General features: G+C 49.1%; 2 protein-coding genes across 6 annotated transcripts; both read right to left on the bottom strand.

Annotated features, from left to right (window-relative positions):
- Positions 1–7,761: 7,761 nt before the first annotated feature.
- Epha8 (EPH receptor A8) lies at positions 7,762–36,100 on the bottom strand. 3 transcript variants are annotated; one of them, XM_040756331.1, is made up of 17 exons: positions 35,985–36,100; positions 31,542–31,606; positions 24,837–25,500; positions 19,151–19,306; positions 16,943–17,278; positions 14,753–14,877; positions 14,483–14,645; positions 13,604–13,697; positions 13,045–13,112; positions 12,149–12,313; positions 11,802–11,987; positions 11,477–11,538; positions 10,637–10,846; positions 10,202–10,351; positions 9,926–10,116; positions 9,591–9,764; positions 7,762–9,459 (listed from the first exon to the last, which is right to left on the bottom strand). In XM_040756331.1, the coding sequence occupies exons 1-17, from the start codon at positions 36,073–36,075 to the stop codon at positions 9,345–9,347; spliced, it is 3,015 nt and encodes a 1,004-aa protein (XP_040612265.1). In that variant the 5' UTR covers positions 36,076–36,100; the 3' UTR covers positions 7,762–9,344. The 3 variants fall into 3 exon arrangements, with proteins under 3 accessions (XP_040612265.1, XP_040612266.1, XP_040612267.1); XM_040756332.1 differs by having other exon boundaries at positions 9,630–9,764; XM_040756333.1 differs by having other exon boundaries at positions 12,149–12,244.
- Positions 36,101–59,298: 23,198 nt separating this feature from the next.
- On the bottom strand, positions 59,299–129,216 carry Zbtb40 (zinc finger and BTB domain containing 40). 3 transcript variants are annotated; one of them, XM_013121267.3, is made up of 20 exons: positions 128,610–129,216; positions 98,451–99,056; positions 98,318–98,354; positions 97,576–97,709; positions 88,234–88,396; positions 87,534–87,676; positions 83,181–83,373; positions 82,878–82,958; positions 81,529–81,665; positions 80,480–80,681; positions 79,817–79,950; positions 77,383–77,551; positions 76,608–77,069; positions 75,729–75,935; positions 73,133–73,297; positions 69,808–70,022; positions 66,249–66,411; positions 65,509–65,595; positions 64,425–64,651; positions 59,299–62,858 (listed from the first exon to the last, which is right to left on the bottom strand). In XM_013121267.3, the coding sequence occupies exons 2-20, from the start codon at positions 99,003–99,005 to the stop codon at positions 62,664–62,666; spliced, it is 3,669 nt and encodes a 1,222-aa protein (XP_012976721.1). In that variant the 5' UTR covers positions 99,006–99,056; positions 128,610–129,216; the 3' UTR covers positions 59,299–62,663. The 3 variants fall into 3 exon arrangements, with proteins under 3 accessions (XP_012976721.1, XP_012976720.1, XP_040612264.1); XM_013121266.3 differs by having other exon boundaries at positions 98,318–99,056; positions 128,610–129,215; XM_040756330.1 differs by lacking the exon at positions 82,878–82,958 and having other exon boundaries at positions 98,318–99,056; positions 128,610–129,211.
- Positions 129,217–143,161: the final 13,945 nt, after the last annotated feature.

The following is a 143,161-nucleotide window of genomic DNA, read 5'->3' as shown; positions in this document are numbered from 1 at the left end:
ACAGACCCAAGTGCAACATCTGTCACAGAACAGGTGCTCCGTAAGCATTCATTCAACGAACATGGCTTGCTACCTGCTGGGGCCAGAGCACTGAGCAAATCACTCAAGGGACCTGAAAGCAAACAAGCTGATAACCACACGAGTGAGATAAGGCCCCCGGTGGGGGTGCAGCACGCACGGTGGCACCGGCGGGTGTGACAGCCTCAGCAGCGATCTCCTCCGGTGGTCATCTGTGACTGAGCCTTTGGGAGACGGGGAAGAAGGAAGAGGGAATGCAAAGGATGGGTCCAAAGGATGAAAAGAAGGGTACTGGGGGAGGATGGTGTGGCCGTGGGAGAGGCAGGAGGATCGGCCTGTGCAGTGCTGAGAGGCAGGAAACCATCTCAGATGTGACGGAACACTAACCTGTTTGGAGAGTGGTAATCAGGGATCTGGTTTATGGTCTTTTAAAATCTTAAAGTTTCATTTATTTTAAAAAGAATTATTATTATTTTAGACAGTGTCTATGTAGTCCTGGATGGTCTGCAATTCACTAGGTAGACCAAGTTGGCCTTGAACTCACAGAGGTCTGACTGTCTTCTGCCTTCTGAGTGCTAGGATCCAAGTTATGGCTACCTCACTTGGCCAGAATTATTTTCAATTTTTAAGTGTGTTTGTTTGGGTTTTTTTGTGTGTGTGTACACATACTCTTACACATGAATGCCTGCATGCCTGCAGAGGCCAAAGGCATTGGATCTTCCTGAGTGGAAATTGTGAGCCAGCAAACATGGGTGTTGAGAACCAAACTTGTGGTGCTAGAGAGATGGCTTGGTGGTTAAGAGCACTGGCTGCTCTTCCAGAGGACCTGTGTTCAATTCCCAGTACCCACATGTCAGCTCACAGCTGTCTGTAACTCCAATTCCAAGGTTTCTGTTATCCTCACACAGACATACATACAGGCAAAACACCATAAAATAAACTAAAACAAAATAGCTAAAAAACTACAGGATTAAAAAAAAGTGATGGAGAACCAAGCTTGCATGTATATGTATGCCCAAGCATGACACATCTGTGAGGATAAGAGGGCAACTCACACCTGATTTTAGCCAAAAGGCTGAGAAGTAATCAAAGGACAGCTTACAGGAGTAGGTTCTCTCTTTCCACTATGCAGAAGTGAGGATTAAACTCAGGTCATTAAGCTTGCATGGCAAGCTCCTCTACATCCTGAGTCATCTCTCTGGCCCCAAATTGGTGTTTTCAAAAGTTCTATTTTTCATGCCGGGCATTGGTGGTGCACGCCTTTAATTCCAGCACTCGGGAGGCAGAGTCAGGTGGATCTTTGTGAGTTCGAGGCCAGCCTGGTCTACAGAGCCGATTCCAGGACAGTCTCCAAAACAATACAGAGAAACCATGTCTCGAAAAACCAAAAAAAAAAAAGTTCCATTTTTCTGGGATTGAGGAGGAGTGATGGAGACCATGGAGAGCCATAAGGAAGCTCCCTAAAGGACATGGAGACTTGGCCTTCCCTCTGGGGCTCAGACCTGCAGCTATGTTGCAATGCAGACTGAGCCTACCACTGGATTCCAGAACCCTGGACAGCCCCCTGTCTCTCTCCAGGACCTTGGACAGCGCAGTCCTAGACATATCACGGGGCCAGTTCTTTGAGCCTTTTTCAGACACATGGGGCCTTCCCAAGGCACCTGAGAACCCTCCCTGTGGATTAAAACAACAGCAAAAAAAAAAAAGCTATTCTTTTTGCATTTTATTTTATTTGTGTGTGTGTGTGTGTGTGTGTGTGTGTGTGTGTGTGTGTGTGTGTGTGTGTGTGGCAAACACAGTCTTCATGTGGGATCAGTTCTCTCCTTCCACCAAGTGAGTCCCAGGGTTTGAACTCAGGCTGTGAGGTTTGGTGGCAGACACCTTTACCCACCGAACCTTCTTGGTAGCCCACTCACAAAGTCTATTTCTTAGAGAAGCACCAGGTTCACATGCAAGTTGAATGGGGAAAAGGATCTGTAGGTATGGGTCTTGTGTGGTTTTGTTCAAGATTCATTTTATGTGTTTTGCCTGCATGAGCACCACATGCCTGGCCCCTCAGAGATCAGAAGTCTTCAGATCCCCTGGAACTGGAGTTACAGATGTTTGTGAGTCACCAAGGTGGCTCTGGGACCAAACCAGGTTCCCCAGCAAGAGCAGGAAGTGTTCTAAACTGCTAAGTCATATATTCAGGCCTATGCTGCTTTATGAAGCAAAGTTGCCTTAGCTAGGGTTTCTATTGCTGTGAAGAGACACCATGACCATGGCAACCCTTATAAAGGAAAACATTTAATGGTGTGTCTTACATTTTCAGAGGTTTAGTCCATACCATCATGATGGAACATGGTGGCATGCAGGCAGACATGGTGCTGGAGAAGGAGCTCAGAGTCCTACATCTTGACTCCCCAGTAACAGGAAGTGGCCTGAGACACTGGGAAGTATCTTCAGCATATATAAGACCTCAAAATTTGCCTCCACAGTGACACACTTCCTCCAACAAGACCACACCCACTCCAATAAAGCCACACCTCCCTAGTAGTGTCACTCCCTTTGAGGGGCATTTTCTTTCAAGCCACAACATTGGTCTTGAGATGTATCCAAGACAGGCTGTCTGCTCTACTTTGTCTTTTTAGTGCCGGAGTTATAGGCGGGTTCCACCACATTCAATTCCTTCTGGCTTTAGACATTTTTATTTTTAAGATTTATTTTATTGTTATTTTCTTTTGGTTTTTCGAGACAGGGTTTCTCTGTAGCTTTGGAGGCTGTCCTGGAACTCACTTTGTAGACCAGGCTGGCCTCGAACTCACAGAGATCCACCTGCCTCTGCCTCCCGAGTGCTGGGATTAAAGGCGTGCGCCACCAACGCCCGGTGATTTATTTTATTATTTAATGCATGTGAATTTCATATATTTGTAGGTGCCTGCAGAGGCTACAAGAGGTCATCTGATTCTCTGGAGTTACAGGTGTTTGTGAGCTGCCCAATGTGGTTTGCTGGGAACCGAATTCTTGTCCTCTGTAAAAGCAGCCAGTGCTCTTAACCACCGAGCCCCCTCTCCAGCCTCCAACATTTTTTTATTTGTAATCATAGACTATTTTGACACACAGCAAAGGGAAAACCTGGAAAACAATTAACAGGCACATATGCATCCGTCATTAAGATTAAGCACTTTTGGGGCCATATTTATTTCAGTTCTATCTCTTAGAAAAGAAAATCAATGAAACACAACAAGTAGACTGGAGTTGAAGCCAGGATTCATCTGCCCCACATGTTCTGGGTGAATAATATCCAGTTATTCACCCAAAACCTCGGCATCTTGTTGCAGCATGTACTTCTGAGGTTTTCATAAATGAGATGACACCATGTGTGCCCTGCTGTCATTCACTTCTCTCTCCGGATGATATTTGGAAGACTCATCTGTGCTGACTCGTGTGGATCTGGTTACTGGTGTTAACTGAGGTAGATTATTCCACTGTCCTTGTTAAGCCGTTTGTTTTCCTGATCCCCTGCTGAGAGGCTGTCTGCTTGTCTCTGCTTACCTATTACATGTTATGCTGGGATGGACACATGTGCTTTTTGCATGTGAGTGGAAACACTGCTGCTGGGGCTGGGAGTGTAATTTAGCTGTAGACAACTTGCCTAGTATTCTTCGGGGAGCAGATTATTTCACAACACTGTCCCCCCAAAGCTGCAAAGTCACAGTTGATACCTCACTGGGTGTCTTTTAGTCTGTAGGTGGCTTTGTCCTTCAGCTGCTGTGAGAGTTGAGTGATAAGGGCTCACAGCTGCCCCTTGTAGGCAGACTCTGAATTTGTGGGTGGCCCACAGCTTGTGTCTATCATGAAGGTACAGAAAGACAAGCTAAAGGGTCATTAGTGTTCCAGTACCCCATTTGATCATATTAATGCTAATGTCGCAAGAACACTGCACTGCCCTGCTGTCCCCTCATGAATCACCTGAGCAGGACTCTCAATCCCAGGTCCTGCTGAGGGGCCAGAAGCTATGCTAGGACACATTCATAATGATATTGGCCACATCATAGGCCTGGGTTTACTAAATGTTTCTGAGTTGGTTGTGGTGGTCCACATCCGTTTCCCAGCACTTTGGAGGTGGAGGCAGGAGGATCAAAAGTCCAAGGTCATTCACTACTACATAGTGAGTTCAAGGCTAGCCTGGGCTTAAGACAAACAATAATTTCCTAGGCATTTTCAAACGACTCTCCAGAGTGGCATGCCAATTTGCATCTCCCCATAGCATCCCAATCTGTATTCCCTTAGCAGTCTGTAAACAGAGCTGCTTCCCCCACTCCATCGCTAGCTGTTATTAAGCAGATACTACACTCAGATTGATGTAGTCTGTGGCCTCATTATTGTTCTACTTTGCATTTCTGTGTTTATTGGTTCAGAATCTCTGTAGTATCTTTATTGGCTATTCATATTTCTTCCTGTTATATGTCCGTCTCTGGCCCATATTCCTATTTCTAGGGGGTGGGGCAGGATTGGTGAAATGATTCCAGGGTTTTGTTACTGTTTATTTTTCATTTTCATGGTACTAGAGATGAAGTCCATGGCCTCATGCCTCCTAGCCAAGCACTACCTTGATGCCACATCACAAGTTCTTTGGACTTTAAAAGGGTTCCCATACACACATTTACTCATGTGTGTATGTGACATGTGAGCACACATGCCACAGTGCACATGCAGAAGTCAAAGAACAACTTTTCGGGGTCACATTGACCCTGGGGATCAAACTCAGGTTATCGGGCTTGGTGGTAAGTTTCATAACCCACTGACGAGTCTCACCAAGCTCTGGATTGTTAAAAAAACCCACACGTTAATTAGTTTGGAAACAAATTCTGTTTTGGCTACACAGGTAACAGGTATTTCCATAGTCTGAAGCTTAAAAAAAAACCAAAACTGTTCTTATTGGGCTGGGATTATATCTCAATTATAGAGAGCTTACCTAGCATCATGCCCAAGGCTCTGGGTTCAATTCCTGGTAACACAAACCCCGTTATTCTTATTAGGATATTGATACAAACTCTTGCTGGACAGCTCAAACTGACCTTCACTCACGATGCAGCCCAAGCTGACCTTGGGCTTGAGAGCCTCCTGCTTCTGGCTCCTACGTGCTAGGATAACAGATATGCCGCTCCCCCACAGTCTGTTTTTTAATTTCCCAGTAGAAGTTCTTGTATTTCGTGATTAAGCTTCATCATGTTTTCCTTCATCATTTATTCTTTTTATGCCTTGTTGATATTTTTCCTGTTTTCTTTTGAAAAATTATTTAAAAGATTTATTTATTATGTATACAGTATCTTGCCTGAGTGTATGCCTGCAGGCCAGAAGAGGGCACCAGATCTCATTAGAGAAGGCTGTGAGCCACCATGTGGTTGCTGGGAATTGAACTCAGGATCTTGGGAAGAGCAGCCAGTGCTCTTAACCTCTGTGCCATCTCTCCAGTCCCTTTGTTTGAAAATTTTACTAGCTTTTTTTTATACATTTAAGACTACAGTCACCCTGGAACTTATTTTGTGATTAGTGTGAGTTGGGACCCCATTTTGCCTTTTCTGCAGTGCTCAGTTGACTTGACATGATCCTTAAATGGGACCTGGCTCTACCCTTGCCATGGTCAAACTCTTGTGTATCAGGCTCAGTTCAGAGGTAGATTCGTGTGGTGATATATTATTTATGATTTAATAAACTTGCCTGAAGGATAAGAATGCAAAGCTATCCACAGCTACAGAAGCTGGGTGGTGGTGGCACACACCTTTAATCCCAGGACTCAGGAGACAAAGGCAGATGGATCTCTATGAGTTCAAGACCACCTAAGGCTACATGAAAGTGAATCAATCTAACAAAGCTCACACCTTTAATCCTAGAATGAGAGAGGTATATAGGGAGGCATGTAAAGTCAGTCTTAGGCAATTAGTCTCCAGTCAGGCTGAAGAGAGGATTGCAGTCTGAGGTTTGGTGGAGGCATTGCATGAAGATGACCCATTTTTGGTCTGAGGTAGAGGTAAGAGCTAGTGATTGGCTGCTTTGCTTCTGTGATCTTCAGCTTTAACCCCAATATCTGTCTCTGGATTCCTCAGATTCGTGTTACAAATTCTCTATTATTTTCATATGTTGATCTCTGGCTGGGACTAAATCAAAGTCTCCCATTAGCACTCCAAGATGGTGACCGACACTGCTGGGGTGAGTTTCCTTGTCTTTGGGACTAAAACAAAGTCTCCCATTAGCACTCCAAGATGGTGACCGACACTGCTGGGGTGAGTTTCCTTGTCTTTCGTACCAGTTCCTGATTTCAAAACCATGTTGGCTCTTCGGGGCTTTCTTACTCCATACATATCTTGGGCTAGCCTTGTCACATTGCAGGGATGATACTGGTAAATCTTTTATTCAAAGTGCAAGAGGCAGCATAGAATGGAGGGGGAGACAACCAATCCAGCCTCTGCAACTTCCCCACCCCACCCCACCTTGCTTCTTTTCCTCTCTGCATTCCACAATTTCTACCAAGAGTTGTCCAGAAAATCAACACCCAGCCTAATGGCAAATGAGATGCGTCCTTCTGTAGAAAGCCCTTGGTGAGAGGCCAGGCACGCTTCTCTCTGGCCTCCTTTAAGCCCCTTGTACCCATTTCCGGGATGTTCAGCAAGCTGGGGTACTCTGCAAAACCCCACTCAGCTTCACGGCCCACATGCGGCTCAGCAGAGCCTGATGATTGGTGTATAAGGATGAAGTCTGGGCCTTTTCCTTCCAGAGAACAGCAGGAGCCACAGGGAGGGCCCTGAATAGTTTTTTGTTTTGTTTTTGTTTTTTCAAGACAGGATTCCTCTGTGACTTTGGAGGCTGTCCTGGAACTAGCTCTTGTAGATGAGACTGGCCTCGAACTCACAGAGATCTGCCTGCCTCTGCCTCCCGAGTGCTGGGATTAAAGTCGTGGGCCACCAGCGCCCAGCTTCCTGACTAGGTTTGGGGTTTCCATCAGATATGGTTTCACAGGAGGCTCTTGCTGCATGGGACACAGGCCCCTCGGAGTATGTTTGCTCACTGCTGAAATTCTCTGTTCTCACTTACTCAGTCAGAGGGAGGTAATGAGTGAGGACAGCCCCACCTCAGTTGGAGAGCCTTTGTTTGGTCATCTCTATGAACATGGAAGCACCTTCCCTAAACGCCCACTCATCGGCTCAGATGGACAGCCTTGCGTCTCACCGTTCCCGCGTCCTGTCCAGGCATGGATGTCCACTCATCGGCTCAGATGGACAGCCTTGCGTCTCACCGTTCCCGCGTCCTGTCCAGGCATGGATGTCCACTCACCTGCGTTGCCTCCTGCTGTCACATCCTCAGTTTCCTAGGTGATGTCTCCAGCTCCCTGCCCCGCCTTACAGTCCCAGCAAACTGTTCCTACACACCTTTTCTGCCTCTCATCTTTCTCCAATGGGGGCGTGTTTCTTACCTACAAGGGGTCCAGCAAGGATACTGAATAGCTGTGAGGACTGGGCTGGGGTTTGAACCCCAGCTGCAGCCTTGAAGTCAGAACCTGGCCTCGGGGAGGAGTGCATCTCCCAGTGTGGGGGCTTCAGTTCATCGGCACCCCAGACTAGACTGAGCAGGCCATTCTCTCCAAGACTGGTTTCTCCTGGAACAGAAGGCTGGGAGGGATCCTGGTGTGAAATACACATTGCTCACGCCCTAGTGGAAGCAGGAATGGGGGAGGGGGACAGAAAAAAACCAGAATGCACAGGCAAAGATGAGACAGAATTTATTCTCATCAGGTAATTTCCAGACAGGATGGGAGCCACAGAGAGGCCCCAAGAGTCCCAAGGGGACCCACCTCAGAGGCCTTGCCTGAGGATCCCAAGCCCAGACACTGGGTGAATGGGGTGGGTGGAAGACTGGGTGTCCCCCCCACCTTGTGTCCTGACCGTGTTTCCCACTTCCATAGGAAGGAAGGGCAGCTCGGCTACATAGTACTATAATATATAGAAGCGCAGGAGCTGGCCGCGGCACCTGGGTGGGGCTGAGGCCCCTGATTATTGCAGGAGGGAAGGGGCTCAGTGCTGGTGTCTCGCGGGGTGCTGTGCTGGCTGTGGGCAGGGCTGGGCAGGGAAGGGGGTTGCCCTTTCCTCTGGGATGGGGCTCCTTGGGCCCCGCTTCCCCCAGGGTGGGGCTTTCTCCCCCCGGGGTGCTTTTTATGTGCTTTGAAGACCATTTTTGCATTGTCAGGAGTGAGGAAAAAAATATTCTGACATGGTAGAAAAAAAGATATTTACATACCCTGGTGGGCCGTTGACAGGAGGTGTTAGCCTGTGGGTGATGGGCTTCCCAGAGCCCTCCCATCCTAACAGACCATGGCTGGGAGGAAAGGGGCCCAACTAGAATTTGGTTGTCATGTGACCTCAGACAAGGAATCCCTTCCCTGGGCATCCCTCTCTGGTATAGGAAGTTGTGGGATTGGAGCTTAGAGTCTGCCCCATGCTGCTGTTCCCAGCATGGACAGGGGTGGCAGGGATGGGCAGTGAGAAGTTGGGAAGAGGCACCACGGCCATGAGAGCAGATGGCCAGGCAGCCAAGCCCCTCTGAGGGCATCTCACTCTGCTGTGACCCTCTATGGGAGGTGGCCAGAGGGACTGGCCAGGAACCCTGTTTTCCTATTGAGCAGCAGGAGGAGCCAGGCAGAAGCTGAAGGTGGCTCCCCAAATAGGAAGGAGGCCCGGACCTGAGATACAGCCCTGGTGGGCTCACCCAGGCTGGACGGTGGGCCTGGTGCTGGTGCGGTTCAGAAGCAGCCCGGGCTCCAGCCTCCAGGCACTGGGGGAGTAGATGTGAGCCTCTGTCTGGTCCCCACAGGTATTGGGGACCGGACAGTGTCAGCTCAGATTCCTCACTAACACTATCACGCCTCCTCATTCATGATGTGTTATTTGTGGTCACACATATGTGGCTCCTGCCCTAGTGGATAAGCACATACATGGTAACCTGCACACATCTGTGCTGGGCCTGACTGGGAACAGAGACATGATCAGACATTGTTTCTACCAGCTTCCAGGACCTTGTGGGAGCACACCTTGACCATTGCCTACATGCATGTGCACACAGGTAGGTAAGTGACATCACTGTTGGATTCTGGTGTTGGAGACCCCAGGCTCTAGACGACATAAGGTCCTGTGCCTCCAGAGGGCAGGTGTCCCATCCACCTGGAGCACCAAGGACCTTGTCCCAGGTGCCTGACTCCTGTAACTGTAGGTCCTGTGGAAGGCAGAGCTCAGGAGCTGGTGGCCCTGCGGAGCCCCTGACAGCTGGTATGACCAGGGCCAGGTGGCCATGAGTCAGAGGTGCCGGCGGGGCCCTTGAGTGCTGCTCAGCTGGGCCCTCATGGTCTGGATGCTTCCCAGGATCTTCTTCTGGTGGCCCATGAGGGTGATGCCAAGGGCACGCACATCCCTGAGGAGGGAGCGAGATCCACTAGTTTGGCCTTAGGAGTCTGAGAGCTGGGAAGAGAGCCCACTGCTCACCCCTGAACTGCTGTGGAATTGCCTCTGGCCCTGCACCCTCTTACCCGCCCTGTCACTCACTGGGCATTCATGCGAAGCACCATGCCAAGGGAGGAGTACCCGCCGGCTGCAAAGTGGTCCCGGTACCGGCCCATTCGAATGGAGTCCAACCAATCCCCCACAGTGAGGTCCCCATTGCCGCTTCCACCCCCTCGGAGATCAAAGCAGCTCCTGGCAAAGGCAGGGGGTGGGCACCTGGGAGCAGAGAGTTCAGTGAGCATTCTGTCAAGGCTCTGGCCTTCACCAGGGTCAAGGGCACCAGGCCCTCTCTCCCTCCATCCCGGCCCTACGTAAGGTAGAAGATTTGCAAAGCACTCTGGGAAGGGGGCGGCAGGGCTGGTGCAGGGCCCAGGTACCTGCTGACCGTGGCTGTGGCCCTAAGGTTCTCGGGGCTGTGGATCAGGGCATCGAGAACGCTCACGACATGAGAGAAGCGAGGTCGCTGGGCACGGTCCTTGTGCCAGCAGTCCAGCATAAGCTGGTGCAGGGCACGCGGGCAGCCCATGGGTGCTGGCAGCCTATAGCCCTCCTCCACTGAGCTGATGACCTGGGTTGGGGTACAGTGTTGGGCTCAGGATGGGTTCCCTGTTGAGGCCTGACCGCTGTGCCCCTACCCTGGGCCCCAGACTCACATCCTGGTTGGTCATGTTCCAGTAGGGCCGTTCACCATAGGCCAGCACCTCCCACATGACCACTCCGAAACTCCACACATCGCTGGCTGAGGAGAAAGTGCGGAAGGCAATGGCCTCGGGCGCTGTCCATCGAATGGGGATCTTCCCTCCCTGGGATGGATACAAAAATATTGAGGGGCTGACTGCTGGGCTTGTCCTCTAACCCAAGACAGAGTCCTGCTTCCAAGCCCACCAACCAAGAACGCCTGTTTTAACAGAGCCCACTACCCTGAGTCACTTGAAACATAAGCAAGACAAGACTAAAGGACCCTGAAGCACATGGTGTGTTCCATGGAACACACTAGAACATGACTGGCTGCCCACCAGGCTTTGGAGATGAGACAACTGTAAAGCCTTGCCTATAACCTCTGCTCACAAGAGGAGTTGGAAACGCACCGCAGTGGTGTAGGCGGCTTCGGGGTCATCCTCCAGAGCCCTCGAGAGTCCAAAGTCTGACACCTTGCACACCAGATGGCCATCGACCAGGACATTGCGAGCGGCCAGGTCTCGGTGGATATAGCCCAGGTCTGAGAGGTAGCGCATGCCAGCGCCCACCCCTCTAAGCATGCCCACCAGCTGCACGATGGTGAACTGCCCATCATGGGTCTGCAAGGGGATACAGAGTGGTGTGGGCTTTTGGGGGGGCCTCCTGGTTCAGGACTGGGGAATATCCCATGATTCCCTAGAGACTGGAGAGGACTCTGCAGTGGGCAAAGTGAGGTGTCTGGCTGCTTACACTGGCTCCTGGAGGTGTCTCCTCTGGGGAAATAGAGGTAAGGGTTACAGTCCAGGTCTGAGAGCCCACAATGAGTACCTAGCAGTGGGGGCTGCAAATGTAGTCACTCCCTTCCAGCGGGTGATGCAGGTGTAATGGAACATGTCATATACCTTAGCTTGGGGCAGGGCAGTAGGGGCCCCTGCAACAGTGGGACCCTCATGGGAGGGGGCCAGTTAGCAGTTTGATCACCTGGCCCTTAAGAGTCCCCTCATACCTGCTGCCTCCTCCCCACGTGTGTGAGACACAAGCTTGGGTGGGTGAGGGTGCTGCTTACAGACAGACAGCAAGGGAGCGCACCCCACTTGTGAGGGGCAGTGATGGGTGTGCACCCCCCACCTGTGAGGGGCAGTGATGGGTGTGCACCCCCCACCTGTGAGGGGCAGTGATGGGTGTGCACCCCCCACCTGTGAGGGGCAGTGATGGGTGTGCACCCTTCCCCCCAGTGGGGACAGACATACCCTGAGGAAGGCATCCAGAGAGCCGTTCTCCATGTACTCGGTCACGATCATCGCCAGGCGGCCTGGACAGGAGAGGGGAGATGGAGGCCTGGTGTGGGGGGGCAGGGCCAGGGCTGCTGATCAAGGACCCCAAGAACACAAGCCCACCGGGGAGGTGGTCAGGACAGTTTTTAGGGTCCGACTAGGGTCCTGGGCTCTGAGCACTCCAGGGTCATCTAGGGACCTGAGACACTGGGACAGGGTCAGGGTGGCCCAACAGATAGGCCTGATCTCTCTCTGAGCAGGAATGTCCCACAAGGCAAAGCTGCCCTTGTCTGGCACCTACCACGTGTGACAACACCCTCAAGGCGGATGATGTTAGGGTGGTCAAACTGGCCCATGATGGCTGCCTCGCTCAGAAAGTCTTGTCGCTGTCTCTCCGTGTAGCCAGCTTTCAGGGCCTTGATAGCCACAGGCACGTCCCGCTGGCCTGGCACCTGCAGCCGCCCGTAGCACACTTCTCCAGACTCCCCTGTGGGGCCCAGAAGGAGTGGGCCGTCGTGGAACCCAGCTCCCACTCAGGCCCACTCTCTCCAGGCCTCCAGTATTAGGTGCTGCAGGGTTCCCATTCCCTACCCTCTGGCCATGGGTCCCCGCCCATGCTACCCCTCCCTCCCAGCCTCTGGAGCTCACCAGAGCCTATGATCTTCTCAATGTGGACCCTGGATGCCTCGATCTCTCGGGTGAAGCTGCGGCCTGCTCGACCTGGTTCCTCATAGGTGTGGGGCTCTGCACAGAATTGAGTTTCTGGGAGCTTCCCCGGGGGGTGATTCAAGGGCAAGAAGACAGGTGGGGGTGCTGAGGAGTCAAGGAGAAGGCCCTCAATAGGGACAGGAGGAAGCTCCCTCTCCAATATAGCCTAGGGGGAGAGGGTGTCTCTGGGAATCCCTATCCATACTGCCAGACAGCAGGGCCCCACAGTGCTTACCACAGGCGTAAGCGGGAAGTCTATGGCATGGCTCTGTGTTCTTTAGTCTCTGGTTAATTCTGACATGTCTGATGGTCCCTGTGCACCCCCCGCCCCCATGAGCCCTGAGTCTCTGTAATCTTAAAATTGCTCTTAGGGTGGTATTGCCACTAAGAAAAGGAGTTCACAAGTGCCAGCTTTGCCTGAAGGTGGGTCACTAGAAGATGGCTATGATGGATCCCGAGGCAGACTTGAGCCCGGTGGGAATGAGCACTCTGACTGACATTAATGGGAATAGTGGTGGGATGTGGAGGGGGTTTCCCCTACATCTCCCCTGCTTCCTGGAATCTCCACAGGACCCTGACAATTTCAGGGCTCTCGTCCAAGACCGCACAACTCCCCACCAGAGAAATCACACATGAACTATAAATGAGTGAATGTGGCTGGGCCTTGCTCTGGCCAAAAAGCCTTCAGCATCCTCCAGGAGGCAGTCCTCCGGCAAAGTGGGGGTGCTCTCCGTAACAGCTAGCCTTAGCCTACAGGCCCTGCCTGGCCTTTTCTACAGAAACCTGGACCTGCCAGCCCTGCACTGGGTCCTGCTGAGGCTAGGCTGTGCACTCACCCTGCCCATTCTGGTAATGCATCTTCTCCTCATCTGAGTCTTGGAAAGCCTTGCTGTAGCCGCAGTGCCTGCATGGGGGTGGGGTTAGGGGACAGTCATCACCCTGCTGGGGCCAGGACAGCCTAGACCCAGTCAGAAGATGAATTAGGGTGCCCCTCTCCCAGCACAAAGTCTGCAGGGGAGGGTCCTTGCTTTTGGGCTCACAGCTCAGCCCACGGCGACAGCCCCAACAGCCACAGAACAGTTATAATCTACAAAATGCTCCCAGAGTGATTGACCCTCATATAGGCCATGCTTGCAAATGCACGACTTCCAGGCTCTTCGGGACCACTCTAGAAGGTCCCTTTTTTCCCTGCCTGGGTGTGGCTGAGATTGGCTGGGTGGGGCTGAGGTGGGACTGGATATGGTTGGGTTGTGGCTGGGCCTGATTGGATTGAGGCTGAGGAGGGGCTGAGGTTGGCTGAGGTTGACTGAGCATGGCTGGATTGTGGCAGGGGGAGCTGGGTTCTGGATGGGCATGACTGGGTTGTGTCTTGGGGCAGGGCAGAAGGGCACCTACCTCTTCTTGCAGATGAGAAGTAGGAGGAGCACCACCAGGCCAGTGATGAGTGTCAGGCAGATCCAGACGATGGTCCTAGTGTCATAGCGGGGCCCTGCAGGAAGGCATGACCCTTTGCAACCAGCAGCCAGCTCTGTCCCCACCCCGCACTAGGCTTCCCTTAGACCCTGTAGCTGGACTGCCTGGCTTCCCACTGTGCAAGCTGTGCATGCTGGGGACAGTTACTTGCCCTCTTTGACCCCCCCAAAAAAGAAGAGTTGAGAACCACCCGTGCTGCCTGTCAATCTCCCAGCACCAGGAGTGCGTTGAGAGATGTGAGTGCTGGTCTCAAGGGACCCTCTTTCAGCCCTGTAAAGTAGGGCCTGGCACTGTCTGCAACCTACCCAAGGCTCTGAGAACTCTAACTGGAGGCCACACAATAAATGGGATGGAAAGGGCATGACTGCCACCTTTGGTATCAAAGGGACCTGTAAACACTGGGGCTTGTGCAAACCTTTAGCCGCTGGGCCCCCTTCTCAGGGTCTCTGATTCAGGGCAACAGGCTTGGGAACTAGTACTTTCAACAAGACCCGAGAGATGTGGACGCTGTACACACAGGGAAGCCTCCACAGGCTGTGGAGAGCATGAGCTTCTGAGAGATGTCCCTGGGACACCCATAAGGTTGTCTGGAAAAGGCTTCAATCAGGCTCAGGAGAGGCCTGCAGGTGAAGGGGCCAGCCTTCACTTTCTGCCTGTAAAGATGCAGCCCCACTGGGTTGGATACTGAGAACAGGGGTCCTGTGGGCACAGTCTGGTATGGCCACAGGCTTTCCCCTGCTCACACTCCCCCTCCTAGCCTCACCAGTGGGGCTCCCTGTCCCTCCCCTTCCTTGCACTCACGGGGTTTCCCGGTCTCCACCTCCATGGCCTGGCTGAAGCGGCCACAGCCTGCTGAGGTGCGGGCTCGGACCTGGAACACGTAGCGAGTGCCTGGCTTGAGGCCAGATACGGTAGCACGGGTGGTGACAGCCTTGAGGGTAGAGTAGCTTTGCATCTCTTTATCCTGCCCCAAAGAGACAAGGGCAGTGAACCGTGGGGCTCTGGGGCCCTCCTCGATGCCCGAGGCTCCATCGGCTCCTCACCCACCCACCTTCGGGAACCTTCTCAAACCTTCTCGTAGTACTTGATCTCATACTCCAGGATGATGCCGTTGGGCTGCTCTGGCTCCTGCCACAGCAGTGACACGCTGGTCTGCCCCGCCCGCTCCTGTCGGATCACCACCACCTGGGATGGGGCTGGGATGGCAGCTACCCATCAGGCCCAGCACAGGCCATGCCAAGGCCTCTGCCCAGCCTTGCTCAGGCCCCTCTGGGACCCCAGGCTCAGCTTGTTGACCCTCCTGCTTCTACACTAGGATAATCAGCAGTCCCATGCCCTGGAGAGACACTGGCTGCCTCCTGGGTCAATCCTCGGAGTCAGTTCAGCAGCACAGCCTGGCTCTCGGGCCAGAATGCAAAGCTGGCTACATCTAGACAGGCCTGGCTGCCCTCGGGGCCTCCACCCTGAGCAGAGGTCTGGGTGAAGCAGGACATGCCTCAGGTATGCCCGAGGAAGGACCCTGGGCTGGAGTCCTGGCTGGGGTAGCACTGGACAATGAGGGGCAGGAGCTAAGCAGGCCTGTCTGAGTTCAGGGGTTCTTTGGTCATAGGAGGTGCCCTGCCTCCTACCCCTGGCTTCACCTTCAGGTACTCTGTGCTCTCCTGAGTCTGCTCAAAGGTCACACATAGCTACAGAAAAGGCCAAACAATGTAATAAGCTGGGCAAGGTGGCTCCCACCTTTAATCCCGATACTCAGGGTAGAGGCAAGCGAATCAACATGAATTCAAGGCCAGCCTGGGCTGCAGAGTGAGACCCTGACTGGCCAGTTCTTCCTGTGTCTAGGTGTCCTGTTGCTCCAGCATGCCCGGGAGCTCTTTGAAGGCAGGGACTGCATACAGTTGGTGCCCAATAGATGCTGCTGATGCTAGAGACTCTGACGTGAAAAGTCAAGAAGCCCCCAGGGAAGGACCTGAAATGGGGGAGTCAGATGTGGAGCTCACAGCTCTGTGGTGGCTTTCTCAGTAGCCAGGACCAGCTAAGCCACTTATGGCTGTCCCTGCAGGCTGCTCTGAAGGAGACCAAGGCTGGCAGGCAGATGGGCAGGGGTATAGAGCAAGGAGAGGCACCTGTTGCATGCAGCCGTGGTGCCAAGTTGGGGGAAAGACTAGCAGGTGCAGTTGAGGTCACTCTGCAAAGGGACCCTTGTGGGAGAGAAGGCCTTGACAGGAACAGCACAGGAGACCCGCGGTGGGTGGAGTGGGACAGCGTGGATCTCTTTCTAATGTAGGTGGGTGCTGTCCAAACGCTGCTGGGTTCTTCACTCTTCAGTCCCCCCCCCCCTCCAGTCAGCCACCTGCCTTCCTCATCCTGCAGACAGGTGGCAGAGCGGGACTGTGAATCCAGGCATGGGTCTGTTCCTGAATACTGCTGGATGAGAGGGTGGGAAGATGGGGAAAAGGAGGTGTGCCCTGGATAGATGTCACTGGACCACCGGAGAGATGTTGGAGCTGAACTCCCCAGGAGGCTGCTCATTTGGGTCCTGCTGTCTATGTGGTGACAGGTGGTCTCTGCATGCCTACGTATGCCAATGGTGGGGAGGAGCTGCAGGTTCCAGGGTGACTATTCATAGAAAGTTGCCCCTGGCTGCTCTGAGGACCGGGCTACGCCCGATAGGCAGGACCCCCGAGTTTGGAAAGAACAAACCTCCAGGGGCTGAACTTAGTCCAACTAACCAGAGATTAAGTGAATGGCCATGGTCCCAATATGGCCAAACCAACCTGGTTCTGGAAATAGGCACCAAAGTGACGACATCCAGGGCTGGGGATGTGGTTCAGTTGGTGGCGTGCTTGCCTGGCATGCATGAAGCACCGTGTTTGGTCCTCGGCCACGCATAAACTGGGAGTGGTGGGACATACCTGTCATCTCAGCACTTAGGAGGCTAAGGCAGAGGGACTGGTGTGGGTTCAAGACCAGCTTGGGCCAGAGTGAGACTCCGCCCCCAGTTGCTGGACTGAACACTCTCCCTTCTCTCTACGCCTCCACAGTATGGGAAGCAGTACTGCTATTTCCACTGCACAAGAGAGGAAGCAGAGATACAGGCAGGGAACATTCCGGAACCTGGGCTTATGGCCCCCAATGGAAGACTGCCTCTGCACTTTCTAGGATACATCCATTCACAGGCAAAAAGGTCCTGGTGGGAAGGAAGAGCCAAAGAGACATGGTTCAGGAGGGCATGGGGGTCCCCAGGGCTGCTCCGCCTACCTGCCTGGTTAGTGGTGATGTTGACCACAGCAGCGTTTCGGGGCTCGGGGCTCAGGTTGGACACACCGTTGACAGCCTCAATCCAGAAGGAGTAGTTCATGTGGGCCAGCAGGTTGGCCACCAGCAGGCTGGCCTGTGCCAGCCTTGTCTGCTGTGGGACAAAGCGGGTTCCACTCCCACAAGCCTCACAGTGGCTCAGGGCCCAGGGGCAGCGGCGGCACACTGCATTGTAGGTGATGTCACTGCGGCCGCCTGGGTCCAGGGGAGGGGCCCACTCCAGGGTCACAGATGTTCCATTCACACTGGAGATCAGGTTCACTGGTGCTGAGGGCGGCCCTGAGGGCAGAGAGTAACAAGTTGGGGTGGCGCTGACCCAGGACCTCCATTGTATCTGGGGCCTCTTAACTAAGAAGTCACATCTATTCCAGCCTCTGGAAGCTCCCAGGACCAAGACTGTATCAGCATCTGAGATAGGAGCCTGAGTTTCCACGCCACAGGGTCACAGCGCCCGTGTTCCTACAATTCCCACCTGTAGCTGGGGGGACCCTGCACAGTCCTGGGATGCCCACAGCAGCCACTCTATATGTAAACTGGTCATGTCCACCAGCCTCTATCTCTGCATTCTTGCACTAATAAAAATGCCACCAGGCACTCTGAGTGGTACAGGAAGCCTGCTGTTTATCTACCAGGTTGTGGGGTACCACACATGCCTGCCTCACCCCTGGAATGCAGGCCCAGGCTGGGTAGCACAAAGTCTGGAGAGAGGGGCTGGTGGCCCCTTACTTGGGCTAATTGTGGGAATGGGTAGAAATGTCATGGGGGTTGAGTTGGGAGGGCACAGGTTGGGTAGAGGACCCCAGGGCTCAGGATTCCAGGGTAAGAATCTTGGCCTTGAGAGGCTGAAGTGCACATTCTCAGAACCCTTCTTGAAGAGTTCTCAGGGCTCTTGAAGAATGCGGAGAAGAGTTTCCAAGCCAAAGGTACAAAAAGGTACAAAATACCAAAAGCCCCAACTCATGGACTTAGACCAGCTGGCAGCTTTGGGCTCTGTATCACAGGCTTGGGAAGAAGCCAGAGTCTAGCCAGATGTGGGCACCTGCGTGGGACCAAGAACTGAGCTCCTCTCAGCTGAGGAGGAATTCTTTCTGCCCCATCTGGTCCCACATCAAGGCAGTGCTCAAGCCTGGGCGAAAACCACTAAGGAGGGGTGGCTGGCACCAGTACGTGTGGCATCCATGACTGTGAGCACATTCAAGCCCCGACCTGCCTGTGCGGGGAGCCTGGGGCTGGGTGGTGATGAGAGGGGCGAGGGAGGAGGGATCTAGGCGGCAGCTCCAAGGAAAATCATTCAGGCCTCTCTGCAACAGGCAGTGGGCAAGGTTTGATGAATGCTGAGCCCGAGACCAAGAGAGGGTAAGGCCAGGGCTGAGAAGCAACAGCGGTGTCAAGATGTCCCTTGGAGTCCCCTCAGGTGCACAGGGCACGTGCACAAGAACCACACCCTCTCAAGGCACAAAACACATCTGTTCGGGAATCCTTCCAACTGCCTTGTGGCTCACACCACCCACCTGAGACCCTGTAATGCACATGAGTACAAATGCATGCTGCACACTCACACTCACACTCAGGCGTGCAGACATCATTGGTGGATCTGCCCACAGCGCGTGTGTGCGCGCGCGCGCGCACACACACACACACACAGAGAAAGAGAGAGAGAGCACTCCCAGCATTCAGAGAGAGAGAGAGCACTCCCAGCATTCAGAGAGAGAGAGAGAGAGAGAGAGAGAGAGAGAGAGAGAGAGAGAGAGAGAGAGAGAGAGAGATCCTAGCATTCAGTTCCTGCTGGCTTGTCTAGGATGGTGGGGGCAGTGCTATCCGGCTCCCCTCACCTTACACCCTCACACTGAGCACAAGGCTTGCCTACCCAGCCCTGGGACACTGACATCATTGCCAAGTCTGATGACCAAAGCCACCTTGTTCCAGGAAAGCAGGAGCCCTGGCTGGATGTTCCTTAGGGAGAGAAAGACTGAGGGAAGGATAGAAAGATATTCTTGGATGTCCCTGAAGAGATGGCAGGGGACCAAACCAAGACTTCAGGAAGTCAAGCTTGATGCTGCAGTGAGAGTCAGGCCCCTCCCCTACACACTAGCCCACCCTTATATGGCAGACACCTAGCTACTGAACCCTGGTGTCCTCGGCAGTACTCACGGGTGCAGGCTGCTGATGGTGGGTCCAAGGCTGCGCGGTAGTAGCTGAGGTCACAACGGCAGGTCTGGGCCGCAGGGGTCGCAGAATGGCTGTGGGGTGGGCATCGGGCACACAGCTGGTCCCCGGGGGCTGATTTGTAGAAGCCCAGCTCACAGGCTGTGGAGGATCAGACAGCTACATGCAAGCTTGGGGACCACCAAAGGGCTTCAGGGTGAACTCCCCCTGAGCTTCCCAGTGTGCATGGTGTGGGGTCCTGGAGGGCCGAGCTTCTAGTCTGCAGCACAATACTGCTATCCTCACCAACAAATGGGAGGACAGAGTGTAGAGAGGGCATTTGACTTCTATAAGGTTGCACGGAGCTGAGCTAGGACCTTAATATGCGTTCCAATACCAAAGCAGACACCCCAAAGCCCCACCCAAAGCTTCTCACCCACCCTCTTTGGCCTCGGAGTTTGACAGTGCCCAAGCAGCTGAGAATCAAAGGTAGGGTGGTTAAAGCCACGGCTTGTGTGACTTGACAAGTGTATAAAAGAGGGAGGGGCGATGTGGGAGAATAAGACCCACACATGACCTGTCCCAACCCTGGACACACAGACCAGACCCTCTCCTTCCTGGCTCTAACACAAACCTAAAAAAAGTCTATGGCAGGGGTCTCATACTCCAAGACCTGCCACCCTGTCACCTCCGCTGCCAGCGGCTTGTTTCCTGTCTGACCTTGTCTCCCGCCAAACCTGCCACCTGTTCTACCTCGTCTGAGTGACAGTGGCAGTCTACAACGGGCCTCCAGTCCCACCTGCCATCTCACAGTCAGCTGCTGGACAGACAGCTGAGGAGCAGGACCTGGGACGGGGCCTTCTTCAGATCCAGGGGACTCTGAAAAGAACTGAGCTACCCAGGCCACTTTCCAGGGCCACCACGCTGGGGAAGGAGACATAAGGCATGATCAAATCATCTTCAGGAGGGCGAGGGAATCATGGAGGGCAGTGGCAGAAGCCCCTCCCCAAGGAGGAATGTCTGAAGGGTAAGAACAAATCAGACAGGTTCAGGAATCCCCCCTCATCCCAGCCTGACCCAGCCTGCTCAGCCCCTCGGAGTTCCAAATAAAAACAACCTTGTCTGCCAGGCCAGTGTGGGCTGCCCATCAGGCCAGCCTGAACGGGCCAGTCCTCACACGCTGCTGGCCTCAGGGCCTTTGCACATGCCGGGCTTTCTTCCCAGGATGCCTTTTCTCTCCTATCCATGTGCTGAACTCCTCTTTCCAGATCCATTCCAATTGGTCCTCGGTGACAGCATTGCTGGCCCTCTCCACGGAACACACAGAAACGACTGTGCCTGTCCCTGTAGCTCCCTTCCCCAGCCAGTCTCTCCTACTGGACTGGGAGGTCCTCACGGGGGTGGGGGCAGATCCTTAGGAGGTAAGGATTAATTTGTTCCAGAACAGGTGCTTGCATGAGCCCTTCTGGAGGGTCAGGCAGACCCAGGGCCACCCAGCCAATTCCAGCTCTAACTCAGAACAAGTCCTCCACCACAGGGACAGTGGCAGGCTTGCTGGATTCTCTGCACGCTAAATCCCATTCTGGAAGAGCCATTCCCCCAGAGAAGTTTTATTTAAGAGAGTCATTTCAGAGCACAGTGCCCGTGGATGCCGATCAGATCTCTTTATTACACCTGCGAAAGCCAAGCAAATTCTAGAATTCTGCAGACTTGAGAGAAAGCCAGCAGCAGGGGAAAGGACAACGCTTGAGTGGCTTCCGGGCCACAAGACTGCAGCCCTGGAAGGGGACCCATGCTTTGAGGTATCTGTCCCATTCTAAGGGACCCCAAGAAGGCTTGAGTTCATTTGGGCTCAAGGTACAGGGACCCGTTTTGGGTTGCAGCCCGGACACAGGCCCCTTCCAAGGTAGGGGGCTATCAGGGCAGCACTGTTAGCAGGGGACTTGGCATCGCCATGCTGGACCTGGCTTTGTCCTGAGCAACAGTGCCCTCACCGTGATGGGCAGACCACTGGCTGTGTGCTGTTCCTCCTTCACCCATCCCCCCACTGCACTGCCCCTCCACTACAAACTAGATCAGAGGAGCTGCCTCTGCCCAGGGAGCCTTTGGAGCAATGAACAGGGAGGTCGTTCTTAGGGACATCTTGCTGTGGCACGCATGAAGGGAGTACAATGGGCAACCATCTCTGAAAATCTTTGACTGTCAACAGTTCAGCGTAGGTAAGGGCGGGCACCAGGGATTGACTGAGTCTCTTTCTGGCATAAATAACCCCACAGTTGGGTTAAGTGACACAGGGCACTTCATTAGACTTTAGTTTTCTTATCTGTAAAATGGGAGCAGCAATAGTACTAGCTCGGGGCTGCAGTGAAGGTCACATGAGCATCAGGATCTGTGGCACTGTTGCTATAGCTAGATGCAACTGGCAATTGCTGTACAACTGTTTTGCCTGTGTGTGCGTGTGCGTGTGTGTGTGCGCGTGTCTGCGTGTATGTGTGTGTGTGTGTGTGTGTGCCTTCGTGCATGCTGGGGATAGATCCCAGCACTCGGCAAGCTCTCTCACTGCATTGTAACCCAGCTCACAGGAGCCTCTGGCAGAAAAAGGAACAGCTCAGAGAGTTGCAGTCTTCAGTGCCAGGCTCTCAGCCCAGGGGTGATGCAAAGCCAGTCAGAGACCTTCCAGCTGGGCCCTTACCTGGCTCTTCTCACATCCCTGAGCTTAGAAGTGGCTGTGCTTTCTTAACCACTGAGCCGTCTCTCCAGGCTGGCTGTGTCTTCCTATAGCTCACCAGTCGGCAGGTCCCTCCTGCTCCGCTAATACCCAATATGGCTATCACGTGTCAAGGCCAGATTAATCCACGCCTTGAAAATAAAATCATCTTTAATAAGAATACTAATCACCAGGCCTCAGGGAGCCCTGGATCCTGGAGGCTGGGCTAGGAATTAGTGGCTGGGACAGATGGAGGCGCTCCGGGCTGGGGCCTGGTCCTGCCCCGTGACCCAGGGGGCTTCCGGAGTGGTCGAGGGCTGGCGCTGCAGGCTGTGGGCCAGGAGAGGCCGCTGCCCCACCGAGGGCACCTTGCCCAGGCTGCCTGTCAGGTTGGCAGCTACCCACAGCCTCAGCCACCTCTCTGCTCCCCCTGCACGAAGCCTGAGATTTGACAAATAAGGTGCCCGCCCGTGGTCGACCAAAGGAAATTAATTCTAAATCAGATTTTAAACACAGGCAGGAAGGCAAAAGAGCTCGTTGTCCCTGCTCCCCTCCGAATGAGCCTCTGATATTTATAGAAAGATGATTAGGGCCCCCAAGGGTGATTTACATTCGCATCCAGGTGACAGGAAGGACAGCAACCAGGCTTCAGACTCTCCCTGCCACTCAGGGGGTGGGGTGGTGCTCCAAGGCCCTTCTGCATGCTGGAGGAGCATGCTGGAGGAGTTGCGGGAGGGGAGGAGTGCAGGTAGGTGACTAAGGAGGTCACTGAGTCACTAACTGGCAGCTTCCTGCTCAGGGGATCCAAGAGATAGGAGATCCACCTACCAATCCTTGCTGTGTGTCCCTGGGCCAGTAACTTTCCCTTTCTGGACTTCTGTCTCTCAGTGGTAAACTGGATCAGTTTCATACGGCTCTGACATTTCCCCCACGAGTTTCTGATGCCCGAAAGAAATCTTACTTAGGCACCTGAGGAGCCAGGTGACACGGCAAAGATTACAGTCTCCAGACAGAGACCCAGGCAAGGCTGCTGGCCTGGCTCCCTCTGTGAAGGTCTCAGTTGGGAACCCATGTGGCTCCTTCCAGATGTGGTGACACAGACAGTCACAGATGCCACCAGCAGGGCTGGGGAATGTCCCTCCATGCGGGACTCAAAACCCTCAGCCCATCCCTATCGCTGCCTGCAGTGCACTGTGAATTGATATTTTTTATAAAACCTGTAATTATCTTGCAACTAGCATAATTATGTTGCATTATGATTTAAATGTAAAACTCAAAACACACTGCAGTTCCCTAACCCTGCCCTGTGTGTCTTTGTTATTTTTTATTAATGGGCTGGCAGCAGCAGGCAGTAAGCTTGGCCTTGGCCTCCCAGTCTCTGAGGAATTCTCACCAAGAGCCCTACCCTGCCCCATTTCCCACCTCTGCCAAACAAGGGGACTTCCTAGTCTTTCCCGCAGGCCAGCGCGTGTCTTGGTGCATGTGGGACTGACGGGCTTACTTGTAGAACTGGCATATAGAATTGGGAGCTGAGGCAGCCTTGAGCGGGTGTCACCAGGTAGTCTGCTTAGTCATTATGCCACGACTGTGCCCATCACCAGCAGCCTGGATGTGACTAGAGGGCTCTGTGGGTGGAGGGGGAGTCCCTGGTTTGAGGGCCAGGTGGCCTGGGTTCAGATCCACTCTGCTACTCACATCAGAGGGTCTCAGTTTGTCCCATCTGAAAACTGGGAGCATGGTGCCTCACTTAGAAGGTTGTTGTAAGGATAGGGACTTCCTAAAGGCGGAGGGGGGGGGGAGCTGGCTCTGGCCCAGACTTCCATGCCCTGAGCACAGAGATGCTCAATGGAAGAATAGATGACCCAATGTGTTAAGGGAATATATTAAAGTCTCCAAACATGGCAAACATTGGAAAAGGTGCCATAGAGACAGTGTGTTCTTCCAGTCTGCAGGAGGTGTCTCCATGATTGCATTAGAGGAAGGTCCCTCCCTGGACCCTCTGCAGTCAGAATCAAAGTTCTCCACAGTCAGGTCTGTCTGTGCTCTGATGGCAGAAGGACCATGTGTCCAGCCCCTAGGGGATCCAAGAAGGACAGAGGGAAACCAGGCTGAGCCCCACACCAGCTGGGGCACCAGTTGGTGACCATAGAATTCCCCTAGGCAACTTGTTCCCAGCATGCCAGGCTGCAGGGTCCCACATGGATCCACAGACCACATGTATGCACTGCGTGCATGTATGTATACACACACACACACACACACACACACACACACACACACACACACACACACTGATGCAGCACAGTGCCTGGGTGTCCCCTGTCAATTGTGCCTGGGCTTGGTACACCCATGAGCTCAGCTGTCCACAACAGGACTTTGCAAGCTCCCCCAAACACAGGCAGCCGGAGTCTGGGACCATCTGACAAGTCCAGCCCAGCCTGTCCTCCTTGGGTGGTCCTGTCAGCATGTCTCTGCAGTGCCCCTCCTCTACCTCTTTACTCAGAGTGCTGGTTCTACCTCTGTCCACTCCACACTTTGGAAGGCTGGCGATTTTCAGCTTCGAGTCTGGAGCCAGCATCCAAATCCTAGCTTTGCTGCTACTGCCTAGGCTAGCTGTGTGACCTGGGGCAAGCAGCTTCCCCTCTCTGTGCATCTTCAAAGCCAGAATGATAACAGCCCCTGCTTCATACGGTGATGACGGGGAATGAGTTGATACTCGTGAAGCTCCTACAACAATGGCTACATGGGTTAGCACACAGTGCCGTTTCCTACCCTAGGGACACGCCTGATAGCATACCCGATCACACAGGTCCCTTTGACAACGTCCACAGGACAGGCCACCTGTCTGTTCCCCAGCCCCCAGATGCCCTGTGCATCTGCTGACAGGGAGCCGGATGGCTGGGAGATGATGTGTTGTAAACCAGCAGCCCTGCCCACACGGGGCCACCGGCCGCCACTGGGACACCAGCCTCGAGTCTCACTCACCCATGCAGGCGTCTCGCCGCTCCTCATAGCCAGCACTGCACACGCACTTGCCGATGGGTACCAGCCACTCGCCCTCAGCACTGCAGTACATCTTGGGTGTGTCACGTTCCTCCGAGTGCCGCACACACTGGCCCCGCACCTCTACCAGCGAGGACGAGTCGGCCCCGGTCACTGCCTCCGAGAAGGCCGCCAGGTTGCGTACCATGGCGGGGCACTTCTTGTAGTAGATTCGGAGTGAGAGGATGGCGAGGCAGGCGCCTATGTCCTGGAAGGCCAAGTAGAAGCCGCGCTTGCTGAGTGGGCCCACACCACGGACCTCCGTGTTCAGCTTGAGTCTGCGCACACCCAGGTCAGCACCCGTGAAACTCTCATCGGCTGCGATGGTGTCAATCTTGAGGAACTGGCTCTCTTGTGTGCTGGCGCCTAGGTCCCGGTCAGACTCCAGGTAGTGAAGGTTGAAGGTCTCCTTGCAGGTGCCCAGCACGCCAGGGATGCTGTTGCAGTCACGCAGTGTGAACTTGATCTCAGCATAGACGCGCCGGGCACCGTCACGGGGCACCCAGTTTGTACGCAGCCAGTTGTTCTGATTGGGGGTCATGACGTTGCACACTTGGTACGTGTGGATGGGCCGGAAGGACTCATCCACCTCATTGATGGAGTCCCACTGTGGCAAAGAGAACACAGTCTGCTAAGGCGGAGGCCTTGCCTGGCCCTGTCCTGCCAGCTCCTGCATAGGTGCCAGGCAAACCACAGGCAAGAACGTCCCTCTGGGTAGGCAGTCACCACTGCCCAAGTCCAGGCACCTGTGAATGAGCCCTCAAGTTACAACCATGGAAGTGCTATTGACTTACAGACATGAGGAGGAGCCAGATGTGTGCTGCCAAGGGGTAAGGCTGCTCAGAGCCAGGCCCCACCTTTGCCTGTCTGCCATCCAGGATCCGACTGCTGCTTCTATATGGTTCTTCCCGTCATTCCCAGGGTGAGCGGCCCTGCTTGGATAAGTGGGTGAGTCCAATGTCCCACCGAGCTACTAAAGGGACTCCTCCAGCAAAAGAAGCCGTGGTCCTGGGTTGTACCTTACCTCAAATCCCTCTCCAGCTCCCCCTCCTTTGCGGCTGCTTGCTGAATTCAGTCTGATGATTCACTCTACCCTGCTGCATTTTGGTTTGTGGTTTGTCTGAGATGGGGTCTCTCCTAGCTCAGGCTGGCTTCAAACTCACTTTGTAGTCAGAACCACAAGTCTGAACAACTCCATTTCTCTAGGATGTACCCTCTGAGTGCCGGGATGTTTTAATTAGTTAATTAATTAATTAATCTATTTTGCTGGGGGGATAAGACATGTTTTCTCTGTGATTGGCTGTCCTGGAACTCGCTCTGTAGACCAGGCTGGTCTTGAACTCACAGGGATCCACCTGCCTCTGCCTCTGAGTGCTGGGATTAAAGGCGTGCACCTGAGCGCTGGGATTACAGACCTGCCTAGTCGGTGGACTGCTGGGAATGGAACTCGAGGCTACGTGTGTGCTCGGCAGGTACATGGCAGGAGGCTCTGCTCCACTGTTCTTGGCTTGGGATCCTAGGGCTGGCCTGGACCCTACTCAAGCCAGAACAAGGCTGGGGGAAAGCTAAGCTTCTGTCTGGTACTAGTTAGGTGAGGGAAACAGAGATAAGACAAATACCCCCACAGAGCTCAAAGAAAGGCAGCCGGGAAGTGGAGGAAATCTGCCAACCATATATCAGACGAGACGTTAACATCCGTAACAAATAAAGAAATACGCTCACGAACGGAAAACTAACAGTCCAATTAAAAAAGGAGCAAAGGACTTGAAAAGCCTTTTTTTTTCTAAAGAAGATACACAGATGGCTAAACAGCACAAGAAGAGACACTCAACATCAGTAACCACTGGGGAAATACAGATCAAACCCACAGCGAGAGCCCTCTACACACCCGCTAGACAGCCAAACAGAAAGGAAGCGCCAGCGAGGGCATGAAGAACGTGGGAGCCTGGTGTATCGCCAAACTACGCAGCCACTGTGGCAAACAGTGTAGCGAGGGCCTCAAAAACCGGAAGCATGAGGCAGCCGTTCTAAGTGTATGTCATCTTGATGAGATACCTGGATGCCCACGCTCGTGATGCAGATGGGCAGCTGAGTGTGGGCGCTCCCCTACCAGTGAGCACCCCTGGGGTCATCAGAAAACACATAAAAACCTCAAGTAGCTGGAAAGATGTAAACAACCTACCTGCACACCAACAGACAGATGGACAGACTGAGAAAATAGCACACGCAGACAGTGGGTTATTGCTCAGCCTTAAAAAGGAATGGGAGTCTGATAAACATGCTAGGACATAGGTAAGCGTGTGTGTGTTTGCGCATGTGTGTGTGTGGGGGGGTGTGTGGGGGTGGGTGGGTGTGCTCATCCATGCACACGGAGAGAGATCAGAATATGCTGAGTGAGCCGGGCCTGGTGGTATACCTCTTTCATCCCAGCACTAGCTCCCTAGAAGCAGGTGGATCTCTGTGAGTTCTAGGACATTCAGGGCTACCCAGAGAAACCGTCTCAAAAAAAAAAAAAAGCTGAGTGTCATCCACTTTCACTCTCCTTAAGATAGGGTCTTTCACGGAAACTGGACCTCGTTGCTTTTCAGCCTGTGGTCAACACGTCCAGTAACTCTTCCATCCTTCCCCTCCATCAGCACCACCATAGCGCTGGAGTTTCAGGGGCACACCTAACCATGCCTGGCTTTCTCTGTGGGTGCTGAGGAATTCTACCTCAGGTCGTAAGCATACACGATACGAACACTGAGCCACCCTCCCTGTCCCACGGATGAGTCTTAAAGGCATACTTAATTTAAAAAGCCACAAATAAAGGGACCGGTGCTGCCTCATCCCATCCCAGCCGCATCAGGTCTTTAGGTCAGTCTGGCATAGAGATGGAAAACAGTGATGATTTCTAGAGGGCGTGGGAGGGGAGGGCAGGGTGTTACTGTCCATGGTACAGCATCCTGGCTGGCAGAGACAAGCTGTTCTGGAGACGGGTGGTCTGTACGGTGGTGATATGATGGTCACACAGCAACTCGAATGTGCTTCATGCCACTGAACGGTATGGCAAAAGTGGCTATGGTGGTAAATTTTATGTATGTCCTACCGCAATCAGAAAGAAGGGTATATAGCTCAATGGTAGAGCATTTGCCCTGTAAGTTTGAGTCTGGGTTCAACCCCTATCTCTAGTACCGTGGCAACCACAACCATGAGGAAGTAAATACTTCCTGCTCACAGCAAAGCCATGGAGAGTGATAGCTCAGGGATCCATAGGGGAGAGGGAGATAAACACCTGAGCCCTCCTGATGTGGCACTTGCCAGCAACACCCTGGGTGAAGCAGGGGCTTTATGTAGGCACACAGAGGGAAGAGCCCGGGCTTCCTCATCCACACCTCTACCTTGCTCCAGCCAGGGGCAGGCAGTGGGCTGAGTCCTGAGGACCTCAGGGAATTGTTGGGACTGAGGACAGGTGGCCATGTCCACGTCTGTGACTCTCCCTCTGCCCTGTACGAACTAAGGATCTTGTAACTTCAGTACAGGGATGCAGGGGGCTTGAAGACCCTTCCTCCTGACACCCTACTAATCTATGGGTGGAGCTTGCTCTCTGTGTGACACACCAGGGGTCCTGAGTGTCCCAAACCCTTTCCCGCCTGTCACAAGTCCCTCCACCTAGCCTCATTTCTGCCTGCTGCATGGTCTCCACCCCAGAACACCAGACAGGCCCATCTCTACTAGGCTGGGAGGATGCCAGGAGGAAATGCCTACAGAGTGCTGAGCTCAGCCTGGCACAGGAAGGCACTCAGAGAGCAAGGCACGGATGCACCGCTGCCCTTGCCAGCAAATCCCTGGTCTGCCTGCAGGACCATCAGAGTGAGGTTCTGGGGCAGCAGCCTTACTTGTAAGAGCTCATGCTTGCCGCCCTATGCTCCACACTGTAGCCCCAGCTCCAGGCAGCAGGGCCACATCTGGGGCTAAAGTCATTGTCACAATTAATCGAACACCAAAGAGCCTGCCAGATGCTCCCTGTCTGTTTCCTGCCAGGGGCCCAGATAAATTCACCAGCTTGAACAGAGTCCGCTCCAGCTGTCCCCACCAGTGCCAATGGCCTGGCCCAGCCCTGCCAGCCCCAGAGTGAGGGCAGACGCCTGGAGTGACGGGGTTCCTGGAAATAAATGCAAGGACAAAACCAGCCCAGTCCCCACTCAGGGCCACTCCCACGCAAGTTGACTCTGCAGCTGACCCCTCATGCTGTCCCCCACCCCGTGCTCTTCCTGGAACAGAACTGGCCGAAGCAGCTGTGCAGCCCTGGGCATGTTACCTTCCCTCTCTGAGTCTGCTCCTTCTAGCTACTCCAGGGCATGGTGAGTCAAGAGAGATGCAGATAGTAATACGCCTCCCTTCCTTAGGGCAGTGTGCACTCTATCTGCTCATTGTTGGGCAAGATACAGGATACCCCAGTGGAAGGAGAGATGCAGCTTGGTTAAGAACATGGGGCCTGGGCCTAAGCAGAGCAGATGAATCTCTCAAAAGCTGGCTTCTCATTGGCCAATGCCCTTTCTATACATCACCCTATGCGAATGCAGAGAGTGTACTCCATGATCACCTCGCTACAAATAAGGAAGTGAATGGCTGGTGTGATCCCACTGGTCAGAGAAGACAGAGCTCCCCCGTCTTGAGTTCTGGCACCCATGCCTTCAGCTATGTTCTGCCCAAGCCAGATACCCCCTCTCATGCTAAGCAAGCTGCAGAATGAGAGAGCTGGACAGAGCTTCACGAGCCAGCTCCAAAGGCTCGCCTGCTTGCTGGGCAGGAGAATCGACAGCAGGTGCCGCATGGGAGCATGAGCCCACTCCCCAGATCAAGCCGCTTTCAGGACTGGGGTTGGAGCCAGGTAGCACATTCCTTTCTGGGCAACTCCAGGCTCCAGGTGGAGCAAGCACATCCTTGGCTCAGGGGACAATATGGATCCTCCTTCACCCCGCACAGGGAGGTCACAAAGCCCTCAGCACCTGAGGTGTGTAGGGTTCCATGCAGGCTCAAGGCCCAGAGAGATCCGTGTTTGAGTCCTGCCCGCCACTCTAGCAGTGTTTTTTGTTTTGTTTCTTTGTTTGTTTCACTGCACTGGTGTTGGCTTCATTTGTGGAATAGCCTACCATCCTCCAAAGGCTTGCTCCCCCCGGGGCGATGTGAGCATGAGGTTTTATCGTTGTTTTCTAAAGGGAAAAGCTGTTGCACATGCCTGGCATGCCATGAGCAGCAGAGCCTTCTGTCACCAGGTGTGAGCCCCCAGAAACAAAATCCAGGTTCTCATTAACCTAACGGTCAAGTCCTTGGTCCCAGGGCAACAGAGACAGCCAGAGCAGAGGCCACCTGAGGCCAAGGCTGCCTCTTCCTAGCAGTTAAGAAGCAGAGGAGATGCATTTTAACATCAGGCACTCAGCGTGGACCAGGCCTAAGACTGGACTTTCCTTTGAGCAGGCTATCACAGGCCCTTCCTGGAGACAACCACCCTGGGCAGCATGTCTCAGGAACAGAATGCCTCTGTCCTCAGAAGTGATGTCTGTGCAGGTTACAGCTCTGGGCCTGGAGGATTACAGCACTCAGGCTTGGCCCTGCTAGCTCTCCGAGTGCCCAGGGACCGATGGCTGTTGGCTTAGCCTGTCGCTGCTAGCCATGAGACCCCAGAGACGGACAGCATAGATCCATCCTAACCTCTAAGAAGAAAACCTCACCCAAGATTTTTTTTTAAAAATGAGTCCCTTTCCAGGCCTGAACTTCTGGTGCCACTGTCATCATTAGGACAAACTGGGCCTTGTCACCAGGGCCATGAAAGCCAAACGTATTCATAAAAGCAATCAGTATGCATGTCTGTGCTGGGGACAGGGGTGTATGTCATGTGTGTGTTCATTATGTTATATAATCACAGCACACACTAGTAACATTGCTCATTGACTCCAAGAGCCACCGATGCTGAGGTCCCACTGTGTACCAAGGTCATGTCACAGCCTTAGGAGGTCACCACACACTCCTGCCTTTCTACAGACGGGAAAACAGAGGCCTGGAGAGGTGAGGCGGCAACCCAGGTCCCACCAATCACTGTCTCACGTTTACTATGATGCCCATGGAATTTGGGAGAGATACCGAAGGACACAGTCGTGTGCAGCATGGTTACTGGAGTCCACGGTCACCTGGAGACCTGATGGGGCCTGGGAATGTGCCATCGTGGACTGCTGTGCTCAAGGTGGCTCTGACAGACACTCAAGGCTCCTGGGTCCAAGCAGCCCCTGGTGAGGCCTGGCAGTTGGAGGGAGGGGACCCAGCCCAAATGAAGGAAGGTCTGCTGGACTTGGCTGTCTGTTTCTCTGTTGCCATGGTTCCAGCTACCCTGGGCCTGGGCTGGGCAGATTGTGAATATGCGAGCCCAAGGCACAGATATGAAGATCCTCAAACTGAGGGTCAGATAGCAATCAGGGGCCTGTGTCAGAGCTGGCTCTGTGACTCCGGGGCTCCCAATGAGCTAAACTGGTAAGAACGATCCATTCAGTTCCACCCGTGTCCTTGAATGAATGAGTTTACTTCTGGGAGGCTTTGCTTCCTTTTGACCTGTGTTATGCTAAGACTCTGAACTGCAACCTCTCAGAAAGACAACACTACTTCATCACTCACCCCGTGAGCCGGATACGTGAGCCAGCCCCAGTCTCCATGGATGGTTGATGTGTCCAACAGGTTCACTGCAAAACAGAACACAAGAGGGCATTAGGCCCCCGCGGCCCTTTTCCCAGCCAGAGCCAGCCACACTGGTCACTCCTAGCTGCCCCTTCCAGGAGCTCACAGTTCCTACCCAGGATGCTTGTTCTGGCCAGTGTCCTTCAACCATCAGCTACTATGGCACATACCGCCCAGGCCCTGGGCTTCCTGGAAAGCTGGGTGTCCAGAGCTGGGTCTAGTGGGGGGGGGTGGGGCATCCTGCAGGCCCAGGCTGGCATCCTGGTTCTGTCTCTTCACTGAAGCCCCAGATTCCTCCTTTGCGGAATGGGGGTGATGGCGTTTACCTCCAGTGTTCTCTGAGGAGGTGACAGCATTCACATTTACACTATCAAGTCCCACCATCTGCCCGAGGACAGACACAATTTTAATGTCCTCAGTGTCGCCAGGATGGAGCCTGGCAGCTGCTGGACCACTAAGGACAGTGATGGGAGACTGTGGGTGGGCAAGAGCTTCCTCCTGATGCTACCTACTGTGTGCTGAACTCTGCCAGAGGAGCCTTAAGTGCCGCGTTGCCTATGATGGTGTCTCATGACAGAGAAGCAGTCAGTACTACTTTCACGCATGTCTCTGAGAGCTTCGGGAACCTGCCCAGGAGCCCAGGTGTGGTCTTTTTCCTACATCCCTAGGCCTACTCACTCACTCACTCACTCACTCACTCACTCACTCACTCACTCACTCACTCCTCACTCACTCACTCCTCACTCAAGCAACTACAGGCACACTATCCTGCTCAGAGAATAGGACTCCAGTCTCAACTATCTGCATCTGCTGTGTGTCCTAGGAAAGTTCCTTCCTGTCTCTGGGCCCTTCTTTTTTATCTCAGTGGTCATGGTTGTCATCAGAGGCCTTTGGCACACAGCCCCATAGCCTTCCATGTTTTGTTTCTTCCAAGGGTCTCCTTTCCTAGCCAACCACCATGAGCTTCCATCTATCAGAGTGGAATGTGACCTGGCCAGGTCACAGATGGTTAAATCTGGGCCTTTTGGGACTTCCCCACCGAGAGGAGGGGTATCCTTCTGCTTGAGATTTGCATAGCTCCAACTTGGCCCTCTCTGGCCCTCAAAGATGGAGACGAGTGTCATCAGTGAGTGAGGGTGCTCTGACAGACGCATTTCCTTCTTCCTTCCACCCTCCCACTCCTACGTCATGAGCCTGGTGGAACCGGGGAAGGTTCCTCCGCACTCCGTTCCAGGTCCCCAGGGACTGGGTGGGACCAGAACCAGAACAAATGTCCACAGAGGGATGTCCCCTCTCCAGAGCCAGCCCCATGCCAGAGGCACAGGCAAAGAGAAGGTTTTCCGTCTCCCTCCCTCCTTTGCTCTCAGGCAATAGATAGGAAAGTGGGTCAGGCAAGCTCTTTCCTCCTGCTGGCTGGGGGAGGAGAGGGGGCCGTACTGCAGTTCCCCCCAAAGACCAGTGGGGCCCCATTAGGAGAGAGGGTGGGGAGAAAGCACCCAGGGGTGTCCCCACTCTAGCCAGTATCCCACATGTGGGTCTCAGGCCTGAGGCCCCTCTTCCGGGCATGGAACAGTCTAGTTCAGACCTGCCTCTACGTCGGAAAACCCTGAACAAACATCCATTGTCACGGAGGTTCCCCCTGGACACCCTGACCTCAGGGCCACCTTCTGTCCCCAGGAAGTCCCAGCACACCAGTCAGTTCTCAGACAACCCACGGATAAGTCAAAAGTCAATTCTATTGGATTCACAATAGGCTACAGGAGTCCAGGGCTGTTTGTTCCGATTCCTTCTAGCCCCTTCTCTGTCCTTTTCCTCTGGGCCATTGCCAGTGTCTGCACCTCACATCTCTAGCCATGGGGTATGGAGGAGAGTGGGGTGAGTCTCCAAGGACAACCCACGCCAACAGGAGGTTGATGGGGACTGGGTGGAGTTCCAGTACTAGGCCTGCAGGCCGGTCTGAAGCCCCTTGGACCAGGCACCCCCCCCCAGTTATGCAGCTGCTTGGTTTCCTATCCTGCCAGATCGTGGGATCGATTCCCCACTCTGGATGAATCCATTTGGAAAACGGGAGGCTGGACTCCAAGGCTTCTCACTGAACCCCTCAGGCCTCAGTTTCCTCATCTGGAACATGCCCACAGGCAGTCCTCTGAAAACTCCCTATGCAGGTTGTTCTGGGGCCGGTAGGTGCTGAGCAGCACAGATAAGTCCTCGGCGGCTCTCGCCTGACCGTGGAAGGTATTATGCGATTCCTTTTCTCTCCAGTACTGTCACCTTCCCCCACTCCATTTCGCTGAGACTAATACTTAAATTGATTCACATTCCCCGAGGACACAGCGCGTGATGGGGAGGCCAGAGAATCGGGGTGGCCCAGGGACATCAGGCAGGACATGCAGACTGCCTTAGAGACCACCCTGAAGTGGAGGATGATCCACTCTAGGGAGAGATAAGGGGTCTGGCACCTGATGTGGCTCGAGGAATCTCTGCAGGTGCATGGCTGCCCAGCAGCCACTGTGAGCAGTGGGCAACTATCCAGGCTGGGCACTGTCGCCTCTGCTGGGCCCCAGCTGGGAAGAGTGCCTTCTCCCTGAATCCCCAATGGTCTCCCTAGCAGGTTCTGGCTCTGTACCAGTGCAAGGGCCAGGTCATAAAGGATTCCTGGGGATTCCACATGGACATCAGGCCCAGGTCTCCAGCATGTGGCCGTCTGAGTTGTATGGACCACTGCTTCTTGGCTAGGTACTCTGCAAGTTATTACAAGGCTATATACTTGCCCTTAGTCTCACTGTGGGCAGCTTTCTCCCCTCTTTCCAGGCCTGCCTTTTCTCCAGCTGTGGCTTCTAGGTTGCACGTTTTCCTTGCTCATATCTGTCTGTCTGTAGCCTGGGAGCCTGGGAAAAGTCACTGTACCATGGGGGCTCTAGGACCCACTGCCTGTGACGCTGGAAGATGGCCGGCTCCTCCACAGAACAGTTGAGGCAAGGACTTGGGGTGTACTGCTGACACCTGGAGCCTTGCTGAAGACCTCCTTAAAAATTACTGGACTAGAAATACCACCTCCATCCCCAGCCTTAGCATGACACACCACTTGGCCCAGCTCTGGGAAAACTGTTTTCTCAGGCTGCCGTTCTTCTGAGCCTCGACTCTGCCCTCTTCCCCACACACTCAAAATATCTCACCCAAACATGTCTCATAACTAGGTAGCCAGCCAGCTCTACCTGCCCACCTGCCCCTTAGTTCCCCTGCTAATACCCCCATGCCTCCTAGGCTCTGCTTTCCTTGGGGATAGTATTTTACTTGTCTCGGAGTGCACGTGTTTTACTGAACATGAATGCAAGCCTGAGGGTCTCTTCCTGTGTGTTCTGCGGCACCTACATGCGTACGTGGGTGTCACACATACGCATTTCCATGTGCATATATCTGTGCATGTGCGTGTGCAATGGCTGCACTGCTCTGTGCATGATGGCGTGTGTGCTGCCCATGCATCTGAGGTTCTACTAGCCTGGGTCTGTGTGGATGAGCCTGTGCTTGTGGGCTGGGTGGGCCCCCTGAGCTTCCAGGGGCATTCTGGGCAGGAAGAACAGTTCAGCTTGCTAGGGAGGCTTTAGCCCTGGAAGGTGGACGGTAGCCTCCTTGGCACAGCATCCTAAGGAGAATCCACACCAGGAGCTAGGGTGTATGAGCCCGGACCCCTTGGTCTGATCGAAGTGTCTGGTGGGACTGAGGAGGGTGCGGGTCGGCAGCCCTCTCAGCTCTGGGGTCTCTTCCACCACCAGAAGTCACTTGCCAGACCCTTTTGGTCCTGATGACTCAGTGCCCCTCCCGCCTTCCTGGGGCCTGAGTGAAAGGGCCCCCTGGCTTTGACCCAGACAAGACCCTGTTCTGGGATGCTGAGAGCCTCTGTCTCTCCCAGTTCTTTTCCTCACTGCACCTCTTGCCACTGGTGCCTCTCCATTGAGCCCCTTTCCCGTGGCCAGCCTCCGCCCCCACCCCACTCTCAGTACACCCCTCAAACCTGTGTCCCCTAACCCCTGTTCTCTGGTCCCAGTCAGCTCTTGGCCTTGTTTCTCAATGCCATCTTCAGTCCCCTTTCCTTCAGTCCTCTGTATCTTGTCCCCGATTCTTGCGTGTCTCCCTGTCTGCCCAGTGCCTGCCAGTTCGTTCTGTCCTAGGTCCCCACCCCTTGCCTTCTCTCTGTGCCCTCTCTCCTCCATACCTCTTCTGTCCAGTCCTGTCCCCTTGCCTCTGGCGTCCGATTCTCAGTCCCCTATGCATCCTCCCTCTGCCCTGCCCGCGCCATCCCGAGCCCAGGCAGGCTGGGGTCGAGGCTGGGAAGTTGCGCCCCGGGCAGCGCCGTCCCCGCCCCCGCCCCGCCGCGCCGCTCACCTTCGCCGCGCCCCGCAGACACGCAGGTGGCCGCCGCCGCGGCCGTGACGACCCAGAGAGCGGGAGACAGGCGGGCCCGGGCGGGGGCCATGGCCGGGCGGCGCCGCGCTCCTCGGGCTCGGCCCGGCGGCCGCGCGTGGCGCGCTCCTGCCTCTCCCGCACCCCGGCCAGCGCACACGCGGCTCAGCTGCACGCGGGCACCCGCGCCCGCCGCCGCCCCGGGCGGGGCCGCCCCCGCGCGCAGCCAATCAGCGCCCGGGCGGGTGGGACGCCGAGCCCGCACCGCGGCCACCGGCCGGCAGCACGTGCACACGCCCGACCCTGGCGGCTCGCGCCTGGAGGCGTTGGCCCCACGCCACTAGTAGACCGCACCGCACGCAGGAGGCCTCACGACCTAGGCGGACCTGAGGATGTCCCGGAGGACGCACGCGGGACGCACCGCCGGCTCTCTCACTCATGCCCATGCAGTACCTCGCAGGGGACCGCGCGTGCATGCTTCTAGTTCATGGGCCCAAAGACAACTCAGAGCCACTTGCAGTTTACACACCTCTCTGCCTCCCTCACCTCCAGGACTAGGCAGCCACCGAGGTCCGGAGAAGTCATACAGATCGATACTCCAGAGTGCTGGGCATCCTGGCTGTGTGGCCTTAGGCAAGTTTCTTACCCTCACTGAGCAAAGCAGGAACCACTGTGCCTATGCCCCAGGGCTATGGTGAGAGTTAAGTGAAAGGGCCCAGGTAAGCTCCCGACATCCTTAAGAGCACACAGTTAAACTAGCAGTGGCTGAAATTCACTTCCTACTTCTCCCTTACCTGATTCCCCTAATGCCCACCCATCCTGGGAGGGCTGCAGGCTGGGGATGGCAGGTGGTGCAATGTCCTTTGGGAAAGACCCTCCACGCCACCATTGAGCACTCTGAGCAGCCTTTGGAGACCAGCCCTAAGTGTGAGTGCCAGTGAGGATGGGACCCATAGTTCTTGATTGGCACAACCCTCCACTGAGGTCGCACAGAATAACGACACTTGAGGAACACATACATGCCTTATGCCGTTAGCCCTTATTTACGGGCATTATAAATGCACCTGCTCTAGTTGAAACCACACGGCAGAGAGGAGCTGGGAAGGAAACTAACACCCAGAAAGACCATCATGAGCCTTAGGTTCCCCACCTACATGCTAGAGAGGGCTCCAGAGCGTTTGGCTCCAGAGCCCGTCTTTTTACTCTGCATCTTTATCACAGAAGTTCCATTTCAGAACTCCTTCTAGCAGATTGAACTGTCTCAAAAATATAGTGATGGAGCCTCCTGTTACCAGAGACATCCAAGCAGGCATTAAGTTAGAGATTGTCAAGGTGGGTGGGGGTAGAAGAGTCAAATTTGGCTGCACCTTGGGAGATGAACTTGAATCCATGTGAGATCAGCAGGCATCCTTTTGGTCCTTGTAGGAGTGGCTCCAGCTCAGTGCCAATGGCCACATGTGCTGGCGATCGCGCCTTTTCAAAAGCAGGTGTATATTGGGATTGGTTTCCTGACTTTGAAAGCTAGAAGCTAAGGTGCTACTGTAAAACCCAAGGGTGAGCACTCCTAGGAGCAGGGGCAGCCTTAGCCCGCAGGACTTAGGACTACTCCTCTGGTGGAAAAGCCCCACCTAGGAAGTTGTCCCTGGGGTGTCAGGACTATGCAGGTCTCATTCACAGCCCTTAGGGTCACCCCCCTACCCTAGTACCAGCCTCAGGCAACCCTTGCTGGTGGAGTGACATTGTTAGTGGACTTGCATCCCCAGGTGGCTTTGCTCACTATGCAAATGAGGAACTGGGGACAGCTGGGAACACTTGAGGAACTAGGAGGGTGCCTGGGCCATTCTTAGAATCTGCTTCATACCCAAAATCCTCCTTAGCCCTCCCTGGGATATGAGAGCCCCCAAAAAGTGCTCAAATGTGCCCTCTCCTAAGAGTCTCCCTCCCCTGGCCTCTGTTGTCCTGGGAGGAAGAAGCCATTAGTGTGCTCTAGCAGGACCCTGGTGGGCGAATGACACCTAGGTGATGGAGCAGACATAGGGCACTGGGAGGTCCGTAAATGGGCTGGGGGGAGGGGTCTTTCAGTCACTGAGCACACTCAGACTGCAACCCACCCTCTTCTCACTAAACCCCTGCAGCCAGGCTCTTACCCTGATATAGACAGGGGTGGGGGGGGGTAGGGGGTGGGTGGAAGGACCAGTGACTGAAGAGGAATCATAGAGCTCTGAGAAAGACTGTGAGAGGGTGTGGGGAGGGAGCTATCTGGCATGAGTGTGATCTGACAGCTGAGGTCTTGTCTCCTCTCCCTGATGTTTGCTGATATACAGGAGGGCCGGGTCTGCATAGGCTCTTCTGAAAGCACAGGGGTTGTTATTGAGTGACTAGGTGTGGCTTGCAGAACCCTTGGAGGGGAGAAAAGAGCACTCGCTCCTCTCTTACCAGTACAGTGAAGCCTTGATCTACAGAGCAGGCAGGTCAAGGTGGGGAGGCTAGATGCCTGGCTGAACTGGGCAACCTCTGGGCCAGTCCTCCTGGATCCACCTCCGGCCTGGCTCACAGGCACAGGGGTGGAGAGGGTGGGCACTCCATAATTTGGACACCAATCTCTTCCATGCCTGGGAGGAGACTGAAATCTAGACAGAGCTTGTATTGTCTGTGTGAAACCATGCAACTTCCCTAGGCCTCAGTTTCCATTTTGCAATGTGCCACTTGGGTTGTTTTTATTAGCATTGCAAAGAACATGGAGGAACCTGACCCTGGCCCTGCTCTGGGAGGGTGCCTACCTCTCTGTATAAAATGTAGCCTTGCCCTTGAAGAATAAGAGGCCAGCATAGAGTTAGCCCCATAGTCTACTGCTGTCTACTGTACAGGAGACTTGGGCTGCATCCTACCTGAGTCCAGGCAAGAACGCTTAAGGCAGTGTATGCCACATAAGTGATTCAAACTTTTCTCCAATATCACATTAAGAAGTAAAATGAAATAGTGATATAAAAATATATGTATAGACTGGATGTTGCCTGGGATGGAATTTTAACTAGTGGATCTGTTCACTAATTCAGCCAGACAGGCAGGCAGGCACATGCCTGTAATCCCAGCCGTTGGGAAGTGAAGGCAAGAGGATCAGGAGTTCAAGGTCATCTTAAGCTACATAATGAATGTGAGGCCAGCCTGGGCTACATGAGACCATGCTTCAAAGCAAAACAACAAACCAATTCAGAGCGTGGATCAGCAGTTGTGTTTGGGTCCTTCTCTGAGGTGATGCCAGAGCTGGCCACACAGGCAGGCCCAGCTTCTGCTCTTGCTGAGATGTTGTATAAGCCTGAAACAGATAAACAGGCCAGCACCAAGCTCCCTCCCACATAAGGGGGCACCGCAAGAGCTATCAGCACCAAAACTTAACATCAAATTTACAATTTAAAAGCACGTATTTTTAAAGTCCCTTTAAAGTATAAGTGTTGCATGTAATTTAGTCCTTTTTTGGTGGCTTAGAGTCACCCTATGAACAAAGAGTCCTTGGCTTTATATCGAAAACGATCCAGAGATAAGCTAGTCTGAGCCACTGCATGATGGTGTGGTGGTGGTGATGGCAGTGGGAGGGGGTGGGGGGGAGTCTAAGACAGGTGCCCTTGGGGACACTGAGGTGGGTAGACTGACTTGTCCTCCAGCTGGGTGACCCTGTTCTGTCCTCCTCACAGGCTGACAGTTGCCTGTTCCCTCTGCTGCAGAATCTCCTCCTGAACTGTGGCTTCTGATTCACTGCAGGCTTTAGTGACCATCATGCTATTAGAATTACATGTAAATCAGGAGTCTGTGGGTTCCAAGCAAGGGACTTCTGGAGAGTGGAGTTGGGAGAGTCACGGCTGTTTGCAGGCCTCCCTTTCTTATCCCAGGCTTTTCCAAAGATGTTTGTTCTTAGGCTATTGGTCTTCAGGTTGGAGGGTAAGAGAGGTGTTGTTATAAATACATAAGAGGTTTATTAATGGCTGGGCATGCACAGACTAATTGCTTCTTCCTGTTTATGCACAATCAATCACTTCTATGGTGGGAACCACTGGCAAGTGCAGAGTGGATCAGAAAGATGTCCAGACGGGGAAGAGCCCCAGCTGCTCCATCCTTCAAGACATTCATGTCAAAACAAAACAACAGCAAGGACAGCCAACCAAAACATTCTTGTCCCTGCCCAACTGCCTTCTCCCTCTCCTCCCTTCCAGCAGACGTGGAGGGAGGTCTGTTCTCACCGTGGCCAGCTTTCATCCCAGCTCCTCCTCCTCCTCTGCTCAACTCTCCTCTCCCTGTGATCCATTACAGCCCCCTCCATCCTCAGTGCCACATGCCACGACCGATACCCCCAATCCTCTCCAAGCCACAAGCCAGGAACCTGAACTTGGTCTCTCGTCATTCTAGGACCACTCACACCTTGTGATGAGAGCACCATGTGAGTTCGGGACACAGCTGTATCCCCATTTCCTCTCTACTGCTTCCAGCACCCATTACCATGTTGTTTCTATGTTGTATCACTAGATCTGGGCATACTCGCTGGGTCCCTCTGGCTACTACTCACTTCCCAAGATCATAATCACTCAGACCCATACCCTCATTAGAGCCCTGTGCTGATAGAGGTCCACACCTTATAGCACCTACAGGCCGGTCCAGGAGCTCTCCGCCAACAACTCATCTCAGCCATTTCCACCGGTACTGAGCTCCTTTGGGCATTTTGACTGTATGAAGTAACTCCTCCCGGGTTGGCATAACCCCTCCCTTCTGTTTTTGCTGGACCTCAAGACAGAGGGGTCTCTTATCACAAATGCCTAGTGCTGTTTGGCCATGGCTCCATTTGACACTTGAGACAGGCCTGCAACTGAAGCTCTGCCACCATGTGACCCTGTGACTCTAGGCAAATCTCTGAACTTCCTATCTGGGGCTCTGTGCAGCCAGGGAGTGGGGAGAGCTCCTGAGGACTTTCCACATCTGGAATCATGTGACAGCTCATGCACTGTTCTTATTAATCTTAATAGCAGCCCTTTGAAGCGAGTTCTATTCTTATCTGCATTATCTCTATAGAAATGAGAACCGGGTGGGGAGGGGGGGGGGGTGACATAACTTGTCCAAGATGTCACAGATGTTAAGTGGCAGGCTCAGATCTGCCTGGCTCCACATTGGGAGCACTTAACCATGAGGTCTCCAGGAAGTGGGGGAGGGGGAGCTGGAGTACTGGGAGAGTGGAGAAGTCCTGGATAAGGGTCATGGAAGCCCTGGAGAGATCTGACTCCATGCACATCCAGGCTATTGATTTATGAACTAGTGGGCTTGCGGTGCCCTCACCCCTTGCCAGAGGGAAAGTTGTACAGCTCATCGCCTGAGGAGAGACCCATGCCAGGAAACCACAGGGAAGGGGCAGGGTGCTGTTGCTGAGTCCAGAGACCACAGCTGGAACTGACCTCCCTGCAGGCATAGAGTAGAGCAGGCTGCCTGGAGCAGAGCCAGGGCATGGACTCCTGGGCAGCAGCTGGAGAGGTCAAGATTTGTTGGGCGGCTGAAAAGAGCATACGCTCTGGCCTACTCCAGGCACAGCCCTTGCTGTGTGGCTTTGGGAGGACACTTCACCTCTCTGAGCTTTTGCCCTGGTTTGTAGAATGAGGACGCCACCGCCTGGCCTTTAAGCTTATGGAGATTAGAAGGTACCACAGTCGGCCCACATATCTCGCCTGTACCTGCCCATCCCTTCCTCAGGGATCAGGAGGGAGCAGGCCAGGGCTCATCATCAGAAAGAAATATCTTCATAGCCCTGATATTAAAAGATAACCTTCCCGTCACCCTGCCTTGTTGGGAGGGGAGCCCACATGGCATTCTGACAGCTGGGAGCAGCTCACTGTGTGTTGTGATGGCTCCCACAGACAGACAGACAGACAGACAGACAGACAGACAGACAGACAATGAAGAGATGGCTCCCACAGACAGACAGACAGATAGACAGACGATGAAGAGGGGCAAAACCAGCAGGCCAGTACCTGGTGACAGAACCTTGTTAGAGGCAGAGAGAGGAACAGGTGGGGTGGTGATGTATCTCTCCAGACCTAGGACTAGCTGAGGAGGGGGCTGAGGAGGGAGGCCCTATACTTGGATGCTAAGCAGCTTGATGACCTGAGCCTGCTTTTCTTTCTTTCTTTTTTTAACTATTGTTTTCAAAGATTTATTTACTATGTATACAGTGTTCTAACTGCATGCATGCTTGTACGCCAGAAGGCATCAGATCTCCTTGTAGATGGTTGTGAGCCACCATGTGGTTGCTGAGAATTGAACTCAGGTCCTCTGGAAAAATAGGCAGTGCTCTTAACCTCTCAGCCATCTCTCCAGCCCCCTGAGCCTGCTTTTCATTATGAGGGTCAGACAGAGGGGTGGTGGCATGTCACTTCTGGAAAGGTCTAATGCCAGGATCATAGCCAGGTCCATGTGGTACAAGCCTCTACCCCGCCAGCTACTCCCATCCAAGCCCTTACTTCTGCCCTCACTTGCCCCGAGGTCCTGGTGGCCAGCACTAGTCATCAGTCAACGCTGTGGCAGCCCAGGGCTCCCTGTGGGCAGCTTTTCCTCCCCCACCTATTTGTCACATGGGCAAGGACCCCAACTTATATTGCATTTCATTCCTTCTCCTGTGTCCCATGGGGCCTGACAGCCTAGGGCTACTGGGGGGCATATGGATTCCCCTTGGGAGACTGCTAGTATGATGGTGGGACGACTGGACAGGCCAAGCCAACTCATGACAGTGAGACAGGAACACAAATAGCCACCGAGTGGTCCAAAGGAAAGACAGTGCAGGGACAGTGTGCACATGGGAGGTGAGGGAGTGGCCTCAGGACCAGCTGAGGCCCTGGGCTCTTCAGAGGGGCAGGGCTAGCCCTGATTCTCCATTATCCTCAGGGGCCCAGTTAGAGGTTCCTGAGTCCAGAGTGGCTGACCACCTACTAAGCTAATCTGCAGTTCAAGGTCATCTTGGAGGGAAGAAAGGCAGCTCCTGCCCGCCCTTGCTGCCCACTGAGCTCTGGCTCCGGCAGGGCTGACAGACACCTCCTGTGAAAGGGCTGGCTGGGAAGAGGTGGTGACAGGTCCGCAGTGACACAGTGTCTCCATGGGGAGTTTCCTAGGACTTCTATGATAGCTTCCTCTCTGGCTGTGGAGGAGCATGGGGTGGGACACAGATCAGCCCTCCTCATGCTTTTTTTGTGGCTTCCTGGACAAGGTTTCAACACAGGGTTTCCTCCCCAGGAGCCCTGGGACTCATCGGTTCCCAGAGACCAGTGACTCCATCCAACCCTGTTTACCTCTGTTGCCTCTTGTCTCCTGGCCACAGCTTCTAGGGGTTTTTCTGCCTCCACCCCTGGCCAGCATGCCTTCCAAAAGCAGGGCATCCCCTTGTTTCTCAGGGGCAGTAATGCCTCTGACCCAGGAAAAGTCTTTCCACATATGTGGTGTGGCTTCTCCCTGTAGTTCATCCCACATCTCACTGGCTCTGGGCCCAACGTGTGTGGCTCTTTCTGCCTCCCATGGACCTATGCAGGTGTCAGCTTGGACATCACCTCACCTCTTCCTTGAAGCCTTTCCTGAACCAAAGAACCAATGTTGGGTAGAGTGAACCCACCCCCATCGCATACCCCTTGTACCATCTGTCATTACGGCGGGGCGCTCTCAAAGCCAGCTAACTGTGCTGTTTGCCGGGATGCCGAATTCCACCCTAGCACTGACCGAGGCGATACTTGTTCATTCTTTTACCCACCCAAACTAGAGGCCACAGAACTGCTCTTGACAAGAGAACAGGGGTGATGTGCCCATGTAAAGGGCGGGGGATCCAAGGACTCTGACTTACCCAGCCCTCGTGCCACACAGCACCCTCAGGTCTGAGCTGTCAGCTCTCCCTCCACACCTTAGATCTTCATATCCTCATTTCGTATCCTGCCTCTTGGCACCCCCCCATGCCTGCTCCTGGCGAGCTCTGTGCCACAATGGGCAGTCTGAGAAGTGCCCTAGTCTTAGAGCCCACCAATACCCCATACTGGGCTCGGGCATGCTCTGTTCCTGTCCCCAGAACAGCTTGCAAATCCCGTAGGAGCTTAGCTCAGACCCTGCCTCTTCCCCACTAGGGGAAGGGGTTGGGGGCTGGGCATGATGAAGTCGTCAGAGAAGGACGATGCTAAAGATGTAAACGAACCCATGAAATCCCGGGTGACAGCCGTGACCGCTGTAGCTCCAGCCATTAAGCACGGAGCTTTAGCGGCCCTGAAATACACCTGGGGCGCTTGTAGCTGCGCCTGCTCGACACAGGCACACATAGCTGTGCGTGAGCACACACTTCTGCAGCTCAGGGGGCTGAACAGAAGGGTAAGAGGAGGGTGAGCAGCCCCTTGAAGGGGGAGAGCGAGGCCCCAGACCGCCTTCCAGTCCGCACCCTCTTCCACGCCATAGTTGATGCATGAATGCAGCATTCACTCTTCTTCTATGTCCTTCTACAAAGGCTGTGGGTCACATGCTACTTAATTAACATCGCACCTCCGTGTCCCCCAGCCCACCCTCCAAATGTGCAGCCCAAAGTCAAGCACTGGAAGAGATGAGGTAGGTGACCTGGCCAAGGGACAATCCTACTGACAATGCTGCAGAGTCTGGATGGGGACTCTGGGATCTGTGTTCCAACCTTGGCTCTGACTCCTACTGGCTAAGGAAACAGGTTCTCTCCTGTCCTGCCTCAGGGCATTCTGTGGGTTTGTCTGAAACTGAGTACTGGGTGGTGGTGGGCAGTAGTTGCGGAAGCCTGGTAGTGGGCTCAGCACCTACCTGCCCGACACCCGTTGGGTCATCTCATGCCATCATTTCTGTTCACCCAGCACTAGACATGAGGCCCATGGAGGTACCAGGGGAATGCTGCAGGGGTGGCGGGGGCTCACAGGAAGGGGTCAGGTACCCCTTCAGCTGTTCTGCTCCCCAGCAGGTCTGCTATGGCCTCTGCTCTTCTCTGCCTGTGTCTCACCACTCCTGTGCCTGTGAGGGCCACCCCGAACTCCCCTTTCCCTGTCTGCTGTGGCCTTTCTCTAAGCGGCTGTGTTTGCTCTCTCTCCCTTCCCCCTGCTTCCCTCCATTCATTGAATTCTGCTTCAAACCACTTAAGCTTCAAGTCTCCAAAAGACTCCCTAAGGAGGGCATGGCGCCACACTCCTGTAATCCCATCACTTAGGAGGTGGAGGCAGGCGGGTAAGTTTAGGTCTAGCCTGTGTTACATAGTGTAGCCCTATCCCCCAATCTAAAGCCTCCTGTATCTCCCCACCCAGGCCAGGTATGTCTTCAGGGTTTCCCTAACCTTTGGAAACCATCTTCTCAGACTGGTCATGGTGGCACAGCCATGCCAGGCCATATTGCCTTTCTCTTGAAGTGACATGGGGACATCTCTAGTGCTGGCTGAGGCCCTCCATTCCCTCCTGGACATCTTTTCTAAACAGTGTCTTTTTCTTTCTCCTAAAGGCCTTGGAAGCTCATCTTTCTACTTCAGGCAAATGACTTCTGTCCTTTCCAGGGTTCATGTGTCACAGATGACAGGAAGACAGTGCCAAGGACTTTTATTCTGAAGTCCACAAGCAGAAAAACAGCCCCTCCATCTGGGCCTGATGGTAGTTGGTAATAAGACCAAAACCCAGAGGGCTTTTCACAGCAGAAAGATCCGTCTGGCAGAGGCCAGGAAAGGCAGTCTGGTCTGGCAGAGAAAGATTCTAGATACTTCCAAGTAGGAAGCCACCCTGTCGGGAGGGACTGACAGCAGGGTCTGTGACCTTAAAGAGGCAGGTAGACATCTCCAGGGGACACTGAAGTGCAGACGGTAACTGAAGACCAGAGCTGGGCTTGGGGGTGATGGTGGAGTCTCTGAAACTGTGGGCAGGACAGGCATCTGCTGGATAAGAGCTAGAAGTCACATGTTCTTGGCCCACTTGTAAAACAACAATCATGCCATAGCATCCATGAATACAGTTATGTCCTAAAACAATGCCTGGTGCTTGTGACGGGCTGATGAATCCTGATGACTGTGTTGCGCACCTTGCTACTGTTGCCGTTCTGCTAACGATCCTCTATGGAACAGCTGGCTGCCATGGGCTGGGTGCTAGTCAGGTCATACTGAATTTATCCTCATCATACCTTGGGTGTCTTACTCTATGCAGAACAGGTCTAGAGGGGTGAGGTCCGTGGTCCTGGATCACAGAGCAGTGGAGGTACAAAGATGACCCAGAAGCTATGTCTGACCCCATAGTACCCACTCAGACCTTACCCTTGGGCAGAGGCTGTAAGGGCAGGACCAGGGCGCTTCCTCTCTTCTTGCTGCTTCCGGTCTCCCATCTTCGGGAGAGGTGCAAGGCCCCAGCAGTGGGGCTGTGCCTGGGTGAGGCTGGTGGCGGACTCACTGAGCCTGCTCTGTGGATGTGGCCAGCGGCTATGGTCAGGAGGAGGGACCTCCCTTTCCTGGTGACCCTTCCTGCTGCCCAGAGTCTCAGCCCACAGCTTGTTTCCCACCGGGACTCATTTAAGAGTACTGGCCAGCTTGCTAGGGGACTTCAAAGATAGTATTTGATGAGTTTTAGCAGCTTCAGCAAAACTCTAATTTGAATTGCAGGCGGTGGTGTGTGATTTCCTTGGTGACAGCTCCGAGGGATGCGCAGGCTCGGCTGTCATCCATGGGGCTTCTCCATTGCTGCCATGCCCACCTTCCCAAGGAGGAAAGGCAATCTGTGGGGAGCCCAGCTCCATTGAAGCTAGGGGAGGAGAGGGATAAACAAGTGACTAGGAGGAGATGTAATAGCCGAGAGGGAGGGAGAAGGGGGGGAGGTGGAGTTGGTAGTGACAACTGGAAAAGATAATAGGGGTGAGACTGGGGGACCTGGGGTTAGTAACAGAGACCAAGAGACACTGAAGTATGTGGGGGAGGGGTGATTAGCTCCAGAGGGAAAACTAAAGAGAAAGAGGGGGAAGGGGAGACAGAGACCGGCAGGCCAAAAGCTAGTCTGAAGAAGAGCAGAGACCCAGAGAGATGCGGAGACTTGAAAGCCAACGGGAGCCCCAGAGAACAAGAAAGGGCGGGGAATGGCAGAGGAGACACAGAGATGCCCACACAGACAGCATGCATTTGCTGAACTCTGTGCCCAGCGGACCCAAGACAGGTCCCATCCAGAGGGCATGGGGATGCCTGTGTGCTGCTGCCTAGCCTCTCCTACTTAGTCTATGGCTGTTCCCAAGATCAGAGGTGATGTGTCTGTCTCACTGTCCTTCTGAAAACCGTCCTGACCTTCATCTGATGCCCTGACCCCCTCGACTGGGCAGTTTACAGACAGGAGCTGTTTAACACACACACACACACACACACACACACAGAGCGGGGGGGGGGGGGGGCTGGCACTTTCCCCAGGTTCAGGAGTCAGAAAGGAATGTTTAGAACACTGACCTGAGCAAGGGTCTTGGGGACAGAGCTAGGACAAGACCAGTAGTTGGTCTCCACCCTCTCCCATCCTCTCCCCTCCCCTCCCCACCTCTGGCAAATGTTGGTTGAGTTTTCATTAGGACAAGATTTGAAGACATAATTTCCCAGAGTTCAAACACCTGCCAGGTGGATTAGGAGCTTGAAAAGGCTCCTGCCAAGGCTGTCAGAAGATCCTGACCTCAGCCGGAGGCCTCATCAAAGATGAGGCCAGAGAATTCATGACACCACAGCCCAGAAGGAATGCGCTCATTTCAAAAGCTGCGGGGGGCTGGGGGGACCGGTCAAGCTGAACTGCAGCCGATTATGGTGTCTGCAGAGCCCTCCCATGGTTGAATAAAAGACAAGAATGAAGCCCTGAAGATGTCACTGGCTCCGTGCTCGGGCTCTGAGGACTCAGCTGAAGGCCCTGCAAGGAATAAAGTGTGTCTATAGCCAGAGCTGGCTGAGTGACTTTGGCAAGGCCTTGCTAGTGGGTTCAGGACCCTCCTTTGTGGCAGGATGTCTGAATGTGAGCCTGGAGACCAGGTCAGCCTGGCCACTGGACTCTGCCACTTACTAGCCCTGGGCCAGCCTCTGTGGGTTCCTGCTTCTTCACCTGAAGCCATATGCTGCCCGCTCAGAGGACAGCTGAGAGATCAAGCGGTGACAGATGTGGCTAACCTCGGGGGAAGGGAATTCACTCAGCAAGCATCTCCTGAGCACCTGCACCAATCCAGCTGTGAGGACCCAAGCAGCCATCACAGCTGGTCAAGTCCCCATGGTGGCACAGACCTAACACCAAGGCTCAGTTCAGAAAGAGACAATAGGCATGTCGAAGGAAGGAAAACACGAGCTGCCCTGCAGGGCTGGAAGGCACTCTGTCCTTGAAGGTGACAGCAGCAGAGTAGTAGTGTCAGGGTCCTAGGCTGTAGCTTAGGGGTCCACCACAGCTGTGCTAGCAGAACTGAGCCTCTGATGCTTGGTTTCTGAGGCTTTACCCAGAGCCCCCTCGAGTACACCTCTAGACAAGCATTTCCCAGCTTGGTTGGGGATGGCGGACATACTGTGGGGGTGGTGACAGTCACTCAACCCCTAGAGGCAACTTCTGACTAGCAGCTGGAAAGATGGGCACAGACAAATGCAGTAGAGCCCAGATTCCAGCGCCGGATGCTGCACAAGAGGCCCCCCCCAAAAAGGAGAGGGGTCACGTTTCCACATGGGAGCCCCGAGGAGAGTCCCAGAGCAGAGAAGAGTCTCCTTGCCAGAACTGGGGCAGCAGAAGTGGGGGTGAGGTAGCCTCAGTGAAGGATGAGTTGAGTACAGAGTGATGGGCTGGAAGAGGTCAGGTCTCGGGGGAGCCAGACTGGCCAGCTAAGCTGCCAGGACCTCATCTCGGACGCCACAGGGGTCCCTATCAGGCCTCGGTGTGGTCAGCTCTGTGTCCAGTGCAGGATCTGACAGCTGAAAGACCTGTGAAGACGGCTCCGGCCCCCTGGGCTCTCCCTTCCCTGCTGCTGGTCTCCAGAGCCTCCTGCTGCCCCAGCCCGACTCCTTAGTGCCTGCCATGCTCCTAACAGCTCCAGGAGAGCAAGGTGGTGGCTCTTGTGCAGACAGCCAAGGCCGTCCAAAGGACAAAGTCAAGCACAGGGAATCTGTGGGTGCCTGCCCTCCCCCGTCACATATCACCCCACCACCACACACCTGTGTCCTTACTGGCTCTGTGCCTGCTTTCAGTCACTGGGCTAAAATCCTGGCTCAATCCTACCTGGGTGATTTTTGACAAGTAATTACCCTCTCTGTGCCTACCTCCTCACCTATAGAATAAGGCACAATCTCCTCCACCCCCCACCATATGAGCGAGCTGATTTATTCCCAGGCTATGATCTTTGGTTTCCATGAGCTCCTCTAGGCAACAGTCGGGTGAAGTAGGTGGCTGGGTGTGGGGAGGCTGTGCTTCCCTCTCAATTCAGAAGAAACTGACCTGTCTGGAGCACTAGGCACTCCCCCATACCACTATTGGAATTTTTACATTAAATTAAGCAGCTACAAGAATATGATCTGCTGTTGAGAAACAAAGCTCTGATTGAGGACTGCAGGCAAGGAATTACCGTGAACTGAGCCTCCTGGCTTCCTCATCCTACCTGTCCGAGGGATCAGCCTACATAAGCGTCTGTGTGCTGGCCTGCAGTGCCAGCCCAGTCCATGGAACCTTGAAGCCGAGTCTCTCCTCTCCTGCCTCCTGGCTTGGCGGCTATGGCCACAGGTGTCATGTCACCTATCTTGCATGCCCCTCACTAGATTGTGGGCTCAAGGGCAGTGTCCCCGAGCTTGGTCGTCTTTATTCTCCAGCACCGGGATTGGCCACTGTATTCCCAGCCTTGACCCAGAACTCCTTCCCACGGTCTGGGCTTCCCCATCTTATTTTTGCTGTTATTCCCCAGTTGTCCTTTTAAGAACTTTTCCTAATGCAAGTTTCATACTATTGATGGACTGTATGTCTGTGTATGTAGCTTGTATGCCTTGTACACATCTGTACTTTGTAACAGGGAGCAAGATTTTCCAGCCCAGTAGCTCATCATCGCCCCCTTGAGGATGCACACCCAACTGACTCCACCCTGGTCCTGAGCACACATGCTGGGCTGGTGTGATTGCCTCGCCAAGGCTAATCACTTCTCCAAGGGACTTGCAGACAGCAAAATTGATGTCAGGGCACATTTTACTGGTCAACTGTGCACTCTAGGAGGGCACAAGATACTGATGCAGAGCCCCTCTCCCCCCAGCTTGGAAGATTAGGGCAGTCATAGTGATCCTATGAAGCCAAGGGAGGGCTGGGTTCCTGGGGCAGTAGGAGACAGACTGATCCACTTTTTACTGATGGGAGAACCTGGCAGTTGGAGACCTGGGGGTGGGAGCAAGAGATGGAAGGGAAGATTGGGGAGTCTGTAACTGGAATGAGACCCCCTGGAGGGGGGGGTCAGGCAAGTGCTTACTCCCTGCTGAATCCACTGGCTGGGTCTGACTTAGGATAGATGGGTCATATTAGGAGAACAGATGGATGATGGGTAGTTGGATAGATGGATGGACGGATAGATGGGAGGGCAAACTGATCTGTCTCTTCCCCACACTGAGTTGCAGCTAGGGTCTCCAAGGGGGTTTCTGTGATGCAAAATGCCAGACAGGAGACAGCAAAGGACCACCAGTCAGCATGTTCTGTAATAGTAAACAGGTTTCCCAGACTGCAAACACCCAACATATTCCTTCTCTCCCCAAACATGCCTTTCCCCAGGTTCTCCCATAGCCCCCAAACCCTGTGGAGCTAACCTGGACTCTGCTCCTTCTTCTGAAATCCCATGTCCAAATCTGCTTGCTTCCCTCTGCCACCCATCATTTTCCTTGCTTGCCTAAGTCTCAGAATTTTGTTGCTACAGTCTCATTCCATTTGTATAAAGCACTGCTGTGATGAGACTGAAGAGCCCCTTAACTAATCCCCCAGCACCCACCCTTTTCCTTATGTTTATTCTCTACACTGCAGCCCAGCGCTTCTGCTCAAAACCCTCCTCTGGCCAAACCAGTAAAATGACCCACAAGTTCCTGTGTAACCGGAGCCCTCGTTACTTATCTAGCTTTACCTCCAATTGGCCTCCCATTTGCCTACTCTGCCCTAGCCACAGTGATCACTTCAGTATTCCACAGGAATGTTCCTGCCTCAGGGCCCTTGTACCAGCGGCTGCCTCTGCCAGAAACATTCTAAGATATGTGTGGCCACTCCTCGGAAGCTTCACTCATATCCTCGGGTCGGCAAGGCTCGACTTACACTTACTGCCATGGCTAGGACAGTTTGAATGTTGTCACCCAAAAGACCACATGTAGGGAGCTTGGGCCCCAGTGGGATGGTTTGGAGGGAGGAATTAGGTGGTGGGATGCTGCCCTTGAAAAGCATTAACTCTGGTCTCACAGAATGAGTCAGTTCTAAGCGAGCAGTGGTTAGGAGCCAAGATCACGCCACATGCTTGGTTCTTTTTGCATCTGGCTGCCTCACTTTCCTTTTGTCTGCCACGTAAATGACGTAGCCTTAGGGGCCTCACTCACCAGAGGATACATAGATAATCACCAACTTTCTGCTTCCAGAGGTGTATATTAAGTAAATGTCAGTTCAGTGTGTTTTGCCTATGCCTTTAGTCCCAGCACGCAGGAAGTGGAGGCAGGTCGCTCTCTGTACGTTTGAGGCCAGCCTTGCCTACAGAGTGAGTTCCAGGACAGCCACAGCTATGTAGAGCCCTTGTCTCAAAATAAGAAAATTCTCACATCCTGGTTTTTATTTTTATATTAATGAGACAGTGTCTTACTGTGAAGCATGGCTAACCTGGGACTTGCTGTGTAATCCAGGTGAGCCTTGAATTTATGATCCTCCTGCCTTTGCCTCTTTAGTGCTGGGATTACACCATGCCAGGGTTATCAATCGCATTTCTTTATAAACTACTCAGGCTCAGGAATGCTGTTATAGTAACAGAAAACAGACTATGATACCATTTAAAATGGTAGACACTGCCTGACACCTTCCTACATGTCCTTCCCCATTTTAGTTCTCCCTGGTGCTTAGTCACCACCAAGCCACCAAGCACATCATCACTCCTTATCTGTCCTGTTAAAATGTGAGCCCCACAGAATGGGCTGCAGCCTGATCTTTTTATTGTGGTTATCCCGGAGTCCACTACCACCATCAGGCCACAGTAAATACTCAGTAAATCCTTGTGGGATGACTGGATTCTGGGGCCTGGAGCTGTGTGATGGGTGGTGATGGGGTGCAGTGCCTGGCTCAGGCAGCCAAAGGCACGACATTCTCTTTCTTCTGCTGCTCTAATGCTGTTTTAGTGCTGGGGACCTCACAGATGCAGAGCTACTGTCTCAAGACGGCAGCCAGGACCTCACCCATGCTGAGCCATCCTCATGTAGTCCCAATCACAGGCCCTACCGAGCATCGAGACAACAGAAACACTACACAAATATGAGAGCTTGGTGAGTGAGTCATAGGTAGTGAAATGGTGTTGACGGGGCGCTGGGGGAGGGCTGACTGCTGATGGATAGGAAGCTTCTTCTGGGGTGATGACAGTGTTTCATGGATACAGGGCTGTAATAGAACAGGCTGGAAATAGCCTAGTAGTAAGGGTCATGGTGGGAATGTGCCTGAAACGGCTCAACTTTGCACTTAAAATGAGTTGGTGGACTTTTATGCTACAGATATTTTAACCACCAAAAAACAAACAAACAAACAAACAAACAAAAAAACCCCAAACTCCAAACATGAACATATATGACCATGAGGTCAATATTGTGTTTGCATGTTGTCGATGGAGTCCAGGGAGCAGCTTGTGAGTGGAGCTATCTAGAGTGGAGACGTTTGTATGGGTTGTGCAGGGAAGGGAGAAGCTGGGTGGGAAGGCTGGCAGTGGGTGTGGGGGGGCACAGCTGGATGAGTGGCTCTGGGAGTGTGCACGTGTCTGGGGCACACCCTAGTGTCTGAAGTGCAGTGACTTCACTCACCCCTAGGTTTAAGCCCCAAGAATGGCTGTGGGAATGTTGAGGGGGGCAGTTCCCTTCTCAGGCCTCCTGAGTGACAGGATGAGGAAGCACTCTGGGGTCACCAGGCAGTGTGGCCTAGAAGCCACATCTGGATGCACTAGATACTTCTCTGTGCTCAGGCCCTGCCTCTCACAGCTGGCCCCGAGGCCACAGCTGTAGGTCAACAGGAATCTCCCAGCAGGAGTCTTTCGTCACTCGTGGGCATCAGAGCCCAGACAAGGAAACGCAGCAGGCAGGCACCACTGTCTTCATACCCTGCCATACTGGGCAGGACTCTTCCGATTCTGGAAAACTTCTTTCTTCCAGGCCAGCTAAGAGAGGTCACAAGGTCCCATCTGCTGAGGGGAGGCCCCTTGGTTGCCATGGTCTAAAAAGGACACAATCCCTCCACATCTACCTGAGGACAGAGTTCTTCCGTGGCCCCGATAGTGGAGCCATGAAGCTGCCAGGGAACTGGTCACACAGCACCCAACCTAGGAAGGCCTTCACTGCACGCCGGCCACTGGCACAAAACCTCACTCCTTCCTCACATTGCAAAGTGGCATCACTAGACAAAGAAGTGATGGAGAAACGACTCAGAGGCTAAAAGCATTGACCGTTCTTCCAAAGGTCCCGAGTTCAGTTCCCAGCAACTACAACCATCTATATGATGAGACCTGTTGCCCTCTTCTGTCCTGCAAACAAACACATAGGCAGAACACTGTATGCATAATAAATAAATACAATCCTAAAGAAAGAGAAGTGTTGGCGGCATAGACAGGACGTATCATCTGTGTGGTGGTGCATAGCTTGAGGCAGATCCTCTTAAGGCCGTGAGAGGAACAACCTCCTGGCTGCCTCCTTGGGCCCCTTCTCATTTCTCTTCAGCCCTGGTCTACCACTGGGGATAGACAGGATGGAGAATATGGGTTTCTCCATTGATACCAGTCTGACCATGAAAGCTGAGTGGCCTTAAGCAAGCTCCCTTTCCTGTGTTCTGAGTGTCCATTTGGTCTCTCTGGATGAGGAATATGGTGACGGCACTCATGGGATGTGTTTCCTCAAGGCAGGGGACGGCCTTAGTGCTAACAGTGTCTTCTGAAGCTCACAGCCAAGCTGATGTCACCATTTAGTCAGTGCCTTCCCTTCCCGACCTGGTCACTAGTGGGGATGTCACAGGCTTTGGGACTGGATGACAGAGCTGAGAGCTGGGCTGAGAGGTGGGTTCAGTCATTTGTGGTCCTTGTCCCTCAGCCTCCATCTAGTTCTCTGCTGTTCAGTGACAGTCACCAGCTGCATCTGATGCTGAGATGGAATTAAAATCAGGTCCCTCAGCTGCACCACATTTCAGATACTATCAGCCATGTGGGCCTAGTGATTTCCATATTGAATGACACGGTAGACTGTTCCCATTGTCATGGAGTTCCATGGGACTCTTGCTGATCCAGGGACCTGAACACAGCTGTGGTGCCTGCACTGGGGATGCTCACAGTGGAAGTGGACCAATGATGCCTCCATCGCTGTACCCTGTTGTGATGCATGCCACTTTTCCTTGGGAAGCAGACCTAGTGCCAGGCCCAGCTGTCCTGACGGCTGGTTTGCTACTGTCTTACCATGTGACACAGTGATCTGCTTTCCTCATCTTCCTCATTGGCAAAACAATGCTATGTCCTTCCAGAATCAATGAGTAAACGACCACAAGTGCCCTGAAATGTGGGGGACCAGGACAGACAGAGGGACAGCATGATGGGGGAGAACAGCCTGAGTCCGGAGTCAGGGAAGCCGGACTCCAGCTAGGTGAGGAAGCTTGGGAATGAGGCTGAGGCCTTACTCTGCATCTCTTCACTGCAGAGGGGAGGTGGAGGGATTCTGAACATCCATATTGTAAGGATCAAAACACGTGAACCGATGTGACACAGCAGAGTGCTACTGGGAAGAGAAGCACGGCGAAACACCAGTCCCGCTCACCCACAACTGAGGATGCCCTCTTGGGTGCGGTCTCTGCCATCCTCTCTTCCCGAGCTCTACCTACTACAGAGCCTTGAGTCTTCCGGTTGGGACGCAAACAGGGACAATATATGGGTGAGATAACCTGTTTAGCCCATGTAAGAGGTGGGGGCTGAAGGCGCACTGGCCCAAGGCGCCTGCCCAGTGGCCTCTGCTATCCCTGTATACACACTTAGGAAGTTTCCAGAGTGCCAGTCATGCACCTGGCACCAAGGAGAAAGGAGAGACAGACAGCTGGGACCAGGCCTTGCCCTCTGACACTGTTTTTCACCATCTCCTCCACAGTCCCACCTTACCTGAACGTCAGCAGCACCCTGTGGTGTCTTTGTACCGATTCATTATGTGACCCTTTACTATGGTCTCTGAGCACTGGCAGCACACCAGTGACTACACCAGAGCATTTTATATGTGACTGTCTGTCTTGTCACTCTAAGAGTGTTCATTACCCCATCTTACAGATAAGACAACCAGAACAGGACAGCACATCCAAAGTGACACCCAACAAAGGACAGGTCGGGGATTGGAGCCCGTATCTGAGTAACTCCAAAGCTGGGCTCTGCCCTGACGCTTTCTAATGTCATCTTCAGACCGGACACTCTGCTAGGATGGATGTTGCCATGGGAAACCTTTAACTTTAGGAGCCCAGGGTGAGATGAGATGTCAGAGAAACGACCCCCTAAGGTGCTGGATCAAGGAAGCTTCCTAGTGTGCAACACACTGTGCTGAGCTCAGACACCCACATGGAGTCCCAGGATTCGTGATGGTGCTGCGTTTCAGGGGAGCCTTGACTGAGCTGCAGGTGTCAACTGAATAGTGGTGAAACTACAAGGGGCTCGGGGATCAAAACCAGGAACAGGTCACTGGCCAATGGGCCCACAGCAAGACGCCACTCCTGTCAGCTAAATACAGTGCTGTAAGACACGTAGGGAAAGGAGAGCCAGCTTGCAGGGCATGCTGACAGCACACGGGCTGTGATGGGGAATGAAGTCAGGAACTGCCACTTACTGGACTGGGCAGTAAGCAGGAAACAGCAAAGTCACGAACCACCTCCAGGTCAGACAGTCGGATTCAAGTCCCAGCTGCACTCTCTGCTACTGTGAATTTTCTGGGGGCATTAGCATCTAACTACAGTATGTACTGGGATTTTATGGAGTAAGAATCTTAAAAGGCCCAATGTCTACTGTGTGGCAATCACTTAACACCAATTACTCATGATGATGATATTTTTGTGTGTGGGTACACATGTATGTCTGTTCATGTGAAGGCCAGAGGTCAAGGTTGGTGTCTTCCATAATCACATCTCCGCCTTTTATTTTTAAGGCAGGTCACTCACTGAACCTGGCACCTAGGCAGAGAAGTCATGCATCTTTTCAGCATCACCCCAAATGTCCAGTGCATGTGCGTGGGATCAGTCACCTCCAGGATCCCTGGTCTAATAGATCCATGCAGCAGACACCTGGTGAGCCAAACTATCTAGATGCTTGCATGGGTGCACTTGAGCAAGGGCAGTGCCAACTTCACCACTGAAGGGAGTCACAACTGTTGAGGGAGGCCTGGAGTCAGCCTGTGACAATCTAATCATCTCACGGACCCAAGCTCACCTGCATGCCGCTTTTACAGCTTTGTCCCTGCATGCCGCAGGAACATGTACAGTCACCTTGTTCCTCAGCTGCAGCCCCTGGGCTCTGAGGCTGCTCCAGTGCTGGCCTGGAGAGTTGGCTTCTGTCCTGACCGTGCCTGCATCAGACACTTCCATCTTGCACAGGGTGAAAAGCTGCTGGGCCCCATGCCAGTCCCCAGGGCCCCTCTCCATGCCGCTCATTTTTATCAGGCCCTCCTGATGGCAGGACTGACCTTGTCTGGATGTGTTTGATCAGCTGTCCCTGGCCTGCACTCGGGGAACCCCGTGCAAGGAGAACGGCAGGCATGCTGTTTGATCAGAGCAGCTGGGGAGCTCAGGCTAGCTTGCTCAGCCTTCTGGTAATCCCATCTCAGAGGACAAAGAAAGGAGCTTTCCCACAGACTCTCCCTCGGGTGTCTGGGGGAGCATCCTTGCCAGAGACGTGAAGCAGTGTAGGGAAAAGACAGCGAGCAGAGTACTGGGTCCCCTCTGTTCCTAAGCTGGCACTCCCCACTTTTCCAGAGAAACACTTTTTCCAGGTGTGGTCCCTTCCTCAAAGCTCAGAATCCAGAGGGATGGAGCTGCAGAACTGCGGCAAAAGCTAACTTCTGCTGCCAGGGGTTTCCATTGTGCAGCAGCTGGAGAAGAAACCTGGACAAGCCCCACCTCCGTGGGACTCCAGCAGCACTCGCCCCAGGCCAGTGCCGCTCTCTGCCCTGCCAAGCTGCAGATGGGCTGTGAGCAGGAAGGAATGGATGGGATTATAGTGCATGCCACCCGTGGGAAACAGCTCCCGCAGGACATGGGACACAAGCCCTACTCCTGCTCAACACAGTGTGCTGAGTCTCCTCTCCAGCAGCAAGCAACACCTAAGCACACAGTGAATACACTGTCCATGACCAGCTCTGCAGAGACAGGCACTGACGTGGGGCCTATGCTATGATAGCACTCAGTGAGGGAGCAAAAAGATGCAGAAAAAAGGGAGGCATCAGATGCCTCTTCTCGGAGAAACCTTGCGTTCTAGGCTCACCCAAGCCATAGTGGTGATGGTGATGATATCCCCCGGTGCTTCATCCCTCCCATTTTTCTCTCATTACGCAGCTGGCTGGCCTCAAACTCAGAGTGCTGGAGTTAAACACTCACCCAGATTTTTTTTTAAGGGAAGGTCTTGCCAAGTTAGCTGACCTCTAACTTGCTCTGTGGTCCAGATAGACTTCAAATTTACAATCTACTTGTTCTTCTTTAGGAAGGCTGGGATTATAAGGCTTGTGTCGTGGCTTTTCTTTTTTTCACCCAATGGCATCCATGATCACAGGCTCACAGACAGTGAGACAATCAACAGTAGACTGAAGATGCGCGCAGGAGAGCAGCTTAGCCTCGCTCACCACACTTGGTCTGGTGCTTTTACTCTGCTGTCCCTTCGGCTGTGCTGCAGAGGACTCCAGGAGCCCATTTGTCCTCGGGAGGCTCTGGGCTTCCTGCAGTGCAGCCTAGAGGCCCTGTTCTCGGCCTCCCTTGGATCACACACAGGGCTCTGCTCCTCGCCAGTCCTTGGCCCTCGCTCATTCCCCTTGAGCCTATCACAAACGGCAGCAACCGTTTAGGAGCCTCAGCACTCAGGTACTTTAAAATGTTAATAACTGTTCACAGTCACTCTCTTAGGAAAGGCTTGCCCAAGGTCATCTTCTTGGGGGGCGGGCTCCTACTTCCATCCCTTCCCTCTATGCTGTGCTGCCCCTCATCCAGGCAGAAGACTGTTGGTTCACCAGGGATCCCTCAGTTCATTTCCTACATCCCAGGCCAGCCCAGTCTATATTCCCCTTCCTCCAGGGCCCAAGGACATGCTTCAATTAAATCTCACAGCAGTGCAGACACTCATGACTACTGGCCCAGATGAGACATGGATAGCTCTAGTATCTCTGCGAAAACCTCACGTGGACAGAAGGGTGTCTGCAGGTTCTGCACACCTCCACCTTTGTACCCCAAGACTGTTCCAAAAGTGAGTACGGAGCCTCCCTGAGTCCTGCCTTCCCAGCCTTGGGGCCAAGCTTAGTCTGAAGACACAGCAGGCCGCCCAGCAACTCTGGTCCTTCTAGCAACACTCTTGTCCCTTGTCAGCTGACAGCAATGTGGCATCTTCAGCTCTGCTTATTTTAGTTACCTGTTGCATACTTGGTGCTTTAGGGGCTACAGAGATTTAATACATAAATGAAAAGTGGTAGATGCTGTAAGGGGTCTCAAGGGATTCAGGGAGGAGGAGACAAAGAGGGAAAACAAAGATTCACCCTGTATCAAGAACATAGGCTGGCCTGTGTGTAAGCCTTCCACACTAAACTCAGTAAATCCAGACTTTAACTTGTCCCCTAACCAAAGTAGCCACCATCCCCGTTCTCACTGCTGGAAGCCCAGGAAGGAGCTGAGCAGCTGTCCCCCTGACCCCAGGCTCTGAAATATGGCCCATGCCATATTTGGAAAGAGGACGTAGAATGAAACTGCATGATCAGAGTTACCCAGGCCACAAACATGGCCTGAAGGTGCACAGTGGTCCTAGGACACCGAGTCCTTTGCCCAGAACCAAAAAGAAAAAGCGTTCACAACACCAGTCTCCTGAATACATGTACCACAATTGCTTCACGCTACATACTTTATTTCTAGCAACAGTGCAGGTTGAGCGGAGTTCTAGTTTGCAATCCAGTTTATACAACATCTTATGGGGCTGGCTGTCCTGCTCATGGGTAGAAACAAGCATTACTGGCCTTGCTCAGGGCAACCATGACCATTTTTATAATTTGGAGGCCATATAAATTAGTCCAAGGAATAATTTCCTCAACAGCATGGTCCCCAGAGAATACACCACTCTCCTCTTCTTTATAGGCCCAGTTAGACTGGAATAAGTTTGAGTTTCTTTCTGAGTTTTTAGTATACGTTCTCAGTGCCCCAAAGTTTCCATAGCAACAAAACTATTAACCTGCCTCTCACTCCCTTGGCCCCACATCTTTCACTTTCCTTCCAGACTCCCAAGTATCTTCTGTGACATTCAGGGCCCTGCAGAACAAGGCGAGGCTGGGAGAGCTGACTGGAGCGAACCATTGCCACCACTGGCCAACTTTCTAGTTCCAAAGGAAACTCCTGTCCCCTAGAAGCACTTGCTTGCTCTAAGCGAGACTGTCAGTGTCTCCAGCTTTTGTCAGTACAGGTTCTCAGGCACATGAAATTTAAAGGCACACTCTCCCATCCCTAAGAGAGCAGAGATCTTTTTTCCTTATTTGGCATGTCTGTCCCTCAGCTTTGACCACTGGAGCTCGGGCCCTAGGGAAGAGGCTGAGGAATCCCCGCTGCGATCAGCGTGGGACAGAGGCTTCCATGGAATGACACAGCACGCAGGCCTAGAGCTTAAGCCACATACTTGGGTATTGACTGAACTCAAAGCTTTTCCAACATGGAGTTTCAGAGACACAAGACCCATGCCTTATAAAACATTCGAGAAAGATCTTCATCTGTTACACTGGCCCAGATGCTCACAGTGGTCTCTGCTCTTCAGCTTCCTGCTTGCTGTCCATACATGGATGATGGGCTGGATCAGGAGCCCTGAGGAGGACTGGGGCCCCATTGTGTAAATACACAAATTCCCAGAACCTGGAGACTCCTGACTGCTGCCCAAGGGCCAGGAGTCAGTATTCATGGGGATGAAGTAAATGGAACCACACTTCCATTGTAAAAGCAACGTGGACTGAAGAGGCCCCTTAACAATGCCCTCTGCGGTAGTTCAGGCCTCTGGGGCAGCAGCGACAGACTTGCCCCAGGTTTCTTTGGAGTCTCTGTAAAGTCAGGTAGCTGATGCAGAGGCCACCAGTCACCAGCACAGAACTCACTCTCCATGCTCCTGTGAGATCTGGCACTGCAGGGCTCCCAGCAGTGTGCGTGCCAGAGCTGTGCATTCAAGGGTGGGTGGCAAGCCTACCAACCCTACCCTACGGCTCTCTGCAGCAGACTACATCTGGTGACTGAAGGGAGTGTGTGCCTGAGCACCATCCGGGTCCCCAGGAAGCCCAAGGCTGGGTTTCTCAGTCTGGGAAGGGTCTGACTCTTGGGTCTCTAACTTCCAGCTCTTCGTATTCAGGCTGACTTTCCCTCACAGGCCCTCAGCGATGCATTTTTTTGCCTTTTGTCAGGAAGAGACTTTTTTTGATAACACTCATAATGGTTCCAAACTCCACCCTGTGGCTTGTGAGGTGCTATTCCTGACAGCCTGGAAGCATGTGCCATTCCACGGCTTTTCAGTGGGTTACTTGATGTGGAGGGACCAAGGGACAACACATCACTTACAGATCAAGGGCTCCTCTGGTTGGCAGTCACAGGTCTGAAAGCCAGCAGGCCGCAGTGTGAGAGTGCTGAGCTTCCAGGGAGGAGAAGCCTTGATGTTTGAGCACCATCTTCTGGTCAGTGTTTGCTTTCTGAGGCTGACTGGCTTTGAAAAACATTTACTTTTAGAAAGAGAAACATTCCCTAGCTGATAAATTCAAGCAGCCTGTATATACAATGAAGAAGGTGGGCTTGACTGGGATAGGCTGGCCAGAGCTAGAATCCAGCATGGACACTCACCTGGGCTGCCTGTGCCCAGCTGAGGCCACAGAGCAGCCCTTGAACACTGCTGTGTGGTTAAACTGCTACCTCCTGTCCTCCAGCGGGCCAGCTGCAGGGATGGTGGTAAACCACCTCACCATGACCAGACTTGACCCTCATCTCTGCACATAGTCATGTGAGCTGCACTTGGCAAGAAGGGGCGGGCTTATCTCTGACAGCAGGTGGCTTAAAGGTAAGTGACCAAATCAGGACATTTTCTCCTCTGTAGGAAGTCAAGTCACACTAGGTGGCAGGGAGCCCTGCCTGATGGGCAAAAACTGTGCTAGCCCTCTTGTATCTTTGGGCTTCTAGGAAAGGAAGATAAATGCGAGCCCTTCTCTCTGAGCAGCAGGAACCCACATCCATCTAATTGCACTTCCAACCGAATTCTACAAGCCATCAATTACCAGACTGTATTTCAGGAACTAAAGATAAAAGCCTCGGTGACACTCAGACTTGTATGGAGCACCGATCTGCAGTAAGCCTGCAGCCAGGGGAGCCCAGAGAGCAGGCCCTGCACCAGGCAGGTGGGCCAGCGACAGGAGAAGCAGAGGCCACCTGGGATGCTTCTCATCCATCACATTCAGGCACAGGCCTGCCCCCAGGAGCTGTTCATTAGGCTATCACATGCTCCGGAGCAAGCTGGCAAGAGGTCTCCAGGCTGAGATGTTGTTTCAGCCTCGATTACTGGAAGGTGTGGAAGGCCTGAGGATCACAGGGAAGCTCTCCTTAAGGAATGCAGTGAAGAATATCCAGGAAGACAGACGCAGCTGGACAGCCTCACACGACGCTGCCTCCCAGCAGCAATGCTCCAAAGCTTTGTTTTGGGAAGGGCAGAGCAGGAGGGCTTCCTGTACTGTTAACATTGCCACCTGCTGTAGAGCTGAACTGAGGGGCACCTGAGCAGAGGGGAGGATGGGGAAGGGCAGGCTGCCAAACTGGGGTACCAGGAGACTGTGTTGGTGCTTTATGGCAGAGGCACTGGCGGTGTCTGCAGGCCGTCTGTGGGCTCAGGTAACTCCCCTGCTCCTGAGGGTACCCAGCATGCTGTGTCCCCTCAGCCACCTTGGCCACCAGCTCCCATCCACTACTCCTTCAGACTCTGATTTCAGAAGCCAGACTTCCCTTGGGAGTCGGTGAAATCTAGGCCTGAGCTGCAGCCTGGAGGACTGAGACTGTCTGCCACACAGGTGGCAGTGTTGGCGTCAGAGCGGACAGCTCAGACACTGGATCCTAAGAAAATGACAATGATTTCCAAATGAGAGAGAGCACCAGGGTGGAGCTGAGCTGAGTGGCTCACCAGAGCAGAGGCTGGCTGCTGTGAGCTTCCTCTTGGGTATGGTACAGTCCCCTCTACTAGAAGAGCGGCCATTCACTTGGCCTCACCACAGATCAGGGTGACAGTACCATCCAGCAAATCCTCCACCGTCACTGCCACAAGCTCAGAGCTGTTCTGAGAGGTCTGTGACTCTGGCAAGGTCACAAACACCTGTGAGCCAGCAAGCTGAGTCTCCTCTAACGTGATCACCTGCTCGGCTGGGGCTGCTGGCTCTGGAGCTTGGATCACCTGAAAGGAAAGACAGGAAGGCTGCTCCGGGCAGTGTCCACAGTGAGCTCCCCAGAATTTACATGGCTCCCATCTCACGCGGTAATGATGATATTTATGTTTTCACCTGAGGAGAGCAATTACTTACACCTAATGGGAACAGGGAAGTTTCATACACCAGCGATGCAAAAGAGAGGCAGGCAGACAATTTAAATAACTCTGTGCACTAAATTGCTATAATTTTGCTCAGTACGCCACCTCGGGGTGCATGGACTCTGTGATTACACCCCAGTGAACACTGGCTCAGCAGCCTGCACTGGCTTCTCCTGTCTCAGGGATGGCATTGCAGAGTAAGTGCCATGCAAGAGCTCCAAGGAAACAGGAGTGCTCTACCCAGAGCTTGGGCCTCTTGGAAGCTAAAAGCCTTCTTGGTAAAAACATGGTTCAACTGTGGCTTCTCCCACTCACTTGAGTCACTTGGCTCAGTGGCTGGCGGGGCAGGTACAGGCTCCTGTCCCCTCCACAGGCCACAGCTGTCCCTGCAAACCTGGACACTCTGTTAACAATGGCTTTCCCAGCTCTTCTGTGTTTCCTGCTGCACCTCCAAGCTGACAGTTCTGAGCTTGATGCCTTGACCTTTCTAAGGCAGTGTGTCCCCAAGGGCATAGCCACCTGACTCCAGACAACCAGCCAGGGTTGGAGAGTGGGCACTGGGGAGGAAGGTAGGCTCAGCCCTGTGGCAGGGTTGTGGGAATGAGTAACTGTGGTGGCCAGTCACCAGGTATCTGGCATTGTACTTCTGTAAACTACACTGTAATCTGCCTTTCTTCCTTTAGGATTGGAGTCCTCTCCCATCTGTAAGATACTTTGTCTAGAAGCCTTGTTTCTAGGCAAGAGAGAAGAAGACTACCTCAAGGTGGGATGACAATGGGAGCCTCAGCTGGAATCCTGCCCACCTGACCTTTCCTGGTCCCCAGAGGCTGCAAAACAAGACTAGTTTACACCTGGACGGTGTGACAGCTGGACAGAGACACCTCCGTCAGTATACAACCCTACCCCAACTTCTCTAGGAACCACTGACAGCTGCCAGCACCAATTTCTTTTCCTTTCGGCTGCCTCTGGAGAAGATGGGAGAGCAGAAAGCAGCAGGGAGACAGGCTGGCTCAAGCTTGGCCTTCCCACATCAAGAGGCAGATTTTTCACCATGTGAGTGAAGTCACAGGCTTACATAAATGTGTACTGTATCCAGCCGGGGGTCTACCCATGGGCCTTGCCCAGCAGGGTACAGTCAGCCTTCTCTGGGGTTTCCTGACAACCCTCCAGATCCCACAGTGCTTGTCAGAAGGTGGAGAAAGTGCGAGCTGGAAGGCGAAACGGCTGTTCCGGCTTGGAAAATTCCTGTTCCAGGCTCCCTCCACCTAGAGGCTACCAACAGACTAGAATTTCCTGCTGACAGGCAGTTCGGAGATGCTAAGATCAGGAGGGCAGTATGCTAAGGGCATGGGAGAATCCCACAGAGTGGGACTGGATTCTGAGAGCCAGTACCCTAGAACATTCTGTGTTCACATCCAGTGGCCCCAGACTCACCTGCACCATCTGAGGGGCAGCTGCCTGGGTCTCAGCGCCTGTTACCTTTGGGTGCTCAGACTCCAAGTGGCCATCAAGCTGGGCCTGGGAGGTGAAGAGCTCACCACAGAGCTCACAGGGGAAGGTGCTCTCCGACTGCTTGAAGTGCTCTGTGGTGACGTGGTGCTGCAGGGCTCCAGGAAAGCGGAAGGTGGCCGCACAGTACAAGCACCGGAATGGCTGCGACCCTGAAGGAGGAGGCAGAAGACATTATGTGACTGCAAGGGAATGACGGCTCAGGGCAGGGGAGGCAGAGGGAGACACAGCGAGGACGGGAGGCTGGGGTAGAAGAGGCAGGACTCTTGGGACCTGAAGTTCATAGGCCTTCCTTATGAAACTGCAGATACAGAGCAGGCTAGGGTCCTTAGGCCACAGTGTCATTTGCAGTAGATTGTGGCTGAGTCATCTCTATCGATGCCCACTATTCACTCAGTAGCAGACAGTCTGACAATCGGACTACATTTCCTCAACCCCAGAAGCACCTTTTTCTATGCTGGGAATTGAACTTGTGGCCTTCAGATGCTAGGCAAGAAGCCTACGACTGAGCTATACTATCAGCCTCAGGAAGTGCATCTCGAGACTTGTGAATGGGATGGGTGCACCTGACTGCTGCAGGCACCAGTGACACCCATGGCTTTCACACAGGGCTGCTTACCGGGGCCAGGCCTGAAGTTTTCATGGCTTCATAAGAGATTGGTACTGATGTACCATCTTCCAGATGAAATGGAGGCACAAGTCAGTGAATAAAAGGCGTTTTTTTGTTTTTGTTTTTGTTTTTTTTTTGAAGGGGGTTTTGAGACAGGGTTTCTCTGTGGTTTTGGAGGCTGTCCTGGAATTAGCTTTTGTGGACCAAGCTGGTCTGGAACTCAGATATCCACCTGCCTCTGCCTCCTGAGTGCTGGGATTAAAGGTGTGCGCCACCACTGTCCGGCATAAGTCAGTAAGTAAAAAGACTATATAGATCTGTGAATGGTGGAACCAAGACTCACCCCCCCACCCCAACCCCCTGCCGTTAAGCTCAGGGACATGCAGAAGGGTCACTGACCTGAATGCTGGCATTTGATGTGAACCTGCAGCAGAGCTGGTGTGGGGAAGAGCTCCTTACACTGGTCACACTCGTGGAACTTTAGATCTGTGCGTGTGAAAGGAAAGAAGTAGTGGAAAGGACAAAGGATGGCTTGTCTACAGGTGGAGAGGGCAGGGCTGGGTGGGGCGAGGACCCACATTCCAGATCACACCTGCCAACTGTTAGAAACCTGTGCCTGTAGAGATCTGTGGAACCTACCGGGAGAGAGCACTGATCTGCTCCAGACTGTGTGGATGCAAAGGCGGTTGTGAGAATTAAGTGACAGAATATACAGAGTGCTCGGCTGGTGCCCTGCACACAGGAAATGCTCTGTAACTGACAGCTGCTGTGATTATCCCCAAATGTACCTGCAAGGGAGGTATTAATAACTTCCATTCTGAAGAGACGAAAGTAGACTCAGAAAAGAGATGTCACCTGCCAAGGTCATGCAGCTGCTAAGTGCTAGAGCCAAGAATCCCACCTGGACCCATCTGCCATGAAAGCCAACACCCTTTCCAGGAACTGGCTGGGTCTCCTGAGGGCTGGTTGGAGCTTAGACTGTCCTGTGCTAAGCGGCTGGAGAAATGCTGTCACTTAAACTACAGCTCCTGGTGGACAGGTGTGGCCTCCTCTGGTGAGCTAGGGCACATCGGAGGCAATCATCACAGTGCCTGGACAGAAGACACGAGTCCCTCTACCCTCAGCTGCACCAGTGTCACCTGCATGCGCTGTTTTGATGTGCTTCTTGTGTTCGATGGTGTTGGAAAAGGTCTTGTCACAGGAACTGCACTGCAGTGATGAGAACTTGGGTGACCGATGGTTCTGGGCAGCAAACACATCTGGGTGGTGGATCCGATTGTGGTACCACAGACCTGACAATTGCTGCAAGGCATTTGGCAAATATTAGGTCCTAGAAAGTTCTAGCAATGACAAAAGATCTGAGACAAGCTCATGGATCTAGAACCATGCCCCTGGAGGCTGATGTTAGGGGAGAGGCCACTACAGGCACAGCTCAGTGGACCCTTCAGTGAGCCCTCACTCACTCACTCACTCACTCACTCACTCACTCACTCACTCACTCACTCACTCACACAAGCTTAAGTGGGGATGTAAGGGTCTTCCTGTGGAGGTAGACTGCCACACAGAGGGGTTAGGGACTTGCCCAGGGCCACATCAGTAAACAGCCAGATTAGGACCAAAGCCTGGCCTGACTGGAGCATGTATGTGTTTAGCACACTATGCTGGACCTCAGTGCTGCTGAGGCCTGGGGTGTGGAGACTGCCCTGCTGGAGCAGAGACAGAACTGCATCCCATCCCTCTCTGGCCCCAGCATTAAAATACATAGAGGGCATCTCTCTGTAAGTCCTCAGGCTCCTAGGGATCATGCCCAGTCTTACTCCACATCACAGCGTGAGGCCTGGCACAGCACCAGTTTTCCTTATCTAAATCAGTGATTGCTCTGCCTGAACCTCAGCCATAAGCGAGGACTGTTCTCTATGACCAGTTTCTGACAGGTGTGGTTTATTTCTGTACCTCTGTGTCATTTCACTTTAACTACACACTGATCTCCAAAGTAAAACTCAGCCCTTCCTTGAAAGGCAAACAGCAAGTAGCTGTTTAAATTCAACAAAGTACCATACAAGATCCAGACACCGTGTGTGTTTCCCATCTTTATGTGGCCTTTTCCTTTTATATTATTTTACTTTCTCTTTATTATTTTAAACTATTTTTCTATGACTGTTTATACCCATTTTCTTTAGCATCTAAGCACATTTTTATGCATCTATATCTGTTCAGAGGTTTTCTTGGTCTGAACCTGACTTTATTAAGTGCCTGCAGCCACACACATGCAGTGTTCTCTGATGTGTGAACCAAACCATAAACTGCTAAGCAACAGCTAGACCCTATGGGCTGGCAGCTAGCTCTACCCACTTAGGTCAGTGAGAGTGGAGCCTCATGTCTATGGCCCTAGCCTGAGGTCAGTGATTATCCCAATTTTCTCAGGGTCCCCTAAAGATGCTGTCACCCCCAGAAAACAGGAAGCAGTCTAGAGAACATGATGCTCACATTCCCAAGAGGTGGGGTGGGTAGCTTTGGGTCATTCTGTGGGTTATGGATGTTCATCATTGCTTAGGGGGAGTGGGTTACAAGTTCTTATTGGTCATGGTCAGGAAAAAAAACTGGACAAAGATTAGATTCAGGGATCTCCTGATGGGGAAAAAGGGATGTATAGTATAAGAATGATGGGATAAAAGGGTTAATATTTGAGTCTACATTTGAATAACCACTAGTCTCAAATATTTTACATTAGTATGAATTTTTGTATATTGATACAAATTTAAGGTTATTTTTGTTATACTGTGTATGCTTCTACTCTTGTTTAAGGTATTGTATCTATGCAGCTCATTTAAAAATAAAGTTTTAGTCCTTGAAAGTTACTTAGGATAATAAAGAAAGACAGGTTAATAGCTAGTTATCTATAACAACCAAACTTATAGTCATGTTAGGAAATTTGCAAGGTCATACAAAAATATATTTTAGATAGACAGGTGGTCTTCAAACACTTCAAAGACCTACAGAATATGGCATTTAAAATGTTTTAATAACATAAGGCTTTTCATGACAGTGAGGCACATCTGTTCCTAGTAGCACCAATTTACTTCATGTAAAGAGAAGCCTTGCCGCCAGCCTGGTTTCAGAGTCGCATCAGTCCCAAATAAACACACAGGACACTGTATTAATTATGAAGCTGTTGGCCTTGCTTGTTCCTTACTGGCTAGCTCTGACTTAAGTATTTATCCCATAATTGTTAATCTAAGTATTTCTCTTACCGGAGAAGTTTCCAGGCTTCTTATCCCTATGGTGGTTGCATCTTGACTCCCTGTGTTTCTCCTACCCAGAGTCCTCCATGACTCCTAGTCCCACCTATCTTGCTTCCCTATTGGCCAACAGTGCTTTATTTACATATACACAGGACTTCCCCCATCAACTTCAAAAAAGGATGATGGGCATCAAGGAATCTCCATATAGAGTTAGCTTTCTATGTGGCAAAGTTAGCCACTGGGTAAAGAAACTACCCTTGCCTCGACTGCTGACAAAATGCTGTCCAAATTGAACAAATAGGATACAAAAGAAAGTGACTCCTGAACTTTGCCAAGACAGACAGTCCTTCAAAATTCCTGCTTCATAGAAAAGTCTGTCAGATATGCTACGCCTATAGGCTGAAGATGGATGCCCCAACATTGCAGAGGAACCTTGGGTGACTGACCAGGCAGCCAACTGTCTCTGTCATTTCTATAATTTTGGAAGTTGTTTGCTTTAAACGTCCTGTTTACTCAGGTAATATATCCTTATTGGGTCTCTAATGGAGTTGAAGACAAGATAATTATAGTTACAGTTTTCCTTCTTATCAAATAAAAAAAAACATACACAAGAGATGTGAAGTTTATAAGGTTGAGAAACATAAAAGCTTAAATTGTTTATCTAAGAAAATGTTTTGAGGTCAAAAAGGATAGTTTTAAGGATGGCAATACAAATTATGATAAAAAAGTAGTTTAGGTATAAAACTTTAAATTCATCAAGACAAGACAGATAATAGAATATTTTCTTCAAATATGCTAAATACAAATGGACTGGACATTGTGAGTATAATTCTTACACATATTGTATTCTTATTGTATATGTTTTATTGTATATAATTCTTATTATACATAGTTTTATTATGTTAGAGTTAAAACCTTCCCTTTTGTTTAGACAAAAGAGGGGAAATGTTGTAGGGTACTTGTACATGGTGTGAAGATATATTGTTGTGATTGGTTTAATAAAGAGCTGAATGGCCAATACAGGGGGTATAGGCAGGACTTCTGGGCAGAGAGAGGAAGTAGGAGATAATTGAGGCATGCAGAGACACCAAGGGAACAAATCAGACATACAAGACATAGGAAAGGTAATTGAGCCACGTGATAGAATATAGATTATTAGAAAGAGGTTAATAAAGTTATAAGAACTAGTTAGAAAAAAAGTCTAAGCTAAGGCCTAGCTTTCATTATTAATAATAAATCTCCATGTCTTTATTTGTGAGCTGGCAGCTCAAAGAAAAGCCTGACTACAGTCTTCTGGGAATATAACCCAGGGCCTCATGGGTGCTAAGTGTATGCTCACTGAGTATACCCCCAGTCCATGCTTCTCAAAGTCAAATTGTCTGTCACATCTTGGAGACAAGCTTACATGCAGGAAACAAACACCAATGGGGAGAAAGGCAAGGATGGGGGTGTGCACCTGATAAGCTTTGTTGCAGATCCCACAGCTAAAGGGCTTCCCTCCAACATGGGTCACCATGTGCCGCTCCAGCATGGAAGGGGCGCTGAAGATCTTCCCACATGTGGGACAGGGATGGTATTCCTTGGAGTGCACCTTGTGGATATGCTTCCGGTGGTCCTGCAGTGTGGGGAAGCTCATCTTGCATTTCTTGCAGTCATAAGGATCTTCTATGTCTGTTTCCAGGGAGGGCATCCGTGAGAGGGAGGGGCAGAGAGAGACAATAGCACAAGAAGCAGTCAGTGACATGCTACTGCTTCATACAGCAAGATGGAAGGATGTTCAGACTTCCTGTGGGGCCAGAGTGCAAGGACCCTAAGTCAATGTGACAACAATCTGGCTCTACTCTTTCCCCAAGGAGGCAAGGACCCTTCAACCATCTATCTGTGCAGCATCAAACTGCTCACCTCCACCACCTGTTTCCTGTCTTACATGTCAGACTCCCCCCAACATGGGTCTACTTACAGGGAGTATTATGCTTGCTCCTCCTGACGGCAGTGACAGGTCTGTCTTCCACTTCCCTGTAGACCTTACCAATATACCCACTAGAGTGTTGCCGTGTCTCCTGCCAGGGGCAGTAAGTGGACATTTTTTGGTCCCCACTTGAGACCCAACAGTAAAGCCTTTGCACAGACTCCTGGTGAGCACTGGGCGGGTGTGTTCAGAAGGGGGGGGGGTCTAGTGTGAGTCTTATTTTAAGATTAGGAAAATTAAGGTTTAGAGATCAACCAGTACCTTGCTTAAGGATCTAATTGGGAAGAGGTTTCATCTACACCTCCATGGACATGCCAACTCCTCATTGGGACCTCAAAAATAGGAACTACTGCTGATGGACACCTTTGCCATCCAGATGACAGAAAACATCATTCTTTTGGTAATGAAATCCTCTGGCCAAAAGAAAGGTCCAAGCCATAGCTCTACCTGTGTCTATAGTGACTCTGCTTAACTCAGGAATCCTGACCACAGCAGTCTTCAGAACCTCTGGCTAGCTTCACCATGGAAATGCCAGGTTCACACTGTCTTTTAAGACACTTTGGCAGTTTCTATGAGCAACACCGTGGTCAGGCAAAAGTGGGCCTGAACATTGGGTTTGTATGAATGGTGACCTCTAGGGTGTGCCAGTGGGCTCCAGGGTATGAAAGATTAAGCCTGAAGATAAGCGTTCCTCTTTCCTGACTCTCCTACCTATACTCTCTCCTTCCTACACAATTTGCTTCTGCCAGCCCAACACTGTGAGGGGAGCTAAAGAGACAAGGGGACAGGCTGGACAGAGATACGCTAAGGAGATATGCTATGAAAAAGAGACCAAAGCACAGCATCATTTCTCAAGGTCAGGAAGACATGAGAACTGTGGCACTGGGTCTGAACCAAACCCCACTCGTCTGAGACTAGAGTTCTGGACAGTCTTGCTAGTGCCTGAGGGGTACATGACTAAGGAGTCCTCACTGTCGGTGCCCCTAGGATGGCTGCACTCCATCTTAGCTCAAGGGCAGAGAGTTCAAAACTGTCCTCAGCACGTCCAGACCTGATCTGAGGTGTGGTTACTCCTGACCCTCCAGGCCAGGTATCGAGAAGTTGAACCTAAGGTGTGGTTCCCGAACCCTTAGAGAAAAGAGGAAGAGAAGTTTGTTTGCCCCATACACGTGTTACCATGTTACTTTCTGGTCAAGGTATGTAAGAGCGGTGAAAACTAAACTTGTGGCATTCAGTATTGAGAGCATCTGCCCTCCTGACTGTATTCTGTCTCTGTCTTGCCCTCACCATCTACAGCTAGACTTCTTTAGCTCACACTCCCCCTCTCAGGTACGAACCTGGGGCTGCGCCAGCTAGCCCCGACAGCAGCCCCGCAAAGACAGATCTCCACACCTCACCCATGCTGGGCATATAGGAGCTGTGACAAAGTCCTGGATGCGTGGCTGACAAGAGATATGGACATTTCCAGAGAGCATTTGCTGTGAGACACTGTATGAGAAAGACAGCGGGGACAGGCGGATGAGAGCAAGCTACCTGGCACGCACGACAAACAGCTCTAAGGGTCACATATGGTTCCCAACAAGGCTGTTCTTATCACCAGTAACACCGGTCTCTGGCATTTACTGAGCATTTCTGTGTCAGGTACGGGACTTGGTCCTTTCCACGTGACACCTCTGTGGTGGTTTAAATTGGAATGGCTGCCATAGCCTCATATATTTGGATGTTTGGTCATTAGGAAGTGGCCCTACTTGACAGGGACTAGGAGGTGTGGCCTTGTCAGAAGAAGTGTATCACTGAGGGTGGGCTTTAGGGGGCTTCAAATGCTCAGGTCAAGGTGCCCATGGATCCAGATGTAGAACTCTCAGCTACTCTCTAGCTGCCTGCATGCCACCATGACGATAATGAACTTCATGGTATCTCTTTACCGCAAAAGAACACTGATTAAGACAATCTCATTTAGTTTTTCTGACAAACCAAGGTGGAGACATTACTATTTATTCCAGTTTGGAAGAGGAAGAGGAGGCTTGGCAGGGCAAAAAAACAAACAACAACAACAACAAAAAAAAAAACTAAGGTCTCAAGGAAAGTACGTACAGGGGTCAAAATTCAAGTCTAAACTCCTGAGACTTTCAGAGTGCGAGCTCTCCGCCTACATGCTGTGTTGTGTCGATTATACTATGCTAATTCCAGAGGAGGATGAAGAAAATGACAGGGGCCAGCCACTCAATAGTGTTTCCTGGTGTGTGTGTGTGTGTGTGTGTGTGTGTGTGTATGTGTGTGTCTCCATCAGCTCTGTGAGAAAGGGAGGCAGCTGGGGCAGCCCCAAATAACTCAGTGAAACACAATAGCACTTGGGAGAGAAATGCCAGGCAGGAGAGTTTGGAGGGAACATGGTAGCACTGCCTAGCACAATGAACATTAACTCAGACAGGGTCAGGGTTGCTTCTTTGGAAAAAGCAGGGAAAAAAACTGGATGATTGGTGGGGGGGGGGGGGGGGGGAGGTAGAAAATGCAAGCTGAATGAGCTGGTGGAGTTGTTTCAGTGCTCTGTGAGCCTGACGGAGAAGACACTCTCTCCTTCCTGCTTAATTTGTCTCTGCCAGCAAACACTGTGAGGACATCTCAAGAGACAAGGAGACAGGCTGGACAGATATGCTGAGGAGGGACTGAGGGACTTCCGGCTTTACAGCACTGGGAGAAGAGGGTCCAGAATGGGGCCCAGCTCTGGCACAGTGACAGCTCTGTTGTGTCATAGTCCTCCTCGGTGCCAAGCATGGCCTGTGGTGCCTGGCACTGCAATGGCAGTACGTACTGTGGAAGGTGTGCAGGTGGATGGAGAGGCCATTGGCTTGCCGGAAGCCCTTTCCACAGTCCCTGCAGACGTACGGCTTGTCTCCAGTGTGGGTCCTCACATGCCGGGACAGCTCGATGGACTGGGCGAACACAGCATCACAGTACTGGCATGCGTACATTTTCCCTGCAAATGCACATGAGCGTGTGAGAACAAGCACTGAACACAGATGGCACTCCTGCAAACAGAACCAACGGTAAAGCACACACCAGAGAAATGTCGCGGGCAGGTGACATTACCTCGGGCAATGCTGGGTAAGTCTGAGGCACCTCATCAAACGCAGGTACCTCACAAACATAACCCACCACACAGTGGTGACACAACTGGAGGGAACAAAGCTCTTGTCTCTAAGAGAACCCGTTTGTTTATCAGGTTTCCGCAGAGAGGAAGAGCCCACTCCACTTCCAGCCAGAGATAGATCCTTTTGTCCAGAAATGTGAGTTAGATCTTGCAAAATTCAGTGTGTTCTTGCAAAATTCAGTCCAGGCTATGGGAGACCAGTCTCACAACAAAGCAAACAACAACCAAGTCCAGCATGGATTCCCACTACCACTAAGGTGAGCTAGGGATTCAGAGGGGACAGGGCCTCCAGTGACCCACTGCAGTCAGCACACAGCCCTTGAATCCCTCACTTTCCATGTGCATGAACGTAACCACAGTTAGAAAACAGCAAGACTGGAGACCTGGCATCTGACACCAGGCCCCCAGCTCCTCCCAGGCCAGGAAGCAGCCACTGGGGAGGAGGGCTACAGATCAGCAAGCCCAGTGCTGGGCCCCCTTCAGCTAGAGCAATAGCCTTGCTCCCGTTTTTTTTTTACTGAGCAGGCTTTGGGTAAGACTTTGTACACGCACACACATGCATACAAACATATATGCAGTGTGAACTCTAGCCTGTCATCACTCTGATCCAAACTCTTTGTGGCTTCTTGTAGTCACTGCTGTGACCAAGTCAAACGTCTTTGCGATGAGAGACTGCGCTATTCTATCCAGGTGGCCAAGGGGAATCCCAGATAAGACGGAGGATGCAGAGTCTAAGGAGAAGGTCTGCTGTAGGTACAGAGGCTGAAGTGATGTGGCCCAGAGCCAAGGAAGCATCTAGAAGCTTCTAGGTGAGGAACTGAGTCTCCTGATGAGCACATCTCAAATGAAACCTTGGTTTTAGCATTCAGGACCCTTCTAAAAATAACTTCTAACTCCCTGGTGGTAAAAACACATGTTATTTCAAGCTATTATTTTTGTTAATTCATGAGAACAGAAAGAAGTCCTTTCCTTGGCTACCAGAAAACCCTACCAATCTTGGCTTTCGACAGCCCTCTCTGAACACTGCTTCCAGCTCTCTGTGGTCCATCTGAAGCTCATTTGCACTGAGGAGGGGCGTGGCCCTTCTTCCAGATGTCCCTCTGGCTGGATTGCTCATGGTGTGAACAGCACACACCAGCCCTGACCTTCCCAGTTGCTACCGGTCTTAGTTTCCACCATGGCAATGGCGACCCTCTCCATTTCTATCCCAGAAGAACAGGCTGAGGGCAGTTTCCACAAGGAGGCTAAAGAACCATCACACAAAAGTGTGCCCGGAGGAAGGAAGAGGAGCAGAGCCCTCTGAAGGGAAGGGTCCCAAGACAGGGACCGAGCATAGAAGTCCTGGAAAGTGTTTGGTGGGCCTGAGGCCTGGCAAGGAAACCAGTGCGTGTGTCAGGGTGTGGGTGAAGAGGAGTGATTGACAGCAGAGGTCAGAGTGGTGTCAGGGGCGGGATCATGGTTGGCACGACTCAGATTCCCACTGCAGATGAAAAGTCACTGCACTGTTGAGCAGAGTGGCCTGCCAGGGTCACTTTACCTGCCAAGGCAAAGGGGGGGTGCTGAAGAGATGGGTCAGACGTTAAGAGCACTGGCTGCTCTTCCGAAGGACCCAGAATTCCCAGCACCCACATGGCAGCTCACAATTGTCCGTAATTCTAGCTCCAGGGGATCCAACACCTTTATGCAGACATATATGTAGACAGAACACCAATTTACATAAAGATAAAAATAAGTAAATCATTTGGTAAAAAAAAAAGGTAAAAAGGGAATGCTTAGACAAAGAGGCTTCGAGACCATGAGGTGATGGAGGCATTGCTACCTAGGAGCTCTGAGCCCTTCCCTGGCCAGGTCCCTACCACGGTCTCTTCCACCATCCTAGGATGCTTCCTTATGAAGCACTGATGGGGCTCCACCCATCTCTACCCCTCCCCAGCCCTCAGGCAGGCAGGTACAAGAGCACAGGATTCCAGGAATTACCTGGCACTTAGCATGGCCCAGCCACGGAAGTACTCCTAAGCTCTTTGCCCTGCTTCAACTCTCTTGCAAGTGCAAACAATTCAGATGTATGTAAATTCTGACCACAAAATCTTAATGCTACTCTAGCCCACTCTTCAGAAGCCCTCCTGGAAAGCATTCTACAGCCTGTGTATACCTGGTTATTTCTGCTTTACTTCCCCAATTATTATGCCCGCCTAAGGCCAAATGGGGTTTAGCTCCCCCAGTGGCACTGTGCAGGCAAACAAAGGGTGCCCCTCACCTTCCGAGTGCTTCTTCTTGGTGTGGTAAGCCAGGGCAGAGGCCTGCGTGAAGGTCATGAGGCAATGCTTGCACATGAATGGGCGGTCCCCCGTGTGAAGGCGCAAGTGGTTCTTTAGGGTGGAGTTGGCTGCAAACTTTGCCCCACATTCTTCACAGGAGAAAGGCTTCTCGTCGAAGTGCTCGGTCAGCTTGTGGTACTGCATGCCTAGATAGGGGTACCAGGCCCCCAGGAGACACCATCGGTCAGTCAGGAACACAGCAGGAGGATGTCCAAACAAGCTGCACTCGCCAGGCTCATGCTTGAGGCACAGGCCAGGCCACCCTAGCCTCAGTGCTGCCTGCCTCACATGCCCACTAGTCTACTCCCTGCTGCCCCGTCATCTTAGCCTCACTCCTGGTTGAATCTGGTATAGAGATTTTTAGTTCATCTTCCCCGTTCACTCCTCTCACTTTCATGTTTCATTAGGTTACCAGACGTATGAGGCAAGGCAAACTGATTCCAACCTTAGGGTCTCCATATCGATAAATTTCTTATCATTGAATAAACTGGATGTGGGCATCAACAAGCCAGACATCAAACATCTGTTTACAATTACAATTGCCAGTGTGTGGGTGTGGTGCTAGGTGTTTAATTCTTCTATCTTCAAATTCCCTAACAGTGTAGAATAGTGGGGTGCGGGACCACTCTAACAGTTGGGAGAGCAATGCTCAGGGAGCCCACCCCTGAGCCTATGCTCTTCTCAGAATAGCATTGTGCTTCGATGAACCTGTCCTAGTGCCAAAGCCATCCACACTCATGGCACACCCAGGGGGCCAGGCTGGAGCCCAAGCTACAACACCTGCAGCCACTGTCCTCCATGACTGCCTTCTGACATACCTGAGGCATGGGCAAACTCTCTTCCGCAGAGGTCACAAGCCACAGGCAGCCGCTTCTTCTTCTTCTTGGGGGCATCAGGCTCTCCGCCTGTGCTGTGGGTCTCCGGCTGGTGCTTCTCCAGCTCCTTCTCCGAGTCCTTGGTCTCTCCGCCATCCTTACCCTGCACCTGTTTGCTCTTGGCCACCCGGCAGCGCTTCATGTGTACCTTCAGACGACAGTAGAAATGGAAGCTCTTGTCACAGGCTTTGCAGATGAAGCTCTTCTTGGCAGAGTCCGTGGAGGCAGAAGTGTCTTTCTCTTGTTGCTCTGGCACGGACCCAGGCTCCCCCTGATCCTTTTGTTCCACAGGCTGGCAGTCTTCTCTGGCTGCATTGGCCGCTTTCTCCTCTTTGTCCTTGGCTCCAGGGTGAAACCTATCACTCACCGTCAACCTCTCCTCTCCATTTTCCTTGGTAAGAAACCCTGCACAGGAGAACACTCATGGCTCTAGGGCTCAGCTTCTATTATGGTTTGTAACTTTTTCTAACACACTCTTAGAAGTGACTGGATTATCTGGATCCTCAGGAAACTCAGAAGTAATATATTGCTGTCATCTTTACTTCCCACTAAACACAAATAGTGCCATGTCACACCTGTGCTCCTGGCTGTTAGGTACCAAGAGCACATAAAAGGAGTAAATATCTTGAAACACGACATCCTCTTACATCAACCACTGTTTCTTATACTCAATATAGAAGTGCCCGAGGTCTACCAGGCCCCAACCCCTGTTTCTTACCAACATGTATCAACTCCTGTATGAGGGGTTGCAGGCTAGGGAAAGACTTGTGGACACCACACAGGAGGCGACAGATTGCAGAGACCGAGACAGATTTCTCTGACCCCCTGCTCAGCAATGTTCTCAGGGCCGCTTCAGGGCTCACTGTCTCGGAGATTATGTTCAGCATCTAAATGAAAACCAGAGACAGAGCTGTGTTAACATCAGCTTTTCTCCATGCTCTTCAACATGATGGGGGGGGGGGTGTTGAATTCTAGAAGACACAGAGCTCTCTGGATGGGTTATAATTCTCCTTGAGACACATGAACTTATTATTAGCACCTGGCACCTCCAAGGAACCTATTGAGAACTAAGCGAGCCTGGGGGGGGTGGTGGAGCAGGGTATAAGATTCTGGAAGTGACCATGGGAAGCTGGGGGTGGTGGTGGTAATTAGATTCTAGAAATGAGCATGGGAAGCCTGGTGGGCAGGGTTCAGGATTCTAGATCTGACCATGGGAGGTGTGCGTGCGCATGTCTGTCTGTCTGTCTAAAGCATTTATCAGAGGCTGCTCCTGTAAAGATCAGGATAATTTTTCATAATATATAATTGTCTCTATGTCTAGAAGTAATTCTGCATAGAGAGTGGCTTCATATTTTTAGATACTTAGATGTACCCTTTTAAACATCATTTTCTTTCATAAGAAACTCGGCATTTTAAAGCAAGTTCAAATAGGGGCTTTAAAGAGGCCAGGAATATGATTTCAAAGCTGTCCTCTTTCAGAATGTTAGCGCTGTGGGCAGAGAGTCAGCACACTGAGAAAATAAAGCGAGACCATCCACAGATGGTCATGTGGAACTTTCATTTCGGAAGATATTTTATTTCTGCTCTTTTCAGGTCTATCTAAATAACCCTGATGCCCCTGGAGGCAGGCAGGAGACTAATTAGTGAGGCTAAAGCGATCAACGGCAGGGGCCCCAGTTCTGAAGTGCACAGCTCTCTGGAGAGAGACGGGCAGATAAGCCTTGCCTCTGGAGCTCTGCAGGAGCGTGTGCCGCCTTCTTCCCGTCTGAGAGGCAGACTGGGGTGGGGCTGTTGCCAGAGGGGATGGTTAGAAACCTGCCCTTCTGTCTATGTGGATCAAAAGGACATTCCAGGTATATCTGTGGTTTGCTTTTATGTTCCTTTATTAGTCTTCCCCGTTGGAGGTGTATATACCCAGATCTGGACGTCTCTGAGTCTTCCTCAGCCCCCATCTAGACTTTCTGGGATGCTGGTCACATGGTGAGATGCCTCACAGAAAATGAGCTGGCACTATTTGCTGCCCCATATGGGCAAAGCTTTGTTCTATGTTTATCTTGGCTCTTTCAGGAGGCCAGAAGAAAACATACAATAAGACCAACTTCCTTCATCTGAGCCCAGCTGCTTCTGAGAACATGGTAGAGAAAGAGTCACCATTTCTCCAGCTACTCTAAGCTTGGTTGGAAGATATGCTCCCTGGGCTTGTGTCACTGGCTTCAATTCTGGCTTCACTGCTTCCTCACCAGTTTCCTAGACCAGAAACACAAACCACTTACTCACCAGTTTCCTAGACTGGAAATAACTGTGCAAGCCTGAACTCTTCTGTAAAGGGACATGGCATCACCTGTCACTTGGGGATGGAAAGCTAAAGAGCAAAGATGTTCTTCAGTGGAATATCATTTTAACCAGGCAAAGGAGTGATACATTTAAAGTTTATGCTATGGAACATTACTTTAACTATGAGAAGGCACGTTACATTTGTTTATGCTGCATTTGTTTAATTATGTAAAGATGTGTCACATTTATTTCACCTTGCCTGCCTAAGGCACCTGATTGGCATAATGAAAAACTGAATGGTCAATATGTAGGCCAAGAGAGAGATAGGCAAAGCTGGCAGACAGAGAGAGAACAGGAGAAACCTACACTCAAAAAGAACAAGAAGGATCTCTGTGAGTTCAAGACCAGCCTGGTCTACTGAGCGAGTTCCAGGACAGGCTCCAAAACAATACAGAGAAACCCTGTCTCGAAAAACACCAAAAGAACAAGAAGAAGAGAACGAGGGAGAAAGGAGGGAGATGCCTGGGGCTAGCCAGGCAACCACCAGCAAGCACAGAGTAGGACACACAGAAAGGTAAAGAGCCCCAGGAAAAAGGTAGAGAAAGAGAAATAGGTTAATTTACAATTAAAAAGCTAGCCAGAAAGGAGCCTAAGCTAGGTCGAGCACTCATAGCTAATAGTAAGTATCCGCATCATGATTTGGGAGCTGGATGGTGTCCCAAAAGCAAATGCCTGGTACAGTGTTCTGAAGAGCTGGCGGAGCACTAGGTATGCATTATGTATGCTGCAGAGAATGAAGATGGCTCCAAGCATCTACCCTGCAAAGTTCTACAGAATTCGGGGACCCACCAGCCTTTACCCCCTCCTCCACTCCCCACCTCTTTGACAATCTCAGCCAGGCGCTCATCCTCTGAAGAGAAGTGTTTGAGCTCTGTCATCTGCTGGATGGCCTCTGTGACCAGCTTGCTATGCCTCAGGATTGCTTCCAATACAGTGCTCTCTGGGGCAGTCACTGAAAGAAAGGGACACTCAGCCAAACCACAGGCATCATGTTCTCCTTCACCTCTCCACTCCACTCTTCACAAAGACAACATAGGTCATCTGTCGCTTCATTTGGACTGGGAGTGGAGTGAGGAGAACAGATAACCACTGTAGTCAGAGCATAGCAAATGAGGGCTTGTCAGCACCCACATCCCCAAACATGATGTCCTTGTATTTCCTTTGACACATAAGCCTGTGTGTTTTTACCACCTGATGTCTCCATGTGTGTGGGTGCTGTGCCATGTTTGAATCAGGACTAACTACCTAGCTCCTCAGACACCACTTTCTGAACACATTCAAAACCCTTTCTTCTTGCTTTCTTCAAACACACAGCACCTTCGTCACTGATGGACACCCTGTTGTGCAGGAGAACGCAGAAACTTACTTGCCATTGCTCCTGAGGGGAGGGACACATGGCAACCATGAGAGTCCTCTTACCTCCTGGGGGTCCAGAGTTGTCTCTATTGGGGCAACACCAAGGCAGAGCACAGACAACTCACCTGCCCGGAAGAAAGCCCCGGCACCAGGCTCTTTTCCTATTTCCTCCAAAAGCAGGTTCAGTGGGCAGGGCTGGGTCTCTTGAGCTACTAGCAGCAGCTGCCAGATGGCTGTTGCAGAGAGAGTCTGCCTTTCCAGAGCTGCTGACATCATGGAGTTGAAGCCACCTGAGCCAGAGGCCTGTCTCACGAGTGCCTCCATAACCTTCAAGATGCAACACAAACATGGGTGTAAGAGATTGGTCCTGAGCTGGGTTCAAGTGAATATGCTGTGGGAGAGGAAGTCTTTCCAATATTTCTCTCTCTCGACCGGGAAACTTTTAAATTCAAATTTACTTGGTGTGTAAGGGGGTGGGGTATGGAGTCAGGGACACAGTCTAGTAGTAGAAATAGTAGAAAGTTTATTTAACATACACAATGCTTTGGGTGTGGCTTTTAATATATATACATGCAAAATAATCTTAGCTTGAAAGTCAGTATCAGAGAGAGAGAGAGAGAGAGAGAGAGAGAGAGAGAGAGAGAGAGAGAGAGAGAGAGAGAGAGAGAGAGAGAGAGAGCACTAGTGAGCGCATGTGCTTTAGTTTTTAGGCAGGATTGTGCACCCCAGGCTGGCCGGCCTTGAACCCATAATCCTCTTCTCCTGACAGAGTTCTTATCTGTAACGAAGTTCTTTGTTTTTTCTCACGAATGCTTCTCTTTATTACTGTATAACTATGGAGTGCAAAATACTTAAAAATACAACTATTTAGGCCAGTGAGGTGGCTGAGGGAGTAACGGCGCTGGCCACCAACTCTAATGGCCTCAGTTTGATCCCTAGAACTCTGATAGGAAAGAACTGACTCCTGCAGGTTGTCCACTCTACAAACTAAACAAACAAAACTTAAAAAGAAAAGAAAAAAGAAACTGCAACTATTCTATTTGGTACTAACCCTGAGAAAATGAGTCACCTTCTAGTTCTTCTTGGCGCCTCTCAACATAGCGGTGTATTATGTATTTATAGAAAATGTAAATGTGTGTGCATACATAGCTATACTTCCCTTCTTTCTGCTCACCTCTCTGTCTCCAGGGGCTACGTTCTTCACACGTGAGATTGCCTCTCGCAGCACCTGGTTGTCTGTGAGCACCTCAGATAGGTTTTCCTGGTACTTTCTCAGCAGCTCAGCGCCGTAGTCCTCAGGGTTAGGGTGGGCTGTAAGGACAGCAGCACAAGACTCAGGCCTGAGGCTCCAGAGGCCAAGGGCCCCACAGACACAGGAGCCAACACAAGTGAGAGGGCAGCAGCATGGGAGCTGTCTCTGCTGAAGAGTGGAGGCCTGTGGGTAGGCCTGGGCCACACACACAGCATTCAGGCCTCCTCTGGTCTACACAGAAGCCAGGGACTGCCCAGCAGGCGGGTAATGAGGAGGCTGAGCTTGCGAGAGGCTCTGTGGTACAGATTCAGGGGGGTCTTCCTCACAACTCCCCGGGTAAAGGATCCATGTGGTGATCCCAAATACCATTAGCTACCAGTCCAGGCTGTGCCTGGGAAGAGGTATGCCCTTCTGTTCAGAGGCCCTCTGAGCCCATCTGCTAACTACTTCTTAAGCGATAGTTCCTTAAAGGTAAAGAAAACACAAGCAAGCTGCACAAAACTAAATCCCCTAGTTTATACACAGTTATGTCTGTATTTTCCTCTTTGACCCAGTAAATCTACTTCTGGAAACTAAGCAAAATAAACAAACCTGAAGGCAAAGAGCCGTTGCCATTGTAGAGCCATGGTAATGATACTGACTGTGAAGCCAGTGCTAAGAGCCTACTATGTGCCAGGTACGTCACTAAACGTTTAACAGCTGTCATTTCACAACAGTCACAACAATGAATGTGACAGTGTACAACTTTTACACCTGTTCCAATGAGGTTCATAAAATGAAGCTGCCTTAAGGTCAAATGTCACCATGGCTTCCAGGGTTTCCATTACACCACATCTGCCCAAATCAGGGCACAGTAATGTACCACGCGCAGCTGTGTGACAGAAAAGCACACAGCTGTCAAAAAAGACTGGAATTTCTAGAGATGCAAGAGGATGTTTTGATTCTATTATATGAGCTAAAAGATAAGGTATGGACATGAGCACACATCTCAGCATCAACACTGAAGGACTGGGGGAGTAAAACAACAGCTTATTTTCTTCTTCATTTTTGGGAACTGTTCCACTTTGTATCTGTATATATATATTACTGCAAGCTGGAGAAAAGTCCTGTTTCCCAGAAAGCCATCTTCATCCTATATGCTCTGGGATAGGCAAAGTAGTTCCAGCTGGCTATGAACGGAACTGGTCTCCTTCTCCCAAGACGAGGGACACCAAGGGGACTGTGGCACACAGCTGGGAAGGTGGCAGTCAGGGCTTGAATTTGCCACTCACATCCATCCACAGAGTCTGTTGGAATGCACAGCCTCCTGGATCCCTCTGTCTGTTCAGTTTCACAGGTGACCCTGGGCAGCCCTGTGGGAGGAGGGTCCATTTATAAGTCTGAACCACAGAGACCCTAGGAGGGAGCTTGGTGGAGAAATGTCTCAGATCTCAACCAATCTGACAGCGAGCTTGCTTCACAACTCAGCCATTCCTTAATACAGCTCCTCTTCCTGGCACGGGCCAGAACGGACCCGTGAGCTGTGATTTTCTGACAAGCAGCTCCTATCTAGAGACTAAACAATTAACTAGTACCTGTGGTGCCAGGTGACTCTGCTACTTTCTGCAAATTCTCCAGCAGGAGGCTCAGGTTTGGGAATGCTGTTCTCACAGCCTGGAGGAGTTTTAGCAGGCTCTCGGCAGGCAGGGTCTTCTCTTCAGCCATTCTGTGTAACAAACTCTCTATCGTCTCCTTGGGTGTTCTGCCCTCACAGCAGTTCAGAATCACCTGCAGGGGCATGCAATCAAGCAGACACCGTTATCGCAATTCAAAATGGATCTAACACTGCCTTGGGAAGCCAGCAAGAGAGCCTAACCAGATGCCCATCTCCAACCTCCACAGCTGGCCTCTAGAACTACTTTTTGTCATAGTCCCTTCCTTTTTCTGTTTTGTTTTGCTTTTTCTAAATTTCAAACATTCTCCAAACAAACAGCTCTATGAAACTTGCCCAGCGGCAAGCCCACATATAACCTTTGCTTCCAACAGCTCGCACAGTTTGCAAACCTTTTTTAGAAACAGGACCAGCCTGGGACTTGTTATATAGCCCAAGCTGGCCTTGAACTCATGGCAATCCTCCTGCTTCAGCCTCACAACTGCTAGAGATACAGATATGCACCAGCACAGACAGCTGAAAGGCCCTCATGCCTGGCAGTTGTGACCCAGGGAGAAGTGCACAACTGACCAGCTCTTTGGGTCCTGCCTGCTTGAGACGCTGAGACAGAAACAGGCTGGCAACTAACACTGCTAAAAGGCTTTTCTATCTTTGTTTCATATTCAATTCTGTTTATTTACTTCCACTTTATTTGAATACTAAAAAATCTTAGTCTCTGACTACAAAACAATAAAGTGTTCTTTCAGATTATTTTTCTTGTAAAATCTTTTGTTTGTAGAGACCAGATCTTGCTATGGCTGCCCTGGTACTCACTCTGCTGCACAGTTTGGCCTCAAACTCAGGGAAATCCCCCTGCTTCAGCCTCCTGAGTATTGAGGTTACTGTGTATGCCCCTAGAATTTGTGGGTTTGTTAGTTTTGTTGTGAATTCTCTGTGTGCATACACGCCTGCACTCCTATGCACCAGCCCCATGCTCGGTGTGTGCAAAGGTCTGAGGAAGACACTGGTGTCCTGTCCTGTTCTATTAACTTCTTCTTGTTCCCTTGAGACAGGGTCTTTCAGGGAACCCAGATCCTGGCCTTCCAGCCCCAGGGATCGTCTGTCTCACCCCCAGCACTGGGCTACAGGCACACATGCTGACTCTGCCTACTTAGTACGTTGTGCTGGGATCCACACTCAGGGGCTCATGCAGCTGTCTCACCCACCAACCCATTTCCCCAGCCGCTCAATGGCCACATGTGTCAGCTCCACTACAACTCAACAGCCCCACCTCCCTTGATCTGTCTTGATTTGTCAATACATTTTCTGAGCAAAAAGGTCACAGGGCTCCAGGAAATAGGTTGGACAATTAAACATGTGACAGACACTTTCCTATTGCCATAGAACTATTTCCTCTCTCTCTTTCTCTCCCTCTTCCCCTCCCCTTCCTCCTCCCCTTTCCTCTCTCTTCCTCTCCCCCTCGCCTTCTCTCCCACCTCTCCTTGTCTCTCCCTGAGACAGGGTTTCTCCATGTAACAGTCCTGGCTGTTCTAAAACTTGTTGTAGACCAGGTTGACCTCAAACTCACAGAGATCCACCTGCCTCTGCCTCCACAGTGCTGGATTAAAGGAGTACGACACCACTCCCTGGCATAGAACTATTTCTTCTAATTTTGGTTGTGAGTGTAGCCTTTGATGGCTGAGCTCCAGTCCTAGAACTATTTCTTAATGGACTGTGGTGCAATATGCATACCATGGCTCTTACAGAGCCAAGAGAGCAGGGGATTATTTCACTGTATTAGGTCCATGGATCCACAGCAACTGAGCTGTGAGCCTTCCTCTGGGAAATGCCTGCTCTCAGGAGACGGTTAAGCAGATCAGTCACAGAAGCATGCCAGCAGCTGCCATTATCAAATTAGCTCCATTATAAAATAACGAATTGAGCTTTAAAACCAAATTGTCTTTCTACATGTGAAAGGAATACGTGTAAAACAATCAAGTTGTCATATTCCTTGTTAGTAATTTTTCTTTGGATAAGGTTTAATATATGGCAGATACTAAGTGAATCATAATTTAAAATTTAAGAGCTTGTATTTAAATCCTGTAGTGACTTCAGCACCCACCCTTCACTCTGAAGCAGCCTTCTGATGTCCAATGAAGCAGCTCAGGGACGGCTCTTATGGCCAGACTGACTTAGTTTGAACCCACTACTAACTATTCATGCTGTGTAACTTTGGGCAAGTTACATGATTCTTGGAAGCTCATTTTCCCCACTTACAAATGAAGATAACTGCATCAGCACCTGCATTGTCCTTCTAAGAAGCCTGTGAGATGAGGCTGCTGCTTACAGAGCCCGGTGAGACTGTTAAGGACACACGTGCTCCTTCAGAAGCATGCTGCTATTAGCCACAAGTCTTCTGCAGAGTGGTGATGATGCTCTCAGTGAGCGGAGGCCCAGCAGAGCCCAGCAGAGCCTCAGCCTCCTCCCAAGCTCCCAGTTCTTATGAGCACGGTCCCTGTCCATCAGGTTACAGAGCTGCTGGGAAGGAAAAGTCAGGACAACACTTGCAGGCCATAAGCAGTAAACAAGTGGCAACTATAGTAACTGCTATGCTTGCGCCCTGAAGTAAGAAACTCTTCCTTTTCATTTTTTACAGAAAGAACTCAAGGCTTTTTACAGAGAAAGCATGAAAAGCATAATTTCATAAAAGAAGTTCTGATGGGTCTGGTGATGTTCCCCGTGGTGCCATGACATTCACTTCTGCAGTCGACTTGGCTGGGCTGCTGAGCCTTCTAGCAACTGCTGCTGTGGTTGTATGACCCCAGCTTAAGAAGAGCTGCTGTGATTTGCAACTAATTTAAGTTCTGCTCCAGCCTTTTTTGTCAAGTAAACTGAAAGTGACAGAAGAAAATGACAGTGTGGTCTATCCTGCAGCAGAGCTTAGGGCTGGGGCTGGTTCTATCTCTAAGTGCTGTTTTACAAGATAATGGAACAGCTCAAAGTCCACTTTCAGCCTAGCTTGTCAGGAAAACCTGGGAGGAATAATCGAATGAAATCTTCAACAGGGAATCAGAGGCTTCTGGTGCAATAAGCAACTTACTGAAACCAAGTGCCCAAGATTACACCTAATCTGAAACCTCAGGAGCAAAACACAAGCTCATTCCCCACCATATTAGCATTGTCTCTGAATCTTACATAACTTTAAAACATCATCAATTTCCAAACTACATTTCTGAGATTAGAAGCTTCTTCCCCTAACTGTCTGTCTGCCAGGATATTCAACCTAAGATGACGCCGGCAGCCAAGATGACCAGGACCCAGTCCACTATGAACCCAGTGCTATCATACCAATGATTTAGAAACATCTCTCCTGGGCATCTAAGTCACTCTCTCAGTTTTAAGAAGTAATGCCCCGAAAGTTCTCTCTCCCCACCCCTCCTTCTAGACAGACATATTTTTAGCACAAAGTTGAAATCGATAACACCAACAAATACAGTTATCTAGTTGCCCTAAGAAGTCATGCCAGCAGTTTTATGAGGGTTTTAGCAGCTAGCTGTTGAGAGAATAAACTGGTGTGACCTTCCTGAAGGGCAATTTGACAATGTCCACGAAGACTTTTACACTCTATTCTAAAATTCCATTTAAAAATTACCCTAAGGAAATAATATCAAGAAGTCTGCAGAGCTTTGCCTGCAAGGATGTCTTCTGCAACATCATTTATAACACCAAAGAATTGGCAACAAATGCCCAAGAATAAAGAGTGAATGAGTCATGGGATGCCCATTAGAATAGAACAGTGCTCCCTGATCCCTGAGTGTAGATAGAGATATGTGGAGGCAGAGAAGAGTCCCGAGCTTTTAGTGCCTCAGCCCAGTACTCCAAGGAGACAAAGGGAAGCACATGCTGCTAGCAGGTTCACCTTAATTTTTAAAAAATATTTTTTGCTTGTTTTCTTCTGTATTTACATATTAAGCATGTATCATTTCTATAAATAAGAAAAGCATCATCATTACAAATGTGCCACAACATTCACCTCTTGCTACAAGTAAAGTCAAGTCAGAATCCCAGCAGCAGTAGTGCCATCTGCCCATCCACCTGCCCAGCGGCCATGTGCTGCAGAGTGCACGGTATAAGCTATGGTGAGAAACAGAATGGAGTATGCGACAGGAATTAGCCAGGGTGATTGCTATGCAGAAGGCATCAAAATATCGGAAGGCAAAAAGCACCTCGTGTAGCAAAGGCGCTAGGAACGAGCTCTGCAGCAGTTCAGAAGGGGGCAGAGGCGTGACACGGTTACCCTTTTTTCGGAGACAGGCAGGAATTCCTCCTTGGCTGTTTCCAGGAACTCCACAATAGGTCTGAGCTCTGTTACACACTGGATCAGGTCCTCTTTGTGTTCCAGTAACAGAACAGACAAGGTCTTTCCCTCCCCTGCGCTCCCTGGGGGAGAAAGAATTAGAGACACACAAGAGAAGCTAGTCAATTTGAAGAAAATGACAGCGTGGTCTGTCGAGAGAGATCTAACAGAATAGTAAAGTGCTTCGGTGCACCTGAATGCAGAATCACTTTTGGAGAGGAAAATACTTTATTATTCTGTTTAAACTCTATGAAAGGAAAAATGTTTCATTTATCTGTTGAAATACAAAGCTTCAGAGCCAGCCAGAGGTTAACTTCTGGTAGGCAAGGCCACTGCTTTGTACCTAACCCAAATGAGAGCAACTTCAGCCTTTAAGTGCTGGCAGCGAACCAGTCACTTGAGGCGCTGCTTTGGACATTCGGCTTTTTGAAAGGCATGAGGACAGTGACGGTAGCCTCAGTTTGTTGAGGCGCCAGTCTAGATAACTAGGGCTGAAATGGAGACTCACAGGAGGCCTGTTCGTATTTAACATGCAGCTTCTGGGATAGCACGAGAGCCTACATGACAGATACCAACAACACACATCACTGGCTGGAACTCTAAAAGCTGGGTCACCCAGGTGGCCAGAATGCCCTCCTACCTTGTGGCTGAGGCTGAGACACCTTCTCAGCAGGCATGGACTCCTGGCACAGTCTCATCAGAGACAAGACCACCTGCACATCCAGGCGCCCATCACGCACTTTGTCCAGGAGTCTCTGGAATGCTGAGCCTTCTCTTTCATCCTTAAGACATCCCATTATGGTCTGTGAACCAAGTACCCAGAGAGAAAGAGAGACCAATTACCAACAAGAACTATATCTGTGGCACAAGGGCTCTGCCAACTTGACCCTCTCCCCCTCCACCAGCCCTTCACCTGCACCAACTTGTAGGTACAGCAACCCAACCAGCTCAGCCACCTGGGCTCAGCACCCACTCCCATTCTCTAGTCCTCCTTAGGGGCCCCACAGGCCCAAATCCTCTCCGCTGGTCCTCCTCTGTGCTGGACACACATGCTAGAACTGTTTCATTATTACTTTCTCCTCGGAGACTTTTGGAAGGCAGCAATCATGCTCCCAGGACTCTATGGCCTCAACAAGAAGAAACCAGCCTGCCACACAGTAGCTGTGCAGTATATTTTTAACAAATGTAATGCACTTCTTGCCTAATTAGACCTTTCTGAATCTACAACACTGGATATTTCTCAGGCAAAGATATCTGAATTTCAAATTGAATGAACTGTCATTTTACTATTTGAGAATGCAATTAAAACCTTGCGAGTTAGGAAAAAAGAATACTTTAAGTCATTTACATTCTGAATGATAGACTATTTAGAAAGACACGGGCCTTATTACTTTTAGATATATTCTGTAATAAGGCTAACAATGTGTTGGCTTATAGGTGCCAGCTGTCAGAGAACATGATTCACATATTAATTACCCCATGGTAACGGCTGCTTCTCCTCTAGAAAGGAGAAGTGTCAAAGTTTCTTCTGAGACCAACACACACAGTCTGCCTTGCCTCTCACCCCACACTGCCTGACCTTCCAACAGCATTCGGCACCACTCGGCCATGGTATCAGTTTCCTGACATCAGGACATGAAGTGCTATGGTTGAAAACACATCTTTGTGGCCAGCCCCTTTCCAGCTTTCTCCCAAATCCATTACCATAGCAATACCTAAAACATTATTTTTCAGGAGAAACAGAACTGTCACACAGCCCGGCTGGTCCCAGCCTCCTGTCAACCCTTGTTTCTTTCCCTGACAATCCTGTAAAGAGGCTCGATCGATATCCAGCCCTCTTCTGATAGAGAGCCACACAGCTCTGCGAGATAGACCTTAGACTCTAGGTCTCAGGGCCACACCCTTGACTATTTGAGATCACAGTAAAGTATCTGCAACTCCAGTGTCAAAATAAACAAAATGAACATGCCTTTCTTTGATGTGACAAAACATCTCTTATGGAAATGGGAGGAAGACGGATGGGAAGGCAGAGTTACTATTTCTATTTTAGCAAAAATTTGTTTTGAAAAACATGAGGTCCACCAAAACGTAATTCCTTCATAAGTTGCATGTATACTTCTTATAGTAACCTTTGAAAGGGTTTTCTTATGGTTTTGGTCATCTCTAAAAGTAAACTTGGACAAAACCTAGTTTAATAATCTAGACTTCCATGGCTAAGAACACTTGCTGCTCTTGTAAAGGACCAGAGTTCAGGCTCTAGCATCCATGATGGGAAGTTCACAACCACCTGAAACTCCAGTTCTGGGGAACTGATGCCCTTCTCTTCTGGCTTCTGCAGGCATCTGAACACATACTGCAAGTGTGCAAGTGCACACACATTAAAAAATCTACATAAAGATTTTATAAATGATTTCCATTAACCTTAGGCAACATATCATCTATTTTAAAAACAATGAACAAGAAAGAGAGATATCAGGTGAATGCTTTAAATCCCCTTTGGCCAAATTAACCCAAATTCTTACGCTTTTGTCAGTTGGTCTACCATCTCTTTAGAAAACCCTTCACTGGTAGCAGTAGGCATCCTGAGGGCAACAACATGCAAAACAGCTCCCAAGACTTCTGGCTGCAGGTGCATGTGACGGTGTAAGCATTGACTTGCTCTGCTCACTGGCTGACTCTCTCTGCCTTGCTCTGGGAAATGCAAGCTACCATGTTTGAACTGCCCTAGGGAGAGATCAGTGGGAAGAAGGGACAGGTCCAATTGCAGCCGAGTGTAGTATGAAAGCACACCTTCTAGAACCTGCTAAGATCCTGGGGAGCCGAGTCCAGAGACAACAGTAGCTGGCTGACACTCCAGCTGCAGCCATGTGAGGCTCAAATCAGGGACCAGCCAGGTTCCACCAAACTCCTGACCTGCAGAATCTGTGGGAATAAGTAATGCTCTTTCCAGGCTGCTGGACATTACAATGATGTCTCACATAGGAAGAGGTGGTTTACTGTCACTCTTCATTCGTAACACCCTTGGTAAACACATTACTTCCTCAGTTTTGCTTCTCATTTCTCCCTTCCTTTCTTACTGATATCACACAGTCTCCTTATTCTACCCCAGGCCAGGCTGTTTCTTTGTTCACCTACGGCTCTCTGAATAGTCCACATTCTCTCTGGGTATCCACTGTGTCTGGCATTATCTTCTGAGCTGAGGGGAACAGAGCTTCCACCAGCGGTGGCTTCTGAAGTGCTCTCATCTGCTGTCTCTCCCTCTGCAGAACTACTCAGCGGTGAAATTAAAACATTTGTTAACTTCATTGCTCAGCAGTGGTGCTGGGTGACCACCTGGGAGGAGAAGCAGGAGAGGGCTGATGAAAGGGCAGGAGGGAACCGTCAGCTGTCTGGACAGCCCTGCTCTTCACTCCAGCACTGACTGGGCATCCACATCAGAGTTGGCACTCCAGGCTTGCAGGCCCCCTTCTGCAACAGCAGCTCTGCCCAGACAGGAATGCCAAGAGGATGCCATATACTGTGCAGGGCTGCTACATGTAATGGAACTCCATGATCCCAAGTAAAATACAGCCTTGCCACCAGAGCCAAGCTCTTTAACCAAACTGCTTTGACTCTTGAGGGGTTAAAGGTACTTCAGTAAATCCATGTCAACACATGTTCACACAAGTAGTCAAAATTACCAAGTAAAATATAGGTAGATGTATTTAAAGATGAGGCAGTTAGTTCTCCTTCTACAACAAGAAAAAACATCTGACCTGTCCCTTCACTCAAGCCTTTCCACTGGACTTATATGCTTATCCCGAATGTTTCTCCCTAGGACCTGCATATCTGTTCGGGTGACAGTCTTGTGCACTCAGGCCTTCCCTTCCATGCTGAGGCCAGGAGATAACAATAATGATAAAGATGGGGCTGGGATGTAGTTCCGGGATAGTGTGCCTGTTTAGCATACATCAGGCCCTGCTCAATTGCTAGCACCAAAAATAAATAAAAATAAACCACAACAAGGACCACAGATAATAGTTCTACACCATCTTGGGCTTGCTGTCTACTTTACCCCTTGCACTATCCCAGGATGCATTCCTTCTGCTATTCTAGAGGAGCTCTGGAGAGGCTAAGGTCATAGGGCAGCGAGCAGAGCGGTCTGAGCGAAACACTGGATACATTAAATCCATCTGCACTGGATGCTACGGGATCTAACAATCAGTCACTGGACACTGAGTAGGACACAGACAATGTGCATGCCATTCTTCTTAGTCTATATGATTACTATGGAGACTGGGACACAGTGCTCCAAGTTTAACTGAACCTTTCCCTACAGCTGCACGCCCTTCTAGAGCTCTAGCTGTGTGGCCCAGACTTGAACAGAGAAGCTCTGGAAAACTGTAGACCTGTGAAATGACTGCCAGTTACTTGCTCTGAGAGGGTTACCCCAGCCAGTAAGCACTGTCCTTAGGACGAAAAGATACACCGTGCCACAAGGCAAAGCAGTGCCACCGCTGAGAACATCCGATTCCCAGAGGAGGAAACTAGCTTGCCTTTGAAATGCAGCTGAAGGAGAGTGAACTGCAGCTCTGGGAGTCTTTCTAGGATGACAGATTTGAAAGTGAAATAAGACAGCCCAGAAATCAATGGTGGAGAAGTTAGCTTCTTATTTGTGACAAAGATCACCTTGCTCTACACAAAATTAAGTAAAAGCAGGACATGGTCAGGAATAAAAGAAGAAGACAATTAAAAGTTATAGCACAAATTAAAAGAAAGTACGGACTGGCTTGACAGGTTTTACTCAGCCAGAAAGTCACTACTTGCTAGCTTTAATAGTAGTGGTGGTGAGACTGTGCACAGTCTAGCAGGAGATGCTCCCACCCCACCCCCAGCCCCAGCAGACCTGTTGTGATCAGTTCTGGCTGTGGAGCGTCCCTGGGTTCCAGCGCGCCTGCCTGGATTGTTTCAGCAGTCACTGCTTAGGGAATGGCTTTGCCACCTTTCATCAGGTAGCTTGGGAGATAAACCTATCAGGACACCAGGAGCCCAAGTGCTCCCTGAAGTCATAAATACACCTCACCCCTGTGTGTTTCAACCAGAACCCGGTGCCACTCACCAGTGGCAGCAGGCCTCAAATGGCACGCGCTCGCGCACACACACACACACACACACACACACACACACACACACAGAGTTTTGTGGGGTTTTTTTGTGTGTTTTTTTTTTTTTTTTTGGTTTTATGAGACAGGGTTTCTCTGTCGGTCCAGCCTGGCCTCGAACTCACAGAGATCCGCCTGCCTCTGCCTCCTGAGTGCTGGGATTAAAGGCGTGCGCCACCGCCTGGCCACACAGAGTATTTTTTTAATGGTGTCAAGTTAAATCATGATGATTAGCCCAATAACAAAAACAATAAAACATTCAAAGCTCCTTGGGAGCTAAAAATGTAAGAACAGGAAAAACAGCAATGCCAATGAAAATAACCAAACCCTATAGTTGTACTACAGCTTAAAATACACTGACCCATAGAATAGTTCTTGAATGTGCTCATCACAGATGCCTTACAGCAGGACCCCACCCAGGAGCTGGCTATACTCATGGAAGCATTTCTTCACTATGAAGTAATCTGTAAGGATAGGGAGCAGGGCTGCCTGGTTCATACCAGCCACTCACAGAGCATCTGCTGAATCAAAGGCAAGCAGAGTGACACTTGCAGAAAATGCAGAGTCTGTGAAAAGGGTTGCCTAAGACCATCAGAAAACACAGACATTTACATTATGATTTGTAACATAGTAGCAAATTAGCTATGAAGTAGCAACAAAATAATTTTATGGTTGAGGGTCACCACAACATAAGGAACTGTTACTAAAGGGTTACAGCATTAAGAAGGTTGAGAACTACTGTCCTATGGCCTCTTAGGACACAGTCCTCTGCCATCACTCACTACAGAAGCCTGGAAGTCATTAAGTTCAGCAGTGCTTCTCAAAATGTGGTTCACGGCCCACAGACACCAGATGGTAGCCCACTGAAGAACCTGTTAAAGGCAGATTCCCAAGCGCTACCACGACCTAAGAATGAGACTCTCCGGACGCTCACATCTTAACGAGTATACTAGACCATATGGAACACACCATTGTTCTAGAGAGAACAAGCACTTCGTCTGAGACCCCACACCTGCAATTCAGGAACCTAATTCCACTCAAGAGCTTGTTACCTTCGTGAAAATATGCCTGATAGATTAAGCCTAGGGTTACATAAACATCTCACAAGTCAGAGTAAAGCACACAGCACTAGGATATCATAAGGCACTCAGTGAAAGGGGAGCACTGAGGCTGCTTAGGCCTACGAGTGCCAAGGCAATTACAAACCAAGGCAGCAGTTGCTACCTACTGAGTGCCAGTAGAGATTTTATAGAGATACCATATAAATAACCCTAATTATGTCATGATGATTCTACAAGGTGTTACCTGGTGACATGCCCATTTTATAAACTAAGATACCAAGCCTTACAAAGACTAGGTTGCTCAGGGTCACTAGGAAGTAGTAAGCTGGTTAAATAAACTATTAGTCTTGCAATGGAGCATTATCCCAGCAAGAAGGAACGAACACACAATAGCACGGATGGGTCTCAACAAAGTATGTTAAGGTAGCAGACGCCCAGAGACTCCATTTATGTAATACTCTAGAAAACACAAACTAATCTAAGTGGACAGAAAACCAGTCAGTGGTTACCTAAAGCCTGGCCAACTGGGATCAGATAACTGAATGTGTGTGAGGGGGTGGGGTAGAGAGATGGAATTACATGAGATTTGGCAACAAAATATTTCTGAACATGCAACAGCAAGAAAATCAAAGTTAAAATCAAGCCGGTAACAAATCTGTGGCAGTGCTCACTTGGTCTGACAGTGTGACTTCATCGAAGCCTTGGTTCTGAACTCATAGTGTGTACAATTTTGTTCTGCACACACTGGCACGCCAGGCAGTGCCACAAAGGCTGCCTCAAGCGCTTCAGCCATCAGTCAAGACTGTTGCTTTGAGAACAACAGGGGTTTTACTGCTCTCACCAAGTTCACTGCTTACAGAGACATATGGTTTATTTATGGGAAACAAAGACTGAATATTTTTCTTCCATCATTTCTCAACATGTGAGTATTGAATTAGTGTATTATGGGTTGTGCTGTGCTAGAATGCTTGAGTTTTCAAATTGCCGTTTAAATTGTTAACATGTATTTTGTTTTTAAGATTGAATGAATTTTGACTTGAAATTAGAACGGAATTTCACATCATTTCTGAAATGGCCCTAAACACACTTGTGCCATTTTGTGTGAAGTCCAAGTACTCATCAGTTCAGAAAATGTAAAGATGCTCTCTGCATCCAGCAGTATCAAATATTCAGTCAAGGTTTTGTACTTTACCTAAAAATAGACATCCATCTCATTAGTATGCAAATCTGCCTTTGTGTGTAATAAATGACTTATCTTAAAATAAATTTCTTGATGATTTATTATCAATAAATGTTGGATTTGCCTATCTGATTTATATACCTATATACCCAGGGTCACATAAAATTTCTCACACACAAACGGGTTGTGAATAGAAAAGGTTGAAGCAGCCTGACTTAGGGAATAGGTGAATGGAGGGATGGAGAAGATTTGGGGTGCTGCATGTCCACCTTGACTGTGAAAATGGTTCCTGGACATACATTAAAATGTATCAAGTCGTGCACTTCACTGCAGTCAAGCATGCCTCTCTAGAGCTGGCTGAAAGGAATGAGGGCAGGAGAACCTGGAACAAGGCAGCTCCCCGACCCTAACCCTAACTCAGCAATTCATTTGTTGCAGTGATGGGGATCAAATCCAGGGCCTTGTGCTTACTAGGCAAGACTTCTACCGGGAGCTACATCCTCTGTCCTTATATTTAACTTAACCTTATATTCTTAATGGCTGTTTCCTTTTGCTTTCTCAGTTGAAAGATGTATTATGGGCTATGGCAGTTTAAAATACAGCCATCAAGTGATTTTTAAAGCTGGTACTCTGACCTCTAAAATCGAGGAAGAAATAACACAAGCCTGTAATGATCACCAGCAGTGACTCAGGGCTCTTCTAAAGCACTCTTAAAGTTACTGCCATCAGAAGATTAGCACAAGAATTAAAACAGAAAGAATGAAAAAAAAGGAAGTTAACAGACCCACATAAAAGATACATGTTTTGTAATTTATTTTTCTTTTATGTGTGTGTATGAGTGTTCTGGCTGCATGCATGTATATATGCACATCATGTTTGTGCACGGCGTCCACAGAGGCTAGAGTTATGGTTCGTTGTGAGACTCCATGTGGGTGCTAGGAACTGAACCCAAGTCTTCTGCAAAGTAGTCAGTGCCTTTAACCACTGGGCCATTTCTCTGGCTCCTACAAGGGGCATTTTAGGGCACAATTAAAATAAATGCAAGTATTACTAATCTGAGCACTGTTGATCTAAGGAATGATGTTCCAAGGGAAGTGAGAAAGCCCCAAGGGAGAAAATGAAGAGGTGTGCCTAGAAGTTCTCAAGGTAACATGCAAGCTCAAAAAAAAAAAAAAATGTAAACCATAATGTCCTTCGGAGCAATCAGACAAAGGGCGGGAGGAATTGAGGACTTGAACCCCCAGAGAGACATCAGGGTTACCCAGCCATGTAAAAAGTATTGCTCTCTAGGCAGAGATCTATGACTATGGCTAATTATTTAGCCATAAAATCAATACTAAAAATCAATTAAATAATAATTAAAATCAATATTAAACCTTGAATTTGTTTTCTAAAATGTAACCTACAATGAGCCAGGCAAACAATGGACTGCTGGTAGGCATTTACTGACAGAATTAGCAGTCAACAAGCCTACAGCAGCAGGGGCCCCTCATTCTACCACTCCCCACCAGATGGGTCGCCTGCTGGAGGTCCCCTGCCAAGCTCTCAGCAGGTTCTCCAGAGAAAGCAGGTGGGCTTCTAAGTGCCTGTGGAGTGAACCCTGCAGGGTCAGGTGTACAGAGCACACGTGTGGATGGGTCTCAGTTGCCTTAAAACAGAAAAGGGCAGCTAAGAAACAGCATGACAACCATCTGGCAGTTTCCTGTCAGGAGATTCCTAGTGTGTTTACACACATGGGTCACTTCTGCCTGCTGATATCAGGGTAGCTCAGTGTGCAGCTCTCTAATGTCAGAATCCCAGCTGAGGGTGTACTCAGAGGTACAGTGCTAATTTTATGCACACAAGGTCGGCCCTTGGCTCTATGCTCAGGACCACACATACAATCAGAATCCTTGGTTTGTCATTCTGGCTGAGTTTTTATGTGCTCTGTGCCTTTCCCAGGCCTTTTCACCCCTTTGTATTCTCACCCATAAAATAAGAAAAAAAAAATAGGTCCATAATTTTTGTGAGGATTAAATGAGATAAAAAACAAATGTCTACCACCATGTTTTAATGAAAGGAAAGAAGGAAGGAAGGAAGGAAGGAAGGAAGGAAGGAAGGAAGGAAGGAAGGGTAAAAAGCCTTGAAGCAAAAAGTAGACGAAGAGAAATAGGTTAAATTAACTTATAAGAGCTAGCAAGAGGGGCTGGAGAGATGGCTCAGAGGATAAGAGTACTGCCTGCTCTTCCAGAGGTCCCAGCGCCCACATGGCAGCTCACAGTTGTCTGTAACTCCAGTTCCAGCAGATCTGGCATCCTCATACAGACATATATGCAGACAAAACATCAATGCACATAAAATAAAAATGAATAAATTATTTAAAAAAGAAATTCCTTTAAAAAAAAAGCTGGACTCTCATGGTGATCACAACACCACTTCCTTTTGGAAGTATACTGTTTAGCAGTCTTTCAAGACCTTTCTTTTGGGAAGGGAAGGAGGTCATTTCATCAGGAAAAGTGAAACCCTAGGTGTTTTGCATTTTCTATTTCTGCCCTGTGAGGGACACCGACTTGGATTTCTGACATGTTGAACCTAGATAAATGACGCTCAGAGGCACCTACCTCCTTCTGAGGGCCTTTAATCTCTGAGCATTCCTCCAGTCTTCTCAATGTGTTCTGGGCGAGCAAGACTGCATTTGAGAAGACACCTTCATGTTCTAGCAGGAAATTCATCTGGTCCTGCTTCCTGTCACACTCTGAGTGAAGAGCAGAATGAACAAAATAGGACTTTATTACTTGAAATGATGGAAAAGCATTTCAGATGAGGACCATCAGTCCCAGACTGCCACACCTAGCACAGGATGCCAGCATTTCCAGGCCTTTTCTTCACACATCATCTGTCTGGTGACAGCCCTGGGGAGCTCTGGGAAGCTGGACACTGATGTCTTAGTATTGCCTCTCTGCTCTGTGTTCACTTCAACTTTCAATACCAAAACACCAGACAGTTTTAAAAGAAGAGCCTAGTGAGAGGCTGTAGTAAATTGTGATCTCCTTCCTAATGGTGACATCTGGCAAACTATCAGCGAAACAAAAAATTTGCAGAGCATGGTGATGCATGCTTGTAATCCCAGCATTGGTAGGTAGTGGCAAGAGGATTGCCATGAATTAGAGGTCAACCTGGTCTACATGGTTCCGAGCCAGCTGGGGCTCCATAGAGGGACTTGGCCTCAAAATATCAAACAACAACAAAACAAAGAATTTAAAAAAGAAAACCCATCAAATACTGTAATTGGCAATAGAAGTACAAATTTCAATTAAATACAAATTTAAATGAAATGAAATACAAAAATCAAACGATTGTTACCTGTTTCTGGGATGGCTTTCTTTGCCTCACTTGAGATCTGTCCAACAGGGGAAGAGGAACATACTTCAGCTGTATGAGGCATCACCCCTGTGATCTCTGCAGCCACATGGACAATGGGAGGACCTGAATTTACCTCTTGGGTAGCCATGTGAATTATGTCCTGGGTCTTGGCTTTCTCAGGGCCTGCTGGTGTGGTAGAAACTTCCAGGGAAGAAGAAGGCTCCCCAGGACCTTCAGAAGAAATGACTTCTACTGAAGGCTTCTCTGAGTCCTTGCCACCTGCCTCTGAGGACAGCACCGAGATGTCCCTTACCACCTGCCCCTGGACAGAGCAGTTTACAAGGTTGGTCAGAAGATTTTTACAACCAACAGCCACATCAAACATCTGCAGGCTATCTGCTAAGGAGATGATCTTAGAGAAGTTGTGCTTGCCCACGGGGAGCTTGCCGGTGTATGTCATTTCTAGCAAGAGGGCAAACTCCTCAGGGCTCACCACAGATGCATCAATGGAGATGGCATCTGTGCTGTCCAGCAAGGTTTTAAACAGGAGGCTAGCCGCGGCCAGGACGAGCTTATGGGCCCTGAAGTAGATGTTGCCGATGGAAATAGTGCAATCACAGAACCGCTGTTCCTTGCACAGGGCGTAGAGCTGCAGCAGCAGCTGCTGGCTGTAGTTGGGGAGTTCCATGGTGTGGCTCCTTCCTCTCTCCCTCCAGATGCCACCTAGTGAGGATCAGCCCTAGAGAGACCCACAAAGAACTATGTCAAACAAACAGGCATTCAGGAAAGGCCTAGTGGGAGATGTTCAACAAGCCAAAGAACTCACTCATTCAGTAACAGTAGCCCACTTCATTCATTTAGTGGTGCTAACAGGGAGGGGCAGGGCACCAGGACTCCTGAGTTAGCAGTAATTATGATAATAATCCTGTGATTAGAGTCAGGGACCATGCTTAGTGCCCTGCATGTATGGTCTCACTTGCTTCTCACGGTGACTCTAGAGGAGTCATCTTTCCTTCCCCATCCCACAGAGTAGCTGAGGGAAAACCAGTTATGGAAGGAAGGGTCTGTAATCACTATAGGCTGATCTGGAAGCTGTAATTGCTCTGCTGTATGCCACTCCTGCCCCCTAGGAAGGACAGACATATAGACACAGACTGGAGATAGAATGTCCCAGTACTCAAGCATCGAGCAGGGATCATCACCCCTGCACACATTTGTCATTTGGTTCATGCTTCCACTGACTCACTGGCTAGGCTCCCCAGTTTCCTTTACTGGGCATTCCTCATCAATTCTCCAGCTTGAGCCTCCTCTAAATTCCCGGTGTACACTTCCAACATCTGGTACACCAGCTTCCTGGTGCTCCTTCTCAATGTCTCCAACTGGAATTGTAAAAGGCTTTTGAAACTGTCTCCAAAGTTCCCTGCCATCTTCCCCATTTCCCAAAATGGACTAGAGATGGCTCAGTAGTTAAGAGCACTGGCTGTTCTTCTAGAAGACCCAGGTTCGATTCCTAGCACCTATGTGGCAGCTCACAACTGTCCGTAACATCAGTTCCAGGGGATCTGGTGCTCTCTTTTGGCTTCCAAGACTACCAGGCATGCATGTGGCACACAAACATACATGCAGATCAAATACTCATACATATATAATAAAACAAACAAAAAGTCTATAGTCAACCCCAATGTCTGTGTTTCCTCATATACTAATCTAATTCTTCAAACACCAAACTGGCTCTACCTGCAATATATGCAAGTCCTAGTATCTTTCATTCCTTCATGGCTAGTCTAAGCCACCATCCCCATTTACTGAAATTTCTACAATAATCTCATAGCTGATCTCTATGCCTGCCCCACTTCGATTCAATAACCGGAGTGATCTATTTAGCACACAGTCAGAGCCTGGCATTTCTTTGCACAAATGCCTTAAATGGCTTCCGTGTCAGATCAAAGTCAAGGTTCTTATAATGAACTGCACCAGCCCTTCATAATCCAGCTGTCGCTGGCTGCCTAACCTCCTCTCCATTCTGCTCCTGCACCCTCAGCTCTAAGTGCACTGCCTTCCTTGCTGACCTAGGAGCACACGAGAACACTTCAGCCACAGTGCCCCTCATCCCCTGCCAGGCTGGCTCTCTCACCCCCACCAGCACACTGCTCAAGGGCCACACAGGTGGTTCATTTGTAAAGTAAATGCTTCAGAATCGCACACTATTTCACTCTTTCTTTTCTGTTTGCTTTGTGAGACAATGTCTTTCTTTATGTAGCCCAAGTTGGTCTGGAACTCAGTCTTCCTGCCTCTGCCTCCCAAACCATAAAGATTATACTGTATTTATCTATTTGAATACTATGTTTATATTTAGGGGCCTATCTTTAAGTCCCTGAAGGCAGATGTTCCAAAAACCAGTATATCCAAAATATTTCATGTCTAGAACCTTTCCGGGTAAGAACACTTGGCCAGTGTCACTGCCCTCGCCACACCCTGCCTTGCTTTCACCTATTACAGGTGTGTGGTGCTCTGGTTGTGCCTTATCTGTCTCCCAGGTAATGACTAAGCTTTACTGGGAGAGGATCTTTACTACTCGCTGTCTCTAGGTGCTTAAAATGCCGCCTAGCATACATATTGCTGGTGACCTGGTAGAATAAAACACCAATTAGAGGGAAATATAATGACAGGGATTTCAATATGCATGTAACAACCTAATTTTGGAGGACTCCAGGAGTTGGAGTAAAACTTGGAGGAAGAGTATTGGCTGATTTGCATGTATGTGCAGGCAGGCATGTGTGTGCCTTGGCTCATGAGTTTCTGGGTATTCTACTGTCTCTACCTTCAATCTCCCCATAGAAGTACTTAGAGTATAGATGTGCTATACAATTTTTATGTAAGTTCTGGAGATTTAAACTCAGGTCGTCATATTGTGTGGCAAGCACGTTTACACACTGAGCCACCACCCCAGATCCCTGACCTGTGTCTTACAAGATGAGGAGTAAGCAGGGTTAGGGGCTAAGACAGTGTGTGCAGAGCAGCCTGCAGAAGGCACGCAGCTGAGAAAGCGTCCTCTTGGTCAGGAGGAGCACTGGGGTGGAGGAGGGTCATGAAAACATCAGTGGCGTTAGAATATAAAGTTGGGGGCTGGGAAAGTCAAGAGATGGGTCTAGAGAAGCACAGAGTGATGAACAGGCCACTTGGAAGAACCTGGGTTTTCTCTTAAAGGCAAAGAGAAGCCACTGGAGGTTTTTGTAGTAGAAAGTCACATGGTCAAAGATGTACTTTAAATGTGTTATTTTGGCAGTGCTGCTGCTGCTTCTTTCCTCCTTTTTGGTTTTTTGAGACAGGGTCTCTCTGTGCAACCCTGGCTGTCCTGGAACTCACTTGTTTTTGTTTTTTATTTGGGGGGGAAGGGAGTGAGACAGGGTTTCTCTGTGTAGCCCCAGTTGTCCTGGAACTCGCTCTGTAGACCAGGCAGGCCTCAAACTCACAGAGATTCACCTGCCTCTGCCTCCTGAGTGCTGGGATTAAAGGTGTGCACCACCACGCCTGGCATCAGTAGTGTATCTACAGAATTTAAGGAAGATAATTTAAAAGACAGATTCTATCATCAAACGAGATCCAAACAAACCAATGAGGGTCTTCACCAGAGGTGGAGACAAAGAGGAGAGTCCTAGTCACTTAGGGACTGAAGGGCATGAAGGAAGAGAGAAACAACACCCCAGGTCCCCAGTGTGGTAAGCAGGGCGCTGGCGGGAGGGTCCAGATGACACTGGAGGAGACAGGTAGTGAGGGTATAGCTCAGGTTTGGGTTTGTGGATTCTACAGTGACGATAAAATTATAGCATCTCCAGAAAACAAGGGAAGGGTAGAAAAAAACTCTGATTATACGAAGAGACAGAAAGAGTAGCTGTCTTTCTCTTTTTACCCAGCACTAGTTTTATTTTTCCTGATATCTGAAACAGACACATAAAAGCAGAAGCAAACATTTGGAGTCCAGGCTCCATGGTGCATGCGAAGAGCTGATAATGTACTACCATCCTCACAATAAGCTGAATGATGGAAACCTGGATTAGAGAAGAGACCACTGTCTCCCTAAGGTGGGTGCCAGGCAGACACAGAAAATCACCAGGAACAGAGACCAATACAAAAGCCTCCCTCCAACAAGCACGGGTCAGGAAAACCTAACCCTGACTGATAATGAGCGATGGAGGCCGAGAACCCAGGGCACCAGGCACCCAGTCACAGGGCACCCTGAGCACTTTCCTGAGCTCTCCTTCCTGGAGCTCCACCAGAACCCTCAGGGTGATTTAGACCCACCTGTAACACCAGTCCCAGAGGCATGATGCCCTCTCCTGGCCTCCACAGGCATCAGGTTAAAAAAAAAAAAAGGTACAAAGTCGTTTCCAAAAAATTGTAGAGTTTGTTTCCACTTCTAGCCACCCACACCTCATCCGTGCCATAGTGGCTGGCATTTGTTAATTCATAAAATTGTTCCAGTTTCTTCAGAGAGGACCACCATGAGCATTTAGCCCTACCATTTGGGTACATGGCTGTCTGTGGTGTTTCATGCCTGCAACCAAGTGATGAGAAGGCAGGGAATCACCCAAGTCTATACCAACTGTTAGGCCAGTCAGAGCTGCACAAAAGCCAAAGAGGAAAAAAGTCCTGAGTGTTTCTAAATGCATGAACAGTCCCCAGGGCTGAGTGACTGAAGTGGCAGCAGCAGCATGAACAGCATGGGAATTTGTATTGATCTCATGGTACTTGTAGCTAAAGAGAAAAAAAAAAAGCTGCAGAAATTAAAAAAAAATTAAACATTGCCTATGGGATCTTATGGCCAAACTATTTAATATTTTCATTAATAATAATAATGTAATAAGCTGGGCAGAGTAAAGACAAATCAAATCAAGTTACAGATATCTTTTAAAAAGAGTAAGAAATTTTTATTTATATTCATGCTAACTGTATGGGTATTTTGCCTGCATGTATGTAAGTACATCACATGCCTGCAGTGCCCATTCCTCTGGAACTGAAGTTATGGACAGTTGTGAGCCACCATGTGGGTAATGGGAATTGAACCCAGTCCTTTGGAAGAGCAGCCAGTGCTTTACTTAATGAGTATACAGATACTAGCAATGTCATAAAGCTGAACAATAAAGGAGAATGAAGGTAGTTATGTCCAAGAACAGTCAAGGACAGGCAAAGGCTACTCAATGAATATATAAGCTGACAATATTAAAAGTAAAAAAAAAACACTAAAACTAACAGGAATGCTAATTTCAGACTAGACCTTTGGCAAAAAAAAAAAGCACACTGAGGCGGTATAAAGTCATCTTTCTATCACTACAGACACAGAAATGCTGGATAAAACCCACACAAATTCTTTTAAAATACATAGTCAAGTTAAAAAAAATTCCCCAGGCACCTGAAAATGAAAGAGACATCAAAATCAAAGCTAGAATAGTAAGTGGGAGTTGAGACCAGTGGCCCCGTGGGGGATTCAAGCTCATGCACAGGCCCTGGACTTGAAGGGCGCTGCAGCAACACAGGCAAGAGAGGAGACTGCCAGCAAGCAGAAGACAGGGAGCGAGAACTGAGACCTGGCATGAAGCCCTGGGCTCGGGCCATCCCCCTGCTAAAGCAGTGCTGAGCACCAGGAAGTAGACAGCAGCAGCTAGTCATCCAGACCTGACACAGAACCACACACAGGCACAGTCAGCATTCTGTATCTTACAGGAATCGCAATCTGAGAAATTACCACAAAAACTCATCTCTGGTATGCATCAGAAGATACTGGGAAACTTTCATAATCCAAAGCAAAGAGACTCACACAGAGAAATAGAAAAACCCTGAGAGGATGCTCGCCTCCCCAGACCATGTGAGGAAGGCAGCCGAGCAAGGCCACTGTATACAGGGTAACAGAAGAAAGTTTCAGAGAGGACCTTTGAAGTGGGGGTAAGAAAAGACTTCTTAAATAGTACCCTACAAGAAACAGGAGGCGCATATTGAGTGTACAGAGTTCTCTATCTACAAAGATTCACAAAAGGGAGATAACATCTGCAAAGTTTAAAGGTGGCAAGGAACTTGTAACTAGAAAATATAACAAATCCCTATAATCTTGGATAAAAAAACTGAAATCTGAAGGGGAAGGGCAAGCAAAGTGGTTCACAGGCAGTGATGGTGTTATTACAAAAATAATGACTCATTTTGTTTATTAGCTCATTTCATCCTCAGAGCACTTAAGGAGACAGACACTGACCCGATCCCTTCTTCATGGCATATACTAATACTATGCTCTCTAGTGATGAGAAGACCGAGGCTCAAAGAAGTTGGTCAATTTCTTCAAGGTCAAATAGAAACTCACAGCAGAATCTGGGTTTAGGGTATCACTGGTGGGCATGTAATCCATACAGCTGTTCTGGGAAGGAGATCTGATAAAGAGATCGGGAGACAGGCAGCACACATAAGCCTTGCAGAGGGGGGAAATCATTCTCCTGTGCACACACAGGCCCATTAAGAAACAACACTGGGGTCGGGTGTTGGTGCATGCCTTTAATCCCAGCACTTGGGAGGCAGAGGCAGGTGGATCTCTGAGTTCGAGGCTAGCCTGGTCTACAAAGCAAGTTCCAGAACACACAGAGCTGTTACACAGAGAAAGTCTTTCTCAAGGGGAAAAAAAAAAGGATGGTAGAAAGCAGTACTCACTGAGTTGTCTATGGTAGTAGAGAGATGGAAGGCATTTGAAATGTCCAAGACCAAGAGAATAGAAATGGGAGGTGTACACCACGGAAGATAGGCCACCAGACAAGAAGACATCCAGTCACTGAGACATAGACATGGGCAGATCTTCAATACCCAGTAGTGATTAAAAATAAAAACCAAACCAGCAGGATGAGACACAGCAGGCAATACCATGAACACAGGTTACAAACACATCAAAGAATATTATGTATCAGTCAAGACCACACACAAACACACACACTTGGGAGGGGTATCGAACTAGTCACAGAAATCCATTCACTGTTCATCAGATTAGACGGAGCTGAAGAGAAAGGTACTCACTTGAAGAGAAGTTTAAGACAACTGCTCACAATAGACACTAGAATTAAAAGGATAGGAAACAGAAAAGGAAAGCTAAGACTGTAGAAGAAAGAATTCCAAGTCTGTCAGGCATCTGCTGAGCATTCTAGATAGACATGCCAAGGACATGTAGAAAAAATACATCATTTCTGAGAATTTTCTAAAATTAAAGACAGGGCTGGGAAGATGGCTCAGTGAGTGCATACTTGCAAGCATGGGGAGCTGAGTTTGAATCCCCAGCACTCATATAAAAACTGGACATGGCCATGTGTGCCTATCATGCCAGTGTTGAGAGTGGGGTGGCAGAGACAGGCGAATTCTGTTACCCTAACCCAAATGGCAAGCTCCAGATTTAATGTGAGACCCTGTCTCAAGGGAATAAGTCATCAAGTGATAGAGCAGGATACCTACAACACTCCTTGGCGTCTACCACACTGCTAAGAACATACATGGACACAGAGCAACCTCACAAAATAAATAAATAAAATTACAGCTAGACATAGGTCTTTAGAATAAAAATTTCCAAATATTAATTACCACAGGAAAAAATTTAAGCAAACAAAATGGCATCATAAGAATGGCAGACACATCACTGACTTCCTAACCATGGTAATGGTGTCAAAAGAGAGGGAGAATCAGTGTTCCATCTCTAGGGATAGGCCTATAAACCAAGCATGTACAAGATGATAAAGCGCCATTTGAGATGAGCCTCAAAGTGTGAGAGTAGGAGACCATCAGCGACAGAGCCGCTGCGAGGGAAAATGAACCAGAGAAAAGAGATAAGAGAAACAACAGCAGCAAAGAAAGCACAAAGCTCCCAGCTCAGCTAAATAAGAAACGCTGAGAGTACTGAGAACCCGAAACTCGTCTGTTGGTGAAAATGTAAAATAACTGTTTACGAAACTGCACAGTTCATGGGTGCATTTTAAAGAAACTGCCTGAGAGAGCAGACACAAAAGAGCATCTTGACTAGATGGTCCTGCATCCGAGATGGAAATGTAGGCAAAGCTGACAAAGTCAGGTAGTGGCGTCAGGAGTGAGAGACACGGGAGAATTCTGGCAGAATGGAGATGCTCTCATTCTTTTTCACACAGTGGTAATTCCTACTGTTTTCTAGAGTACTAGGGACTCACAATGTTAGATAAACAAGTACTCTACCACTGAATAATCTCCATCCCCACCCCATGAGTTGGGTTTTATAAGCAAATCTGCCAAATTTCATCAAATACAGACTGGGCATGGTGGTGTATGGTGGTACTTTTAATCCCAGCTCCCAGGAAGCAGAGACGGGTAGATCTCTGTAAGAAATTAAATTTCAGAAATCAAATTCTAGACCATCCAGAGCCACACAGTGAGATCCTGTCTGTCTCAATGCCCTTAAAATTTTTTTCAAGCACAGAATACTTAAGATCATTAATGGTGATCAATGATGGATGGTGCACACCTACAACCCCAGCTACCAGGAGGCTGAAGCAGAACTTCTGAGTTCAAGACCAGTCTGGACAACACAGTGAGACCCCTGTATCCAAAAGCAAGCAAGACAAACTGCTGATGCTGAGGGGTGTGGTCTCAGACACCAACCACTGACTCTAGGAATTAAAGATCAGCAACAAGGAGCAAAGAGAAGTGAGGCTAGATCCATTTACTGTGAGTAAGAAGATGCCCCAAATATCATTGACTTGTTAAGCACTTGGTGATATGTAAGAACATGAAGAAATAAAGGCTAAGGCTAGGGACGGCTCAGGGGTAGGGTACTCCCTTGCCTGGCATGCATGAGACCCTTTGTCTGATCCCTTAACAATGGACAGAAAGAAAGGAGGAATTTGCAAACCAGAGGTATAAAAAAATAAGGAAAACATGACTAATTCAGTAGTGAGTGAGGGAAATGAAAGCAAGGGAAGTATACTAAATAGAAACAAATTAAGACGGAAGCAATAAATCCCTAAGTATTAGTAATCACAATAAGTAAACAGGTGACAATTTTATTGTCAAGAAATAGGTATCCTCTGCTTAAACTTTTAAAAACTATAGTGTGTGTGCATGCATGTACGTGTCTCTGTGTATGTTTGTACTTAACACAGTACCTTGTGTGTTTGAACTTAAAAAGTGTCCTATGTGTATATGTATCTACACTTAAAATAGTGCTGTGTATAGTAAGTATTAATGAATGAGCTATTTTTACTACCCAGAGGTTGTGAAATGTCTAAATAGTTTTGTAACTAACCTTCTGGCTTAAGTATCTGTCTTTAAAGAAACAAACTATACAGCCTTTGCAGATCACTCTGGAAATGTGGGCTACAGAAAGCCCAGAGTTCTGGCTAAGCTACACTTGAGAAACAAATTATACAACCTATACAACCTTTGCAGAACACTTTCTGCTACAGAATTCTGTTACTAAGTAAATGCATATGATGAGCCATACAGATGTGACTTGGGGGAAGGGAGCAGTAGAAAATCCAGAGGCTAAGCTACACTTGCCACAGCTTCCAACATGCTCTTCTGTTTCAGCCTAACTCCCTTTGCAGGAAGTTCCATGGAGTGAGAATAGAACACTCCCTACAGTGTGGCTTGGGAGGTAAAGAAACTTACAACAGACCACTGAGTGTTGAAATCTCTAAGTCTTGAAGATTGACACAGGAGCAATATAAAGTATGTTACAAAGCACTTGCAGAAATCGCTAGGCTGGGGAAACTGTCAGAGGTCCCGTGGGGAAAACGTTTAAGCAACAAGAAAGAACTCCAGAAAGAAGGATGGTCCTCAAAGGAGTGCTTTAAAGCCTCAAGAAAAGGCTATACTAACTCAGAATAAAGACACCAGACAGAAGAAACTTAATTGGCTGAACCAACTGCCGTATAATAACCCAAAACACAAATGGGAATTCAACACAAAGCAGAAAACTAGGCCAGCTTTCTAAAAGGGGCACAAAGAATATTTATTTAAATTTCTATTCTGACTCCTTCCAAAAAAGATTTGGAAGTCTCGGGTCCCTTACGTTCCACCCAACACAAACCAGAGAAGGCAAGTGGGTGCAAAGTCACTGTTCGGAGGGTAGGTGACATCTCTTTAAGGAACATGGAAGGAAACAACCCTGAAGATTCCAATGTCCAAATACACCGTGGAATTGAAAAAGTTCTGTCTCCACAGCTGCAGCCAAGTTCCCCAGCAAGGCACCGGACCTCTGCTGCCACTACCAGAGAGCAGAGCACCAGATCTCCTGTACTTACTTTCCCATGAGCCTCGGTGCAGCAGACCACACACCATCATCTACTTGGCACACTGCTAGGTGCTGTGTGGGAGTCAGGCTGAATATAAACCAAGACCCTTGTCCACAGGGAGCAAGCACATGGTCCACCCAGCACCAGCAAAACTGAAAACAGAACTCTCAAACGGGCCCAGTCTGTAAGAGACCAGAGAGAGGAAGGGGAAGAAGAGAATGGATGGGCATGCCCCCGACAAGCAGCAAGGAAAAAGTTGGAGCTGTAATTGTCACTTAGGAATGATCTCAACAGGTGAGGACAAAGATCAGGCACACTAGCCAGAGGAGACACTTGGGCCCATTTCTTGAATGGGTACCCTGGCACTATACCAGACACCAGTGACAGAGGTCTCCAATATACCATGTGACAGCAGCACCGTGGGTGTGGTCAGATACAGAGCAAAGGGTAGAGCCTCCAAAATAGGAAGAGTGAAACTGAGTCAGAGCATTGGGAGTGAGAGGTGGGATGATGGGTGGATCCAGGAGAGGGACCAGCAGCAAGGACAGATGACCTGACATCCTACCCACATTGTCTATTAGTAGCCACCTGCAGGTGCCCAAAGGCTGGATTTCTACTGCATGAAAGAAAAGTTACTTGAATTCTTGATCAGGGATCATCAGTTTGGGTTCCCTACTAATTCTATCCCTTGCTTTATAAAATCTTTAGTGATAATTCCCGTCTCCTCTGCAATCTTGCCTTCTGTCTCATTGCCTGGGCTCTTTGGCAGCCAGAGAGCCCAGGGACCTTGGAGAGCCCTTTCCATTGCTTTCCTGGTGCAGGAGTTCATTACTTTATCTGTCACGTACTCCTGTCACCCGACCAGATGACCTTAGTCCAATCTCCTCCTTTTCAAGGGAGGAAACTGAGGTCCTGAGAGGCTGAGCTACTCTCTGATCCTAGTCTGCCTTAACCCTGTGGCTATTTAGTATCTCACAAACAACCAGAGCCAAGTGAAATAACTGGCACTCTCAACATAATTAGAGCAAGGATCACACACTCAGAGACAAGAAATGGGGGATTGCTCCACACGAAAAGATGATTTAAAATATAAGGTATCTGAGGAATCAGCCGAGTTAAAAGAGAAGCCCTGGCAATTATTTCTGAGAATGCAAGGAGGATTGGTGAGGTTAGGAAAGGGTAACTGTAGCTTTCAGCAGGCTGGATTTCTCAAGTTCAAAAGCAGCTGTCATTTGGTATCTTCTCTAACACCAAGTGCCTGATAGGCAGAGCTGCAGTGTGAGGAATGCAGATTTCCCTGTTCCACTCCGAGGTTCATGTTGTGTCTCTCACATGGAATTGCTGTTTCTAACGTTACCATCACCATCATCATCACTCTGCCCCAAAGGCTAGTCTTCTTTGGTTTCAACCCCAAATGTGGAGCAACACCTCAATGGGCCAGTGGTCTTTGGTAAAGGTCACTGGGAATTCCAAGCAGCCAGAATAGCTCCAGAGAACTCCAGCATGGAAGGGTCTAAGGGCTGGCCCAGGCACAGCACACACCTTCAGGGATTTGGGAGATGCATAGATACATAGCTTGCTTACATACTGGGATTTACAGTTCCAAATCCCATTTACCCCGTGTACAGATGCAAACTAAGGCACCACAATATTAAATAACCTGTGAAAGGACCAAAGAGCTAATACATTAGGGCCAAGTCCTGACTCAAGTCTGGGCCTCAATAGGCGGCAAGCCATGGTTATGTGCTCTACAATGCAGGACCACATTAGTGGCTAAAACTTAGCCATCCACCCCCTCTGCACCAACTCTCCTCCCACAAACAGAGCTGTCAACTACTGGTTACTTAATGGAAGCACCCCCAGGAGACTGGTCAGAGAAACGACCATATCTATCACCCAGCATCAGGAGATCATGTTTTTCTCTTCCCTTTCCTTCTCCATTTATTCCTTTGTTGAGGTTTTAGTGATTAAACTAACTGAGCAACAGTCCCAGCTCTTGGTTTCTTAAACAGGTTCTTGTTACACAACCCAGACTGGCCTCTCTGGTGCCACTATATCTGGTGGTTAGTTTTTCTAAATTGTCAAGTCATGCCTCCTGCCAGTATTAACAGCAGCCTGGTCTTTCTTTTTCATATTCTACCAATTTATATGAGACTGTCACTTTTCAGAGAATCACTAATAGCCACCATAATGATGTACCACACTACTTTTCTAAACACTTCCTAAGCTCTTTAACACTAACAACCAGTAAGGCATTAAACTCCATTCACAACAAGCCTTGACAGTGAAGATGTTAAGTAACAGCCCAAGGGCACAGGCAGTCAATACAGGCAGTGAACATCTGTCTGACTTGAAACTCGAGTCCTCTCATCCACCACAGCAATTTCCCAGGCTTTAATGTGCCCAAGAATCACACGGGGATCTTGTCAAAGGAAATTTTGGCCCACAAGTTCTAGGGTGAAGCCTGAGATTCTGCACTTCTAATATTTCCAGGTGGCACAGGTCCTGAGGGGAAGCTTGGTACTGTCTGCCACGGTTTGACTTCAAATCACATCCATTCATATCTAATTATCAATTATATTAAAGCAACATTTCATGTCTATGAACTTACAAGTCATCCACACATTTCTCCCTTTTGCACTGGCTCTAGCCAAAACAGGATCAGGAATAAATCCAAAGAATACAGAGAAATCTATAGCCAGGCCAGCCTTAGGCAAACAGAGCCACATCCTCTTGGCACCAACCCAAGTGCCTCTGGCCTGCATTCCAACAACCTGGTCTTCCAAGATCCTCTCACTTCCCCAGCTGCTGTTAATCTAACTAGACCCAAGGTTTCACTTTCAGGGCGAACTGCTCCTTACCTAAGGGAAAGAAAGTCATGGGGACCTGGGTAGGCCTCCAAAGAGACACCGATGGCACACACAAGCCATAAATACAAGCAGAACTGAGTACAGTGAACAGAACTTGGCTCATGCCTCTATACGTGACCTACTGTGGCATTTCTTTTCTTAACACAATGCATCTGCCTTCCTCCACACAGCTCAGCTTCTCGGCAGCCTACTAGCCAGATCCTGAAAGCTGCCTGCAACAGCATTCAAGACCACTATTCTCTTCTGTGCTGTCAAAACTTAAAACTCAATATTGCATGATGCTTGGAACTTAGCAATACCGGGAGGGCTTCAGAGGACCCGACCCCAGTCCCTCTTCTCACTCAGCTCTGTGTCACTCAGCAGAACAAATTTCCTATCAGAGACCACGTACATGCAGCTCCTAGTTGTCCCTGAGGAGTGACTTTCAGGCCCCCAAAGTAGCTGGAGAAGCTGGTCATATCTTCTGAGTGCTACTAAGGCTGCCTCTCATGTGCACTGGCGCTCACTGGGCTCCCGCACACCACACATTGTTCTTGCCCTCTAACTGTCAGGTTTTCTGTGTAGGGCTATCCCCAGACTCCTAGGGCAGGAACCCCTCTCACCAAGGGTATGAGCAGGAGGCAATTAAAACACCCTTTTTGGCCAGTCCACCAGACCTGCCCTTTTCCAGATCCTTGACTCTCAAATGCCAATGCCAGGAGAACAGGACTAACGCTTGGTGTATACTGAGCTTAATTCCCCTAACGTCCCCATCAGATGGAAAGCTTACTATCTCCAGTTTACAGTAGAGGAAATTGGTATCCAGCAAGGCAACTTGCCCAAGACTGCACAGGAGTCATTAATGTTGGGCACAGCTCAAATACAGATCTGCCTGGCTCCCTGCCCTTAAAAAAAGTATTTATTATTGGAGAGTGGAGAGATATTACAACATATATGTGGAAGTCAGAGGACAACTTTGTGGAGTCCTTTCCTTTTAGCTTTATGTGATATCCTAGTTAGAGTAATGGCACAAACGGGGTCTCAGTTGGGGGTCTGCTCAGATCATACTGGCCAATGAGCATTTCTGTGGGGAATTGTCTTGATTGTTAATTGATGTAGGAGAGCCTGACCCACTGTGGGCAGCAGCTTTCCCCAGGCAGTTGATACTGGGCTCTATACAGGAAGGCTAGCTAAGCATGAACCTGTGTGCAAGCCAGCAAGCAATGCTCCTCCACGGTTTCTGCTTTCAAGTTTCTGCATTTGGAAACTCAAACTTTCTAGTTCCTTCACTGTTTTCTCTCAGTGACAGACCATGAGCTGAAATGAACCCTCTCTTCCTTAGCTGCTTTTGGTCAGTGTGTTTTATAACAGCAGCAAAAAGGAAACTAGAACATATGGCATATGGCATGAAGCTCAAGTCACCAAGCTTCCAGGCAGAGTCTTTCTCCACTACGCTATCCTCTCAGCCCTGGTCCCGACTCTCACAGCCTCACTTTCTCTGGTTGCCAGGGTTTCTGGGCTCCCCAAGTCTCTCCCAGGAGAGATGAAGTGCTAGCCAGTCTGATGGGAGTGCCCCCATTTGAGGAGCCTTACTGCACTTTGCTAGAGACTGAGTGACGCTATGTATCTAGGAAAACGCTCCTGGCACAGGCCAGCTAGCTGGCTGCCAAGAAACTTCCCCAGATGGCTTGAACTTAATTTACCAAAAGGTCTGACTTGGCTATCAGCCTTGCAGATACATAAACCCTAACCTTGCAAAGTCTCACGGTTGGCTGGACTTGAGGAGCATAAATAACTCAATATAAGTCAGAGAATCAATTCATAATGGGAGATATGCCTATTCTTTGCAGCTATCTAGGAAAAGATGCAAATAGCCAGAGCAGAAACCACCAGAAATCCCTTTACAAATCACAGAAGAGAAGAAAAGGAAGTTGACTCTATGGAACTGACATTTAGAGAAAACCCTGTAAATCACGTTGGTCATTAAAGTAAATGCCTGGCTCCAAATCCAGCAGGCAAGTTGTAGAGTCGAGGTGCAATGCCAAATGACAGTAACTTGTTCTTTCTGCCACTGAGGCCCCATACTCTTCTGCAGCCTGGTCTCTCCTGTGACAGGTGCACACAGGACTCTGTTGAGGACTGGTCACGAGCTGGGTTTTGATGGCTCCATCAGAAGGCAAGGAGGACCCTCACTGACTTTGGTCAAAGTCTTTCTTTTGCTCTGAGTATCTATCTGTGGCCGATCAGATCTCACCCTCTTCCAAGTTGCCTAAGGCCAAGGAAACTCCCATCTCACCTCAAACTCACCTTCATCCTGTCCCCTTCAATGTAACAGCCTCACTCCTCATTCCCTTTCTGTTCCCCTCAGGCCCCACTCCTCCTTGGCTTTCTCCACATGCCTCATTCACTTACTATTCAGCCTACTTTCCCATCATTCATCACCAGATTAAAACTTGGAAATGAATTCATTAATGTATACCACCATGAAATGATCCTTTATAAGAAGGTAATGAAAGCTGGGCATGGTGGTGCCTGCAACCTCAGCATACAGAGGCAGAAGGATGGTGAGTCGGATGTCAGCTTGGGTTACCTAGCAGGATCCCATCAAAAAGAAAGAAATAAAAACCAGAAAACTGTGCAATTAGATTATGCTTAGAGACTACATAACTTAACCATATTCATTCATGGATGAAGAGACTGACAGAAATTAAGTGGCCTGCCCAAGCTGTTTATGTATCTAAGCGATGCTAGGGCTAGAATCAGGATCCTGGTTTCTGGATCTTATGTTTGTATTTGGGCCCAAACTAAAACACCCAACTTATAGCAAAACAACAAAGGCCCTCAGCAGGGAGGGCCCTGTGTCATAGCACTGGACACGGTACACAGCACATTTTTTTTTACCACTTCTTTGACTGTGATTAAAATACCAACCCTGGGGCTGAAAAGATGGCTCAGGAGTTAAGAGCACTCACTACTCTTTCAGAGGACTTAAGTTCGATTCCCAGCACCCACATGGCAGCTCAAAACCATCTGTAACTCTAGTTCTAGGAGACCTGATGCCCTCTCTGGTCTCTGTGGGTATCAGGCATGCAAATGGTGCATACACATGCACACAGGCAAACACCCATATACATTTTTTTTTGTTTTGTTTTTCGTGACAGGGTTTCTCTGCAGCTTTGGAGGCTGTCCTAGAACTAGCTCTTGTAGACCAGGCTGGTCTCAAACTCAGAGATCAGCCTGCCTCTGCCTCCCAAGTGTTGGGATTAAAGGCATGAGCCACCACCACCCAGCCCATATACATTTTTTTAAATTAAGAACATGAATATAATTTGGGGGCAATTAAATCAGAAAGATTTTTCAATGGTAATATTTAATTAGAAAGGAGTAGTTCTATGACATAGGACTCACTGTTAAACTTCCTTGGAAAATCCATGACCTGGGTAAGTCACTTTAATTACTGAACTTTAGCATCTTAACAGTGCTGTCAACATTAAATACTCAATAAGTGTTAAAGAGAGAGAGTGTGTGTGTATCTCATGTAGCCCAGGCTGTCCTCAAACTAGCTATGTAGCCAGTACCTTGAACTTCTGTCCCTTGTTCCTCTATCTCCCAGAGCTGGGATTTTAGGTAACCACCCCAGCTTAGATGCTCACATTATTAAAAATGCCAGCATGTTAATGCAAAAGAGGAACAATGAACGGGCTGGGCACTCACCATGCTGAGGAAGCACATACTGGCAAGGCATGCAGAGTCTACCTGCTCATCTAGACCTAAAAAAATGCCTTTTGACAGGATAGGAGTATTGGGGAATGGAGAACAATGTATTTACTTATGCCGCTGCTTGACTGTTTTACCTAAATGAATTTACATATCAATCAGATATATAATTACAGAAAATGAGTAATCCCTGATAGAAAGAAAGCACATCATTTAGATTCATTCAAGGATTCCATCAATGCAAAGAAAGTGAAATGTTCACCTGCACTGTATTCAAAGCAATAGTAATAGTTAAAAACAACAACAAACACAAAACACTCTGAAAACTTAAAATACAAGAGATTTTAAATAAATATGGTATAGAGCCATATTGGGGGAATATTATGCAGCTATTCAAACAGGCTGTTGGCTGGGGCATCAGGAGTATACTTGCTTGGCTAGCATATATAAATAAGGGCCTGGGCTCAACACTCAGCACTGGCCAAAGTTCTCTATGATACCAAAGGAAAAGTAACCAGAGACAATAGAGAACCCGGATATCATGTCATTGATGGCATGTCTGTCTTATTGATTGATGAATAAAACACTGATTGGCCAGGCAGGATGATAGGTAGGACTAGGAGACAAGGAGGACTCTGGAAAGTGTAGACAGAGAGGAGTTGTCATGTGATCCCAGGAAGTGACATAGCTGGGCAGATACTGTCACTAGCTAACCAAAGAGGTCTGGAGGTCTGTACAGAAGGGCAGGAAGTGACATAGCTGGGCAGAATCAGTATACAAGCAGGGACAAACAGGAAATCGCTCCTCTCCTTCCCTCCCCTCCCTTCCCTTCCTCTCCTCCCCTCCCTTCCTCTCCCCTCCTCTCCTCTGCAGAGACACTGAACACTCAAGATGTAGGATGCCAGAGGACTAAGAGATCCCTAAACCTTTCTCCAGTAAGATAAGACCACATGGAGATACTCAGATTTATAGAAATGGGTTAATGATTAAGAATAAGAAACCTTAGCCAAAAGCCAACAGCTTTACAACTATATAATGTCTGTGTGCTTCTTTGGGGCTGAGAAGGGTGGTGAGATCTTGCTGGGCCAGAAACATTCATGTTACACGCCATCTTAGCTTTTCAGTGCCAGTCATGGTGGCATAAACTATGATCTATGTACCTGGGAGGGGGGGACAGGAGAATCAGGAGTTCAGGGCAGCCTAGGCTACATAAGATCTCACAAACAAAGCAACCAACTCTTCTATATCAAAGAACACCATTGTGAAAGTAAAAAGTAAACACATCACTTAGAAATCATTGATCTGATAAGTACAACATAGCAGAAATAGCTATGGACCCATGAGCCAACCAAAAGTGAGCAAAGGATTGGACAGGTGTGTCCTTTAGGCCAGGCAAAACAGCCAATGAGCACAGGAAAGGCTGTGTGCCAGGCTGCAAGGAAACAAAGGGAGGAGGGAAAACAGGTGCTGCTGGGCATGCACTGTGGCTGGAAACCTACAGAAGTGCAGGTGGGCATGGAGATGGTGCAGTCGCCCTGGGAAACAATTCACAAGTTCCGTAAATGCTCAACACACTCACCAAATGTGGTGGTGCACACCTATAATCTCCCACTCAGAAGGCTCAGGCATAGTGAGACTTTGTCTCAGGAAAAAAAGTTAAACACCAAATGACCCAGCAGTTCCACTGCTAGTATACCCATGAGAGAGCTGAAAACACACATCTATGCAGAAACTTCTGCAACTGGAACACTAAGCAGAACAGACAGTGCCAACAACCTAATGCACACACATCAACACAACACACATGTACAAGTGGAATAACATTCAGCCATAAAAAGAAGTGCATGTTGGCCGCATGCTACATACTGCACGAGAAATGTTACAGATGGCAAACTGCAGAGATTGCAAAAGTGAGAGTGGCTACCCCAGACTGCAGGGAGGAGGTGAAGAGTGGCTGCGACAGGTTTTGATCTACAAAAATGGTCCTGAAATTAGCAAATAATGACTACAGACACTGAACTACACAACTTAAACTGAATTTCATCTAAATTAGAGCTAATAAATTACATTTAAATACATTTTCTGAAAAATATTAGACACTTTTAAGATTTTTTTAATAGTGTGAGGGAAACACTGCTGCTTCCTTTTTTGTCTAATTTTAAAAGACAGGGTTATGTAGACCAGGCTGCCTCAAACTCACATAGATCTATCTGCTTCTGCCTCCTGAGTGCTGGAATTAAAAGTCATGCGCAACCACACCTAGTATGTGCACATGAGTGTCCACACAAACCCAGGGTTTCCTGTAGACTGGGCTACTTTTCAACCTCTGATCCTCCTGACTCCACTTGGAAAGTATTAGCATTGCAAGCATGTACCACCATGCCCAGTATGGAAAAATGTTCTTTATCTACTAAAAGGAAAACAACCAGTACTTGATGGGCTCTAGTGCAAGTGTACTTTAAAAGCATGTGTATGTGAATATGAATTTGCAGAGAGAATACAAAATTTGGTGGTTATTCCTAGGTACTGTCTTAAAAGGAGGTTCACTGTCTTCTTCACATGGTTCAAAATGTACTCGATTTACTTATGGGTGCTGGGGAGCAAATCTGGGCCTCCCAAATGCCAGGCAAGTGCTCTACCACTGAGTCTTTCCTCCAGTTCAAATATGTGCTATAGTCACGGCATTTAAAAATTAGGAGGCTAGCCGGGCAGTGGTAGCACACGCCTTTGATCTCAGCACTCTGTGAGTTCGAGGCCAGCCTGGTTTACAAGAGCTAGTTCCAGGGCAGCCTCCAAAGTCACAGAGAAACCCTGTCTCGAACCCCCCCCCCCCACACACACACAAATAGGAGGCTAGAGGTGTAGTTCAGTTAGTAGAGCACTTGCCTAGCATGCTTGAAACCCTGAACTCTAGCCCCCCCTGCACCATAAAAACAGGTATGGTGGTACATACCTATAAACATAAACCCAGAACTCAAGAAGTAGAAGCAGGAGGATCAGAAGTTCAAGGTCGACCTTGGACACAGTTTGAGGTTAGTCTGGGATACATAAGACTCTGTCTTTAAAAGAAATTAAAAACCTTAGAGGACCAGGTAAGTCTGTGTGGGTAGCTTCAGTCAGGGTCTTCTCCAACACAGTTCACTCACTAAACATTTACACTCCTGCTGTGTATCAAACATAATAAACAGGACACTGTGCCACAAGGGAATTTCCTTAAGTGTAGGGTGGGGTTTAAGCCCACACTGTATCAGGAAAGAGAAGTTGCAAATTCCTTACTTTACCCACAGACGCCCAGCTGCACCTTTCTCTGGGGTGAGTAGTTCTCTCTCCCCAGGTGTGGCTTAGTAGTCAAACCAAACTACAGTGTGGTGTGAATTCCAATGGGAAAACAAACTATGTTACAAATTATGGAATCTGTGTGGCTATTTCCTCACCTCCCTAACAGGGCTACTGAAAGGTTGGGCGAGCCCAGCCAAAGCACTGACTGTCAAGAGCACAGTATGCCCTCAGTCAATCAAACTGCTGCTGGCCACCAGCATCAGCACCACCTCCTCAGATCCTCAAGGAAACAGACTGGAGAAAAGGGAGCTGGAGAGATGGCTCAGTGCTTAAGAGCACACCTGTCCTTCCAGAAAAGGATGACTCACAACTCATAACTCCAGTTCCAGGGGACCTGATGCGTCTGGCCTCAACAGGCACCAGCACAAATATACACTAACCCACACATGTACACACAATTAAAAATAAACCTTCAAAACTATTTAAAAAGAAAATAAAGGATCACTGGGAAGGCTGGTTTCCACAACTCCAAGCTGAGAACAGGCATCTGATTCCTTCCCTGCCTCTAACAACCACCCTAGGCAACTAATTGCTTTTCCCAGATTCTCTCAATTCCTAGTGAAACTCTTCTTGAGACATTCTACAAAATACAATGATGCAAAAACATCAAAATAGCATAGCAAACTGCTCACACCCTCTTATTGTCTGACTAATTCATAGAAACAAGTGATTCTGCACGCCTGTTACAACAGAAGGAGGCTCTGCAGGACTTAGGTGCCTTTCTGGGCACGCTGCTCTGATCCAGTTCATCCAAGATTACTCTTCAGACTCCACTGCAAAATCCCCTGAGCAGCACAGCCGTCTAATGAGCAACTGGGGATTGTGACTGCATTATACTTAATGCCAACTTTTCCATCTTGCAGTCAAGAGTCTCAACAAGCAATCACTACTTTAATGCTTTCAAATCCAGCCTCTTAGGTGTACAAAAGACCCTTGGCTTTGCCACTGATAGGGCTTTTGCTCTGACCTGAAAACCTGGATGACTTACAAGTTCTCATAACTTGATTATCTGAATACATCTTTCTTCGGCAGGGAATACATCTGGACTACACATTTAACACAGAGCCAAACTCTAACCTCCAAATCCCCATCTAAAGTACAAATGAAAGCTCCCTGGCAGGGACCCAGTATCCCACTAAGCACTATGATTCCAGAGGCCATGTGCTCAACAGCAAAGGTCTGGAGTATGCCCTCTAGACACAGTGGTCCAGGGGTGAACACCAGCTTGGCTCCCTAATGAGCTAAGACATTATTCTTGGGAACTCAGTTTCCTCCTTGGTAAAATGGGATGACAGCAGGGCCTGCTTCATGAGGTGTCACAAGCTGATACATATCGACAGCTCCAGGAGCATCACAGAAACTCATCAGAGTGAGCTGGTATTGCCCAGTGCAGGACATTGCTTCAAGGAGAGAAACATAAAAGTTCTCCTGCTAAAATGTCTGTTTTTATTACCGTGCGTCATCATTTTAAGTTATATTTTTGTCTTTGATATATGTGCCAGATATTATATAATGGCTTTGAGAGCAAAGACTTGATACAGTCCCACTGCTCATCTCACACAGCTGATTTGGGATGAAAGCCAGCTAGGAAAGGGAGACACAGGATAGTGTGAGGCCTCTCATAGAGCACCAGGCTATGATCTGAGAAGTTTCATACAAAACCCAGCATATAACGGGAATGAGGAATTAATTTCTCAGGTGACCCTGGCCAGTTCTCACATTTCATACCTGAGTGTTTTATCTTGCAGTTCCTTGATGATGGAAGTGCAGGAAGACCCTTCCTGCATCCTATCTTACAAACACAGCTGCATCTCATGGTAATTGGTCCAGGACATATTGTGGACACCTACCAGGCCAACTAGAGCTGGGGATTAGACCCAGGGTATAAATACTGAGTATAAATACTCACCCCATCCCTAAGCCCATATTAAATTCACGGTAATAAATGGCTGTTCCTTGGTACCTATCTGTATTGATTCTAGTCTGCCACAGTTATCAAAGTCTTTGGATGCCCAAAGTCCACAGAACATTGTGCAGAACACTCCAGATTGCCCCTGCGCATCCTTCTGTAAGCTTTCATCTCTTAAAGATGCAAATGCTATGTAAACAGCTGATTGTCCAGGGAAGGAAAGCTCTATATATGTTCAGAACAGATGTATTCTTCCCCAAATATTGTCAATCCAAGGTTGACTGAATCCAAGAATGAGAAACCCACAGGCAAACAGGGCCAAGTGTATATTCTAAACTGCAAACAATGAGGAAGACAGTCAGGAAAGGCAAAGATAGTTGTGAGGTTGCCATAGGGACCCATCTATAGTAGGTAATATTCAAGCATTTCTTGTACCCTAGGCATGGTAGCAAGTATCTTATACCTGTGGTCTTATACAATCTATGCAAAACTCCTCCAGTACTCTTAGCCTCACAACAGGCCCCAAGGCAACAGGGCTAATCACCCATGGAACAAACCACAAACCTCAAACTTCCAAAATAACGAGCCCAAACTCTTCTTTTTATGCCTTGATATCTCTGGGGTATTCCATACAGGCCCACGCCCAGTTTCCCAGCAGGGGCTGTATATGGGGCATGCCCTTCATGATGTCTGGCACTACACAGACATGACACTTTGCTCTCAGGGAGCTCATGGCCCTCTCTCTGCCTAAACCCGCCTTTGTAAAGAACGGAAGCACAGAGCGACTCCAGACCTTGGTCTTTCTGCACCATGTCCTACTGCAATGCTCAGATCATTCGGCCCTTAGTACCCTCTGTGTGAGCTCGGCGGAGCAACATCATTCTCCTCTCCTGTGCTAGTAACTTCTTCCTTTGTCTTTGAAGAACTGGGAATTGCTTTTATCTCTAGCTTTCCCCCAGTCCATCACAAGGGAGTATAACAAGAGGGTAATCTTAAGGAACTAACAAAAAAAAATTCAGAAGTATAGCTCCTCCACTGCCTTTAACTCCAGCAAAGAGCCTGTGGGATTCCATCGTTATTTGCTCAAAAATGTTCAAAGAGAAACACGGAAAATTTCATCCTCACCATTCTGCAGCCCAGGAAAGAAACCCAGAACTCTAGGGGCCAATTACTCCACCGTCTGGACTTTGACCTTCAGAAGTCTCCCTCTGGTTTTCACCTGACTGGAACTGAGGGCATCTGACAGCAGAGGGCCAGCTGAATGAGCAGCTTGTGTCCAGGGTGGTCATACTTAATGACTGCCAGGCCCGCAGAGAAACACTCCAAAGTTGCAGTGCCACGCCAAACCTACAGGCTAATAGAGCAAATTTCACTGTCACTTTAAAGTTGCTACCTTCGTGACTTCGTGACATAGGGCTAGGAGCTGGGCACTCAGCGCAGGGGCAGCCTTTGAAAATCAATCACTACCCAATGGCTCTAATGAAACCACAGGGAGGAGCCAGAGCAGGCAGCCCACATAGAGGCAGTGAAGCATGAGCAGGGCTGGCTGGCCGCAGACAGGAGTGAGCAGCACTCTAGATGGGAGGCTCACGCCAAAACTGAGAACACAGCCAGGCTGAGGACGGGGGCACGCCTGTCTCCCTCCCTTCTGCCTTTCCCAGGACAACTGAAGCTGAAAATGTGAAGGGGCCTTACACAGACTTAAGCTTAGTTTAGCACTGCAATTCTCCTATGGAGCCTTCAATATGTGCTTCCCCAAGCCTAAGAAGGAGCTCATCACCTTATCCTCAAATTAATAAATATGCTGGAATTTTTCTTCATGGTTTTAGAAATGGGAGCTGGGAGAAGTTGGGAGATTCTAGCTCAGTGGTAGGGTACTTCCTAGCATGTCCAAAAGGCCCTAGTACCACCACAATAGCAATAATCTTAAAAATAGGACCAATAATTGGGACTTTGAATTGTAAAAATAAATACATGGAAATATCACCAAATGGACTCAGCAGGTTGTAGCTATCTAGATATATGTAACAATAAAATGAAGAGGTCATGAAGTTGAGAGGGAGTCAGGTGACAAGGGAGGAACTGGAAAGGGGAGGCTGTGGTGTGGAAAGGATGTAAACACAGAACTTGGGTATGAAATTCTCACAAAACAAAATGTTCAAATAATCAGCAGCACTGAAGTCCTAAAAGCTAAAATCATTTTGTGCAGTGGACATGGGGCTACTGTGTGGCATTTTCTTTGGAATGAGGATTGGCTCACAGGCTACACACTATTCCTGGAGTAAACCTGAATGACCGTACTTGTCTTAAGTAAAACTGGTATTCACTGGCTTCCATTTCTGGTTAGAATCAGAAAATGTGGCTATCTAAATAAAATAGGTAAAAGCCACTAATGGCTGCAAGGAGCACACCAGACTGCATGACATAGTTATGTAAAACCCCCAGTGCGGTGCATGGCACTGTCTGTGTGTTCAACAACAGTAATGTTTTATTATGGCATAGTATTGACGCTGCATCAGTGGCTGCAGATTTAGGAGTACCTGGGTGTGGAAGCAGCAGGACCTTTTCAGGTGCAGGTCTTATGGCCAGCCTCTCACTGTCACCCTCCCTCATTTGCCCTTTTCTAGTCTGTTCATCTATTTAGTGGGTGGATACTGACTGCTTCCTAAACGCAGGACAGAATGCTAAGTACTGAGCAGGAAATGGTGGAAACAGACCTTAGGAGGGGCAATGTAACAGGATGAAATACCCTAAAGGGGTAGCTATGAAGCATCTGGTTACATGCTATAGGCTGTTGCAACATCCAGCACATAGGTCATAGCAGCTTTAACCAGAGGGGGAGAAAGGGGAGCAGAGACTAACAGAAAAGTGGCTTAACAAGCAGCAGCTTCTACCATCATCTCCTGCTGACACGAAGAGGCAACTGTGTAACCAACTAGACTTTGCCATTCTGCAAGGTGACATGCAATCCACAATCAACCACCATGTTGTACACATTTAAAACAAATCATGCCATGTCAATCAAAACAATATAAAATTAGCAGCAGTGATGAGGCTGTGTGATAGGGTGCATGCTGAGCATGTGCAAGGTTCTGATTTTAATCCCTGGCACTGAAAAGAAATACATCAAATATTTTAAAAAATAAGAAACAATCTGGGTTTGGTGGCCCACACCAGTAAGCTGAATACTCAGAATGGAAAGAGAATCAGGAATTCTCCGGTCATCTTTATTGGCAAAGGGAACTCAAGGCCAGCCTGTGCTACTTGAACCCATCCAAGGCTGGCAGGCAGATCCATTAACAAGGTCGATACGAGACACCACCCACACCTCACCAGTCTTCTGCAAGGCACTAACATTCACAAGGCCTTTTGAGGCATGTTATTAGATTTATCCATTATGTCTGACCTCTTCGTACAAGAAATAAAACCTAAAAAAAGGTACTTTCAAAACTCAGGTCAAGGGCACACACAGATCTGTACAAAGTGACTGACTACACGACTTCAGTCTGGTGTTACATACGACATTCATTATCAGATCTACTCCTTTTGAGGGGTCAGAGACTCCGAGATCTGATTAAAGTGATGGGCTCTCCTCCCGGAAGAATGGCATTCTGGAGGATTCTCTCAGCATCTTCAAAGGACTCATGGATCCATCGAGAATCAACATTTCCCTGGAGATTAACGATCTTCACTTTTCTTCACGGATCTACACTGTATTTACTCTGTGTAAGGAAATGATTTACTTGGTGTCTCGATTTTGAGGATCCAAGTTAAGTTACCTCAGGGAAACAGAAGGAAAGCCACTTTCTTTCCTTGCCCTCTGTTCCCTGGAGGGCTGCCAGGACCTCAGTGTGCACTCTCTACGAATGAAATACTGTACCCTCTGCAAAGCTTAAAGAAAATGACAGCTTCATTTCTGAGCTTAAATGTCCTAAATATTCAATTCCTTCCTATGTGGTCAGTAGCTTGCTTCCCCACACTATCCATATGATGGCATTGGAAGGTAAGCTATTGGAAGTTCAGAAAAGTACATACCCCAATTCAATTTCCCCAGAAAAAAAATTAAAATGCTCTCAGAGTTGAGAACAGCTGAGGGGCCAATGCCTTCCCAGGTGTTGGCCCAGGCGGTGCTGGGGAGGGGTAACGTGGATACTGAGAATGAGGCAACAGGGCATACCAATTTGTTTTCAATCTATTTTACTTCAGTTCAGAGCACCATCTCAGACAGACAGCCCAGGAAAACAGGCCGCACTCTGGTTACTCTCAGCCTTCCTCAATCTGCAAATGCAGCTGAGTGTTGCCAAAGTGCAGCTTGTTTTCCTAAGCTGCCGTCTGCACTGATGCTCTGAACTGAAATAAAATAGATTGAAAAACAAATTGGTATGCCCTGGATCCTCCTGCAGTTTCATACCCTGCTTCAAAGCTGGCGTTACCACCTACTCTTTACTGGAACCCAACAGACCCAAATCACAAAGTAGAAACAGCAAAGCTCAGATGGAAAGGTCCCACCCAAACCCAAAATAGCAATTTAATTCTGGGCTTGCAGTTCAATACTGCATTAACATGCCACTCTGTGGCCAGCTCCCAGCTCCATTCGCTGGCCTGGATGACATCTTCCAATGATATGCCTAACACGGTTACTGCATACAGTATAAAGCAAAACCTGACATCCATTCTTCCAGATGACAGCTCCAGCATTCCGTCAATTTAGCACAGCCTATTGTTTCTCACACTCTTGTTCTGTTCATACCTATTCAAAAGGCCTGGTGTTTTCCAAGTATTCCATACCATGGTAGACATGCTACATTTTTGTTCTTTAAGACAGAGTCTCATGATTCTTGCTTTTTTTTTTCCAGGCTGGCATCAGATTTAAGAAGACAGAGATCCACCCTTCTCTGTCTTCTAAATGCACAGATTAAAGGTGTGTGCCACCACGCCACCACACCACACCAAGGATGCTACTTTATTAAGAAGACAATGTTAAGAAAACGCACAATCAACCGCAAACACACCCTGGAGTCACCACCCAGCCTTTCCCAGAAAGCCCCAAGTGCAGATATTGGGGCTGAAGGTGTAGCAGGCTCAGAGCACATGTTTGGTGTGGGGCAGACCTCAGTTCCAATCCCAAATGCTCCCCAAAATGTATGTATCTCTCATGGAGGAACACGAACAGCCAAACAGTTCTAAGCTTAAAGCACTAAAATGATGAAAAACTTTGTGTACACAATTGTATAGCTTGGTTTTAAAAACTAAATTCTGGCTTGGTGGGATGGCTCAGTGAACTAAAGGTACCTGCTGCCAAGTCTGTGACCTTGGTGGAACCACATGGTGGTGGAAGAAAACCAACTCCTGTCAATTGTCTTCTTCCTTTCACGATCATACTGCTGCACCCAGGCACCTACACCCATCCACACACACACTCACACACACCATCCACACACACACACACCCATCCACACTCACACACCCATCCACACACTCACTCACTCACACACCCATCCACACACTCACTCACACACACATCCACACTCACACACACATCCACACTCACACACCCATCCACACTCTCACACACCCATCTACACACTCACACACCCATCCACACACTCACTCACGCCCATCCACACTCACACACACCCATCCACACTCACACACACCCATCCACACTCACACACACACTCATCCACACTCACACATACACACACACTCTCTTAATGTAAGCTTTAAACGCTTTAAAAGAACAATTAAATTCCACTTGGGAAAGCTGCCCTCTACTTAAACACTAGAGAAATCTATCTTCCCCTCCCCCCAAAAAGATAGAAAAATGCACATCCTCCCACCCCTCATTTTGCTTGTGACACATCTGAATTTCCACTATTATTTAATACATCTGGGGGCCAAATTCGGGTTAGTCTTTCCAATTAGATGTAATTACATGCAACAGCAAGCACTCTGTACCCCAGCACACCACACTGGGGCAAGAGGATAGATTGTATTACTAGTTTGAGACCAAAAAGACCTCATCTCAGAAAGAAAACTCAGAACCTATTAAGATATTTTCTCTTCTTCGATAAGCAATACAATATTTTGAAGTAGCCCCATTGTCCAGACTATAAGAGCAGACAAGAACTATGCCATGTGCCAAGCCACCCAACTCCACCAGTGCTCTTGGTGTAGAACAAATTCTCAAAAATTTGCTCAATGGATGCTCAAGAGTTGTATATTTACTATCTTCCTGTAAACTTCAAGCTGTGGCACTGGCTAGCAGGTGAGGCCACAAAAGTAAGATGTGGCATTACTCTTGAGGACCTCCCAAGCTGTCAGGAAAGACAACAGATGGAGCACAGCATGGCATGATCTGTTTACTTCAGCTGCACGCTCCCTATGCATAAACCATGTCATACTGACCATCTCTCCCCTGGGTAAACGGTAATCCTAACACTACCCGTGTCACAGACTAAGTGACAGTTCACATTAAGCCTTAGTGCCAGTACCTGGCACAAAGAAATTGCTCAACGAGCATTAACTGCTCATTTTATTGCTATGATGTTATAAGATAGGTGCTTGAAATTATTTTTGTCAGACAGGCAGAAGTAATGTACAACTGTAATTCCAACATTTGGAAGCTGGGGCAGGAAGATCTCAAGTTAAAGGTGAGCCTGGGCTGCACAGCAAGACTTTGTTTCAAAAATAGGAGGAATAATTATTTCTGTGTACCCAAGCTCATTGAAGAATTTAAATTCCACAGAGACAGGGGTCATGGTTATCTTGTGAACTAATACATTTCCAGGATTCATACCTGCACATAATAGACGCGATTAAATTCACTTATGCAAGCACAGATAAATAAAAAACAAACAAACAAGCAAAAGCCAGGCGGTAGTAGCAAACGCCTTTAATCCCGGCACTCCAGAGGCAGAAGCAAGTAGATCTTTGAGACCAGCCTGGTCTACTGAGCAAGTTCCAGGACAGCCTCCAAAGCTATAGAGAAATCCTGTCTCAAAAAACCAAAACCAAACAAACAAACAAAACTGGTAACTGAGGGAGCTCGGCAAGAGGCACATGCCTGTAATCTCAGCAGTTGGGAGGAAGAGGCAGGGAGGATCAGGAGTTCAAGGCCAACTTTGTCTCAAAAGAAATAAAAGACAGGTTGGGAAATACTGTCACAGAAAAACCATGTCTACATGACCATTGGTTAATTTATCCCAAATACTGAAAATCTGCATTTTGAGATTGCTTAAACAGCTGTAACCCATACCAAAATCTGGATATAATTCGAAGGAAGAACACTCCCAGAGGGAGAAAACTTGCAATCTGAGGCAACAGGGGACAACCTAGGCTACAGGGCGTTTCCAGTGACGGGCTCAAATTGCCAGCCCTATAACCTAGCACACCCAAAAACAGCTTAATCATACTTCACTTCTTCTGCAAAAGAAAAATACTTGCAACGCTATGTATAAACATACAATGTATGGTCTATTGCACGCACTGGGCGGATGATAACATCGCAAACTATGGGAAACTACTAGCTTGACCGTGTCGTGAAGCCAGGATACTGTGTCAATTGCACACTAGCTCAATCTACTTGCGCCTCGGGCCAGAGCTGGCAAACTTCTGTAAAGCATTAAAGAGAAATGACTCTGGCTTTATGGGCCTCTCCATCAAAGCCGAACAGAAACCAAGCAACTGCAAACACTCCCCCGCCCGGCGGCGGGCAGGCGGCCAGACTGAACACATAAACAACGAACAGGGCTGCATCTCCGTGCAACTTCACTTTGGGGAGCTGAAGTTTTATTTCACATGACTTCTATTTTCCTACAACTGTTTTAAAACGGATAAACAATTCTGGTGTCGCAGTAGACAAAAGCTGAGAGCAGGGGCCGGGAGGGAGCCCTGGGAGTGTGTACGTCCGCTGGCCCGTCGCAGGGAGCCGGGTAATAAGGCCCGGGGTGGCCAGGCAGGATCCCGCGTCCTCCCGCAGAAGTCGACGACCGAGACTACGCCCGAGGTGAGGGCCATCCCCGGGCCACGTCCAGAGGGCAGAGGCGGCGGTGACCACCGCGAGCCCGGCGGAGCTCGCCACGTGCGTAGCCCGCAGTGCGCAAGGGTCCCGGGGAGTCCCTCACTCAAGGAGTCTCCCGGGCCGCCGCCGCAACAGGGGTCTCCACGCAGAGTCCCAGCGCCGTTTCTATGGTTACCTGTTCAGGACCGATTCAAACTGCCGTTCTTTATTGACAGCGCCATAGAGGACACGAACACTCCTGCCCGAAGGGAACAATAAAGCTTTCTCCATTCAACAGCGCCAGAGACGCCAAAAGGGAGCCATCTTGGGGCCGGGGACGCTGATGGGAGAGGCCCGGATGTGCTCACGCCATAGCCACATGCTGCGGGTGGTCTCGCGAGAAGACGGCGCCTGCTTCACGTGAGCACTCTCCGCCAATGGTAGGACCCCAGGACGAGTAGCCGACTAGTCTGTTCTTGACCTCTAACCTTCGCCACAACTCCTTGGGAGAAGAAGGTTTACCCTGGCATCTCCGAGGTTAGCAGCCCGGAGACAACAAAGGTGTCTTAACGTTTCCCGTAACAACAGACGTGGTCGCGTGACTAATGCCTGGACTGGGCTTGGTGTGGATGTTCGCAGTGATTCTTACTTGTCTCTCGCTTTACTCGCCGCACCTCGCACTCTTCGAACCCCGATCCGGGCGTCCTGGCAGTCAGACGTTTGTGTGCCGGATCCACTTAACATTAGAAGCAGTCCCACTGGCGCTGGCTCACATGCAGACCTGTTTGTCCCCGCCACCACCGATGCCCGGATCCAAGCTTCTCGCCGCGGTGTCGAGCTCCCTCTGTGATTACAGCGGTTCTATCGGCAGTGACAATATTCATTGGTCCCCAGTGCTGTTGCTGTCAGCTTGACTCACTGCAATGCCGTTTTAAACCAGAAATTCAATCTATCGAGCAGAGCTGTCACTCGAATTGCTGCTGTCACCTGGCCTGTCGTATTTACTGTCACTGTGCGGTTTGCACATGCTGCCAGGGACTATAAACTTCGAACTGTTCTGTTCATTAGAGCACTCTAGCCAGCTGCTCTAGTTCGTTTCTGTTGTGATAAAATACCCTGCCAAAAGCAACATACTGAGTCGGGCTTGGTGGCCTGCTCTGCAGGCAGAGGCAAGCAGATCTCTGTGAATTTGAGGCTAGCTTACTTGTTCTACAGAAGGAGTTCCGGGGCGACATAGTAAGATGAAGGAGGAGGACGACCAAGGGGAGAAAGATTTATTTCAGCTTATAATTGCAAGTTAGTCCATCACTTTCAAGAAGTCAAAGCAAGATATAAGAACTAGACAAGGCAAGGGCCGGGCGGTGGTGGCGCATGCCTTTAATCCCAGCGCTCGGGAGGCAGAGGCAGGCGGATCTCTGTGAGTTCGAGACCAGCCTGGTCTACAAGAGTTCCAGGACAGCTTCCAAAGCCACAGAGAAACCCTGTCTCAAAAAACCAAAAATAAATAAATAAATAAGACAAGGATGCATCCACAGTCTAAGAGCAGACAGAAGTAAGTGCACACATGCTGATTTGCTGATTTGCTTGTGCTCAGTTGGATTTCTTACACAGCTCAGGACCCCTTGTCTGGGAAGTGGTGCTGCCCAGAGGACTGGGCCTTCTGACAGTGGTTAACTCAAGACACCCTCACCACAACACACACACAAGAGAGAGAGAGAGAGAGAGAGAGAGAGAGAGAGAGAGAGAGAGAGAGAGAGAGAGAGAGAGAGAGAGAGAGAGCAACCCATGAAGACCATCCCTTAGTGAGACATTCTTCCCCAAACGAGTCTAGGTTGTGTCAGGTTGACAAAGCTAAACCTCACACCAACTGTCATCTGTCATCACTCAGCTGTTCTTACCACAGTCAAACCAGCATTGACAGCCCCCTGCCTGGTACACAGCCACCTGGTACACAGTCACTCTCGCCGTTATCATCACAGGCCACCATCAACTTCAGCATCAGATTTGTCACTTTTATGGCCTCCAGACCTTCACCTACAGCTGCTGTGACTACTGACCCCCCCACACCCTGCAGCCCCAGGTTCACTTATAGCAGGAGCCCCACAATGTAACGTCGGATGTAGGAAACACCTATGACCGTGCTCAGTACATAGGTGCTCCACAAGTAGGTACTACATGTGTGGATCTTTTAAAACCAGTGCCCACTGTGCTTTATATTAAACTGGTTGGCTTGCATCTCAAGCAACAAAATGAGTTTTAAGCTCCTCTGCCCAACCAGGCTCTGCCTCACATAAGGAGTAAAGGAAGAGATCATGAGAAAAGAGGTCACCATGTACACAGAATTTTCATTACTGGTGACAGAAAACAAGTTTTTCTTTCCCGTCCTTGGGACCAAACCCAGGGTCTTGCAAATGGTAGTCAAGGGCTCCACCACTGAGCTGTATCTCCCAATCCCAAGAATAGGATTTTAAAAAGCTTTTTTCTTTTGTAAAAGGAATACATGGATTTGGCAAAATGTCTCAGCAGGTAAAATCACTTGTCAGCAAGGCGGATGACCTGAGTTCCATCCCCAGGACCCCACATGCTGAAAGAAAATTGCTGACTCTCACAGATTGTCCTCTGACCTCCACACATGCTGTGGCACATGTCTATCCATACACAAATAATATACATGTAATGAAAAGACTGCATGGCCAGGGAGATGGGGCAGTGAATAAAAGCTCTTGTCACACAAGCCTCACCTGAGGTCATTCACCAGCACCCACGAGGAAGGAGAGAACCAACTCTAGAGATCCTCTGACCTCCATGTTTGTGCACTGTACTCACACACATAGATACACATCATATAGGAATAATGAAAATTAGGATAATAGCCAGGAGTGGTGATGCATGCCTTTGATCTCAGCACTTGGGATGCAAAGGCAAGCAGATCTCTGTGAGTTTGAGGCCAACCTTGTCTACAAAATAAGTTCCAGGACAGTCAGGGCTTTGTTACACAGAGAAACCCTGTGTGGAACGTCCCCTATTAGAATAACAGGAAATGCCTTCCCTAGTACACATTATTTGTGTGTGAGAGAACATATGAACATACACACAGAGAGAACTTAACTGCAGTTTCCTGATAACATTTTACATTGAGTATCATTAATCCAAGAATCTGAAATCCAAAATGTTGAAAACTCAAGATTTTCCAGTACAACATCATGAGTAGAAAATGCCATACCAGATCTGTGGCAGATTTCAGTTAAAACAGGTGACATGTCTAGGGAGCAATGACTTAGTGGTTAGAGCACTGGCTGTTGTAGCACGAGTTCTAATAGATCTCAATAATAAAAGTCAGATATAGGAGAAAATGCTGAGAAATCAGAGAGAAGAAGGAGTAAGCCAAAGCCACCTTTACCTCACTAGCTTCTCAGAGGAAAAGAGCAAGTTCCTGTTTCCTCCTGCCTATACTCCTTTCTCCCCCTAGCCATCTCACTTCCTGTCTGTCTGTACAGACCTTCAGACCTCTATGGTTAGCTAGTAGCAAGCTCCACCCTCTGATCTTCAGACACACTTTATTTGTACAAACAAGCTATCACCACAGGCTGTTCTCCCAGAGGACCTGTAACTCCTATCCCGGGGGATCTGATTGATGTCTTCTTCTAGCCCCTCAGACAACAGGTACCCACATAGTACACAAACATACATGCAGGTGAAACACCCATACACACACACATACACAAATGTATGTACTGACCATCTGATTTTATACAGCCTTCAGTCTATGTATGTAAGGTGTACATGAAGTACCCATGACTTTCTGATCCAGTCCCCATGATATCTCAAGTATGGAGAATATTCCAAATACAAACATTCCAAATCTGAAATCCAGAATACTTCAAGTCCCAAGCAACTTGCATGAGACATTTTTGGGATATCTTTTACTTATTCTTCAGCAGTTTCATACATGTAAACATCTTGACCATATGCACCCCCACTCCTCCCCCCCACTCCCCTGGACACCCCCCTTCCACCTTCATTCCTTTTTAAAAAATGTTGTAACCCACTGAGTCCAATTAGCGCTGCCTGATGGAATCCTGACTGATCCTGTGTAGGTAACCACTAGTTCGTGAGTGCCACGGCCATGTCATGTCTCAAAGACAGCATTACACAGTACACATGCAGGCAGAACACACACACACACACACACACACACACACACACACACCCTCTTGCTCTTATATTCTTTCTGCCTCTCTTTGGAGATGTTGCCTGAGCCTTGGAGGAGGGTTGATGCAGGTGTGTCTGATGTAATGCTAAGCATTCCATAGACACTTATTCCCAGCACTTGGAGCAGTTCTGCAGCTCTGTAGTGACTGCCACCCGCTGCAGAAAGAGCCATGTCTGGCCTAGGCCAAGAAGAGCACTAAGCATGAGACAGTCTTCTGGATCTGACTTGCTCTACAGTTCAGGAAGAAGAGCACAGAAAGGCTAGGAGTAGGTCCCACGGTAGAACATGTGCCACGCATGTGAGCCTGTATTTCAAAACAGCAAAATGGCGACTGAGCACAGTGGCACACGTCTGTAGTCACGGCTACTCAAGAGTTGGATCACTTGAGCCCAGGAGTATGAGGCAGTGTGGTAACACAGGAGGGTCCTGTCTCAAGGAGCATGGTGGAAAACGGAGGAAGCAATATTACAGAGAGCACTGCCCCTGGCTTCTGGCTGGTTGCCCCGTGGATGAATAAGAAAACAGTGTCTGGACCTTCTAATACAGTAGCCCTGCTTTCTCAGAGAGTGGAAACAGCTTTTGTAAAAATAACAGGAGCTTTCCCATTAGTAGAAACTTGACCTTGGTAGGAAAGACACTTAGGGACTTTTCAACTCTGTCTACCTTAACAGAGTTGGTTCTTGGGCCACTGCCCTTTGTAAGATAACTGAGATGGTTCCAGCTAATCCATCCACTGTGAAGTCTCAGGAATGTGGGTCAGTGCTAAAGCCCTCGATTATTATTCAAGTGACCCCATGTGATCTCCATCACCAAAAAATGAACAAAATGAAAAACTACCATTTCCACAGTGTTGAACACATACCAAGGACACTGAAGAGGGAGGTAAAGGAGCCACCGGCATTTCACCGCTAATGAGAGCAATTGTTTATGTCTTCATGTCTCCCTGCTGCATGCCACACCCCACAGGTGTCTAGAGTATCTCATTTAATTCTCGTAACCACTCAGTGACCTTGGTGTTGTGACACTGGAAAGATAGTTCAGCAGTTAAGAACAATTATGGGTCTTGAAGAGGACTTGAGTTTGGTTCCCAGTACTTATATCAGGCAATTCACAACCAAGTATAACTCCAGGTCCAAGGAATGTGATGTCCTCTTCTGGCCTCTGTGGGAACCTATACTCATGGGCACATACCCCCTCCTCCAACACACATAGACACACAACTAAAAATAAATCTTTTTTAAAAAGAGTAAACTGATTCAAAGAAAGAAAATAATTTGCCTACAAAGAGACAGCTCTTCAAGGAATTAGGTGTTAAGCCAGGAGGGCTGACTTCAGGTTCTGTACATCCTTCAACCTTGCATATTAACTAATGTTTTTATGTAATGCATGTGTTCACTGTAAGGAATGGGAAGATTTCAGAAAAACACAAAGATAGTGGGAGGCCAGCGCTTGTAAATCCCACCACTTAGTTACACCCTTCCATTAGAGCTGAGCCTCTCTCCATCTCTGGACATATTTATGTTAGTGGATGGCTATGCAGATAATGACAATTGATGATAGCTTCTGTCCACTGATCGCGATGTTTTGGGCATTATTCTAAGCTCCTTCCATGAACCAACATACTTAATTTACTCGGAGAGACGTGGAGAGACATCATTTTATTAAAATGAGCTCATTGAGCATATTCAGGGTTCACAGCAGCCAACCACCTGCTGATGTCCTCCTCCAAATCTGGTTCCTTCCTTGGCGGCGTTGCTGCCTTCCAATTAGATCCCAAGCCCAGAGTCCTGCGCTGCAAAATCTGGGTCTTTAAATAGCATTTTCCATGCAGCTGTGCCGGGTCAGCTGTCTCTGCTGCTCCCCAAGGCAGTAGTGTTATTTGTGGAATCAAAGTCTGCTGCAGGCTGCACGCATGCTTTGTGTTAGTTAGAGCAGGCATCGGGGCTTCAAGTCCCTCTTCCTTCCTTCCTTTCCAAGTGTTAGTTTCTCTGTCCTTCTCTTCAGTCCCAGAGAAGCCCGGTCTTCAGATCTTGCCCAGTGGCCACCTCAGTCCCAGATGGTGTTGCTGTTGGAATTTGTCAAATACCTCAGAAAGGTCAGCTGCTGCTCATCTGTCCTAGAAGACAAAAGACAAAAGGGCCATCATCTTGCTACAGCTGCAATACCCAGCCTGGAGCACTTTTCGAGTCCTGTGCCTGCTGATATATTATAGATGAATTCAGTGTCTCAGTTGGGCCCAAGGCCAAAGGCGCTCTCACATTCAGAATGCTTGGATCAGTGTCTCTGCTGACATAGTCCACAGGCCCTTCATGTTCGTCTCACCCAAAATCCAAGTGGTGCTTTTCCCCTCAAGCCTGTTTCTTCCCTTCAGCTCAGATATGATGCCCCCATCCTCCATTCTCTTCAACATTTCTCTTTCTAGCCTTCAATCAGTCATCAGCTCCTGTGGATTTTACCTCTAATTTGATGTCCAACCTCACAGGCATACGTACAAGTTCACACACACACACACACACACACACACACATACACACACACTCACACTCATGGAGAGAGATTGTTTAAAATATCTTATCATCTGAGCCTTCAGTGACATATCTGTCTGGGGAGGGGTTGTTGGGGATGGAACAGGGGCAGCATGCACATGCTCCAAGATCTACCTTTCAACCCAAAGTATAGTGTTTTTTGCTGGCGTAGGGTTTTGCCTTGGTGTTGGTGGCTGATGACTGAACAGGGTGTTAATTGCTGATGCTTGGGGTGACTAGCAATTTCTTAGAACAAGACAGCAGTGACTTTCCTGGCTAGTTTGATGTCAACCTGACACAGCTAACGTCATCTGAGAGGAGGAAACCTCAACTAAGAAAATGTGTCCATAAGATTGGGCTGCAGGCAAGCCTGTAGGGTATTTTCTTAATTAGTGATTGATGAGGGAGGAGCAGGTCCGTTGTGGGTAATGCTACCCCTGGGCTGGTGGTCCTTAGTTCTATGAGAAAGCAGGTTGAGCAAGCCATGATGAGCAAGCTAGTAAGCGGCGCCCCTCCATGCCTTCTGCATCAGCTCCTGCCTCCAGGCTCCTGCCTTGCTTCAGTTCCTACCTCCAGTGCTTTTCATGTTGAGTTGGTGCACTGAACTGTGAATGAAATAAACCCTTTCCTCCCCAAATTGCTTTTGGTCATGGTGTTTCATTACAGCACTGGTAACCCTAACTAAGACAGTGACCTTCAGTGCATTGATTGCCTTACAGTGCTAGGAATTGAAGCAGGGTTTCTTGCACACAGACAAATGCCCTACAAACTGAATTACATCACAGTCCTCAGTTGACAGTATCAACATACACACTGAAACAGCAGTGATCTCCTGCATAACAAGGTACATTGCTAACAGCAGTATTTTGAAAGGAGTCTCTTTTTCCTCAACAGTGGGCTTAGAATATCCAGTAATTCACATTGAAAACAGATGCACACTCGTCAAGGCTTGTTCTGTAACTGGAACACAAGCAGAGGAAAGATTTCCTATAATCCTTTTTAAATTATATTTATAAACTTTAGTATAAAAACATTTGCAAATACATAAAAATGTCACATATCAAAATTAACCAGACCCACAGTTTATACAGCTCAAGTGAACATGTATGCATTCAGAGCAGAAGATGTGGAACTTCACCTTAAAATTTACATATTTGAAGTCATATATATTCTTTGTTCTTTTTTAAAGATTTATTTATTTATTATGAATACAACATCTTGCTTCCATGTATGTCTGCATGCCAGAAGAAGGCACCAGATCTCATTAGGGATGGTTGTGATCCACGATGTGATTGCTGGGAATTGAACTCAGAACCTCTGGAAGAGCAGCCAGTGCTCTTAACCTCTGAGCCATCTCTCCAGTCCTATATTTTATGTTCTTATCCACCATGAAAACCAAAACAAAAATCTATGAATTAGAACTCGAAAAACAATTATCTTTGTCTCCTCCTTCATAACCCTGTTCATTACCTGCAGTCAGTTCTGCCTCCTTCCTTATCATATTCCCTATCTCATTTCCCTTTCTTTGTGTTATACCGCAATCACATGTGCATTTGCGTACATATGTGCATATATTATTGGCTAGATTCCACATATGAAAGAGAACATGTGGTTTATTTCTGAGGTTGTGTGATCTTGCTTAATATCTTACATTCAAGTCCACCCATTTTCCTGCCAAGTTTTTAACTTCATTTTCTTTAGAGCTAAGGAGTGTCCCATTTTATTTTTTGATTTATATAGTTTTATATTTATTCTTCTTAACAAGGTATTTTAACCACTTATTCCAGTAAATCTTGTTTTCCATTAGTGACGTGTTGTCTGTCGTCCTGCACTCAAGAAAACACATTAAATACTCTAATTTTTGTCCTTAATGGAAGGATTATGAATTCCTGTGATGTTTAAACTTATTTTTTACTCCACTTTATATGGAAAAAAAACAGGATAGCCAAAACAACCCTGTACAATAAAGAAACTTCTGGAGGCATCACCATTCCTGATTTCAAGCTCTACTATAGAGCTATAGTAATGAAAACAGCTTGGTATTGACATGAAAACAGACAGGTAGACTAATGGAATCAAACTGAAAACCCTGATATTAATCCACACATCTACGAACACCTGATTTTTTACAAAGAAGCTAAAATTATACAATGGAAAAAAGAAAGCATCTTCAATAAATGGTGCTGGCATTACTGGATGCTGACATGTAGAAGACTGCAGAAACATCCATATATATCACCATACACAAATGTGTCCCATTTTATATATGTACAAAATTCCCATTATCCGTTCATCTGCTGATGGTGTCAATTCTTTCCACATTTTCTCCAGCATTTAGCTCAGATATTTTGATGGTAGCCATAATGACTAGAGTGAGGTGATATTTCACAGTAGTAGTTTCAACTTGCATTTTCCTGGGGACTAGGAATATTGGACACTTTTTTTTTGAGACAGGTTTCTCTGTGTAATCCTGGCTGACCTGGAACTCACTCTGTAGACCAGGCTGGCCTCAAACTCTGAGAACTGCCTGTCTCTGCTTCCCTAGTGTTGAGATTAAAGACTTGCCACCAACCATCCAGCACTGAATACTTTTTTAAAAAAGATTTATTTATTATGTATACAGTGTTCTGTCTGCATGTATGCCTGCAGGCCAGAAGGGGGTACCAGATCTCATTACAGATGGGTGTGAGCTATCATGTGGTTGCTGGGAATTGAACTCAGGACCTCTGGAAGACTATCCAGTGAGCCATCTCTCCAGCCCCAGCACTGAATACTTTCCTTCCTTCATCCCTCCCTCCCTTCCTTCCTCCCTTTTTTCCTTCCTTCATCCCTCCCTCCCTCCCTTCCTTTCTTCCTTCCTTCCTTCCTTCCTTCCATTTTTTCTCTCTATTCAGTTCATTTTCCCATGTGCTGATTGACAATTTTATTCTCTGGGTATTTAATTTCTGCATTCTTTGTAAATTCTACACATTAGCCCTTATCTGAAGTGTAGCTAGTTAAGGTTTTCTCCCACTCTGGGCTGTCTGTTAACTCTGCTGATTATGTCCTTTTCTGTAGAGAAACTTTTTATACTCGTGTATCTGTTGATACTTGGATTATGCTGGTGTTCTATTTTAAAAGTTGTTGCCATAGTAATGCACTTATCTCAGCACCTGGGAGGCAGAGGCAGGTGAATCTCTTTGAGTTCTAGGACAACCAGAGCTACACAGAGGAACCCTCTCTCAAAAACAAACAAACAAATAAATAGTTTGTGCCCACTCTAATATCTTGAAGGCTACTACTCTGTTGTGCTTTCTTCTAGAAGTTTCAGTGTTTCTAGTTTTAAGTTAAGGTCTTTGATCTATTTTGAACAAGGTAAAAGAATCTAATTTTATTCTGCAGGCAAATGAACAGGCCATCGTTTTTCAAAGTATGTTTCTTACTTCTTTGTCATGAATTTGGTGGGAATTTACTATTTTATTTCCAAGGCCTCTATTCTCCCCCCCGTTTCAGAAAGGGTTCCTCTTTGTAGCCCTAGCTGTCCTGGAACTCACTCAATAAATCAGACTGGCCTTGAACTCAGAGATCTGCCTGCCTCTGCCTCCTGAGTGCTGGCATTAAAGGCATGTGCCACCATCACCAGGCTCTTCCTTTTATTTTTAAGCCAGTCTGTCTCTGTCACTATAGCTCTATAGAATAATTACCCCCCCAGCATTGTTCTTTCTCCTTAGAATTGCTTTGGCTGTTTGTGGTATTTTGTGGATCCATTTGAATTTGTACATTAATTTTTCTAAATCTTTGAGATAGAACATGGGAATTTTGATAAGTATTGCCTTAATTCTTTGCATTAGTCTTGGCTTATATTGGCAATATTTCAGTATTGATTCTACCAATTCTGGAACATGGAATATTTTTCTATCATCTAGTATCTTCTGTGATTTTCTTTTTTTGGGGGGGGGGGGGAGTTTGAGACAGGGTTTCTCTGTGGCTTTTTGGAGGCTGTCCTGGAACTAGCTCTTGTAGACTAGGATAGTCTCACAGAGATCCACCTGCCTCTGCCTCCATAGTGCTAGGATTAAAGGCATGTGCCACCACCACCCAGATTTGTGATTTTTCTTTTTCAATAACTTGAATTTTTGTTGTAGAACTATTTCACTTCTTTGGATATGGATATATATATGATATATATGTATATATATTCTATAATATTTTGTTTGTTTGTTTGTTGAGATAGGATGTTTCTACATTGTAAGTGTTGCAGCTCTGAAGGGAAAGATATCTTGACTGCTGGAAGACAGGCTACATCTATAACTGTGAAGGGACGGTTGGTATCCTGGATACCTATAACTGGAGAGAAGGTATCCTGACTGTCGGGAGCCAGCTATACCTATAGCTGTGTTCCGGTGAGTGATGCTTTCCCCTCAGGAATGTAGCAATCCTGCTCCTCTCTGAGAGAGCAGTTACAGCTCAGCTCTGCTCCGCTAAGAGTTTCCCAGCAGAGACGCCCATTACTTCTCTGCTCTGGAGAAAGTTGTTACTTCTCTGCTTCCCTCTGCTGAGTGGGAAACCCCCACAGAAATGTAGCAGTTTGCTTCTATTCCACTAAAAGTTGTTATTTCTCTGCTCCGCTCACTAAGGGAGTTTGCCAGCAGGGATGTCCTTTGCCTCTCTACTCTGGTTAAAGCAGGTCTTCACCCAAAACTCATTCAAGAGATTTGTTGGGAAGGAGGAATCCAGGCTGCACCTGCCAGGGTAGAAAAAGGCAGCCCCTAATTGAACAGTAATAGGACTTATATAGGGCTTCTTAGGGGCGACGTTTTTTCCAGGGTGAACATTTTCAGGGCGTGATAAGCTCAGAGATTAGCTGAATTTCATGCTCAGGGATTGGCTGGGTTTGCGCTGAGTTGGTCAGGGGCAGAGTGTGTTTCTTTAGCTCTGGTTTCAGGGCCAGGGTATGTTTCTTTGGCTGGCCCTTTTACCCTACACACATAACCCTTGCTGTCCTGAAACTCACTATATAGACCAGGATGACTTAGAACTCACAGAGCTCCACCTACATCTGCATATTCTTTAAGGCTCCTGTTTTCAAAATGGTAAATGAGTCTTGGCGTCTATGATGGTTAATATTGATCATCAAATTGACTGGATCTAGAATTGCCTAGGTGACAAACCTCTGGGTAATCTCTGGGTACACTTGTGAAGGATTATCTAGATTAGGGTAACTAGGGTAAGAAGACAACCCTAAATGTGGTCAGCTTCTGTCCCGGACTGCATACAAAGGAGGAAGCAAGCCCGGCACGCCATTCAGCCTCTGCTTCTTGACTGTGGACACAGTGCGACCAGCTGCTCTGACTCCTGCTGCCTTGAGTTCCCCATTGTGATGGGCTGTACCATGAACTGTGAGCTAAAATAACCTCTTTCTCCCTTAAGTTGCCTTTGTCTGGGTATTTTTACCATGGTAACAGGAAAATGAACAGCTCCAATTTGAACCACCTGCATTGGCCCCTCATATGTCTGCCTGTGATGTGACACTGGCCTTGATTTTGCTATAGTTGTGACAGTCCTTGATGGCTTCTTCTAGTGGAAGTCTTTCCTCCCCATCAGGACTCTTTTGTGTCATGTGGCCACTTTCATCAGGGATCAGAGGTATTGCTTCTGGAGCCCTTGTACTTGTGGAATCATGTCTTCTTTTTTATTAAATATACTTTTGTATTAATTTATTTTTTACATTCCAATCCCAGTGCCCCCTCCCTCCTCTCCTCCTGCTCCCCCCACTTTCCCCACCCCACCTCCCATCTGCTCCTCAAAGAGGGTAAGGCCTTTCCTAGGAAGTCTACTAAGTCTGTCCCATCATCTCCTTGAGGTAGGAACAAGGCACCTCTCCACCCCCCACAGCCCTGTGTCTAGGCTGGACAAGGTATCTCTCCATATAGAATGGGCTCCACTAAGTCAGCTTGTGCATTAGAGTCAGATCTTGGCCCCACTGCCAGTGACCTCATATGCTACCCCAGCTGCACCATTGTCACCTATATTAAGGGAGTCGAGTTTGCTCTTATGCAGGTTCCCCGTTTATCAGACATGAGTCTGTGATCTGTCACTAGCTCGGGTCAGCTGACTGTGTGGGTTTTTCCCACCTCACTCTCCTATGGAGATGGATTCTTCCCTCAAGCCACATGTTGTCCCGCGCTACCGTCTCGCCATCAAGAACGACGCGGCACACTTAGGATCCTTCGGCAGAACAGCTTTAATGCGTCTTGAGAGGGAGAGCATAAGCTTACAGAGGGGAGACCCCGGGGAGCGAAAAGCCCAACCCTTATATAGCTCAGCAGTCCCCGCCTCGGACGTGTCATCTCCTGACTGGCTCCTGCTTGTCAGCCCATATGACGCCACGGGAGAGGCAGAGAGTAAGGGATGGAAAAGTAGCAGGCACGTGCGCACCAAGGCTGTTTACTCCAACCGACAACCGGTGTTGGCGCCATCTTGTAACGGAGAATGTGGGGGTGGCTCCCCACAACATGTACCAACCTCTGGGAGCTTCTGACCTTCCCTTTCCCATCTTCTCCCAGCCAGCACAGAACTGACAAGTTAGGCATGGTTCTGGATTAGACTTTGGTTTACAGGAATGCCGTGACTGGTTTGATCTTCTGTCCAACCATTGAACATTCCTCTGTATCAACAGTGGGCTTTTCCATCTTTGTTGTTGTTCCTTGTTCACCGAAGGAGTTGTTTTATTCATAATTTCCTTCATACAAGTTGAGATACTCAGGCAAGAAGCCTACATTTGGCCTGTTACAGTTTTCAGTTTTCTTGGACTTGAACACTTAGAAGCCGTGTAGAGTTATTACTTGGTCTGATGTCAGCGTTGTCTTAGTGAGTAGGGGAGCTGGAGGGGAGAGAGAGTGGAGTAACCAGTGTATTTGGATACAGGGTCAGATGACACACATTGGTTCAGCACATTATCTCTTCTGGTCATGGTCCATAGCAACACCAAAACAATTAAAATAGCATTAAAAGGTCAGTCATCAAAGGTCTCCATAACAGATACAATAATAATGAAAAGGCTTGAACTATTTGAGAATTGCCAAAACATGACTCTGAGACCAAAAATGTGCACAAGCCGTTGGAAAAGTGGAGCTGTCAGGCTTGTGGAATGCAGGGCTGCCTTATGCCTTTGATTTATAAAACAAGAAACACTTCAGGCTCAGGCTCAGGCTGAGGACAGAGTAAAGAAAACTGGTCATACCTCGGAGACACGTGCCTAGCCTGCTCATCTGTGCTATTCTCACAACAACAAGGAAGTAAAACCAGCCTAGCTATCCACCAGCTGATGGATGGGTAATGAAATTATGGTACACACACACACACACACACACACACACACACAGACACACACACACACTGGAATTTCATTAGAGAACTTAAACTTACGGAATTGCAGGAAAAGAGATGGAACTGGGAACTATATTAATAGATAATCAGCCTCAGAAATGCAAACCCCATGTTCTCTTTAGTGCAGATACCAGCTTTAAACTGTTCCATGTGTGAATTTATGTGGGAGTGAGTAGGGGAAAGTTAGGAAACTAGAAAAAGGCCCATCAGATAGTTTGCTTCTTTTTATGTGTATGAGTGTTCGTCTGCATGTACGTATGTGCATCATGTATGTGCCTGGTGCCCTTGGAGGCTAAGGAGGACATCAGATCCCCTGGAACTAGAATTACAAATGGATGTGAATGGCCATGTGGGTGCTGAGAACAGAACCCAGGTCCTCTGCAAGAGCAGCCAGTACCCTTACCCACTGAGCCATCTCTCCAGCCTCTTCCAGTAGAGTTTTTAATATCATTTTGGGCTTTTTAAAAGTAGGTACATGGATACATAGCAATTATACGTTTATGAGATCTAGTGTAGTATTTCACTACATATGAATAATAATTATATCAGGATAGTTACCATATCTACCTCCTGTATATGAAGTGACAATGTATCATTTCCTTCTTTGGAGGGCATTCAGCATCCTCTCTATGAGATGTGATA

The sequence above is a fragment of the Mesocricetus auratus genome, unplaced genomic scaffold (assembly GCF_017639785.1).
Source record: "Mesocricetus auratus isolate SY011 unplaced genomic scaffold, BCM_Maur_2.0 Super-Scaffold_100014, whole genome shotgun sequence".
NCBI lineage: Eukaryota > Metazoa > Chordata > Mammalia > Rodentia > Cricetidae > Mesocricetus > Mesocricetus auratus.
Note: the sequence above shows the minus strand (reverse complement) of the source record. Positions and strands in the feature narration are given on the sequence as shown.

What these genes read in the sequence shown, in the direction of transcription:
- Zbtb40 (XM_013121266.3), bottom strand. Translation starts at nt 99,005, where the DNA reads ATGGAACTCCCCAACTACAGCCAGCAGCTGCTGCTGCAGCTCTACGCC. An exon ending in AACAGACTCTGTGGATGGAT is followed by an intron (nt 81,666 to 82,877) that starts GTGAGTGGCAAA and finishes CTGTCCTTACAG; the next exon opens with CCCACCCTAACCCTGAGGAC. An exon ending in AGAGTTTGCCCATGCCTCAG is followed by an intron (nt 75,936 to 76,607) that starts GTATGTCAGAAG and finishes ACCCCTATCTAG; the next exon opens with GCATGCAGTACCACAAGCTG.
- Epha8 (XM_040756331.1), bottom strand. Translation starts at nt 36,075, where the DNA reads ATGGCCCCCGCCCGGGCCCGCCTGTCTCCCGCTCTCTGGGTCGTCACG. An exon ending in GCATTACCAGAATGGGCAGG is followed by an intron (nt 12,314 to 13,044) that starts GTGAGTGCACAG and finishes TTGACTCCTCAG; the next exon opens with CACCCCCACCTGTCTTCTTG. An exon ending in TGAGAAGATCATAGGCTCTG is followed by an intron (nt 11,988 to 12,148) that starts GTGAGCTCCAGA and finishes TGGGCCCCACAG; the next exon opens with GGGAGTCTGGAGAAGTGTGC.